The sequence below is a fragment of the Thamnophis sirtalis genome, unplaced genomic scaffold, assembly GCF_051295495.1.
Source record: "Thamnophis sirtalis isolate CommonGarterSnake01/CBP01778 unplaced genomic scaffold, rThaSir2_p1.2 scaffold_14, whole genome shotgun sequence".
Lineage (NCBI taxonomy): Eukaryota > Metazoa > Chordata > Lepidosauria > Squamata > Natricidae > Thamnophis > Thamnophis sirtalis.
This window is the reverse complement of record NW_028261394.1, coordinates 18,765,473-18,887,368: the sequence shown is the minus strand read 5'-3', so window position 1 is coordinate 18,887,368 and position 121,896 is coordinate 18,765,473. Positions and strand designations below refer to the sequence as shown.

At 46.4% G+C, this 121,896-nt stretch overlaps 2 protein-coding genes and 1 long non-coding RNA gene across 4 annotated transcripts; all 3 read left to right on the top strand.

Annotated features, from left to right (window-relative positions):
- The first annotated feature begins 22,232 nt into the window (after positions 1–22,232).
- Positions 22,233–66,504, top strand: HAPSTR1 (HUWE1 associated protein modifying stress responses). Of its 2 annotated transcripts, XM_087729336.1 has the most exons (5): positions 22,233–22,684; positions 23,462–23,542; positions 32,869–33,144; positions 33,991–34,036; positions 65,907–66,170. In XM_087729336.1, exons 1-5 carry the CDS (start codon positions 22,408–22,410, stop codon positions 66,013–66,015), a joined length of 789 nt encoding a protein of 262 aa, XP_087585462.1. In that variant the 5' UTR covers positions 22,233–22,407; the 3' UTR covers positions 66,016–66,170. The 2 variants fall into 2 exon arrangements, with proteins under 2 accessions (XP_087585462.1, XP_087585461.1); XM_087729335.1 differs by lacking the exon at positions 33,991–34,036 and having other exon boundaries at positions 22,242–22,684; positions 65,907–66,504.
- A 216-nt stretch (positions 66,505–66,720) lies between these two features.
- On the top strand, positions 66,721–69,693 carry LOC148042724 (uncharacterized). Its single transcript, XR_015698481.1, has 2 exons — positions 66,721–67,239; positions 67,275–69,693. It is a non-coding gene; the product is annotated as an uncharacterized LOC148042724 (long non-coding RNA).
- Positions 69,694–73,491: 3,798 nt separating this feature from the next.
- Positions 73,492–106,820, top strand: TEKT4 (tektin 4). The gene is made up of 6 exons (XM_087728570.1): positions 73,492–74,426; positions 78,064–78,134; positions 90,670–90,813; positions 95,326–95,548; positions 101,485–101,639; positions 106,461–106,820. The coding sequence occupies exons 1-6, from the start codon at positions 73,893–73,895 to the stop codon at positions 106,675–106,677; spliced, it is 1,344 nt and encodes a 447-aa protein (XP_087584696.1). The 5' UTR covers positions 73,492–73,892; the 3' UTR covers positions 106,678–106,820.
- The last annotated feature ends 15,076 nt before the right edge of the window (positions 106,821–121,896 follow it).

Sequence of the window (121,896 nt, the reverse complement as noted above, 5' to 3'; positions counted from 1 at the left end):
AAACTGCTTTGGTCGCGCTGATCGATGATCTCTGGCGAGCCAGGGATAGGGGTCAGTCCTTTATCCTAGTGCTCCTTGACCTCTCAGTGGCCTTCGATACCATCGACCATGGTATCCTTCTGCGACGGTTGCGAGAGGTGGGAGTGGGAGGCACCGTTCTTCGGTGGTTCTCCTCCTACCTCTCGGACAGTTCGCAGTCAGTGTTGGTCGGAGGGCAGAGGTCGACCCCTAGGCCCCCCAAGCTGCAGGGCTTGGTCCTGTCCCCCCTCCTATTTAACATCTACATGAAGCCGCTGGGTGAGATCATATGGCGGCACGGGATTAAATACCGCCAATATGCGGACGATACACAATTGTATCTGTCCGCCCCGTGCCAACTCAGTGAAGCGGTAGAAGTGATGTGCCAGTGCCTGGAGGCTGTTAGGATCTGGATGGGAACGAACAAGCTTGCACTCAATCCCGACAAGACTGAATGGCTATTGATGTTTCCTCCGAAAGATTGGCTGATTACTCCATCTCTCAGTCTGGGGGTGAAATTATACGCCCCTCAGAGAGGGTTCGCAATTTGGGAGTCCTCCTGGACCCACAGCTGACTTTAGATCACCATTTGTCGGCTGTGACCAGAGGGGTCTTTGCCCAGGTTCGCCTGGTGCACCAATTGCGACCCTACCTGAATCGGGAGGCACTTCAGATAGTCACTCACGCCCTCGTTACCTCAAGCCTGGATTACTGTAATGCGCTCTACATGGGGCTGCCCTTGAAAAGTGTTCGAAGACTTCAGCTAGTCTAGAATGAAGCCGCGCGAGCGATTGTGGGTGCACCTAGGTACACCCACGTTACACCTATCTTCCGCAAGCTGCACTGGCTGCCCATTGGTCTCCGGACTCGCTTCAAGGTGCTAGTTATTACTTATAAAGCCCTGCATGGCATCGGACCTGGGTACGTGAGAGACCGCCTCCTGCCAATTACCTCCCAAAGACCGATTCGATCAGACAGGATTGGCCTTCTCCGGGTTCCATCTGCCAGCCAATGTCGGCTGGCGACCCCCTGGGGGAGAGCCTTCTCTGTTGCTTCTCCGGCCCTCTGGAATGAGCTCCCCGTGGAGATCCGGACCCTTAGTAACCTCCCGGCCTTCCGTAAAGCTACCAAGTCCTGGCTGTTCCGGCAGGCTGGGGGCTGTTGAAGTATCCAGCCCCGCTTCATTTTTGACTGTTGTGTATTTTAATATTGTTTGTATTGTCTTATTTATCCACTCCCCCGTTTCATTGTGAGCCGCCCGGAGTCCTTCAGGAGTGGGTGGCATACAAAACCAATAAACGAAACGAAACGAAAAGGAGTTTTCCGGGTGGCTGCTCGTGAGTGTGGTCACTTCATGGCTGCTGTGTTGTGCCGCTGCGACAGCGCAACACAGCCATTCGCCCCTGAGGCTGTGCCCGACTCTTTGGGAACCCACTTGCAAGAGAGCAGCTGCCCGGCAACCCCCCTCTTCAGCTGGGCACAGCGCTGCTCACCAACCTGGCAGTATCCTGAAGGTGCCAAGCAACACAAGTGCTTTTGCTGACCCCCGGTTCCTGCAGCTTGGCACCTTTGGAATACCACGAGGTTGGTGAGTGGCGCTCTTCCTGGACGGAGCGGGGGGGTGGTTGTCCAGGGGCTTATTTTTGGGGGGAGGGCTTATATTTTTGCCCACCCAAAAATGTGGAATGGCCTTATTTTCAGGTCATGTCATATTTTTGGGGAAACACATTATTGAGTCAGGTACAGAAGTGGGTTCTTACCGGTTTGAACCAGTTCAGCTGAAGAGGTAGTAACTCGGCCAGAGACGTGACTGTACCGGTTCTATCCTGGGCGCCGTCATCTTTATTTTCTGTTCTGCACATGTGCAGAACATTCTTCATTGAAAAAAATATAATTTCCCCCCTTTTTTAATGGTGTGTGCATGCCAGTCCCAGAGAGGTCCCATATATGGGCTGTTTTTCACAAAAACAGAGGCATTTTTGCCTTCCCCCAGCCTCCAGAAGCAGTCTGCGGGCTTCAGCAGGGCTGGAAGAAGGGAAAAATGCCTCAGTTTTTATGAAAAATGGCCCGTTTTCCACCCTTTTTCACAAAAACGGGGGCGTTTTTGCCCTCCCCCCACTGAAGCTTGCAGAGCATTCCTGGGGGGCAGAGAGGACAAAAACTTTTTTTCTTACTGAGTAGTTTGCAGATGCCCCCTTAGCTCCAATGAGGCTGGAGCCCCCCTCCCCCCCCCGGTCAAAACTTTTCATCACCGTTTCATTGGGCATGGATTGGTGAGGGGGGGTGTCATGTGACTGAGTGTGTGTGAATAACATCAAGTTGGCCACACCCACTCAGCCACATTGCCCCCCCCCCCCATCTAGCCACGTCCACCATACCGGTAATAAAAAAATTTGAAACCCACACCTGGTCAGGTACCACCTATTTTGCACCTGTGCGTTGGGTTTTCCTACCTAACTTACTTTTCTGACAGTGAGAACAATCCATGGGGCTGCTGACCTCCCAAAATTGTGGGTGCTCTCTATCACTGGAGGTTTTTAAGAAAAGCTGGGACAACCCATTTGTCTGGGATGATGGTATTAGATCACTTGCCATGGGCAGGAGGTTAAACCAGAAGGTCCTTGCTAGCTCTATGATTCTAATATTTACATGCAAAAGATTTTCTTTGCAGCATGGTTACTAATATTTTTGTTTATATGATGAAGCACACACGTGATCCCTATCATCAGCATTTTGTGCATGTCCTGATTCGTTTTTTAATGTGTGAATCAGAACACAGTACTTAATGTGTGTCCTCATTCCCACAAAAAAAAACATAAATCACAATATTTTAAGTGCAACGCCCAGCTGTGGCTTAGCATAATGTTTGAACCATCCCTGAAGGCAGCCAGCCTTTTATCTGAGGTCAGAGAGGCTTCATCCCTACAGAAGCAGCTAACATGCCAGCAGAGGCCATTCCGTCCTTTAAAAAAAAAAATTGCATATATTGTAAGAGCTTTGTGGTTTTGTAATAAACCTTGTTTTCTTTTCTTTTGCCAAATGATGCTGTGAAACGGATTTGCTACAAACCCCCCCCCCCAAATGAATCAAGTTTAAAGTGGAGCAGCACTTATTTTCGTAGCCTTAAAATGAATTGGTTGATTCTGTTGCCTGCCACAGCCTATGATGGATGTACTTGATATGTGGAACACCGGAATACACAGTAAGTGACAAGCAGGGATGTGCAGTCACTAGAGGCAGGGGAGGCAGGGCCTCACCAGTCTCCTGAGGGAAAGGAAGAATTTTAAATATTTTTTTTAAATAATTAAAGCCAGGGTAGTTGCTACCAGATTCAAAGTCACAGTGGCTTGGTGTCTGCTCTCAGTGTTAACTATGGGAAGAGGCCAGATAACTCGGGGCCCCTTTTGCCTAAGGAATTGTTCGCCTTTTAAAAGTTAAGGAGGAGTTAATAAGCAAAAACTTTCATATGCAAAAGAGGCACTGATTCTCCCGCCTCCTGATCGGGGAGCAGCGAATCATGCCTTATGAGCACGCTTACGTTGAGCACGCTTACGTTGGGCGGACAAGAGGAGACTTGAGAGAGTTTCCACCGCATGGAAAAGATGGATCGGACGGAGGGAGGGGGGGATTCAAATTTATTGTAATTTAATTTGTAATTTTTTTATTGTGAGGTGTGTGTGTGTGTGTGTGTGTGTGTGTGTTTCTTTCTCAACCTGAGAGCTCTGCCTGATGCCCGAAGGGCTTTGCAGGAAGAAACGCGGCTTGAGGCGCAATGACGGTCCTGGCTGTGGGGCGCACACCTGGTAAAAGCCTCTCTTGGTTCTCTCCTCCTCCTCCTCCTCCTTCCACAGCCTGAGCGACGCTGCTGCTATAGGCCGAGAGCTACCGCCGACGCTGCTGCACAGCTGAGGGTGGGAGAGCGCGAAAGCAGAGGCAGGGCGCCAAGCTTTGGTTAAGGCAGGCAAGGGGAAAGAAACTGAGAGCCGAAAGGAAGTCTTGCTGGGAAGACGCGGCAGCAGGGCTTTAAAGGGCACCCTCCTCCCCAGCCAGCCAGCCCATTCCTCCCCCTGCCACCACTGTGTCCAACAGGCCAAATTGCTGGGAGGAGAAAGTTTGGGCTGCAGAGCAGAGTTTGAACTGCCGAGTGACGTGTGTTGAGCTTCATGGCCGGTGAGGGTCCCGCTCTATGGCGGACACGGCGCCGGGGCTTTGGCGGGGCTTTCGCACTTGCCTCACCGGCCATGAAGCTCACCGCACGTCACTGGTGACAAGTAGGGTAACCAGGAAAGTAATCCTATAAGAAAACAACAATTAGTTTTCCGGCTATCACTCAGGAAGTTCCAAGAAGCTAGCAAATAAATTCTTGATTATGCAGAAACTTTTGGAACAGAACTGGACTCACATTTCCACCAAATACTCAAGGAGAGAAGATGGATGAGTGATTTGCCATAGTAGACCACACCTACTTCTTGGTAAGATAGAACAATATGGAGTAGGCACCATTAGATGGATTCACAATTGGCTGACCAACTTCACTCATTAAATAATCCTCAATGGGCCTACAGCATACTTACATGGAGGGAAGCATATAGTGGATACCACAAGGTTCATTCTTCAGCCTAGTTCTTTTGCGTACTTGAGAGACCGCCTCCTGCCAATTACCTCCCTGCGACCCATAAGATCACATAGATTGGGCCTCCTCCGAATACCATCCGCCAGTCAGTGCCGACTGGCAACTACACGGAGGAGGGCCTTTTCAGTAGCAGCTCCGACCCTCTGGAACGATCTCCCCATGGAGATTCGTACCCTCACCACCGTCCAGACCTTCCGCACAGCCCTCAAGACCTGGCTATCCCGTCAGGCCTGGGGATAAGATCATAATCTGTCCCCACCCAAATGAAGAATGAATGTTGAGTACTATTTTAACTCTTATGTATTGTTTTATGTTTATTGTTTATACCCCCCTCCCTATTTTATGTAAGCCGCCCTGAGTCCCCGCAGGGAAAAGGGTGGCCTATAAATATTAATAAAATACTAAAAATACTAAAATTTTGACATCATCATAAATAATTTAGATGAGGGGATAGAAGAGGAACTGATCAAATTTGCAGATGACAGCAAACTGGGGGGGTGGTGGGAATAGCTTTAGCAAATAGGCTTAAAATACAGAACAAACTTCAATCAATCAATCAATCAGAATAGAGCTGGAAGGAACCTTGGAAGTCTTCAGATCCCATCCCTTGCTGAAGCAGGAGACCCTATACTTATTTTGACATCTTGACAGACTTCAACATTGAACCATATCCAACAATATGAAATTCAATGGTGTTTTGTTTAGTTTAGTTTACTTTATTGATTAGCCCTTTGGGCATATCAAAGTGCAGGGCCTCGGATACTAACAATTTAAAATGGAATTGGATAAAATGCAATTAAAAATGAAATAGGAATAAAATATTATTTAAAATAAAATTGGATTCACCAATTCACTGGTGTAAAAGTAAGGCCCTATACGTAAGCAGGAAAAACCAAATACATAGGTGTGGAATAGGTGATACCTGTGAAGGGGAATCTAGGAGCCTTAGCAGACAAATACTTAATTATGAGCCAGCAGTGTGCTGCAGCTGCCAAAAAAGCCAGTGCAGTCTTGCATCAACAGATAGCATCAAGATCATAAGAAGTGATAATGCCTCTTTGCAAGTACTAGTGAGGCTACACTTGGAATACTATGTGCAGTTCTGGTCACCAGAAAAAAATGTTGAGTCCCTGGAAAGTGTGCAAAAACAGCAATAAAGAGGATCAGACAGAGGTCTTCAAACTTGGCAACTTTAAGACTGGGAGTTGAAGTCCACAAGTCTTAAAGTTGTCAATTTTGGGGACCTCTGGGATAAGAGGTCTGGAGGTTAAATTGTATGAGGAATGGTTGAGGAAGCTAAGTATGCCTATCTTATCAAAGAGAAAGATTGGGGGTACACAATGGCAATCTTCCAATACTTTGAAGGGCTGTCATGGAGAGGAGAGGATTGACTTATTCCCCAAAGGACAGGACAAGGAGTAATAGGTGGAAGATGATCACAGAGAGCTCCAACCAGAAGTAGGGAGAAATTTCCTTGTAGTGAGAACAATCAAGGGACGGTCTTGCCTCCAGGAGGAGTTTTGGGTGCTCCATCACTGAAGGTTTTCAAAAAATACATTGGACAACCATTTGACTGGGATGGTGTTGAGTATAGACAACCCAGGAATGACACACCTGAAGAGACACTCTGGAAGGAGTCACATGGGACCAGCATGGAAAGGTGGGAAGCCACTGAGGCTGCAGCGAACATTATGCAACAAAGGAAAGGCCATCCAAAAGGTCTTCTTGGCCACCATCCTTTCATTAGTGGGAGAGCACCTACTGTACCCAGCAGAAGTCCCTGAACCTCTTTTTAAGAAGAAATTTCTAAAGAAAACCCCCTTTCATTCGACGAAATGAGAATGGGTATATTTTTCTCTCCTGGCAAAAACTTTGATGCCCCTTCTTGGGTTGGGGCTTGGTGTTGGTGGCATACCTGGGATATAATTGGCACGAGGCTCCCGGGTAACAAAGTCCTCCGTTCCTCACTGTTGGTCTCTCCGAGCCAGGCCAAGCACATTGGCACAGTGCCCGGGGTGTGAGGCATCAATGTTCCAAAAGGAGAACCTGCACAAATGGGATGGAATGCCCACACCTGAACCTGGCTCCCCATTGGCCAAGGTGAAGCTAAGGAAGAGAAAGTTCCGTCAACAGAATGCCCAGCATGGCAACCAGAGTTGGCACATGGAGGGAGCTGGGCTGCTGGCAAGGGCACGAGTACAGAGCTAGAAGAGACTTCTACAGAATATCCCAAATCAGGGCTCTCCAGCCTTGGCAACGTTAAGACTGGTGGACTCCATTCTGTCGGCTGGGGAATTCTCGGAGTTGAAGTCCCCAAGTCTTAACGTTGTCACGATGGAAGACCTCTATCCCAAAGGACTTAGATGTTGGTCTGGCATTATGATTTGGATGGTTTTGGCCTAGTAGTGTGCTGTGTGAAGTGGGACATCTGTGTAGAGATGTAAAATTTTGGGAAATTTTGAAGCCATGAGAAACCCCCCCCCCCTGTTTTTTCTGGAAAAAATAGAAAAATTAGGGAAAAAAGTTCAGTGTGGAGTAGTTTTACAAATTGTGTGAAATTCAGTGCACATAGTAGTATTCTGCTTGCAATAAAACAGGTAACCCCCCCCCTTTCCCTCAAAAGCAACAAAATACATCAATAAACGAGCAACATAAAAATAATAATCAGGTTTGCCCCTTAGCACCAATAGTAAATAAAGTTAAGGTCCACCTCAATATTTCAGTTCAACAGGTGGTTTACTTTTTGAGTGGTGCTTAAGAAAAACAGAAAACATAACTAAGGTGACCAGACGTCCCGCATCTGGCGGGACAGGTACGCCTTTCAATAATTTTTCCCGCGTCCCAGGCCATTCTAAAAAAAAACCTGCTTTATTTTGGCGCTCGCAGCTCGCTCGCTCCCCCGCCCATCAGCTGCTAGCTTGCTCGCTCATTCCGTTCTATCTACACTAAAAATCTAAGCCAGCCCAACCTGCCGCTTATTGATTGGCCTGGACTCCAGCCAATCAGTGAGCTGGCTGGGATGGAAAACTTTAAGCACGCGGCGTGCTTAAAGTTTTCCACCAACCAGCTCACTGATTGGCTGGAGTCCGCTTAGCTTAGCACGCCGCGCAAATCTCCATTTCATTTCGTCTTTTGCTTGCTGCAGCTTAACTGGTGAGTAACGGTACCGGTGGGAATCAGGAGGCGCTGGGGGGAGGAGACGGCCCTCCTCTCCTTCTCCCCCTTTGTGGAGTTTCCCTGTGTCTCCCAGGTCGCGCCCGTCCCCTCTCAAAAGGCTTGGCCACTGCTTCCTCCTCTTCTTCCTCTACCTCCTCCTCCTCCCCATCCATGGTGGCAGTCACAGGATGGGGCGGCAGAGAGAGAGAGCGAGCGAGAGAGGGTTCCGTCCCCGGAGCTTCTGCCGCCAGTGGCGGTGCCTGTGCTGTGGTGGGAAGTGAGCTGCGGGTCCCCCCGCCGCCGCCGCCTTCTTTATCTCCGCCTCTTCCAGAGCCCGAGACCGCTGCGAGTCCCCCTGCCGCCGCCACCGCCTTCTTTACCTCCTCGTGCAGAGAACTTCCACTCTCGTGGGACGGAACTCTCTCTCTCTCGCTGCCACCCCATCCTGTGACTGCCACCATGGACGGGGAGGAGGAGGAGATGGAGGAAGAAGAAGAAGAGGAAGCGGTGGCCGAGCCGAATCCTTTTGAGAGGGGACGGGCGCGATTGGCAACGGCGGAGGCCATGCCGACGCTTCCCAGGTCGCGCCTGTCCCCTCTCAAAAGGATTCAGCTTGGCCACCGCTTCCTCCTCTTCTTCTTCCCTGTCTGCGGTTCCGATTGCAGTTGCAAGGAGTGGGAAGGAGAGGAAGGAAGGAGGGAGGGGGGAAGGAAAAGAAGAAGGGAGGGGGGAGAAGATGGAAGGAGAAAAGATGGAAGGAAGGAGAAATAATGGAAGGAGAAGGAGGAAGATGGAAGAAGAAAGGAAAAAGAAGAAGGGAGAGAGAAAAGAGGGAAGGAGATAGGAAGAAAAGGGGTAGAGAGGGAAGAGAGGGAAAGAGCAGAAAGACAAAGAGGATGAAGTTAAAGGCTTAACTTAACTTAACACCTGTTTTTACCCCAATTTTTCTAGATTTTTTCCAGGCCTCCCCATCTCTACACCTGTGGGAGGTGTCCAAAAGAAGAAAAAGGCAAGAAAGCAAAGGCAATTCAGCAATCAAAATTCCACTTATTTTTCTGTGCCTTATTGTACCAAAAGGACAGGGCTTGAACTACACACTTCTGACTGCATTGTGACTTTTTATGTACTCCCTACACTTGCCTCTATGTGTGAATTCACTCAGGTGTGTAAATCATGCCCTGGTTTAAGCCCTGCCAACTGTGATTTATTCACAAATCATTACTTAGTCTGGCACATGAGTTGATTCTTTCAGGTGTTACTTGGATATAATGAATGTTTTGTCATTCTCCAGCAGTGAATTTTCCTTCATTTCATGTTTGATATTTGACAGATAGGAGGCTCTTGTTGTAAAATAAATACTACATACTCATAATTTTATGCTGCCTATTAAAACCAGTCATCCCTTTGTAATTCTCCTGCATTTCCCTGGCCCGTCCCACTCGATCTGGCAGAAGGGGCAAGCTGTGGACCCTGTTGTTCAAAGAGTTTTGGCAACCTGATTGCCATGCTGGGTAGGGTGTAGAAGGAGAGCCTTTTCCGCAGTGGCCACCCACTCCATGGAATAGCAATAGCAATGGATTTATATACTGCTTCACAGTGCTTTACAGCCCTCTCTAAGTGGTTTACAGAGTCAGCATATTGCCCCCACCAATCTGGGTTCTCATTTGACTTCAGAAGGATGGAAGGCTGAATCAACCTCGAGCCGGTCAGGATTGAACTCCTGGCAGTGGGCAGAATTAGTTTGCCATACTGCATTCTAACCACTGTACCACCACGGCTCAATGAACTTCTTTGGTTGGGCTGGTTACTGTTGGCTTGTTTGGCAGTTCTTTGCTTTGTTTAATTGATTGATGGTCTGATGTTAATCTTGGAAATAATCTATGCTCATTTGAGTGCTGATTGCTGGTGAAGAGGTGTTTTGTTCCCTTTTTGTCTTGTTGATTGTCTCTTTTGCATAGTCTGCAGATATTGCTTGTTTCTAGGGGTCTATTGAAGGCTAATTTGTCAGAGTGAGAAGGAGAATGGTGGGGAAGTTCCCTTAACAATCTTTCTCTGGACCTTTTCCACTTCAAAATAGCCCTTCTGAAATGAAAGAAGCAAAATTTAAATATATTTTGGGCGCTGCGGCTTAGAGGAGTCATAGGGTTTTTTTTTGTAAGTCCTTGCAATCTGCTGAGTCTCCATGTAGAATCAATGGAGTACAAATATTCTAAATACGTAAATAGTGGGGAAATTGCCTTTTCTTTTTTCTTTTTTTTAGAAAACAGGATGCCTATTCCAAGATATATGTTCCCCCTCCTATGTTACTATATAGTAATATCTCTGCAAGGGAAAAATAGGCTGAGAAATTTGCTGTTTCCAAATTCCAAATTCTAACAAGTGTTAAATGAAGATTCAAATACAAATTTCTCCAATTCTAATTGGATTCCTGATCAAAGGGAAAAGGCTTGCTGTGCTGAAAACCTTCATGTCTTTAATTCCCTTCTTTCAATTTTGCAGGAAATAAGAAGAAGCAATGTTTTAATGAGAATCACATTTTATTAGTCTTTGACCATCATAAGATCATCACCACCAGTGGTTTCATTAAAAATACAATTTAGATTTTAGATTGAGAACGTAGGAATATCTAAAAGGGAAGACTTCAAATAGGAAACAGTTTAAAATAAATATTATAGTTATCAAGCATGCGGGCTGTAGAATTCTGAGAGTTGAAATCCACGCATCTTAAACTTGTTAAGATTTTAAAATACTGCAGTGGATTAAAATTTTGGGAGGATGCAGGATGACAGTGCAGTGTTCTATGCTTATAAATTTTATACACCACTGCATTAAACATGAGAAAGGCTGAAGGATATTTGGCCCCCCAAATAAAATATGTGAATTGGCAGAATTGTTTGACTATTGCAACATCCCCATGGACACGTGATCAAAATTCAAACGCTTGGCTACTGACTCACATTTATGACAGTTTGCAGTGTCTCTGGGTCACGTGATCACCCTTTGCAACTTTCTGACAAGCAAAGTCAATGGGGAAGTAAGATTCACTTAACAACGGGATTACTAATTTAACAACTGCAGCGATTCACTGAACAAATGTGGTAATAGAAAGTCATAAAATGGAGCAAATTAACAGATTTCTCACTTAGCAACATAAATTTTGGGCTCAACTGTGGTTGTAACTTGCAAGTTGAGGACTACCTGTATAACAGATAATTGGCAATCTTGTCTGGTTTTAGCTTGTAAAGGTTCCCTCTAGTGGCAAGTTCAGCCTATGAAAACGTTTTTTCCTGCTTTCCCTCCTCTTTGGATTAAAGAAATTCTCAGGTGTGTGTGAACAAATGCAAACTCATTGTTCCTGGACAATTGTTTACTGACCCAAGTCAATTGTCCAGTTTGCATCATGTACTGAATACATTTTAGCCCAGAGTGTTGTATTCACCTTTCTGGTTTCTATACGCTTCAGTGGGTGACATAATCAGATATCAACTGGGAGACCAACCCCAGGGCGAGTGGGAGATCAAACAGATTCCTAACGAACCTAGCCGACAACTTTGTCAGCCAAAAGGTAGAGGAGGGAACTAGAAGTAAAGCTATATTGGACCTAATTTTTACTAATAGAGAAAAAGTGATAGAGGGAGTTGAAGTTGCTGGAACCTTGGGCAAAAGTGACCATGACATACTGGAATTTAATATAATGCAAACACAAGCAATAGAAAATAATCCACCAATGTCTTAAATTTTAAAAGAGCTGATTTTTAACAAACTCAGAGATAGCCTAGGAAAGATTCCATGGATGAAAATCTTAAAGAAGAAAACAACTCAAGAAGCTTGGGAAACTCTGAAAATTGCGATCATAAAAGTCCAGTCCAGCACAATACCACTGAAAAAGAAAAACAAGAAATTCAAGAAGAAACCAGCATGGCTGCACAAAGATCTCTCTGATAAACTGAAAGACAAAAAGGACAAGGCGGAAAAACAGTAACTCTGAGAGAGACCTGGGAGTCCTAGTGGATGATCACTTGAATATCAGCCAGCAGGTTGTGGCAGCATCCAAAGAAGCTAATACAACTCTGGGTTGTATAAACAGAGGCAGGGAATCAAAATCATGTGAAGTGTTAGTACTGCTTTATAAAGCCCTAGTAAGACCACATCTGGAATACTGCAAAAATTTTTTTAGTATGGTGCACATTGTTCCCAACCGCAGAAGGATAGAAGGTTGTGTCAATAGCAAAAGCACTTGGACTTATATACTGCTTCACAGTTCTTTACAGCCCTCTCTAAGCAGTTTACAGAGTCAGCCTATTGCCCCTAACAATTTTACCGACCTCGGAAGGATGGAAGGCTGAGTCAACCTTGAGCCCTCAGCATCGAAATCCAGGCTGTGGGCAGAGTTTGCCTGCAATGCTAAACTTTGAAAACTGTGCCACCAGGGTTCATGTACCTTTGCTTGAAAGGTCACAGGATGGGACACTGAGCAGCTATGGGAATGCAAAGGTGGGAAGTCACCATGTGTCCTGACTTTTTTCCACGCAAGCTGGAACTATTGAAAACTCTAGTTCAGGAATATTTTTGAGTCACCACATTCAGCACTTCAGATGACCACAAGATGGCAGCAAAAGCTTAGGGTTTTCTGTATCTCTTTGCAGAGGGTGCTATCTATTGGTTATCCAGAGTTCTGCAGCCCTTATATGATAATGTACCCCTGAAGGAGAACAAGAAATAATGAATGGAACCTTAACAAAGAGAGAAACAAGACCTAGAATTGAGGAGACATTTCCTGAAAATGAGAACAACACATCAGTGACACTGCTTTCCTCCAGAAGTTGTGAGTGCTCTTATCACTGGAGGTTTTCAAAAATAGACTGGGCAACCATTTGTCTGGAATGGTAGAGTCTCCTGCTAAATCAGGAGGATGGCCTAGAAGACCTCCAAAGTCCCTTCCAACTCCTTATATTTTCTAACTTTACAATAAAACAGGCATAATTTTTTGGAATGCAGCCTGCTGGGCTTATATTCTCCCATCAATGGATAGGAGAAAAATAGGAAAAAATCAGGCACAAAGGATAGTAATTTTAAGAACTGACATATGGGGTCTTGCTAACCACACTCCATCCCATTGAGTGTGTTGGGCTCCCAAACTCAAAATGTTCCTCCTTAGGACCTACTGTGTTTTCCCTAAAACAAGACCCTGTCTTATATTTTTTTGAACCCTGAAATAAGTGCTTGGACTTATTTTCGGGGAGGTCTTATTATTTTGGGGCACATGGAGCAAGACGCAACTTCACCCTAACCAGAGAAAATGGCAGGGACCAGCTGCACATGTGTTTAAACTTTTTTTGGGGGGGAGGGCTTATTTTCAGGGCGGCTTATTTTAGCATATGCGCTAAAAAGCCCGATTGAGCTTATTATCAGGAGATGTCTTATTTCCGGGGAAACACGGTAGTTTCCCTTTGGGGGGGGGGGCAAGGTTCCTCATAGGTTGAAGCGAAGACCAGACATTTTGATGGTGTTTGTACAAGAAACTCTAAAATTGGAAAATGCTAAGGACACACCCACCACTATCTTCATGCTGATTGTGGATGGCACAGGAACTAATAAGAAGCCTGGGGGAAGATTTAGGGTCCTGACTTAGCCTAAAAGAAGTTACCATCCTGAACATAGTTCATGACTTAATTGAAGGTGACGTGGATGTAAGAGAAGGGCAGTAAAACAGCAAGACACGTCAAAATCCGTCCCACGACGAGGCTGCGTGGTCCAAGAGGAAACGGGGGCAGGCTTGTAAGTGACGGTCTTGTGTTGAGAGAGATTGATCTGCAATTCACACATGGTAATTCTTTTGTGCCGACAAATAGAGGCTGCGCACAGCTCACAAATAGTATTTATATTAGCTTTTAAAATATTTTTAATATTAATTAATTACTAATATTTAATATTTTTAAGGCATTTGAGGGCAGGACAAGAAGCATTTGAGGGCAGGACAAGAAGCAACGGATGGAAACTAATCAAGGAGAGAAGCAACTTGGAATTGAGGAGAAATTTCCTGACAGTCAGAACAATTAATCAGTGGAACAACTTGTCTTCATGAGTTGTAAATGCTGGAAGTTTTTAAGAAGAGATTGGACAATCATTTGTCTGAAATGGTAGAGCAAGGTTTGGATTAAAAGACCTCCAAGGTCCCTTCCAATTCCCTTCCGATAGAGCTGGAAAGGATCTTGGAGGTCTTCTAGTCCAACCCGTAGTCCACCTCAAGCAGGAGACCCTATAGAAGTGGCTGGCCAGTCTCTTCTTAAAAGCATCCAGCGATAAAGCACCCACAACTTTTGAAGGCAGGCTGTTCACTGGTTAATTGTTCTTGCTATTAGGAAATTTCTTCTTAATTCCAGGTTGCTTCTCTTATTTATCAGTTTCCATCCATTGTTTCTTGACTTGTCTTCTGTACCTTGGAGAATAATTTGACCCCCTCTTCTTTGTGGCAGTCCCTCAAATACTGGAATATTGCTATCTTGTCACCCCTAATTCTTCTTTTCTTTAGACTGGCCAAACCCAGATCCTGCAGCCGTTCTTCGTATGTTTCAGTCTCCAGGCCTTTCATCATCTTAGTTGTTCTCTGAACTTTTTCCAAAGTCTCAACATCTTTTTTTGTAATCAGAATTGGATTCTGTATTTCAGGTGTGGTCTTCCTAAAGTTTTATAAAGAGATAAGTAATATTTGATGTGAATTTAATTTTTTGCCTCTGTTTATATAACCAAGTATTGTATTAGCTTTTTTGGCTGCTGCCGTACACAGTGGGCTCATATTTAAGTGACTGTCCACTAGGACTGACCAAAGTCCTTATAATTACTGTTTTTGAATCAGGTTTCACTTAATCCGTATTTGTATCTTTGGTTTTTCTTGCCTAAGTGTAAAACCTTGCTTTTTTCCATATTAAACTTCATTTTGTTGTATAGCAGTGTTTTTCAACCACTGTGCCGCGGCACACTAGTGTGCCGTGACATAGTGTAAGGTGTGCCGTGGGAAAATTACTTTATATATAGTCAATATAGGCACAGAGTTACATTTTTTAAACATTTTCTAATGGTGGTGTGCCTCGTGATTTTTTTCATGAAAAAAGTGTGCCTTTGCACAAAAAAGGTTGAAAAACACTGTTGTATAGGACCAGAGGTGGGATTCAGCAGGTTCTGATCAGTTCTAGAGAACCGGTAGCAGAAATTTTGAGTAGTTCGGAGAACTGGCAAATCCCACCTCTGGCTGGCCCTGCCCCATCTATTCTCTGCCTCCCGAGTCCCAGCTGATCGGGAGGAAATGGGGATTTTACAGTATCCCCCTGCCATGCCCACCAAGTCATGCCCACCAAGCCACGCCCACCAAGCCACCCCACGCCCACCAAGCCACACCCACCGAACCGATAGTAAACATTTTTGAATCCCACCACTGGATAGGACCCATTGTTCAAGTCTGCCAAGATCTTTTTGGATCCTGGAGTGTTGACTATTCCTGCTAGCTTAGTGTCATCTACCGATTGATTCCGGTTAGGCCCTGAATGAAAGCTGAGAGCCTGAGGGATCACCTGATCTGCATTTCTCAGGTGAGGCCAAGGTGAACTGGTGCTCCTGTGAATAAAGAGGGGATTTGGGAATCTAGGATGACTGTTTTGCACCCCCAATTGTTGGCTAGCATGATCTGCTTCTGACACAACATATATGATGCCTACTAAAATGGAGCTGACTATAAGTAGTCCTTAACATGCCCTTAACGGAGCCTGGAGAAGGAAATGGCAATCCACTCCAGTATCTTTGCCATGAAATCCCCATGGACAGTGTTGTCCATGGGGTTGCGATGGGTCGGACACGACTTTGCAATTAATAACAACAACAATGGAGCCTGCTCATCACAGTTGTAAAATGGTGTAATGTGATCAACTTGATTTTATGGCTTTTTTATGGCAGTTGTTAAGGGGACACAGAGCGTCCATTATGTTCACTAAGTGAACACTGATGTCATTAAGAAAATCCATGATTTTATAAACACTATTTTGGCGAAAACGGCTAGTAAATGCTGGTGTTCAGCCAAAAGGATTGGAAAATGTCGTCACATGACTACGGGACTGAAAATGGTCGTAAATGCAGCCCGGTTGCCAAGAGCCTGAAGTTCAAGAAGGGACAGCAGCCTCCAAGTAGGTCCATCATTGTAACTTCAAACAGTTGCTAGGCAACTGTCTTAAATTGAGGATTATCTGTACTCCCCGGTAAGGACAGCTGCATCTGTTGACTTCAACTTCATTCCTGATCCATTTTAATTTAGTTTGTCCCACTTTTCTACCCCTTTGTATTTTTTTTTTTTAAAGAAAAATTCCATACGTATTTCTTCTAATTGCAGAAATTACAGGCAGTTATGTTTTTTCAAACACTTTTGCTAATATTATAATAATTTATTAAATGTATACGTTTCCCAATTCAGTTTTGTTCATTCCCATTGTATCATGTTTTAACTTTAGAAGCTTCAGGAACGGAACCGTTTTCCATTGGAGAGCTGCCTTGAAAAATGGAGAAAAGTTCAGATTTTGAAGGGTAAATGTGTTTCAGTTTGCACTGTGGTTTGAAAAACGTGAAAATAAGTAAATTCACACTTCAGTATGAAGAAAACTGAGTTCACTCCATCCTTTTCCTCTGCCTGGTGACTTAGTCACGGAGATTCCCAACGGATCTATGACAATTCACCATGGCGAACTCGCCACAGCCATCTCACGATGGCCATCTCGCCACAGGATAACTCGCTGTAGGACAAAAGTTACACTAATATCAAATAAATTTCCTTCTTTCCTTCTTTCCTGCATTCATTCATTCATTTATTTCATTCTTCAACAGTGACTAAATTAGTAGACCAGCGAAATACTGTGGACATAATAGACTTCAGCAAGGCATTTGACAAAATAGACAACCTACTTCTTCGTAAGCTAGAAAAAAAGTGGAAAACTGGCTGACAAACCACACTCAATGAGTAGTCTTTAATGGGTCTAAGTCTACATGGAGAGAAGCAAGCAGAGGGGTACCACAAGGTTCTGTCTTAGGCCCAGTACTCTTCAATATCTTCATAAATGACTTAGATGAGGGAATACAACTTACCAAATTTGTAGATGGTACTAAGCTGGCAAGAATACCTAACACCCTAGAAGATAGGCTCAAGATCCAGAAGGATCTTGACAGACTTGAACACTGGGCCCTATCTAACAAAATGAAATTCAATGTAGAGAAAAGTCCTTCAGTTAGGTAAGAAAAACCAAAAGTACACATACAAACTGGTTGAAGCCAGGCTGAATAGCAGTGACTGTGAGAGGGATCTTGGAGTCTTAGTGGAGAACCAGCTAAATATGAGCCAGGAGTGTGCAGCAGCAGCCAAAAAAGCCAATGCAATCCTAAACTGCATTAACAGAAGGATACAATCAAGATCAAGTGAGGTACAAATACCACTCTATAAATCCCTACAAAGACTACACCTAGAATACTGCATCCAGTTTTGGTCCCCACACTATAAAAAAGATGTTGAGACTCTAGAAAAAGTGCAGAGAAGAGCAAGAAAGATGATGAGGGGACTGGAGGCTAAAACATACGAAGAACGGTTGCAGAAACTGGGCATGGCTAGTCTAGGGAAGAGAAGGACCAGGGGAGACAGGAAAGCAGTCTTCCAGTATTTTGAGGGGCTGCCACGGAGAGGAGGGGGTAAAGCTATTTTCCAAAGCATCTGAAGGAATAATGGACGAAACTGATCAAGGAGAGATTCAAACTGGAAATAAGGAGGAATATTCTGACAATGAGAACAATCAACCCATGGAACAGAAGTTGCCTTCGGAGATTGTGGGAGCTTCATCACTTGAGACTTTCAAGAAGAGATTGGACTGCCATTTGCCAGAAATGGTGTAGAGTCTCCTGCTTGAGCAGGGGGTTGGACTAGATGACCTACAAGGTCTCTTCCAACTCTGTTAATCTGTTAAATGCGGAATAAAATCATTAAAGGATGCAAAAGGAGGGACAGAATGAAATGTGAATGGCAAAAATTAAAATAATTTTTATTTATTTTAAATAATTAAACAGAATTGTTAAATTGTCCCTCAGTGAGTTGGCTGTGGCAAGTTGTCCCATTCCCTTCCCAACAGGCATTAGAAGGGGACTGTCAGCTAAGGTGGATGGGCAAAAGCCAAGCCAGGTTGCCTTGAGAAAGCTGCCAGGAATGGGGGCTGAGAATTCCTCACATCTCCTCCACCCACCCACTGCTCCCCTTTTCCCCCAGCATCTGCTGTTCAAATCACAGGTAGCCCTTGGCTTAACAGGAGTCCATGTAGTGACCGTTCAAAGATAAAATGGCACTGAAAAGTGACTTAGGATGGTTTTTCAGAGTTACAACTTTTGCACCCGATGGATCGTATGATCAAAATTCAGAGGCTTGACAACTGGTTCACATTTATGACCACTGCAGTGTCCCAAGGTCATGTGATCCCCTATGAGCCACGGTGGCACAGTGGTTAGAGTGCAGTACTGCAGGCTATTACTGCAATTTGGCAGTTCGAATCTCACCAGGCTCAAGGTTGACTCAGCCTTTCATCCTTCTGAGGCCGGTAAAATGAGGACCCAGATTGTTGGGGTCAAGAGGCTGACTCTGTAAACTACTTAGCACTAAAAGCACTGTAAAGTGGCATATAAGTCTAAGTGCTATTGCTATCTTCCTTCCTTCCTCCTTCCCCTCCCCATCCATCCATCCCAGCTCAAGGTTGACTCAGCCTTCCATCCTTCCGAGGTGGGCAAAATGAAGACCCAGATTGTTGGGGGCAAGAGGCTGACTCTGTAAATCGATTAGAGAGGACTGTAAAAGCACTGTAAAGTGGCATATAAGTCTTAGTGCTATTGCTATTGCTATTTTCTGGCAAGCAAAGTCAATGGGGAAGCCAGATTAACTTAACAACCGTGTTACTAACTTATCAACTGCAGTGATTCATTCAACTGTGGTCAGAAATATTGTAAAATGGAGCACAAAAATGTCTCACTTAACAACAGAAATGTTGGGCTCAATTATGGTTGTAAGACGAGGACTTCCTGTACCAGTTTCACCCTGTTTCAGGAATAACTGCTGGCACAGAGTGGACAAGTTTATAAAAGACTGGAAACCATTTGTGGATTTTTTTTTGATTCATGACTTTTATTGTTTTATTAATGTATAAAATACAGAGAAAACTAAAAATAGGAAATTAAGAGAAGGAAAAAGAGAGGGGAAAAGAAAATAAGAAGTATAAAGGAAAAGAGAGAATTGACTTCAGACTCTTACAAGATAACATTACAGCCCTAACCTTTTACTTTTTTATACATCAGTATACAACTAATGATTTCTATAACAACAAATCTATCTAATCGGCAAAACCAAATTCAAAGTTTCATTTTTTTCATCACAAGCACAATATCCAGAAGTGCTATCCAAATAAAAAACATAATTAAATGTATTCTCCTCTTTGAATAAAGCAATCAATTTAATCATTTCTGCTTTATTGTCCTTGCTGTGGAAATAATATATATTTCTGTTTGCACTTACTTAACTTGATAAACAATCACTATTTATGTTAACAAAATTCACTGTATTCTTTTAGATTCTTTAATCTTAAATGGAAAAATAACATTTGTGGGCTTTTTACATGTTAAATGCAATAACAGATGGTTAACAGAGAGATTTGAAGTTTAGTGTAGTGTTTGGGTAAGCCCGTTGATTGCTCACCCCCCACCCCCCACATTTTTCACATATATATTATGATTAGATGTTGAGTTGATTTAATTAGTAGATACTTTCCCATTTGCAATACTTGTTTATTTAATACAGTAATTTTTATTAAATGAGGAAGGGACAATTTATAACAATTTGTACACCCATTATGTAAGGGAAACAGAATCTTTTTTTAAAAAAAAAATTTCAGCATCCAACCAGGGTCAATGCTGTGTTTAATGTTAGATTTAGTTGATATTTGGGTCATTTCCCTCTCTTTTTTAGAAACATTCTTTTTTTCCTTTTTGTTGTGTACATTTTTCTGTTGTTTTGTATTTTATTCTTGCTGATAAAACAAAATACATGTAGTCCTCAAATTATGACTTTTGAGCTCAAAATTTCTGTTGCTATTTAAATGAGTTTTACCCCATTTTGCAACTTTCCTTGCCACATTTAAGTGAATTACTGCAGTTGTTAAATTAGTAACAGCGTTGTTAAGTGAATCTGATTTCCTCCTTGACTTTGCTTGTCAGAAGGTTATAAAGGGGGATCCCATCTGCAACCGTCACAAATGTGAGTCAGTTGTGAGTCAGTTGTGAAGCATCCAAATGTAACTCATGTGATCATGGAGATGCTGCAATGGTTGTTAACTGTGACAAATGATTTTAAATTACCATATTTTTCAGAGTATGTCACACCAAGGTTTTGAAGAGGCAAATTAAAAAAATTTTTTTTTGCACTCTGCAAACCTCCCCAAAATGGCCCGTTTTTCATTAAAATGCCCCCCCCTTTTTTTAAAGGGCATGAATTGTCTTTAGGCGGCTTGTAGAGTGCTTCTGGAGGGGTGGGGAGCCAAAAACGAGCAAAAAAGGGCCCATTTTTCATTAAAAAAAATTGTCAAAAAAAGGGCGTACATAGCCTTTGCTATGCTTTTTTTGCTTTTTTTCAGGAGGCAACTGGACTTTCTTGTTTTTTCTTATGGAGACGTTTTACTTCTCATCTAAGAAGCTTCTTCAGCTCTGACTGGATGGTGGGGAAGGGAAGGATTTATACTCCTTGCAGACAGAACTGGTTATTTATATTCTTTTAGAGGATCCTTGAAGCACTTGGAGGTTTGTTTGTGTCCTCAGGGTCACCTGAGTGATGCTCCTGGTTCTTGTCGTCTGCAATTTTTCCCTCTGGAAATCCGTTCCTACTCCCGCACCATTCCAAGGGTGTCCATCCCAAATTGTGTAGCTCAAAGTCTATAAGGATTCTCCGATATCCGGGTCCTGGTTGTCCCAAAGGTGCCAGTCAGCCTCTACTTCGCATGCTTGCTATCAGCTGCCATAGTAACGGGGAGGGTGGGGGTTCATGGCATTTGGGGGGAGGGGAAAGGTGCTGGTGGAGATATCTCAAGAAGGGAGGTTTGTTTTCACCATCTTTTGCGCATGCTGATGGCACGAGTTTGGACTTGGTCAAGGCCAATTGTCTCTGCATACCAACTGAATGAGGCCACTTGAAGATGCGCCCCAGATGACACCTTTGGGAGCTGGAGATTGGACATTGGGTTGGGGTAACTGAGGGGAGGGATTTGGGTAAATCGCTCTTTTTTGCTTCAATCTTGCTTCACTTTCGCTGTTTTCATGTCCAGGAAAAGTATCTTTTCTCTAATTAAAGGGAGTTGGGCGTTTTCTTTCTTGGATGGCAGGTGCTTTTTCAGGAGGCAACTGGACTTTCTGTTTTTTTCTTTTCTTTTGAAGACGTTAGATAGGGTAGATTATAGGGAAAAAAAGAATCACGATGTAACTGTAGATAGAGTGCTAAAATATAATTGTGCTTATGGCTGCCATGTATTTTTTTTCTTTCTAATCTTGGACAGGAATCCAGAAGCTTCTCATCCAAGAAGCTTCTTCAGCTCTGGCTGGCTGGTCCTTCTCTTCCCCACCATCCAGTCAGAGCCGAAGAAGCTTCTTGAATGAGAAGCAAAACGTCTTCAAAAGAAAAAAAACAAAAAAGTCCAGTTGCCTCCTGAAAAAAAAGGCACCTTTGGAGACAACCAGGACCTGGATGACGGAGAATCTCTACCGATTTTTTACAATGACATTTGTTGTCTGCTGAACCAAAATCCAGATGTTTCGCTTCTGCAGCTCAGCATTGCCGTGCCCACTGCATGGTTTTCATCTCGGCATCATGGTTAAACTATGGCTCCCTAGAGGAACGTGCAGGAGCCCATGCATGATGCTACAAAGCACCAAAACTGTGCATTCGGGCTGTCCTGCAGTTGCAAACAGTGTTCGGTTCCAAGCCACAAGGGTGAAGCTTGAGCCACGCCCGGCGGCCAACCCAGCACCAAGAACGCGCAGGAGAAACTGGCGCGCGCCCGGAGGCGCAGCCAGGCTGATGTGCGCGCGCATACCTTTCACCCCCCCTCCTCGGCTGCGCCTGCGCGGAGGGATCCCCCTCCTCCCCCCCCCTCGTTTCCCTCCCCGTCTTCCTCCTTTCCATTTTGCCGGCGTAACCAACCTTGATGACCTCGTCTTCGCCTCCTCCTCCTTTATGACATTGATGGGCACGTCAGCCGCCCAATGAGCGCGCTGCAGGCGCCGAAGGGTCGCTTGGCAGCGGCGACGGCGAACTGAAGGAGGCGGGCTCTGCCGCGGGTGGGGTCGTCGTTTTCTGTCCCCTCCCCCTAGCATGTTCGGGTGAGGCCTTTTGGGGCGCTCGGGGCGGCGTCTCGGGCTCAGTGTGGGCGGCGGCAGCGGCCGGGGATGCGGCGGCGGCAGCGGCTCTTCTTGATGGCGTCGCCGCAGCTGCCGGGCGCGGCCGGACGGAGGTAGCCGGAGCCGCGGCGAGGCGGGCCCGGTCGGGCGAGCGAGCGATGGAGGATCAGGCGGCGCAGGAGGAAGGCGAGGCCGAGATCCAGGAGCTGCACGGGCCCGAGCACTGGTTCAGCCAGTGGGAGCGGCAGTGTCTGGCCGAGGCCGAGCAGGACGACGGCGGCGGCCTAGGCGGCGGCGGGGGCGGCCCTCTACCACCCGAACTGCAGGACGACGACGAGGCGGCCGCCACCGCCACCCCGCAGCCGGAACCCAAGCAGCAGAAGCTCTGGCACCTCTTCCAGAACTCGGCCACCGCCGTGGCGCAGCTCTACAAGGGTGAGCCCAGAGCCCCCCCCCGCCGCACGTGTGGATGCCCTGACACGTGTCGACACGGGCGGGAATACCCCCCCACGGGAGGGACTGTCTTTCCCCCCCCCCTCCCCGTCTTCTCCCGGGTGGGAATCTTGGGAGTGGTCGTCCGAGGCCCGGCCCGGTTGCCCCACCGGGCGCCCTCAAGATGGCGGGAGGCCTCATCACCGCCACCGCCGCCGCTTCTCTTTCTTTTCCTCTCAGCCGGTGAAAGGAGCGGCTCCCCGGGGTTAGGGGGGACATAATGGATTCGCCCATCCGTCCCCCGTCCCTGAGGGAGGGTGGGCTCGCCCGGGCCCTTGGCCCCTCCCATCAACAAAATGGTTGGAGGGGGGGTCGAATACGCGGTTGGGAAGGGCCTTAACGGGGGGGGGCGCTGCCGCCGCCAATCGAGCAGACGTAGCTTCCCTTTTTTAAAGAAGGGGCGTCCTCCTTTTTTCTAAACCCCCCACCCATGGGGGCGTGTAAATGGACGATTCCGTCCCGCTCACTTTTTCCTCCCCCCCCGGGCGGACTTGGACTCTTCCAGGCGGCTTCCGTCCTCCTTGAGCCACTTCTCTCCCTGCCCCCTCCCCCCATTTCCTGCGCTTCCGTCCCGGCGGCGGCGGCGGCGGGTGAACAAAATGGCGAAGCCCAACATGGCCGGGCCTTGAAGAAGAAGGAGCAAAAGAGGAGGTTGGGGAGGGGAGGTTAGGCGGTCACGGCGAGGCTCACTTCTCCCCTTTGCTCTCCCTCCACGCGCAGACCGCGTGTGCCAGCAGCCCGGCCTCTCCCTTTGGGTGCCCTTCCAGAACGCGGCCACCGCCGTCACCAACCTCTACAAAGGTGAGCAGGGACAGGGGGGGCACGGGGTGGGGGGAAAGGAGGAGGGGGGGCTAGACGTCCTGGGCGGGGAGCCTCTGGGTGTGGGGTTGCCTGGTGGAACAGGGCAGAGGGAGAGAAGCAGGGTGGGGGTCTGTGGGTGGCGTTTTCCAGTCAGAATAGAGCTGGAAGGGACCTGATTAAAGCAGGAGGCCCTCTTACCATTCCAGAACAACAGAGGTGGAAGGGACCTTGGTGGTCTTCTAGTCCAACCCCCCTGCTTAGGAGGAGGCCCTCTACCATTCCAGATTAACAGGACGTTAGTATCAAGATCACATGAAGTGATCATAAGTAATCAATAAGTATAGAAATCATCTGAAGTAATAACAGAATAACAGAGTTGGAAGGGACCTTGGAGGTCTTCTAGTCCAGCCCCCTGCTTAAGGCAGGAGACCCCATACCACTCCAGGCAAGTGGCTGTCCAGTCTCTTCTCAAAAGCTTCCCGTGATGGAACGGTCACAACTTCTGGAGACAAAGCAGTTCCAGTGGCTCTCTAGCGAAGCCCAGCTCTCTGTGCTCTCTGGGGATTCTGGGATCCCCAGGAAACACCTGGAAGAGGGAACTGCAGTCTGGCTCCTCACTGACTGTCTTGAAGGGTCAAGTGGCCCTTGCAAGGTGACCCTTCAGTGTCTCCTTGACAGCCTATGGTGTATGAATGTCAGGGGCAAAGCCAGCTCTTCTCCAGGACCTGAGAGAGGACGGAGTGGTTACAATTGCTTTGATGCTTAGGACCTTTCTCCTCTCAAGATTCAACATTCGGGGGCCGGCCAGCTTCAAACTCTGGTCTGTATGTGACTTCACTCACCCCAAGGCCATGAGCTGCTGGGGCCATTGCCACTAAAAGAGTATGGTCACTAAAACGTTCCTCAGTAATCTTTTATGAGACCTCTTTCGAAATTGAGAGTTGGTGGGGATTGCCTCTGAATTTCGTGCTTGATGTGGAAAAGAATGAAACTCTTGACTTTGGGTTTTAACAATTAGACTGAACTTTATAGAAATGGCTTGTTCATATTATGAAAAAGCAAAAAGTTGTGATTTGATGTTAATGCCTTCTTTTACTGTAACAGAGAGAATCAGAAGTCAATGCTGCTTTTTTTCTTTTTCTTTTTCTTTCCTCACTTCTTTTTCCCCTCCCCACCTAGCACTGCTTTTCTATTTGCTTTGTATTTTGTATTTTATAATACTTTATAACTCAATAAAATATGTTAAAAGAAATTGAGAGCTGGGAGAAACTAGAACTTTTGGGTAGAACAAGAGCATTTCTGTGAGTCAAGCAGATTCAGAAGAGATCCTGAGCTAGCAATCTTGTAATCCCATCAGGAGTGTATTATAGGATAACTGAGTTGGAAGGGACATCATCTAGTTGCCAATGGTATAGGAGACCCTGTAGATCCAATGGTATACAAGGCTTACATAGTTGTCTCCATTTATTCCAGGGTACTGTTTTTTTTAAAATTTTGTTCCAAGTGTTCATTGTAGGGTGCGTGGAGGCAAGTGCTTCTGTATTTGGGAGGTTTTTGTGGTTTGTGGATATACATGCGTTTGTGGGCTTATGGAATGCTTCCTGAGGACAAAAAAGAGTAAGGGGGTGTTCTTTTATCTGCTGTTTGCCCCAAGCTCCCTGGATTTGCAAGAGGTTTGTTTAGGATATAGGAATAGTGAAGGGTCCCAATTTCAGGAATAACAAAGTATCTTAGAATGAATTATGTTTATAAGCCAGGTTCAAGCTGGGACTTATAATGTGATTTTGTTTAAATGATTTGCCTCGAATGCTGATATTCAAGTGACATTTAAAATTGAACAGATTCTACTATGTGCACAGCATACAGTATTTCAACACATTATCTGCGGCTCATTGCCATACATCATTTGTATCATTATGTACTACAAAATAGTTGATCAGTCCCTTAACTCAGTGAATTTTTGGAATCTTCAATTTCTAGGTAAGCTTGACATAATCTAGCTTCTCATGGGAAAAATGTTGTAGTTTTCCAGGGAATGAGTCTTCATTGTTTGGCTGTGCATGGTTTGAAATATTAGAGATACTTGTGTGGTTATAACCCTGTACTATTTATACTGACTTTTAAATAAGGTTAGATCTTCATGTCTAGTTATTTCTCATCTTAGAGAGTGTGGTAGAAATCGACTTATTTCTAACTCTGGAGTAGATAGGCAGAGAAAGAAATTTTAGATGTTATGTTAACTTTCTATTACTTTTTTCTATCCTTTAACTGTTACAGTGTTTTTGGAAAATACTCATTCTGTCAACTCTATAAATATTCTAGTTCCATACTAATTTATAAACATCTGTAAGACTGATTTAAAAGTCTTGGGTGCTTCATACTTCCACAAACTCCGTGAGTGCTGAGAAATTCCTTTCAGCTCATGGAGGAAAAGAGAAGACTCCAGAATATGTTACTACTGGCTTGACCTTAAATATCCTAAAGTACTTCCAGTTACTCATAATAAGTACTTGATCACTGATTGGCAAATGCTGGCTCAGCCAAAGCCCGAGTTGCCTCGATAACAAGTTTGGTGACCCAATAAATAAAGGTAACAATATTTTTATTGGACTTCGCCATTCCTACATCATGTGAATAACTTACTTTAGAAGCCATTGGTGTAATTAGATGATGCCGTCTGAAGTGGCCAAATGGAATGCAGTGCTGAAAACAGCCACCATTTAGTCATCCAGGGAAGTATTTGCCAGCTCAGCCAATAGTATTAGTCAGATCTCTTTCTCTAATTGGCACCAGCTGCCATTTTGTTGGCTTATCACTTGGCAGTTGCTGGGTTCAAAGCCAGATGGTTTGTCTGCAGCCTGTGCCTCTTGCTAGAAATCCAAGCAGTGCATGGAATTAGCTGGGAAAGAATGTACTGGTAATCTAGTCTTGCAGAAGGACAAGGGATGCCATCTCCTTACTCTGCATTTTTATAATCTTGTGAAAGTATAGAGGAGAATCAGCGTCTTCTGCGTATCCCAACCTTACCCATATTTATAATGCATCTTAGAATTGCAGGAATGATATCTCCCAAATTAGAAAATTCTACTGCAAGACATTGGGGCATAAATTGCTCCATAAATTGTTAGCTAAGCACAGTCCTGATCAAAGTTGTACAGATTAGTTTTTCCTTCTCTTCTTTCTCTTGGTCTTAGAATCTAGTCTAGTGATATGAGGACTCACTCTCTTCCTACTCTGTGTATGTGAGTGACAAAGATTCAGGGCAGGTAAAAAGGACTTACTGGATGGACTGAGACATACTAAGTGGTAATTGCTTGTTTGAAGATTGGCATATTATATTAAATGAATCATTTTAGTCCAATTTAAGAACAGTAGTTATGTGGTCTATGACTTAATATGCCATGTGAACCTACTTGTGCAACTAGTGGGTATGAGAGATTGCACATGTTCCCTGTTGGCTTCCTGTTGGCATCCAGCTGGCCCTTGTGGGACCAGGATGTTACCCTTGCAGGGGGATTTTGGTCTTATCTGACCATTGGTTCAGGTGTGTAAATGGCAGCCCTATTATTAGCAAAGAAGGAAAAGGCATCTTTGCTAAAAGTTCCGTCATGATTTTTTAGTTGTAAAAAGCTCGTACGGAAGTACAGACCATAAACTCAGAACTCTGTAACAGCAATTCACTCAGTAGAAGGTTTTAAAAGCTTCCACCCCAAGCTCCCCCATCTTTAACAAAAAAGAGTTAACCTTTACATATATTTTGGGAAGAATAAATATTCCAAAGAGCTTACATGGATGAGATTGACTCCCTCCCCAAGAATGAGCATTGCTTTCTATACATTTGTACTGTTTTTATTTTCTGTATATATAATTTTAACTTAATTTTGAAAATCCACCTACCACCATATGAATGTCCTGATACTGGTAGAGCCCGTGTTTCTGGGAACTGATATGGATTATCAAATATTGATTGTGTTTGTAATGATGACATTGCTATGGCACATGTGGCACCCTCTTTCTTAAGTCACCTTGTATCTGAGAAAGACAGATGTAAACATATAGTGCTTCCCCTCCAGTTTTATCCCGTAATAATATTTTGAGGCTGATTTAGCTGAAAGGATGGCTGGTCCAAATTTGCTCTAAAAGCTTGGATAGCAGAACTTGGGTTTCCCCAGTCCTTGGCTCCTTCCTATAACCTATAAATCACCTTAGTTTTTGTTGGATGAGCTATGAAGTGGATCTGCTTGGAAGGGATCTAGTCTTCATGGTTTTGTCACAGGTTTTGTTGGATCTCTGGGTTTACTGTGGACTCATTTAGACAGTTTATGTTTCAGTGGAACTTCAACAGCATTTGTGGGGAAAAGTCTGCTTTATGTTCTTGAGTAAAGAAAAACACCATTGTAAAGATGAATTAAGAGTAAGAACAATGTCAAATTAACTGCCAGTGTTTTTTTCATGGCAGGGTTGTGTTTTATGCCAGATGTTTCTGCTTACTCTGAATATACAATACGCATTATAGAATAACATAATGAGAGTCATATGAGAATTGTCAACCTTTATGAATTCTTAATAATGCTGTCCTTGGATAAAAGAATTCAGGAACTGAAGTTTTGGCCTGGAGCTTTTTAAATCAAGCAGATTGCTTTCTTACTCTGTCTTAGCTCCCATGAGGATCAAGAGTGATTCACTGAGACCTACAGTTAGTAACATCCATGGAGAAAAGTTCTACAATGGATCATACTAATGACATATGACTATAACACTCATCACAATAGGAACATGTATGACCAATTGTATAATAATAATGTATTAGATCATAAATTTTGAACTGGGAATGCATATTGGGCTCGGCACACTAAGAGCCCCAAAGCTGAGACAGTGTAATGTGATCGGTAACATTTTTAATTGTGCCCACCAGTTTCTTTTTGTTGCAGAATTACACAAGTTGTCCATTTATTAGAAATGCTCTTATTTATAAGCATAGCATTGGCTGAAGGTGTTATCGTATTAGTTTGTGCATAGGTGGGTCAAAGGAAGGTGTCTTGGCCTGAAGTCTTCATTTACAAAATGTCCCAGTAATGTCTGTGGAAAACAAAGACTTGTTTTTAGTTCAAAACAACATGTGACAATTTGACTGTCGTAATAGTGTTAAGTTTTACTTGTGCTTAATGTTGCGGAATGCAGTATCATATTCTCAAGAGTCTATTTTGGAAGGTAGCTTACTCTCCCATCAGCTGAGGCTGCAGCGTGGATGGCATTCTTAAGCACAAAGTGTTGGTGAGTAGTTATGGAAAGTACAGTTTGAACCTGCTGATTATATTTTCAAGGTTCTGCAGAACATTGCTTCGTGCAATCTGTAGAAGCCACCTCTTTCGTTGGGGAAAAAAAATACTGTTGCCCGGCAGAAATATGTGATGTATAAGTATTAATAGCAGTTGTGCCTTGGCAGGGGAATAGATTGTTTCTGATGAATAAAGCTGGATAGAAATATTACTTCAGGGAGATTTGGGTCTTGGTTGGATTTGATAGTCAAATTCAAGAATAGAAATGAGGTTGTTTTTTATCCTTGCCAGCCTGATATGACTCTGGAATTAAAGTTCCCATTCTCTTGAGAAATTGCTGCCCTCACCTAAAGGGGGATTAATTTATTTATCCCACTTTTCCTCCCGAAGCACAAAGAACAATTAATTCTACTGTCTTCTAAATTCATTGCAGTCTAATTTCTGACTCTATTTTCCATCACCTTCACTTCACTGAAACTGCCCTTGAGTTAACGGCCCAATTCAGTTTCCCTTTCTACCATCTTAAATCCATTTGATTGAACCCTCCTATTTAAATCCCCAAATGCCATAACTCTTCATCCCGCTGACTTGTTTTCCCTTTCATAATTTCTGGTCCAAGAGACCTGCTCTCTCTCTTCCCTTCCCCCATCTTAGCAGGGCTCTGCGGCTGATGCTCCATTAGCCATTCTGGGCAACGTTTCAATTGAACAGTTTCATCAATTCCTATTCTGTCTGTCAGTATTAACTATCATCTAAATAGAGTCTTGATTTTGTCTAACTCCTGTTTATCCATCCAGCCTCTTAAGTATTTTTCTAATAGTTCTGTTTTGGAGCCTCAGTATCATCTCAGGCTTAATATCTCTTGAGGTTGAGCTTATCCTTTATCCGTGATGGCGAACCAATGGCACACGTGCCAGAGGTGGCATGCAGAGCCCTCTCTGAGGGCATGTGCACTGTTGCCAGCTGGTCTTTCTGAGTGCCAAAAAACGGCCTGAAAATGCCCCCAAAACGGCCAAAAAACAGCCATTTTGGGGCCGGTTTCCAGCCAAGTTTTTGGGCCATTTTCAGGCTGTTTTTCAGGCATATGCACCAGCCAGCTGCATGTGCACATTCTGGTTTGGGCACTCAGTGCCGAAAAGGTTCACCATCACTGTCCTATATCTTTCCAAGGGTCAGGTCTCTTAGTTTGCATTTCTTGACCATCAGCAACATTTGCCTGTCAATCCGATGCTGCTTTTTATGTTCTCTTTTCCTTCCCAACCTTCCCCCTTCGGTTGTCAGATTAGGACTTCTCTATATAACACTAATTTTGGTCTAGTGGTTAAGGCACCAGCTAGAAACCAGGAGATTGAATTTTAGTCCTTCCTTAGGCATGTAAAACATGGCTGGGTGACTCTGGGCCAGTCTCTCTCTCTCACTTCAACCCACCTCACAGTGGGGTTGTGGGGAAAAGTGGGGGAGTAGTTGGTATGAAGGGGATCCTTGGTGCTCTCTGAACTTGCTTGGCCATTACCTAAACTAGTAACGTAAGTATGGGTAGTAATGAAACATCTGCAAGAAAATAAGCAAACTCAGGGAGCACCAAGGACCCCTGGACTACAAACATTCTCTTTTATTGGCATGTTTGAGTTATTTGTAAAAAAATAAGGTGGGACAAAAGAAAAATATCTAATCAAGAGAATAAAGCAGATCTTCCTATGTATTCCCTGCTCACCTTTCACTTTGTTGCTATTTCTTCATGCCCATGCAGAACTTTGCAGCTGAGGTGCCACTCCCTCAGCCTCTGCATGGCATGGGCTCCACATCTGGATTCTGAGCAAGCCTGGCCTTGTTTTCAGCCCTCTCTCCTTGGCTTGGCTTCTCACATTGCTTTGTCAGCATACGTGTTCCTTCCCTTGCATAGAAATGCCTCTTGGCCACCTGGCCACCTGTCCCCTCCAGAGGCAGTCCATGTTAGAAAACCCACCTGGTTCTCATGGCAAGGGAATATTCTAGCTCTGTAGGTGCAACTGAACTGATATCGGTGCTCTGCTTTTGTCTGCTGCTCTCCCCCTTTTCATTCTCGACATCTGTTATTGTAAGTTTTTTGGACTAGATGCCAGTTCTACCAGTATCTGTGGATGGGGAGTTAATAGAAAAATAGCACTAGAGTGAGATTTGGTCCCTTGTGAGGGTATCACTCTGGCTGATGTAAACATGCATTCCATTTAAAAAAGTATCTTTGGAAACTGTATGGCAAATGTGTGATGCTGTATTTGTTGGGCAAATATTTTTTCCTCTCCGGTTCCTCTTTATTGCCTTCTTTATTTTACATCAGGACTCGTATTGCCTACACCCAAACCTCTTGCAAATCAAAGAACCAAAGAATCACTTGGCTACTTTTAAATTTGATGCTGCCGTTGCCATTTGGCAGCTTCAGCAGATCTGCTCAAGAGAAGGTTTGGGTCCTTGGCTGTTCCATTGGTGGATGGAAGTAGTGAAATCTAGACAGGTGGTTGAAGGTTGCTTTGTCCCACCTGCAGAGTTTACTTTGCTAATCATTGTTCACTCTAGCGGGCAGCGCTCATCTCCGTTTCAAGGCCATTGAGCCAGCGCTGTCAGAAAACATTTCCCAGTCCTATGGCCAGCATGACCTTACGGAGCCCTGTTACCTTTCCACGCAGGTGGTACTTATTTATCTACTTGAATGTGCATGCTTTCCAAATGCTAGGCTGGCAGCAGCTGGAGCGAGGATGTAGTTTGGTGCTTGGGTCTCAAACCTGGACTGCCAGCTTTCCAGCTGAAAAGCCCAGCATCTTTAACCACTGGGCCACCATGACGCCCATTTATTTATTTATATCCCACCTTTATTATTTTTTAATAACTCAAAGTGGCAAATACACACAATGCTCCTTTGCACACAATAGTCCTTTCTCCTCCTATTTTTATGAGGTGACTTGGGCTGACAGAGAGAGAAGATTATGTTTGATTTTCCAAAAAATTTCAAAGTGGTCAACATTGATTTTTGTTACATGGCATAAAATAAAAACAAATGCAGAAGATGTGTCATTTGCAGAAAAGCAAATAGGCATGCTGCTAAGGTATGGAAGTTCAAACTGTTATCAGGATTGAAAGTGTATATTCTGAGTTTTTGCCCAAATAAAATCACCTTTTGCGACGACCTGACAAGGAAAGTCAATGGAGAAGTCAGATTCACTTAACAACCGTGTGACTAACTTAACTGCAGTGATTCACTTAACAACTGACACAAGAAATGTCGCAAAATGGGACAAAATTCACTTAACAAACATCTTGCTTAACAATATAAATGTTGGGCTCAGTTGGGATCATAAATCGAGAACCACCTGGAAGCAATATCAACTGATATCCGATATTAGCAGATGGCTCCAGGTAGAGTCTAAAGTTTAGGTAGGGCTAAGTATTTATTGTGTTTCTATTTATGATTGTTGAACTTACTAACAAGCTGGCTGGGTCGGATTTGTGTAATTTTTTTCCTCCAGTGTGGAAAACGGTATGGAAATAACTGCAATTTGTTAATCAGTTTTTAATATTGGATTGATCTTCCATTCATTCATCCTATCCACAGGGGAAGCTCAAAAAGCATTTCAGGGGTGCCAGTTCTCTTTGGCTTTGCTTCTAGAACAAGGGTCTCTAACTTTGGCAACTTTAAGTACCTCTGCTGACTGCCGGATAACTGCAATTTGGCAGTTTAAATCTCACCAGGCTCAAGGTTGATTCAGCCTTCCACCCTTCAGAGGTGAGTAAAATGAGGACCCAGATTGTTGGGGCCAAGAGGCTGACTCTGTAAACTGCTTAGAGAGGGATGTAAAGTGGTATATAAGTCTAAGTGCTATTGGTATAAAGACTTGTGGACTTCAACTCCCAGAATTCCTCAGCGAAGCTGGCTGAAGAATTCTGGGAGTTGAAGTCCACAGGTCTTAAAAAGTTGCCACGGTTAGAGACTCCTGTTCTAGAAGGCCACTTATATCTGAAGCTGCTGCCGCCTGTAGTTGAGCCAACACCTAACACATATTTCTTTTCTTCCAGAAAGTGTGGATGCCCATCAGCGGAGTTTTGACGTAGGAATCCATATTGGCTACCAGCGTCGTAATAAGGATGTCTTGGCTTGGGTTAAAAAGCGCAGAAGAACTATTCGCAGAGAAGACTTAATCAGCTTCCTGTGTGGAAAAGCTCCTCCTCCACGAAACTCTAGAGCTCCCCCAAGACTGACTGTAGTATCCCCTAACCGAGCGACATCCACGGAAACTAGTTCTTCGGTCGAGACGGACTTGCAGCCCTTCCGGGAAGCCATAGCTCTTCATGGTAATCATGGTTTCTGCCTCCCTCTTCCCACTCCTCCTCCCCTACCTTTAAAAAAAACATTGGAAAGAAGCACTTTCCTCTCTTAAGACCGTTTCAGAGCTTCTGTTTTATTTTTTTTAGATTATGGCCAGTGATACAGACTGTAAAACATTAAACCGGTTCTCGGTAGGTTAGCGACCGAGGTGGGGCTGATGGGTTCTCCTTTCCAGGCCTGGCAACTCCTTGCAGATGTGGGCCTCTTGCAGGGATGACTCAGGGTTGTTCCTTCCTCTGGTGACCTCAAATGCTCTGAAAAAAACAGATGTTTCTTACCAGCATTAATAGGTTAAAGTGAAGGGAACACGGTTAAGTCAGAATGAGTAGCAGTTGATTATCCGGAGTGTTTTGGAGGAGGAAGCTTGGGTGGTGTAGAAAGCCCAGGAGATGGCCTTGAAGGGAGTTTTCAGATGCTGCTATGGAAACGAGGGCCAACACATTGCTTGAGGCCCGGGAAAGGCGATCGCATTAAGGAAGCTCAGTCTGGCTTCTCCCAGATTCAGAGGGAGAGAGAAAGAAGTGAAACCCAAACAAACTTGCAGTTCTTATATATATAAAAGGCTGTATGTATGTATATACCGTGTTTCCCCAAAAATAAGACAGGGTCTTATTTTTTTTGGACCCCCCCCAAATTATGGCCTTGGGCTTATTTTCTGGGGCAGGCAAGAAGCGAGACGCGCCTTTTATCTTTCCAGTTCCGTCGTGTTCCTCGCCATTGTGTCGGGAAGCCGCTGGTAAAAAAACTGTTCTCGGGAGTTCTATCAAACTTCTTGAAGTTGCGAGAAGGGTTTCTTCTTTTTTCTTTACCAGGGGCTTCCCTGGACACAATGGCGAGGACCGCGGAAGACCTGGAGAGGTAAGAGGCATGCCTCGCGGCCCAACACCGCCCACCCCACCCCAATGGTAAAGGCAGCCTGACTGGTTCCCTTCCCTGCCACCCCTTTAGCCTCTTACCTGTTCAGCCCCACTGCGTTCCTCTCCCTTTCATCCAGTGAAACCCCTTGTAAAAAAAACCTCACAAGTTGTCATGAGGTTTTTTTACAAGGACGAAAGGGCAAGGAACGCAGCGGAGCTGTCAGTCTCCGGTAGCACTAGGACACACATCTCACTTCTCCCCCCCCCCCCGCTACCCCTCACTAAAGGGACGTCAGGGAAGGGAAGCAGCCGAGCAAAGTGCTTCGCGTCCCATTCCCTCCCGTGCAAAGAGCCTGCTGCAAAAAGCGGCAGGCCAGCAATGCGATCACTCCCACCTGTTCCCTCTCGCGCAAAAAAACACTGCCCACCCCATCCCAATGGTAAAGGCAGCCTGCCTAGTTCCCTTCCCCTTTAGCGAGGAGAGAAGCGGGGAGAAGCGAGGTGTGCCTCTTACCTGTTCAGCCCCACTGCGTTTCTTTCCCTTTTGTCCAGTGAAGCCCCTTGTAAAAAAACCATCACAAGTTGAACTCAGGACGAAAGGACAAGGAACGCAGCAGAGCTGTCAGTCTCCGGTAGCACTAGGACACCGGTCTCGCTTCTCCCCCCACTGCTACCCCTCACTAAAGGAACGTTGGGGAAGGGAAGCAGCCAGGCAGCCGTTATTATTGGGGCTTGGTGGGAGGTGTTCTTTTTGCGTGAGAGGGAATGGGGTGCGAGGTGCGTTGCTGGTCTGCCACCTCCCCCCCACACCCCCAATGTAACGGCTGCCTGGCTTCTCCCCTTCCTCGACGTCCCTTTAGCAAGGGGTGGGGGGGAGAAGCGAGACGCATGTCCTAGCGTGGAATGGGACTGTTCTCCTCCTGCCCTTTGCCCCCAGGATTTCTCCCCCAGTCATCCACCTCTATCACTTCACCTCCACTGTTAGGGACCTGGCTGTTCGTCCTGGGTAATGGGATTCCTTCTCTTCCGTCCCAGGCCCTTCCTCACGGCCTTTGGGAGAAATACTTTTCTAGCTTGGACCCAAGGCAACTGGAGACTCAACACAAAACACTTTCTCCCTCCATGCCTCTCTCTCCCTTCCTTTCCTCTGATTGGCTGGTGGCTAACTGTCTCTTGAGCCCAAAAGGCCGGGGTGAAGAGTATCTCTCCCAAAGGCCCGTGAGGAAGGGCCTCGGACGGAAGAGAAGGGGTCCCATTACCAACGCCAGATTATCGGCTAGTATAGCCTAAGATACAGCTAGAGATTTCTTGGGGAGCTGCTTTCTTGAGCTGGTTTTACCTTGTTGGGCTGACCCTTCAGTACCTTGAAAATATACCTTATTTAAGTTTGGCAGAACAGTTTAGCTTCTGTGGTTCTTTAGGTTCAATTTCAATCTACTTTTCTTTGAGTTTTTACCAAAGAAGGAGGGTTTTTTTTCGGGTGGGAGGGAGAGAAATAGCTAGTTTGATAAGGTTTCGTTCAGAGGCTGATCTTGCTGCACAAAGCATGGAAGCGGACATGTTTATTTGGTAATGTGATTTATGAGCGTTCATGGCTTATATGACTCTACTTTTGGTTGGCTATTAGTTGTTTGGTTGCTTCAGAAAACCCTTCGGGTAGAAGGAAAAAAAATTCTACTTGAGGTTCTCCATTTCATTCTTCCAAAGCAGGGGTGAGGAATTATGGCGACTTTAAGAACCAGTCATGTTGGCTCAGGAATTCTGGAAGTTGAAGTCCACACAGGGGTGGGTTTCAACCGGTTCGCGGCGGTCTCCGCGAACTGGTTGGTCGGCGAACCCGGAAGTACCGTATTTTCACGACCATAAGCCGCACCGGATTATAAGCCGCAGTATCAGTTAATGTTAATTTTTCAAACTTTTTTCACATATAAAGCGCACCGGGTTATAAGCCGCGCTCAGAGACCCGGCTCCCCTTGGTTCCTCATCGAATCACGTGCGCAGGTTGCAACTGGAACTCCGTCTGCCCGAGTTGGGGCATTTTCTGGCTTGGGATGCTCCGGCGGCTTCTTCGGGAGGCAGCCCGCCGGCTTCGGCGAAGGCTGGGACGGAGAGCGCGGCGACCGTGGAGCATGTGCAAAGTACTTTCGCCCCCACGCCGGCCCCCCTCACCGCGCGCCGGCCTTCGGGGATGAAGGGGCAGGACTTCCCGGGCGGAAGGCATGCCTGGCTCTGCGGCTCCAGCCCCGGCACCTTTCGGCCGAGCCTCTCCCGCCAGGCGGCCGCCTTCCTCCGCTGAGCGGCCCCGCGCAGCCTCGCCACCCCGGGAGATCGCCAGCGCTCTGTCCTCTCCGCCTCCCGCGCCTTGCCCGCCGCCCGCCCGCCCAGGATGCTGACCTACTGCCATGCCCCGCGCCCGCCGCTGGCCCGCTCCTGCGCCTCCGCCGCCGCCGCCCTGCTCGGAGTCCTCTGGCTGCACGCCTGCCGCGGCATGCCCCATGTCATCCGCATCGGTGAGCCAGGCGGGGGGGGACGGGGGCGGGCAGGGCGCCCGGGTTGCGGTCCCCGGGGTGGGCGCACGTGGCAGGCGTCGGCTAGCGGGACGTTTCTGGCACGGGAGGCTTCGGGCTCCGCTGCTCTCCCGGCTCTTGCCCGGCCGGCGTGGTGTGCTGGGAAGACCGGCGCCGCACCGGCCACCCGCGCGCCCTTGACCGGCAGCGCAGAGCCGGCTGGGGCGCGGAGCGGAGTTAGGCAGGGCGACTGCCGGGGCGGATGGGGTGCTCGGCGCCGGCAAATCCTGAAGGGCTGCGCCGGTCTGCCGTCCCTTCTTGCGGCGGCGGGGGTGACGGAACAGCCCAGTCTATAGGGGCTGGGAGCTGGGTGGCTCTCTGCTCGCCCCCCGGTCTCCGACTCAGAAAGTAGCGAGGTTGAAGGGAGAGACCCGAGGAACGTGTGCCTGCTTGCGAGCTTCAAGTTTGAGCGTCGGGAGGGAGAGATTTTCGATCTTTTTTCACATATAAAGCGCACCGGGTTATAAGCCGCACTGCCGGTTTTTGATCAAATTTTAGGATTTTCAGTGCGGCTTATAGTCGTGAAAATACGGTAAGTAACTTCCGGGAACGGCGAAGGACCCACCCACCCGCCCGCGCTTCTTACCCGGTTTTGACGAGTTCTGCGCTTCCACGCATGCGCAGGACGCGTACAGTGCCTGCGCGATCCTCCAGGAGCAGCTGGAGCATCGCACAGACGCTAGTACGCATGCGTGCACTGCGCGTGTGCACGAGGATGCTGCCGGCCCCGTTTCAACCGAACCGGTTGGAACGGGGCGAGAAACCAACCCCTGAGTCCACAAGTCCTATAAAGGGGCTGTAGCACCCCACCTCTGTTCTAAAGAAACAAAATACTTCCTTTGAACTTGTTCCAAAATATTCGTCTTTCAGATAGAGCTAGTCGGATGGAGGATATAGTCTGATGCAGTTGGAAGAGTGGATGCATCATTTGTGGATGCTTTTATTATTTTTTAATCAATGAGGGAAGCCAGATTTGTTTTAACCGAGTGATTCACTTAATTTCTGATGTGACCTGCTGAACAACAGAGGTCGAGGCAAAAAAGGTAAAATTGGGCATGACTCATTGCCTTGCTTAGCAGTGGGAATTCTGGACTCGGTTCTGGTCATAACACCATCTGTACAGAATTTAAATATCTTGCTTGAAAATTATGCAGAATTGTAGATTTCAAAATTCTTTGACAGATGAAAACTGCTGAGGAAGCATGTCAGGGAGAATTTTCTATCTCTGATCTCTGGAAATGAAATAGAAGCTTTTTAAATATCTGCTCTTCTGCCATGCTGCATGCCAACCTGTAGTAGAGATTTCATTTGCAATTCGATAAAAGTTGCCGGTTTCACATCCTGCTCAGTGCGCCGATGTTGCTGCAGCAGGATTAATTCAAATCGCAATTGGACACCATTTTAATTGGTTTAAATCTCTGCACGTAACTCATTGGGATTAGAAAACTATCTCATGTGGAAAACAACCCTGATGGTTTTCCTCTTGTTAACTCGGTGGGCAAACCTATTCTGACTGCTAAGATGGCAGTTTGCCCCCAATGGCTTGAATATCGCTTTGCTTTTGGAAGTAATCAAAATGGCTGGCGATATCTGATTCTCTTCAGGTTTCTGCTCCCTTCTTGCCAGGGAAGCTGGCAGCGAAGAGAAGAGAGGTGTGATTTATGCTTCACAAGGCATATATGCTTGAGTTTCCACATCCCTAGTTGTCAAAGTGCTGAAGAAGCTTGGCTCCGCTTCTTGAGACTGGCTTGCTAGGCAGGATAGGCAGTGCTGTTGTTAGGTAGGTGACTGGTTGGGGTGATCTAGAGCAGGCTGGTATTATTGCTTAGTTTTCAAGTTTTACAAGTTTGCTTGCCTGTCATGGGGCGAGGGAGTTAAAGTAACAATATGTTTACACATTTGACTTGGATGCTCCCTGCAAATGAATAGAGGAGTGTCACTGCATCTCCTGGGTCAACATCTGTATATCTGTTGCTCTATAACTGTGATGGCGAATCTATGGCACACGTGCCCGAAGTGGCACGCGAAGCCATATCGCCTGGCACACGCAGCATTGCCTGTTCCTCTTCTGGGTTTCTGGCACACATGGGCAGGCGGCGATTAGCTGGTCTTTGTGCATGCAGCAGTGCCAGAAACCGGAAGAGCTGGTCTTCCATTTTGAGCATGCGCGCCAGCCAGCTGATCATCATGCGGTGCCGAAAAGGTTTGCTGTCACTGCTCTCTATAGTATTGGTTGTAGCAGCTAAGATCACTTTGATTCAGGTGCTGCCAATAAAGAGTCCAGTCCAGCCTTGAGCTCTAAGCTTTTGATTTCTGGATGTGGATGTTACCTTCTTTATGCTTTATTTCCTGGCCAATGCACGCAACTGGAATTTGAAATTGTTTAGGGTGTCCTTTAGCCTCTGTGAAACCTTCATCTAGAGAGATGTCAGAAGTTGGTCTTTGTGTAAGTTCAGTGTAAGAAGCTTTTTTCAAATGACTTTGACATTTATAGATTAGGTGTTCGTGAGAATGTAATGAAATTCACCAGTCCCTTCATAAATCAAGAATTTTCTTTTCATCCTGAACGTAGCAGCAATTAAAAGTGTTCAGTCAGTGAAGGCTTTTGAATTGTCATCATAAAAGTCCAATTCCTAATCTCTATGTATGCCACCAGTATTTTTATATTAAGCTGTAAAGTAGTGTAGAGTAGAATATGGAATGGAATGGAATTCACAACCAGCGATGGGATTCACTTAGGTTTATCACCGGTTTGCAACTGTGAGCGTGTATGCTCGTGTCACGCGTGCACCTTCTATACTTTGCTCGTGTGTGCAGTGTGCACGCATGTGTGTGGCATCGAAAATGAGGCTACACAGGAAGTTTTGGGGGCAGGGTCCAACCACAATTCGGCACCATCGGTTTGGGTTAAACTGGTCCGAATCGATTGAATACCACCTCTGATCATATCACATGGGGAATTTTTCATGAAGATGAAGATATTTACTGGTAAGTATGTGTGTGCCTCATTGCTGAAGCTCAAGGCCAAGAAAAGGAAGAATTCCCCAAAGTGCTTAAGCAATGTTACTGAATTTACAACCACAACTCTTGGCAGCCAGAAGTTTCCTTTCGTAAGGACTGAGACAAAACCATGAAGCAGAATATTGCCAATTATTCAACGTGGTCTCCTTGTGCAGAGTTGGTTTGCCTTGTAGTACTAGATTCTAGCTCAGTCCAGGGCTGTAGCGAGAGCTGCCTGCTTATGGCTTTCCGAAAGACCTGGTAGAAAAACCTCATGGCACATGTTGTACTTTTTAGTTGGTGAGAGATGCTAAGTCCAAGCGGTCACCCATCATAAAGCGACTTCTTTGGATTTAGCCTAGTGTTTTTGTGCTTCCTGGCTTGGAAGAGGAGAGCATGATTTGGTTTCTGGTAGCAAATATAGGGCCAGGCAACTTTGTGGTGGGCAGAAATGGGACTTTACATATAGTCTAGTCTAGTCTTATATTGTCATTGTACAAAATAAATACAACGAAATTGGTTTTAGCCTCACTGGTGCAAAATTATAGTGGAAACGAAAAAAGAAAGAAAGAAAAAACTACATACGTTTCTATATGTGTGTGGAGTGATTGTGGTTGTATTTAAAAGTCTGACAGCCCAAGGATAGAAACTATTTTTAAACCTATTTGTTTGGCTGGCTATACTTTGATGTCTTCTGCCCGATGGTAGAAGTGCAAAGAGACACTGACCAGGATGTGAATCATCTCTAAGTATCTTCCTTACTCTGCTAAAGCAGCGAGACCTGGCGATGTCACCCAGTGGTGTCAGAGGGCAACCAATGGTTGCTTCTGCTGAATTGATCACTCTCTCTCTGTAGGGCCTTCCTGTCCGCAGTTCAACCAGCATACCAAACTATAATGCAATATGTGAGGATGCTCTTCATGGTGGACCGATCTTTGGACAGATAAGAGCCTTAGTTGATAGGGCAACAAAGGTGAACGGAGTATAATTTTGTTTCAAAAACCATTCAGTCTATTCTAGAATTTCATTATGTGATATCCTCTTCAAAAGGATTGTTTTCTGAACTTCTTGCATCCCTGGGTATGAGGTGGCCTATCTGTGATCGCACTCAGTTATATTTCTCTCTTTTAAGTTTGCTGAACTAAAAAAAATAGGTAGAATTTTGGAAAAGCAGAACTGGCAGCTCCAAGTAATTGGCATCTGACAAGGTTGCTTCAAACTTAGACTTTCCAGCCTAAGAAAAAAGTGTTAATTAAATAGCTAAACTTAAATGATAGCATGATGGTGAGATGTTCCAAATGAACATAATTTGTGTCTGGCAAGTGGAATGACTCTTTTCTTGAGAAATCATTTCTGTAGCACTGGAGGCTAACATTTTTGGCAGGTTTGCTTGTGTCAAGAATGTGAAAATAATTTGTGGGGAAGTGAACTAACTTGCACTTCTTGACATTGGAAAAAACCAAGTTTTTAAAATTAACAATGCGTTTCCATGCATATTTGCTGATAGGTACTGTATGTCCTATTTTTTTACAAATAGATTTATTGTTTTGTAAGTCCAATTTATTACTTAGTAAGCCTTAAAAGCAAAGGCATTTAATTTGTGTAAAAAGCACAATGTTTTCAATCTTTTGAAGAAACGAGGTCTTTTGGGAGACAGTTTAATTTTAAATGTATTGATTTTAATTTTAAATGATTAAGTTGCTCAAAATGAAGTAGGCGTTCCTGAGTCTTAACGAGTATACCATGCTTTGTTTTTGTTAGCAATAGTAAGCAGGCAAAAATTGTGAAACAGGCAACCCTCCGTATGTAATAAAAGTATAGCTTGGACTCCATCCTCCAATGAGTCAAATAGATATGGGAAAGCATTGATTTTCTGAAAAAGGGGCAAAGTGTAGACTACAGACGATCCACACGAAATACTTCCTTAATTAGCCTCATTCTCTGAATCTGAATTAGGGTTTTTTTATACTACTTTTCAGTCTTTATAGTAGCAGAAGTCATTGCAACTTCAGAATAGAAAGCAGTGCTGTAGGACAGTGATGGCGAACCCCCAAAAGGGCCTTGGTACTTACCTGATACGCCTCTTCTCATAGTGGGGGAGGAGTAGCCAGGATGGGTTAACCTTATCCTCTTGTTGATTGGACTGAGTCAGATAAGCTCTTGGTATACACTCCTACCTGAACCGGGAGGCTCTCACAACAGTCACTCGTGCCCTTGTGACCTCTAGGCTGGAGTACTGCAATGTGCTCTACATGGGGCTGCCCTTGAAGAGTATTCGGCGACTTCAGCTGGTTTAGAACGCAGCCGCGCGAGCGATCGTGGGTGCACCTCGTTTCACCCACGTAACACCTATCCTCCGCGAGCTGCACTGGCTGCCTGTTGATCTCCGGGTGCGCTTCAAGGTGCTAGTTGTCACCTACAAAGCCCTTCATGGTATTGGATCTGGGTACTTGAGAGACCGCCTACTGCCAATTACCTCCACTAGGCCAATAAGATCCCATAGATTAGGCCTCCTCCGAATTCCATCAGCCGGTCAATGTCGACTGGCAACTACCCAGAGGAGGGCCTTCTCGGTGGCTGCTCCGACCCTATGGAACGAACTCCCCGTGGAGATTCGTACCCTCACCACCATCCAGACCTTCCGCATAGCCCTTAAAACCTGGCTGTCCCGACAGGCCTGGGGCTAAAGATTTCAACCCCACCCGAATAGTATGACTGTTGCACTTTTTAACGATGTATTGTCTTCATGTGTGTAACTTGTTTTGTCCTTCCCTCCCCCTGAATTGTGAGCCGCCCTGAGTCCCCTCAGGGAAAAGGGCGGCATACAAATAAAGTATATTCTATTCTATTCCTGGTCCACCAGGCTCCGCCCAGTTATCAGCGAAGAACTCTATCCGACCCGTTGTGTCATCCACTCCACACCTTGTTAAGGTTTCAAACTTTTTATTGAATTATAACTTGAACATATTAGTGCAATATCCATCATAATTCTGTTACATTACCATGACAGGGAGGGTCTGGTTACTCCTCCCCCACTATGAGAAGAGGCGTATCAGGTAAGTACCAACGTCCTTTCTCCATAGTGAGGGGAGGAGTATTCAGGATGGGACGTACCAAAGCTAACACGTCCCTAGGGAGGGTAACATACTGAGGGCCCCTGGCCACACTAAGCCTGGTGGGATGTGTCCCCCGTTCTATGAACCTCCTGTAATATCCTGCGACCAAATGAAGCATCTGCCGAGGCAAAGGTATCCAATTTGTAGTCCCTCACGAAGGGTGAGGAGGAAGACCACATGGCTGCCCTACATAGCTCTGTCAATGAGGCCTGCGTTGCCCAGGCTGGCGTGGTGGCCGCACTTCGTGTGGAGTGTGCTGTGATGGGGCTCGGTGACTGTATGCCCCGGGACTGGTAGGCCGTAGCAATGCAGGTCCTCAACCACCTGCCTATGGTGGTGGAGGTCACCTTCTTGCCCAGAGACCCCCGGTTGGAATGAGATAAACAGAAAGTTGGGGACCCCTGTGGGGGGTTGCTGGCTGGAACCCATGCCCACCTGTGTGTGTGTGGGGAAACCAGAGGTGGTAACCCCGTGGTAGGGCTGATTCCAGGGAAGCCGTATGCGGGTGGGATTGCCACCCTTGAGGAAGACCCCAAAGACCTGATGTGTCAATAGGGATCCTTGCAATGTGGTTGCCTCCCCTGTAGCCCTACCTGTTGCAGGGACTCCAGGGTCCTTCCCCTTCTATCCCAGGCCTGGAGTGGGCTTAAGGCCACTTGCCTTTTTGTAGAGCTGCTCCAGCTTCCTGTGCCTTCGCCTTTCATACTTAGATGGCTTGGAAGGCTTGTGACCACCCTCTGCCTCCAGCTCTGCCCTGGGGGAAAGGTGCTTCTTTTTATCTCTGGCCTTTGTTCCCCCGCCCCCTTCTGGGCTGCCTCTGGGGTGGTCACTAACTTTGGTTGCTCCTCTGGCCCTCTGGTGGGGCTGCTTGCTGTAGTTTTATAGATTTATAGATTTATAGATTTTATTGTCATTTATAGGCCGCCCTTTTCCCTGAAGGGACTCAGGGCGGCTTACAATTCGTGGGAAAGGAGTGCAAGACAAAACATGAAATAATATGTGAATAAAATAAAACAATAAAACACAACATTCATTCAACATTCGGGTGGGGCGGATGAAAATCTTATCCCCAGGCCTGACGGGATAGCCAGATCTTAAGCGCTGCGCGGAAGGTCTGGACGGTGGTGAGGGTGCGAATCTCTACGGGGAGATCGTTCTAAAGGGTCGGAGCTGCTACTGAGAAGGCTCTCCTCCGCGTAGTCGCCAGTCGGCACTGACTGGTGGATGGAACTCGGAGGAGGCCCAATCTGTGCGATCCGATGGGTCGAAGGGAGGTAATCGGCAGGAGGCGGTCTCTCAAGTACTCAGACCCACTACCATGGAGGGCTTTATGGATGGTGAGTAGCACCTTGAAGCACACCCGGAGATCAACAGGTAGCCAGCGCAGCTCGTGGAGGATAGGTGTTATGTGGGCGAACCGAGGTGCGCCCACTATCACTCGCGCGGCCGCATTCTGGACTAGCTGAAGTCGCCGGATGCTCTTCAAAGGCAGCCCCATGTAGAGCACATTGCAGTATTCCAGCCTAGAGATCACAAGGGCTCGAGTGACTGTTGTGAGGACCTCCCGATTCAGGTAGGGTCGCAACTGGCGCACCAGGCGAACCTGGGCAAATGCCCCCCTGGTCACAGCCGACAGATGATGGTCAAAAGTCAGCTGTGGGTCCAGGAGGACTCCCAAGTTGCGAACCCTATCTGAGGGGTATAGAATTTGACCCCCCCAGCCTGAGCACTGGCCAAATTATTGGGAGGGAAACACAACAGCCACTCGGTCTTGTCCGGGTTGAGTACCAGTTTGTTAGCTCTCATCCAGTTCTTAACGGCCTCAAGACCCTGGCTTATCACGTCCACCGCTTCATTGAGTTGGCACGGGGCGGACAGATACAACTGCGTGTCGTCCACGTATTGATGGTATTTTATCCCGTGCCTCCGAATGATCTTGCCCAGCGGTTTCATGTATATGTTAAATAGTAGGGGGGATAAGACCGAGCCCTGCGGCACCCCATAAGTTAGGGGCCTCGGGGACGATCTCTGCCCCCCAACCAACACTGACTGCGACCTGTCCGAGAGGTAGGAGGAGAACCACCGTAATACGGTGCCTCCCACTCCCACCTCCCGCAGTCGTCGCAGAAGGATACCATGGTCGATGGTATTGAAAGCCGCTGAGAGGTCAAGGAGAACCAGGGTGGACGCATGGCCTCCATCCCTGGCTCTCCAGAGATCATCGGTCAATGCGACCAAAGCGGTTTCTGTGCTGTAACCAGGTCTGAAGCCAGACTGGAAGGGGTCAAGATAACTAGCTTCCTCCAAGGACCGTTGAAGCTGGAAGGCCACCACCTTCTCAACAACCTTCCCAACAAAGGGAAGGTTGGAGACTGGACGGTAATTGTTAAAAACGGCTGGATCCAAGGATGGTTTCTTCAGGAGGGGGTCTCACCACCGCCGCTTTAAGTGCGGCGGGGAAGTGCCCCTCCCGAAGGGAGGCGGTTACGACCGCCTGGATCCAGCCTCGTGTCACCTCACTGCTGTTGGCAACCAGCCAGGAGGGACACGGGTCCAGTATACAGGTGGAGGCACTCACAGCTCGTATGGCCTTGTCCACATCCCCAGAGGCAACATCCTGAAACTCAACCCAGAGATGGTCTGCCAAGCTATCCCCCTGTGTCTCGGCTGGATCTGCAGAGGTGGAGTCCATGTCCGACCGAAACCGAGCAACTTTGTCCGCCAAGAACTGGACATACTCCTCAGCCTTACCCTGTAGGGGTTCCCCCGCATCCCTCCTATTTAGGAGGGAGCGGGTTATCCTAAACAGTTGCAGGTAGTTGCATCCTGCCGGTCTCTTTATTGCCGTTGGGTGTCGCCATCTTGGAACACGCGGCTCCTTCTGGCTTCAAGATGGCGCCCGTGCCAGGAGACAAAGGGCTCCTCTTTTAAAACTCCTGGTCTTGCGGCTTATGCTCCGAGGAGCTGCCATGTGCCCCTGCCGCCGGTTTCCCCGCTTCCAGGCACCGTTAGAGCCTTGGCTCTGCCCATGGACCCCCATCAATGAGGTGGGCCACGTGGACAATGGCGTGGGCGCCCCACGGCGTTTGGGAAGCCACGGTTCACTGCTCAACCCAGTGGGGAGCAGCGGAGCGTTCGGGCACCCAGTAGAGTTCCCATAGTGAGGCTCACCTGGGCGGGGGTCCAGCACTACCCTCGCTTTATGGTAATTCAATTCGCGCCCCGCAGCGCTTGAGGAAGCTGCTGTCGGGAGCGACGGAGAGTTCCAATGCCGCTGGTGCCATCGCGACAGGGCTTGCCTTTGGAAGGCTTGTGCCCTTTGTCTCCTGGTCGCCCGGCAGATTTCTTTTCTGAGTGATGCTTGTCTCATTCAGAGGCCTGAGCAGCGTGCTGCACCCAGGGGGGCTTTTGGCAATTCTTTCGCAGCTCAGGGAGCTTCCAGCTTGCCTGCAGTTGCTGCGGTAGGAAGAGAGATGAATTTTTTTCACTTTCTTTAGATTTCTTCAAATTTATCGGAGATCCAGGATGGCAAATCGTCCAGTTGAGGGACTGAGTCGATAACGGGCGGAGCTTGGTGGACCAGGGGCGTATACCAAGAGCTTATCTGACCAGTCAAGAGGCTACAAACCTTTGTTTCCTCCCTGTAGCTCACCCAACAGCTCATGTCAAATCCTGAAGCATCCTTATTCAGTCACCACACCTGCCCGGATTCACTTATTTTTATACGTCCAAACAACAAATGGGGTCTGCCTGGACCAGTGTTTTTTATACCTTGACAATTGTAACATCTCTGGACATCAACTTGCAAAATTTCCAACGCTGTGTTAGGACATGTTTACAGGTAGTCCTCGAGTTATGAATGTAATGGAGCCTGCCAATTATTTTGTAAGTGTGAGTCATGTAACTTGATCATGATTGCGCCCTGCTTTCGACCTTGGTGGGCGGAGAGATTAGGCAGGGCAAATGTAGCACCTCTGCTGTCGTTCGTAGGATGAACGATGGCTGTGGTGCTGCAACATTCGTAATTTCAGAACTAGTTCGTAAGTACCGTATTTTTTGGAGTATAAGGTCACACCTTTTTCCCTCAAAAAAGAGGGTGAGAATCTGGGTGCGTCTTATACACTGAATATAGCATTTTTGGCCTCCCAAAACCCCTTTGCAAAAATGGAAGTGCATAGCCCTTAGGAGGCTTCCAGAGTGCTCCGGGGGGGGGGGAGGGCAAAAATGAGTGAAAAACGGGCTATTTGTTGCTCGTTTTTCCCCCAGCCCCTAGGAGCACTCTCTAAGCTGTCTAAAGGCTATGCATGGCATTGTTTTGACAAAAAAATGGGCCCGTTTTTGCAAAAAATGGGGTGTTTTCGGGAGGTCTGCAGAGTGCAAAAACTTTTTTTTAAAATTTGCCTCTTCAAAATCTTGGTGCATCTTATACTCTGAAAAATACAGTAGTTCGGGGGAACTATGTCATAACTTCGGTCACTAAATGAACTGCCTTAACTGGGGGATTTCCTGTATTCTCTTTCTGTACTCAGGCTGCTTTGCATGGTTCTGTTTCCTTTTCGCATGGTGGAAAGTAATTTCAGTCCATTGCCTTGTTTTTTACAACAGCAGAACACAATTCCTTCTGGTGAGTTTTCCAGGAGTTCAAGGACTGGGGAAGGTTCAGCCATAGTTCCTGAAAACTCCTGGTGCTGCTTACAGAAGCTGAGTGGCATGATCATGTGGGAGAGTTTAAACCAGAGGTGTCGAAACTTGGGAACTTTAAGACTTGTGGATTTCAACTCCCAGCTGGGGAATTCTGGGAGTTGAAGTCCACAAGTCTTAAAGTTCCCAAATTTCGGCACCCCTGGTTTAAAACATGGTCCTGTTAGTGGAAGACATTGGTCTGCATTTTTGTCTCTTTCACGCACACCCTCCCCAAATGAAACACAACTGTGTAACAATAGGTGTAAACGGCTTAGGCTCCATTTTTCGCCGTCATTAGTGACAGTTACTAAATCAAGGGGAACAATTTTGGTTTCCTTAGAATCTTTAATCTCCTTCCCAACGGCAAAAGTGTGTTTTGTGCCATGCGTGCCCTTTGCTAGTTTTTAATCTTCCCTCTCTCAGGGACAGCCTTCGGCAGCCAATTTACTGCTCCAGCCTGCTCTACGTTGAATTGCTGCACTGACATTAGGTGATACAGATGCACCTGTTAAGACTAGAATCGTAGGGCTGGAAGGGATTTTGGAGGTCTTCCAGTCTAATCCCCTTCCCCTATATTATCCAGGACAAATGGTTATCCAGTCTTTTCTGAAAAGCCTCCAATGATGAAGCACCCACAACTCTGGAAAAGATCCTATTATAGGAAATTTCTCCTTAGTTACAGGTTAGATGTCCTTAGTTACAGGTTAGACGCGGTTGAGGCTGCACCAGGCGGCTAGGTAGCAGGTCAGGATCCCTGTTTAAGCTGTCAGAGGACTCTAGCCCCGGAGGTTCATCTGAGCTCTGGATTGCCGCCAGCAGCCCTGGTGTCGCTCCAAGCTTGCGGCAGCCATTTTGGACAGTAAAAAAGGCATGCTTTTAGAAGTCAAATTGTTTTTTTCGTGCCGCAGCCAGGTCCTCTGCAGATCGCCACTGGGAGGGGTATTAATTGAGTGGCCTTGCTCTGGATCTCTGCGGTCTTTGGCTTCCCCAGGCCATTCCCTGCTTTCTCTCAACTGCACAGATCTGCAGGCGCCTTGGGCCTTCCAATTTGACGCCAAAACTCATTGCTGCATTCTCTGCCTGGGCCCATTGACTCTGCTCTCCAATTCCTCTGGGCTAACTATTATCTAAGCCAAGTGACTTCCAGCAAGTTCAAGCCAGCAAGAGTGTGGGCAAGGCCAAAGATCAGGCAGGACCCGTCTAAGCGCAGCAGACCCAATCCTGCGGCCAAGGGTGCTAGTGCAGCATGTCCTACAAAGGGCAAGCAGCCCAGATCACAAAAGGTGTCTTAAGGCTGAGGAGAGACTGGCAGAGAGAAGCCAGAGAGCCCTAGAGAAACAATTTCAAAGGCTCAGGGAAACTAGGGGCCTGACAAGGAGCTCCCTCTGCCTGCTGATGTTTCTGCTGTCCCTTCCATTGTCGATCCCCTTCCAGAGGAGGTTCCATCGGTAGTGGATGAGGAGGATTTTGGGTTCCCCCAGCCTGAGTGATGGTACGTTGGTCAAATTTTTGGGAGGAAAACACAACAGCCACTCGGTCTTGTCTGGGTTGAGTATCAGCTTGTTTGCTCTCATCCAGTCTTTAACGGCCTCAAGACCCCGGTTCATCACATCCACCACTTCATTGAGTTGGCACGGGGCGGACAGATACAACTGTGTATCGTCCGCATATTGGTGGTATTTTATCCCGTGCCTCCGAATGATCTCGCCCAGCAGTTTCATGTATCACAGATGGCATCCAGCAACTGGGCCTCACATTGCCTCTCCCAGGCCGTGCCAGAGCCAAGACGAAGGTCCCTGACTCTCAGGCACAATCGAGCAAGGGTCTCTCCGCCTGCCTCCTCAGCCATCAGCGAAACATCTGACACTGAGGAGGGTGTTCAGGATGCACCGGACTTGTCTGAAGACGAGAATCTGGCCCCCGATGTTCCAGCATTCTCAGGCTTGTTCAAGCCCTCTATGTTCCGGGCCATCCTCACCAAGGCTAGGGCCTCATCTATTCAGATGGGACTTCCTGCTCAATCAGATAAAACTTCCTCAAACCAGGGCAATAAGACACCTGCCAGATCTCAGGACGAGTGATCTCCCCAAGATCTGGTTCCATCACCCCAACTCTTCCTAGATGTTGTCCGGTGCCAATGGGCTCAGCCAGGGTCAAGGGCCAACCCCAGTGGAATGGATAAAAAGCTCTACTCCATGGAGGCTGGAATGGAGGATCTCCAGAAGCTCCCCCAGGTGGATGATCCCATAGTGGCCCTGATCTCGAACTCAGTCCTTCCAGCGGATCTGCTGGAAGGACTCAAGGCTGAGGACAAGATGGCAGAGAAGGCCTGTCATAAGACTCATATGGCCACTGCGTGGACCATGAAGGCCGCCTCTTCTTCCTATTTCAGTAGTGCAGCCTTATTTTGGCTGCATGTTATTGGCCAATCTCCCAGCTAGCGACACTAGATCTCGCCAGGATGTAAACAAAATAATCACAGCGGTAGAGTATTCAGCCGACGCCTCCCTTAACGCCACCAAATTTTCATCTAGGGCTTTTGCCTCCAATGTCACCTCACGTCGCCTGCTGTGGCTCCATCACTGTCAGGTGGACATGAAGGCAAAACGGAAGCTAGCTTCGGCCCCCTTCAAGGGCGGCAAGCTGTTCGGGGAGACCTTGGACTCGGTACTCATTGAGTCCAAGGACAAACGCAAGGTCTTTCCGGCTGTCACCAACAAGCCAGACTGTAAGGGTCACTCATTTTTTCGCAGGCAGCCCTTTTGTAATGCAGACACCCACTCTACCTTTGCGGGATACACCAGACCTTGCACCCAGTCACAGGACCACTCCCATGAGAAGTCCTCATTCAGTGATAAGAATAGACAGCAGGGAAACCGCACAACGTTCTGAGGTTTTTTTTCAAACCGTTCCTTTTGACGGATAAAGTGACCGTCCCTGGTCCCCTCCCATTGGGGGCAGGCTACAGCTGTATGCTGACCAATGGGAGGAGACAACAACAGATGCTTGGGTTCAGAACACGATCCGTTATGGCCTAACCTTAGAGTTTCTATCGATGCCCCCGCAGACATTCATCCACCGACCCCTTCCCAAATCGCCCTTCAAACGCCAGGTGATGCAGGCAGAGACCAGGCATTTACTGGACATAGCAGCCATTGAGCAGGTGCACCCGGGTCAGGAGGACAGCGTTTTTTATTTGATCCTTTTCCTTGTTCCCAAGACATCGGGGGTGGGTGGGTGAGAGCAATACTGGACCTCAAGAAACTCAATATCCATCTGGTGTACAAGCGCTTCAAGATGCAATTGCTCCAAACCATATTGAGTTGCATCAGATAGGACGATCTGATGACATCAATCGACTTGAAGGAGGCATACTTGCACGTTCCCATTCACCCAACGCATCACAAGTTCTTGAGGTTCCAGTTTGCAGACCACCATTACCAGTACAGGCCCTTCCCTTCAGTCTCTCGGTGGCTCCAAGAACATTCACAAAACTCCTGGCTGCAGTCGCAACAAATCTCCGATCTCGTCCTGTACGGCTCGTCTGCTACCTGGATGACATCCTCCTGCAGTCGTTATCCATCCTGCAAGCACATCAGGACATCAACCTCACCATTCGCACCCTCGAGCAGCACGGCTTTTCTGTCAATTGGGAGAAGAGTCACCTGATTTCAACCTCCAGGATTCAACATCTGGGCATGGTGATCGACTCCATCGCTTGCAAGGTTTACCTCACGCAACAACGAGCGGACAGTATAACCTCCCTTGTGCGACAGATCAGGACATCCAGGTCAGTCTCCATTGTGACTCTATCCCAGCTGCTGGGCAAATTGGATCTCGTGCATTACTGTAGTTCCCTCGGCTCGGCTACATGCACGGAAGCTTCAGTGGTTCTTGCTTCCGGTTCAATGTCGCAAGGCCAGCAACTCCAAGAGGGTAGTGACCATACCTCCAGGGGGTCATTAGGTTGCTCAGGTGGTGGCAGTCACCGGCACTGAGAAGGGGCTCCCTGTTCAAGGATCCAGAACACCTTGTTATAACGACAGACGCCAGCCTCTACGGCTGGGGTGCTCACTTTCAGACACACATGATGCAGGGCAGGTGGTCGCCAGCAGAGCTTTCCCACAACATAAACTGGCTGGAGCTCAGGGCGGCCAGGCTAGCTCTTCGACATTTCCGCCAACACATCAAAGGTGCGCCCGGCCTAATATTGAGGGACAACATTGTCACCAAGGCGTACATAAACCACCAGGGCGGAACTCAATCAAAGGGCCTGATGTTGGAGGCGGAGGCACTCGGGCGTTGGGCCGAATGCTACCTCGAATCACTGAGGGTGGATCACATCTTGGGGGAAGAGAACGTATCTGCAGACTGGTTGAGCAGAACTACAATATGCAACTTGGAGTGGCAGCTCCATCCCTCTCTCTTTTACCAACTATCCCAGAGATTTGGTCTTCCGACAGTAGACCTGTTCGCCAGTCCGACAAACACGCATCTCCCCTGATTCTTCTTGCGGTTCGAGTGCTCCGGAGCGGAAGGAACAGATGGCCTTCGATGTCATTGGCCTCCCGGCGCCCTTTACACCTTCCCGCCTCTCAACCTTATTCCCCAGGTAATCAAGAAGATCCTGTTGGAGGGAGCGGAGGTGCTGCTGGTCACCCCACATTGGCCGAGGCGATCCTGGTTTGCTGATCTTGTCGATCTATCAGTGACCAAACACTGGTGCATTCCTCAGGAGCAGATCTCCCTCAGCCAGGGGCCATTCCTCACCCGGATCCTCAGTGGCTCCAGTTGACCGTCTGGCACCTGAGGGGGACCTTCTGAGGCAGGACAATTAATTGGACAAGGTCATCCTCACCATCCAGGCGGTCTTCCATGGTTCACATCTATGCCGCAACATGGACAGCTTTCGCATCTTGATGCCACTCGGGCCATATCAGCGCCGCCGCAGCAACTATCCCGCAAATCCTTGAGTTTCTCCAGAACGGACACACTGCGGAGGCAGAAGGACGCCTTGGCCACCATATTATCCAGAGACGATACTATACTGCTCAACAGACATTCCAGGGTCCGCAGCTTCCTGAAAGGAGCTACTAACCTGACTTCCCCAATGGTCCACCGGTACCTGGCGATCATTCTGCAGACGTTGACCTTGGCTCCATTCGAGCCTATTCGCTCCATCACCTTGCAACACTTATCATTTAAGACTGCCTTTCTAATTGCCATCACTTCGGCACGCAGAATTTCTGAGCTGGCAGCCTTATCGGTCAGGGAGGACCTCTGCATTGTGCATCCGGACAGGGTCATTCTTCGTCCCCTTCCTCCCAAAAATTAACACCTTGTTTCACAGGTTGCAGGAATTGATTCTCCCTGATTTTTGCCCACATCCCAGGCACCCCAGGGAACGCATTTGGCACAAGTTGGACGTCCACCGGGCGATACGCGTATACAAGAAAAGAACAGCTTTCTGCAGGTCTGAATCCTTCTTTGTATCTTTCCAGCCCACTTCAATGGATAGGAAGGTTACCTCTTTGACTATTGGACACTGGCTCCGTGTCTGCATAAAGCTGTCCTACAAACATCAAGGCCGCCAGTTTCCTCCTCATGTAACGGCTCATTCCACAAGGAGCGCTGCGACCTCAGCTGCTTGGGCAACGCAAGCGCTCATTGAGGAAATATGCAGGGCAGCGCCTTGGTCCTCACCATCTCCATTTGTTTGTAACTATAAGTTGGACTCCTTCGCAGCTGCTGAGGGCTCCTTTGGGAGAAGAGTTTTACAGCGAGTTCTCGCTGCTCCGGAAAACGGGGTCTTTCTTCTTCCCACCCTGGGACTATATAGCTTGGGTATGTGCCATGCTTGGACACTTCAAGCAGTGCCTAGGAGAAAGACCGTTGGCTTACCTGAATGCTCGTTCTCTAGGTGCTGTGGGAGTGTCCAACCCCACCCTGGGGTAGTCTAGTTGAACTGTGTTATTATCTCTGAGGACATAATCCATTTGTTTGCGACGTCCTTCTAAGTTTCATCTCTTTTCAAACTGAACTCCAAAGGAAGCAGAAGGCGTGACTACACTAAAGATTTAAACTCAAGTCCTTAGGCAGCAAGCTGAAGTTAACCCATGCTTGGACACTCCCACAGCGCCTAGAGAACAACCATTGAGGTAAGCCAATGGTCTATCCAGGGTGCATTTGATTTAATCATGATTTAAATCACCAGTAAACAGGCTTGATTTACCTCTACCTGATTTACATCATAATTTCTAAAGAGCAAATGCTATCTCTGTCCCGCAGTGGCTCCTCCTCTGACCCGCTGTTGTCTCACTGACAGCCCCAACATTGCTGAATATACAGCCTCATGTGACATAACTAAGCTCCATTTCATGCAGAATAAACTAATTTTTAATGCATCTTAAATAGAAAACTATCTTTAGATAGATTTTCACTTCAAAAGCCTTTTATTAAAATAAATTTGATAAAAATAAATTGATTTTTTTTAAAAAAAAAAATCCTCATTTTTTTCTCCACCCTGGTACAATCACTTCTCATGATCCTGATGCTCTCCCTCTGTTAGGAATGCATTGTGTTTTGGGGGAACTGCAGTACACTGCTGGCACATACCTATTGGGTGGGCCACTAGGACAGCAGCCCCTAGCCTTTCCTGCTCTGTGAACTGGCAGTTGGGGGGGGGGATAGAGGGGGTGGTTTTGTGCACGGGCCCTCTGCTTGTGAAAATGGAGCTTAGCGTCCTTGCTCACTGCTTGCGCGGCCCAGTTCTCAAGGGGCTGTGGCTCGGGGGTTGTGGACCCCTCCGTTAGGACACTGAGCTCCCTCTCACAGTTTGCTGCCGTTGAGCCAGATGCCACCTTTCCTATACCTGTGCACTTGATTGTACTTGTCTAGGTGCAGGACCTCAACTTTTCTCACTCTTGAACTTCATCTTGTTGGATGGGGCCCCACTGCTGAAGTCTATGAAGAGCCTTCTGAATTTTGAGTCTGTTCTCCAAAGTGTTAGCAGTTCCCTATAAATTGGTGTCATCCACAAAATTGATGAGCTCCCCTACTACCCCTCATCTGGACCTAGATCATTTAGGAAGGTATTAAAGAGCTTTGCCCCCAAAACAGAACCTTGAGGTCATTGTTCCCTCTAAGCTGCGTAGCCACGTGGCCGCGCACGTGGCAACAGAACACCGCGCAGCAGTTTCCAACTGCCGCGCAGTGGTTTTTGTGAGACGCCTTCCACCATAATAGGAGAGGAGAGCCAGCCTGGAGACAGCAATCAGTTCTAGATCCACAAGGCAGAAAGTAAGTAGCTCAGAGAAGGGGTGTGGGGGTTGGGAGAAGGCATGGGACGGGCTCCCAGCAGCGGCTGCTCAGATTTGCCAGAGCGGGAGGGAGGGAGAGAGAGAGTATCCCTCCTTCCTTCAGCCCAACACTCTCGCTGGCATCCCGGCCAGATGAGAGGGACTGCAGAGGGTCTCCTCGAGTCTAGGGTAGCGAGTCATTCAATGGGAAATTTGCCTCTTGGAAGGAATGACCTGGATTGGCTCCCGCGTCATCTCTCCTGCTTCGTCTCTCCTGCCTCTTTGCTTCTCCGTTCGGTCTTTGGGCGGCAGATCGAAAGCGGAAGCCAATCCAGGTCATTCCTTCCAAGAGGCAACTTTCCCATTGAATGACCCACTGCCAGAGAGAGAGAGAGAGGGAGGGAGGGAGGGAGGGAGAGAGAGAGAGAGAGAGAGAGAGAGAGAGAGAGAGAGAGAGAGAGAGAGAGAGAGAGAGAGAGAGAGAGAGAGAGAGAGAGAGAGAGAGAGAGATAGATATATGCTACTGTAAGGTTGAGAAAAAGACCAACTTCATTCCATGGAAACCAAACAAAGTTCATATGGAGGGTTTCTTTCTACGATGGGCTTCTTGGGTCAACAGTGAATATCAGTTATCAAAAATGTAGGTAAAAAGTTAAGCAGGCAATAGGCAATCACCAAAAGGGAAGCCAACTTTCTGAATTCTGTTTCTTTGACTTAGTGACTTATAAATAGTAGACTAATGTTCTGAAAACGTGACCTAAATTTCTATATATTTTAAATAGCTGTAAAGCTATGCTGAAAAAGTTGTTCTCAAGGTATTGTGATAAATTCAATAAAAAGAAGGAAATTCTTGATGAACTTAAGGAGGAATGAGAGTATTGGATAGTAAATAGACAAATAAAATTACCAGTCAAAGAGAATATTTGCACCTCAGGGTTGAAATGAGATGTTCTCTCTTCCTCTTTCCTCTTCCTCTTCTCTCTCTGTCTCTCTCATCCTCTTTCTTTTTGTCTTCTCTTTCTTTCTTTTCCATTCTTCTGTCACTTTTTCTCTCCTCCCTTCTCTCTCCTCTTTGTCTCTTTCTGTCTCATCCTTTCTCTTTGTCTCTCTTTCTCTCTCCTTCTTTCCCACTCTTCTGTCACTTTCTCCTTCTGTCCCTTTCTGTCTCTCTTCCCTCTTTTTTCTTCCTCTCTTCCTCTCTCCTACTCTTTTATCACTTTCTCTCTACCGCCCAACCTGTCCCCATACTTATCTTCAACTGATCATTTTTGCAATAATTTACCTTCTTTTCTAAATAGGCACAGTTCCCTTACTGGATCCCTCGCTCACTCAAACACACACACACACACACACACACACACACACACACACACACATATGCACACACATGCACAAAACCATTTTTCTCCATTCCAATTCAGATCCTATAAATCAATTGCTCTGTGAAACATCTGTGAAAAAAATTCAGGTGCTCAGACATGAAAATGTGCCGCTCAAACACTATACTTTTCTGCACACACTGAAAAAAAATTAGAGGGAACATTGCTTGAGGTCCCTCACTGCATGTTCCCCCCCCTCCCCTGCAGATGCAGTTCCATTAAGGACGACACATTGAACATGGTTTGTGAACCAATAGCGAATCCATCCGGTGGTGGCGCTGTCCATCTCACGTTGTTCTACGTTACCAAGAAGTAGACTGTGGTCTACTTTCAAATCCCTTACTAAAGTCCAAATATTTGGACCACAGCATTTCCCTGACCCACTAATTTAGTCGCTTTATCAAAGAAGGCCAGAAGATTTGTCGGGCGGGATCTGTTTTTAACAAACCCATGCTAGCTTCTTGTAATGGCTTTGTTCGTTTCTAGACGCTCGCAGATCCATTGCTTGATCCTCTTTTCCAGGATTTTCCCAGGTATCAATTTGAAGCTAAATGGTCTGTATTGGATCCCCTCCCCCCTTGTAGATTGGAACCACATCAGTTCTTCCTCAGCCCTTGGGCAGTTCTCCTGTTTGCTCCAGGAGCTTTGAAAGATTCTGTTCAGTTATTCAGAGATCACGCCTGCTCTCTCCTTCAGAACTCTGGGATGTAATCCTTGTGGTTGCGGTACTTAAACTCGTCTAGAGTGGATAGGTGTTTTGTTACCTATTTCTTGCCTTTTTTTGACCTGCATTCCTGCTCTATCTCACTGTGCTGCTTTCGGTACATTGGGCTTTTCATCCCCTCCCATTTGCCTGAAGACAAATGCAAAGAAGAAATTAAGCAGTTCTGCTTTCTCCATAGTGAGGGGGGAGGAGTATCCAGAGTGGGTTGACCTTGTCCTCTCATGATTGGATGAGTCAGATAAGCTCTTTGGGCAACGCCCCCTGGCCAGCAGGACTTCCCCATATTTTGACTCATCCACTCACTGGAAAGGTTGCACCACTCTGGACCTCCAGTAATTTACAAAGGATTAAGGAAAATAAACTTGGACCCAGTGAATCCTGCCTCCCTACATCGGGCACATCCTCCTCCTGCAAGGACTGGACTGCCACAAGCCCACTGGGGCAGCACACAAGCCCACTGGGGCGGCACGCTGTGGCCACTGAGTGAAACAGAGTCACTCAGTGAGGACCTTTGCCGGGCACGCAGGAGGACAGGGCACATGCTTCCTAGAGGCAAGCCCTTGACGCAGAGGCTTCTCAGGAGCACGAGCGCTCCTCCGCTCCCCTCGGGTTGAGCCACGAATCACGGGTTGTTAAAACGCCCTGGAAAGCCTGCGCTGGCAGCTATCACCAGTGAACAAGGTGAGAGCCAGAGAGGCTCAGAAAGAGCTGCAGGAGGCAGGGGGAGGCAAGTGAGACACCCTCCAGTGGCAACGGCAGCCGCATGGCAAGCCTGCAAAGGCAAAAACCATTTCCATGTGCTCCAGCAAAGAGGAGCCTTTTGAATTTGGAGCCGGGGGCCATCTTGAAAACATGTGGTCCAAGATGGTGGCCCCCAGCAGCTCAAAGGAGGCCGGCAGGAGGCCAGCTCTCAGCCCTCCAGCAACACCACCACCGGAGGCTCTGAGGAGCCCTTAAAAAGGTGAGAAACCATCGCAGAGGCATTAGCCAAGGGCGGGGGAGGCAGCAAAGGGCCAAAAGGAGGCTTATCAAGGAGGTTAAAGAGGCAGGCGGTGGAACAATCCCCCCCTCCAAGCCTATCTCCTGTATGAATCACAGAGGCAGCTGCCACAAGGCTTGCAGGAAACCCCCCCCCCCCAACCTGAGAACTCCTACCCCCAGGGCTTGTCCTCCAGTGTTACAGCAATCTTGCCTAACGATGTATGCAAGCCCATTTCTGTCCCTTTTCTGACTGCCAAGCAACAGGAGAAGGCTTCCCCCTTAAGAACACTCTCCTTTAAGTAGGAGAAAGAGAAGGGGGCGAGAAGGCCCTCAGAAGGAGGCTGGCCAGCAGCTCTTAGTAGCACAAGCTGTGTTTTTTTGTGGCTAATTCTTGAGGGCGGGGCTATGTTATTTGCCCCGCAGAGCCATTTTGGAAGAAGCGGGAGGAGAGGCCCCACATGGTCCAAGCCGGCAGCCCCCTGCAGCCTGGAAAAACACAAGCAGAGGGGGGAGGAGTAATCAGCCCGGCTGCTAAAGGCTGCAGCTCCCAATGGAGGGACAGAAGAACCTCCAATCAGGTTAGAGATTACCCCTGAAGGCCTTCCAAGGGTGGGGGTGACTAGGCAAAGAGCAAAATGCAATGCAATACAATTCTATGCAATACAATAGCAGAGTGGGAAGGGACTTTGCAGGTCTTCTAGCCCAACCTCCTGCCTAGGCAGGAAATCCTATACCATTTCAGACAAATGGCTATCCAACAGCTTCTTAAAAACTTCCACTGTTGGGGCATTCACAACGTCTGGAGGCAACTTCTGTTCCACTGATTAAGCGTTCCAACTGTTAGGAAATTTCTCCTCAGTTCTAAGTTGCTTCTCTCTTTGATTAGTTTCCATCCATTGCTTCTTGTTCTGCACTCAAGTACCTTGGAGGATAGTCTGGCTGCCTCTTCTCTGTGGCAACCCCTGAGATATTGGAACACTGCTATCACGTCTCCCCTAGTCCTTCCTTTCAGTAAACTAGACTTATCCAGTTCCTGCAATCGTTCTTCATAGGCTTTAGCCTCCAGTCTCCTGATCCCCTCTGTTGCTCTTCTCTGCACTCTCCCTAGAACCTCCATATCCTTTCTACATCATGGTGACCAAACTTAATGCAGAATTCCAAGTGTGGCCTTACCAAGGCCTTATAAAGTGGGATTAACACTTCACTGGAGCTTGATTTTATTCCTCTGTTTATGCAGCCAAAAACTGTGTTGGTCTTTCTGGCAGCTGTTGCACACTGCTGGCTCATATTAAAGGGTTGTCCACTAGGACTCCAAGATCCCCTTCACAGTTACTACTGTGGAGCAAGGTATTCTGTACCTGTGCACTTCATTTTCGTTGCTAAAGGTAGAACCTTACTTCATTGAATCTCATTTTCTTAGGCAGTGCCCAATGTTCAAGTGTATCAAGATCCTTCTGTATCTTTAGCCTGTATTCTGGAGTGTTGGCTATTCCTGCCAGCTTGGGGTCATCTGCAAATCTGATGAGTCCCCCCACCGATCAGCATTTAACAAACAGAGAGCTAACAGTCATTCTGGCTCCTTCTTATGACCGCTTGAGATAACAGCAGTACTTAAAGAAACAGTACTACTATCATGGCATATATATTGCTAACCCAACTGTTAGCTTACACACCTAACACCCTCATTCAAATCACTGATGAAGATGTTGAAGAGTACTGGGCCCAACACAGAGCCTTGGGATACTCCACTGCATTCTTCCCTCCATGAAGAGGCAGTTCCATCGAGGAGTACAGGTCTGTGCGGTTGGTCAACCAGTTACAAAGCCATCTGGTGTGACTATGTCTAACCCACATTCTTCTACTTTATCTAGTAGTAGGTTATGGTCTACCTTATCAGGACTTGCTGAAGTCCAAGTTAACTATATCGATGGCATTCCTATAGTCCACTAGTGTTGTCACTGTATCTAAGAAGGCAATATGGCTAGTCTGGCATGATCTGTTTTTGACAAACCCAGGTTGGCTTTGGGCTCTTGATCTGTTTTCCTCCCTTTCTGAAGAGGGGAACCACATAACCAACCCTATAGGAGTTCTCCGGTACTCCAGGATCTCTGATAGATATGGTTCAGTTGTTTGGAGATCTCGTCTGCCAGTTCCTTCAGATCCCTGGGGTGTAACCCATCCGGTCCTGGGAATTGGACTTTGGCTAAGGTAGACAGGTGCTCACTTACCATTTCTTCCCTATCTCATCTTGGGTTCCTAATCTGATTTTTGGGGTGCTGTTCTTGATAGGTTGGACTGTTTTATCCCTTTGGGTAAAGACAGATGCCAAACATGAGTTAAATAGTTCTGCCTTACCCCTGCTGCTTGTCACCTTCTGGCCACTTTCTCCCAGCAAGGAACCAATGTTTTCTTAATCTTTCTTGTTTTTAACATGTGGGAAGATGCCCCCTTTTGTATTTTATTTTATTATCATTGTTGTTGTGGTTGTTATTATTATCATCATCATCATTATTTTACCTTTGCAGCAGGCCTTTATTGTGAGCCTTAGCTTCCCTCACTTCATCTTTACACGCACTCTAGTGGCCGCCCATTGAACTCCGTCTGTGTTTACATTCAGAATATCTCTGCGCTAATCCTAGCCATAGAATCATAGCACCCTTATGGCCGGGAGAAAAAGGGTCAGACAGGCCGGTCCCCATGCCAGAACCCACCACAAACTCAGAATGGGATGTCCGACTATGAGAAATCGCAGAAGCACCTCAGATAGCCTATGATCTTAGACAGCATTCGCTGAGGGCAGAACATATAGCAGGGGTGGAGAACATCAGAGCCGACTGGCTCAGCCGGACCGAGGTGGACAATTTGGAGCAGAAGCTGCAGCCAGCAATCTTCGAGGAGCTGGCGGAGTGCTTTGGACGCCCGGAGGTTGACTTATTCGCTACGCCCCTCAACGCTCAGCTCCCGAGGTTCTTCTCCAGGTACCAGACACGGGGGGCAGAAGGGGTGGACGCTCTGCGAAGCCCCTGGCCCAGGGGTCGTCGGTATGCCTTTCCGCCCTTACCCCTGATCCCCAGGGTCATATGGAAAATCCTTCGGGAGGGGGCGGAAGGGGTCCTGTTGGCGCCTCACTGGTCCTGGAGGCAGTGGTTTGCAGATCTCCAGACGCTTTCAGTGGAGAGGCCCTGAGGAATCCCCCAAGAGAGGATATCCCTCAATCAGGGGTCGCTGGAGCACCCAGACCCTCAATGGCTGCAGCTGACTGCTCAGCTCTTGAGCGGAGCATCCTGGGGAAAGACCTCTTCCCCCCCAGGGTGATGCAGACTATCCAGACTGCCCACGCACCCTCCACAGAGCGTATCTATGGCTCCATGTGGCAGGCCTTTGCCTCATGGTGTAACTCCCTGGGGTACAATCCTATCCAGGCCTCAGTGCCTCAGATTCTGGACTTCCTCCAGGCAGGCCGGGACAGAGGGTTAGCTCCTAACACGATTAGGAGGCAGGTTTCAGCCATCTCGTCAGTTCTCCTGCATGGCAGGAGCCAGAGCTTGATTCACCATCCTATGGTCAGGCAATTCCTCAAGGGGATTTCCAACCCCAAACCGCACACGGTGTTCAGGTACCCTTCCTGGGACGCTCCAACAGGCTCTCCATTTGAGCCTTTACGAACAGTTTCCCTTAAATTCCTGACTCATACGGTGGCCTTTCTGGTGGCCATCACCTCCGCCAGGTGGATATACGAACTGCAAGCCCTGTCCACCAGGGAGGATCTCTGCGTCTTCCACCAAGACAGGGTGGGGTTACGACTGGATCCGTCCTTCATCCCCAGGGTGGGCCCCTGCTTCCATCGAACCCAGGAACTGATTTGCCCACTTCTGTCCAGACCCTTCTCACCCGTTGGAGAAGTGGCACACTCTGGGCGTAAGGAGGGCTCTGTGGATTTACCGCAGGAGAACCAGGCCAAACAGGAAATCCGAAGCTTGCTTTGTCTCCTTCCAACCAGGTCCTGGGTAACGAGGTGACTTCCACCACAATAGGCAGGTGGTTGCGAACCTGCATTGCCACTGCATACCAATCGCAGGGCTTACAGACACCAATCATATCACAGCCCACTCCACGCGGAACGCAGCCACATCCACGGCCTGGGCCATGCAGACATCCCTGGCTGAAATCTGCAGGGCAGCCACGTGGGCTTTCCCCTCTCCCTTTGCTAGGAACTATAAACTGGACTCTTGCCTCAGCAGAAGCCTATTTGGCTGCAGGGCGTTGCAGGCGGTTCACAGGGCGGGGTCCACGCCTCAACTGGCATGAGGGGGGACATGGGGCCTCAGGGTTTTCTCTCCCTAGGATCGTGCAGGCTTTGGTACGTCTCACTCTGGATACTCCTCCCCCCTCACTATGGAGAAAGGGCGTTGGCACTTACCTGATACGCCTCTTCTCATAGTGGGGGGAGGAGTATCCAGTCCCTCCCTGACTATGTTTATATGACTAAGTGTTGTTTTATGAAGTTATATAAATATTGATGTCGAAGACGATAAAGCTAAGAACTGAATTAAGAGTCTGGAGTGAATGGTGCAACGAGTCGGATGGAGCTCTTCGTCAAATATGGGGAAGTCCTGCTGGCCAGGGGGCATTGTCCAAAGAGCTTATCTGACTCATCCAATCATGAGAGGACAAGGTCAACCCACTCTGGATACTCCTCCCCCCACTATGAGAAGAGGCGTATCAGGTAAGTACCAACGCCCTTTCTCCCTGCTGCCTGTCTCCACCTTGCCATCTTTGTTTGTTTGTTTGTCAAACGTACAAGATAACAAGTATATGAACATAAACATGAACAAAGGAAGTAAATATAGATAAATGGGGACAATAGGACAGGGATGATAGGCACGCTGGTGCGCTTATGCAGGCCCCCTTTACGGAACTCTTAGGAATGGGGTGAGGTCCACGGTAGACAGTTTGAGATTGACGCTGTGGGGGGATGTAACAACGGAGTCAAGTAGAGCATTCCAGGCGTTGACCACTCTGTTGCTGAATTTTCTGCAATCGAGTTTGGAGCGGTTTACCTTGAGTTTGTATTGATTGTTTGCCTGTGTATTGTTGAGGTTGAAGCTGAAGAGGTTGTTGACGGTCAAGACATTATAGCAGACAATTTTGAGTACTTCTCCCATTAGTGGACCTTTCCTACCTTTTGACGTTTTCTTGTTCCTTACATATTGAAAGAAACTTTTTTGGGGGTTAATTCTGGCATTGCATTTCTTACTTCATTGTGAGCGTTCGTTTTCTGAGTCTTTTGTTGCAGATTTGGTATATTCGCTGGAATTCTGCTCTAGCTCCATGCCCCTCTTATTAGTTGGTTTCCAAGTGGTCTAAGGAAACCAGGAGCCTCCCATTCCAGAATTGGGACTTCTTGAAAGGACTCTGCAAGGGTTGGTTCTATTAGTTTTGTTTGCCGCTGTAAGTGATCTAAACGTCTATGGAGATTGTCAATCATCCAGGCCATGGTTGAGCCAAGGTGCTTCCCCCCCCCCCTCCCAACTCAACTGGCCTGTCTTGGTTTTTTCTTTGAAAATGTTTTGCTTCTCATCCAAGAACTGAAGAAACTTCTTGGATGAGAAGTAAAACCTTTAAAAAAAAGTTAGGTTGCCTTTTGTAAAAAGCATCTTTGGGACTTGCAAGTCATTGGACATCTGAAGGACTTCTGCTAGCTATCTGGCCAATTTCTTGGAGAGGTTGAGCTTAGTTGGAGGTGGAGGGATATTCGTTTTTTATTTTATTTTAATTTCATACATATAACCACAAGTATATCATTACATCTGAACAGAATTATTTGTGTGTGTTGTCCACTCTTATATCTTTCCCTCAACTCAGAACAGCTGTCATTTGCTTTTCTGCTTTCAATACATCATATTATATCCTATTTCAGTGCCGTCCTATCTCCTCTCCCTCTCTGTTCTTCCCTACCTCCTTTCTTTCCTCTACCATTCCTCTCTTCTCTACTTCCCTTTCCTCCTTCTAGGTGTAGAGATATTCTGAAGGCTCTGGTTTTATTCATGCAGCTTGCTAAACTTTGGGATGGGGGGAGGCTGGGGGATGGGTATTTCTGCAGCAAAGCCAACCCTTTTGCTTCTGGGGGAGCAGAGCACACCGGATGCGCAGAGAACCTAAGTCTGGTTAAATTCTGTTCTTCATATGTCGCAGATTGTAATCTTTTTGTGCTCATCAGTTTAGAGTACAGGTAGCCCTCGACTTAACAAAAAGTTCATTCAGTGACCATAACAGTGGCACTGAAAAATGTGACTTATGGCCATTTTTCAGTTACCACCTTTGCAGCATCCCTATGATCTCGTGACCAAAATTCAAGTGCTTGGCAACTGGTTCATATTTATGTCCGTTGTGGTGTCTCAGAATCACGTGATCCCCTTTTGCCGACCTTCTGACAAGCAGACTCAATGGGGAAGCCCGATTCATTGAACAACCATGTTGCTAATGTAACAGCTGTGCCAAGAAAGGTGACAATGTGGGGCAAAATTCACTTAGCAGTTGCTTAGCAACAGAAAGTTTGTGCTTGCTTGTGATCATACATTGAGGACTACCTGTATCTTTGTGCTAGAGAAGATTGGCTTGACCTCTCTGAACAGATCCCCGGGGAATCTGTGGGGCACTTCCAAAACCCTCTCCAGCTGTGAGCCTAAATCCTGATGATGCTGTAATTCAGCAGCCCCCAACCTTTTGGGTACCAAAAACCAGTTCTGTAGAGAGCGTTTTTCCCCGTGGACCAGTGATGGCTTGGTCTTGCATGCTGCCTGTACCAAACGGGTGGGCCTTTGCTTCCTTGTGTGGCCCGGTTTCTGGCATGCCACGGCCAATGCCGGTCCACGTACCAGGGTTTGAGGACCCCTGCTCTCTAATTGACCTTTTGCTCAGCACCCAGAAGCTCCAAGTAAGCGCCGTGTCCTCTCGTGAAGGGTGCAGATCTGCTATTTGTATTAAGTTGCCTCCAAGAGCAGAAACCTTTATAAGGGTTCCAAACTGTAAACGATTCACTGGTGATGTGGTCTAGGGTGATTTTGTGGATTCACATCAATGTGGATGTCGAGGGAAAACAGGCATCTTTTGTTTTTTAGCTTCTCGCCCCACTTAGAGCACCTGTCGGCTTCTGTTGTGGTCCCCCAGCGCCCAGCAGAGCTATCGGCAGATTCAGACAATGAGGAGGTTGGGGAGGAACATCGACCACATGGGGCCAGGGCCGTCTGAAAGTTATCAGATGCCTTTGGAGTCAGACATCAGTGAGGCAGACGAACAGCTGGAGCCTGTTCCCTGTGTGTGCATTTGCAGAGTGTCAGCCAAAGGAAATAGTTAAGGAACAAGTGACAACTTGGGAGTGAGACCACAGGTGGATGGTGAATGGCCCCTCCCATAGAGAATAAAAGAGGAGCAAAAGGGGAGGGGTGTTTGCAGGAGACAATTACTGTATTTTTCAGAGTATAAGACGCATTGGAGTATAAGGCACAGCAAGGTTTTGAAGAGGAAAATTTAAAACAAGTTTTTGCACTCTGCAAACCTCCCCCAAACGGCCCGTTTTTCGTCAAAAATAGGGCACGGATAGCCTTTAGGAAGCTTATAGAGTGCTGCTGGGGGGCGGGGAACAGGCCGTTTGTCGCTCATTTCTGTCTTCCCCAGCCCCTAGGAGCTCTCTGGAAGCCTCATACAGACTCTGCACAGCTATTATAATGTGGAGTTTCAGGATGCAAAAAATGCTGTATTCAGTGTATACCAGATTTTCAGACTCTTTTGAAGGAATTTCAATGACAATAAAGATTATGCTTATACTCTGAAAAATACGGTAGTTCATTTCTGCATTCTTGTCAAGTATTGGGCATTTGAAAGATCTTGGCCTGGCCGCTCTCCAAGCCTAAGAAAGGTTGTTGATTGTGAACTATCTTGAAAGACTGTGGGAGAGGAAAGACTTTGTTGGAGAGGAATTCACTGTAAATTACATAAAAGGGGTATATCGGGATGAGGGCTTGGCTTCGTGCTGCTGGGGGAAGCCTGGGTCAGAACCGCTTGGTGGAGAAAGCCTGGCTCCCAGAGCGTCCTAATCCCTTCTTTCCTTCCCTCCCTTGCAGGTCTCAGTGGCGCAATGGCCAGCATCAGCGTCCGCTCGAGCACCCCGGGCTCCCCCACTCACGTGAGCAGTGGCTCCAACGGGAGTCGAAGGAGAAACGGACTCCATGATGTTGACTTGAACACTTTCATATCTGAAGAAATGGCACTCCACTTGGACAATGGTGGAACTAGAAAGCGTACCTCAGCCCAGTGCGGTGATGGCATTACGGACTCCCCGACCCATAAACGCAACCGTATGATCTAAATGGCAACAATTGTTTTCACCCTCCCCCCCCCCCGGCCCCTTTGCTAAAAACAAAAAACCCCGCCCACTGGTGCTCATCCGCCCACTGGGAAAACAAACTTGAGGTTCTCCCTTCGCGAGTCACACAAAACATGGCCATAAAAGAAAGAATTACACCCGGAGGGCAGACTCCTCTCGAACCTCTATGCCTTTCCTCAGAGTAGATTCTTTAGCAAGAGGATTTCCAACGTTGTGTAGTAGCTAGCAAGCTCATCGCAGGTTAGATCACACATCCATTCCAAGGCTAAAAGTGACCTTACATGTACTCTTAAAGGGAAGAAAGGAAATATCAGACATTTTATTTGGTTATAGAATGCTTTTTGTCCTTTATTTCTTGCTGTGTTTCAATCTTTGCTTCAACAGTATTGCCACTTTAGACAACAGCGTCAACAGCGTGACTTGGCAAGCAAGACTCACATGCTTCCTTTAGAGAGAGAGAATATATATATATATATATATATATATATATATATATATATATATATATATATATATATATATATATATATATATATATATATATATATATATATATATATACACATATACACATTCTTAAATATATTAATATTTTCCTTTTGAAGCCTACTAGACACATAATTTTCTATTTAAACAAGTGTGCACATTATAAGCATTGGCTTGTGTCCATTTTTTAAAAAATTTACAAAGCAGTTGACAGCTGGGAGGTGATGTAAACAGGTTCCCTGGTGGTGATGCGGCAGAGACTTAAGTCATTATGAAAAGTTTGTTTGTTGGGGTTGTGTGTGTGTGAGCTCTAAAGCAGTTGCCCCCAGGCTCCCCTCTTCCACTTGCCCCAGGAATGTCCACCTGGAAGGTTTTGAATGGATTGCTTAAGTCAGCCAGCTGAGTATTTTGAGAGTAGGAGGAATGTGTTTTGTCACTGGGAGGAGATGTGATTTTGGGTAATACAGGTACGTATCCTACCCTTCCTCAGTGTGCAGGGAGAAAACTGGGTGGGTAGGAAATGTATATTTTTTTTAAAGGGGGTTTGGCCTTTGTTTCTTCCCATCATTCTGGTGTGTGTGTGTGTGTGTGTGTGTGTGTGTGTGTGTGTGTGTGTGAGGTTTGAGGGTGTTTCTTTGACATTTGGGCGAGATGGAGAACCTCTTGTCCCCTGAGAGGAAGGTCTGTTTTGGGGGGCCTGAGTGCCGAGGGCTGCAAAATTAAGCCGGACCCCAGTATTGGGGTTGAGCTGGCCAAGCCTTCCATTACCAGCAAAGGGAGGGTAATGTTGGTATAGCAAAAGGAAACCACCGTTTTTGAGTCAGGTATGTGACCCACCCACCCATCAAGCTACCTTGAGAAAGGTAAAAGGGAGAGGGCCAGGACATAAGGGCTGGGTCCAAATTCCCCTCCCTTCCAATCTTGGCACACAGATCCTCCTTTCTGGGTAGCTCCAGAGGCCTGTTGCCTTTTTATCAAAGGAAAGAATTGTAACAACTCCCGGAAAGCCCTGGGAGTTTGAAAATGGTAGCTTAATCTCCTCCATTCTGGTGCCCACCAGGTGTGTTTGGCTACAGTCCCTTCGTCCCTTGCCTTCTGGCTGAGGATGATGGGACCTCTAGTCTGCCTCTGCTGCAAAAGGGCAGTTTGCAGAGTTTCAAAATAGCTTTGGAACCAGATTCCCCTCGAACGTTGCTTGACTGGGCAGCTAAATGCACTGTAGGATTCTTAGTTTAGAAGCCTCTTCATTGCCCCTTCAAGTCAGATGTTTTCCCCCAGATCTCTCGTCTCTCCCAAGGCTTCCTATTTCTCTTCATTTGGGAATGGTGGTGTCAAATCCATGGAGACCTGTCTAAGCAGCAGAAGTCCTTGCAATTGGGTGTTTGTGTGTGTGGGGGCTACTTCAAGAAGGATTTGGGCAACAGTAAGGGGACCTGTTGAATTGCGCACCCCTGTTTTTGCCTTTGGAAAAAAAGTGCAGTGGGAAGCACAGGGTACGCCAACTTTAAAAGGCCACGGATGTTCTCATTTACTTCGTGGATATTTTTAAAAAAACCAAAACTGCTAATTGCATCTTGAAAGTTAAAAAAAAAATGACTACGAGAATTTAAAATTAATTTCCAGCCTCGAGTCTCCGGTTGCATTTATCTTTTAAATGTTCTTTTGAAAGATTGCCAGTGCAGCTCATGGATGGCTTCTTGATTTCATGAGAGAATCCAGACTGCAGGGTGTCTGGGTGGGGTGGTTCTTTCGTGGTTCAAAGAAGCATTTCTCTTTGGAGAATTAAAGCACTTAAATGTTGATGGGTGCAGGATTAAGATTAGTGCAAAAAGATTTTTTTAAAAATTCTGCCAAAAAAACAAAATAAAAAACAAAGAAACGAATAAAATTGTAACCGTTCCACCCGACTAGTGAGCAGAGCCATCTAATAATGCTCAGACAGACAGAAGGAATTGGCCTGGCAAGGAGAAAGGAGACCTTGGGCCACTGATAAAACGCACAGACTCCTTGATTTAAATCACCGGTGCACTGAATGAGTATGGAGCTTTGCTGAGGGTTTTTGGTCCCTGCTTTCTCCAAAGTAGTTACGAGCCCAGCCCAAAATGCTTAGACAGGTGGTCAAGGTTGCTTCCCAGGTAGACTGATAAAAGAAGGGAGCCTGTAGCTCTCCATGTCTGTGTGGAATTTATTCCCATCCCCCCTTCCTTCCTCTTACCAATTAGACTAGGGTAACTCTTCTGTGCTTCGAAGCTTTGCTTTCAGTCTAGCTCCTCTGAACAAAATTATCTGAGCATTTTTTTAAAAAAAATGGTGCCATCTTTTTTTTTTTTTTTTTGGCAAAGAGAAAAAAAACCACACACACAACCTAGGCTTGGATAATAAGCTGGCTGCCCTTATAGTCTGTGTGCTTGTAAAGCTTCAACTTTTTACTTTACTGTTTTTTAAAAGAAAAAACAATCTCTATTTGCTGTCAAAAATATTCACTCTCCTGCCAAAATAATCATCATCTCGATTGCATGATGTAAGAGAAGTGGGTTGTGTCACAAGCAAATTTCCTTATAAAAGCTGGGCCATGGAATAGCCCCAGAGGTCTCTCCTTTACACAGGTGACTTTGGGAAAGACTATAACTCTTTGGAAGCAGATCCTGTCTAGTACTTAAGGTGGAGTAGAGAAATATAGTCTCTCGCAGTTCAACTTTTTTATTTGATTTTATCTGACATGATTGGGATGCCCTTCTGGTGATACTCGTCTCATTCTGTTTTTCCTTGTAAACCAAACTTAACATGAATGTGGGGCAGATTTTACATATAGTGTATCCTGCATTGAAGCTGAGCTTGGCTTGCATATTACTAAAATCCAATTTTTAAATATTAAAACACTTGAGCTATAGTGAAGTAATGCAAAGCTGATTCTTCCCCCCTTCCCCCTCCTTTGTTTGAAATGGAATTCCTGCAAATCTTCAAATGTGACCTTGCTCTGCTGGAGAAATAGATACCTTTTTAAAACCGTAATAAAATTAAATAAAATAAATTGACACCGCCTGCTTTGTTTACTTTCATTGTTGGAGCCAGTCAGAGGGGAGCTGTCATTTGAGGTCTGCGGAGAATATTTGGGGGGCAGGGGCTGCGAGCTGCAATGGGGGGGGGGCACATCACATACTGGGACTGGCATTTTTTTGTGTTTTTCTTGGGTTGGTGTGATTATAGCCTTCGTTTGGATGACTAATCAAGTGCTTGATCATCATCTTCATTTAACAACCTCATAATCGCTAGCAGGGTGGAGTCAGGGCAACTGAATGGAGCTAGCAGAGTGTTTTAATGGCCGGCTGCCCTTCCTGTCGCCAATGTGGAGCTTTGTTCAGCAATGCATTCTCAGTGGTGCCAACTTGATCCTGGGGGGGGGGATCCAATTGGAATGGATCTTAATTTTTTCTCTAACCTTGGCAGCCTGCAAATCTCTATCTGAAGTACAGGTACTCCTTGACTTATGGCATTTCAAAGTTACAATGGTACTGAGAGAAGTGACTTATGGCCGTTTCCCACACATCCATTGAGCCACCTCCATGGTCACATGACCAAAATTCAGACTCTTGGAATGTGACCACGACAGGTTGCAATGTCTTGGGGTCACGGGATCACTTTTTACAAGTCAATGGAGAAGCCACAAGTTGCAAAATGTGGCAAAATTCATTTAACAAAAGGTCTCAGCAACAAGAGTTTTTTGGCTCAATGCTGGTCGTAAGTCGAGGACTACCTGTACGATGGGAGCCTCGGCCAACCCAAGCAATGGAAGGCTTTGGGTCCCACATGCTTTACTGTTCATGGAGCAGAAGGAGCTGCTGTGGGAAGCGACCTTTGTGTTTCTAGGAACTATTTATGTTGGCATAGATCCAGCAAGCATCCTGGATCAAGATTTTTAAAACCGATTGAATATCACAGTTTTCGTTTTCACATTCCGGGTAAATTGCATTATAAGCTAGGTGGCCATAAGAACCAGAAACCTAACTCTCTGGAATGGAAGCTCAAATGTCCACCTTCTGTGCGTTTGGGCAGTTCCCAGGATTTGCATGGATGTGACCTCGGCTTTTTTAAAAAGAGCAGACATGTTTCACAGCAACCCTCGCTTTTGGGCAACATAAAGGTTGCCCTGAAAGTGGGAAGGTGAGCCATATCAAATGGGCTTGTTATGACAATTGCTAGGATACAGCTATGGTGGCGCAATGGTTAGAATGCAGTATTGCAGGCTAATTCTGCCAATTGCCAGCAGTTCAATACACACTGGCTGAAGATTTGAGCCTTCCATCCTTTGGAGGTGGGTAAAATGATCCCAGATTGTTGGGGGTCACAGGCTGACTCAAACGCTTAGAGAGGGCTGAAAAGCAGTGTGAAGTGGTATATAAGTGTGATTGCGATGATAACATCCTTATAGGCTCTCCAGAAGCTACCAATAGGTACAATGGCACCTTGACTGGGGAACTTTCGGAATTGAAGTCTGCATATTTTCAAGTTGCCACGGTTGACAAGCACTGCTCTGGAGAGGCATTCTGCATAAGGCATATATTTTATACACACACAAATACAGACAACAGACATATTTACAAGTTAGTACCTCGGGTTGGTGGTGGTAGGCTGTTGGTTTGAGCTTCGAGCTTGGCAATTTGGTTGCAAACGTTTTGTCACCATTCAAGGAGTCCTCGTCTGTGTTTTAAATTGTTCCCGTCTGTCAGTCTTTGCATCACTTTTTATGAGTTGCAAATTTCAAACTTCAAAGCGTGCTAAATACCCCACTATCCTGTCAGAGCTGAAGAAGCTTCTTGGAGGAGAAGCGAAATGCCTTCGAAAGAAAAGAAAAAAAAGTCCAGTTGCCTTCTGAAAAAGCACCTTTGGGGCCCTACTTTCAATACTATTTAATGCCATTTCTTATTTTACCATCTGCTTATTAGTGAGAATAGACATTATTCTCAGGTACTCAAATTTCTAGGCTGAACCTAAGGAAAATCTGCTTCCCTGGAACTGTTTTGGATTTTACAGGTAAAGGGAATTGCCAGCAAATGGAATGTCTAAATATCTGCAACTGCCACAGGGCCTTGCAATGAGCATCTTGGACAATCCCGATTGAAGAGGTTGTTTGGACAACGCTGGGTTGTCTAGAAAATTCACAGGCAAACTGTAAAAGCAGAGATATTATCTGCTGAGAACACTGTAAAATCACAGCTGCCGTTTCTTCAGCTGCTCTTGGCCTCCATAAGCACTGAGTTCTGCCTAAGAACCTATGCTGCATGTGCCACATGGAGCACACAGACCCTTCTCTGGGCACGTGAGCCGGTGCCCAACTCAGCTCCACCGGGCATGCACGCACGCCTCCTGCCGGCCAGCTGATTTTCAGGTCTCTGCCACGCATGTGGGAGATGTGTATGGGGAGGGGGGTCATGTGCATGTGCAGGGAGGAGTGTGTGTGTGTGGGGAGTATGGGGCGCACCCCCCCGTGGCCCATTTTTGGTCCCAGGAGGCTTCAGGGAGGCCTGTTAGGCCCAAAATGGGCACCGGGGGTGTGTTGTGTGCATGCGCGGAGGGAGCGGGTGTGTGTTGCATGGAGCGGTGTCATGCACACATTGCTTTGTAGGTGTGGACACACATGTGCACACTATTGTGTGCATGTGCACGCTTTTGGCACACAAGGACCAAAAGGTTAGCTTTCACTGACCAAGGGTTTCATAATTATTGGCATAGTATATTAGGGGGTCCCTTTTTTCGCAATTCTTTGGGTTATTCCCACCCAATCCCATGGTCGCAATTGACAGATGGAAATGCCTTTATGTCCAAGAGTTCTTAATGTTTCGGTCAGTGTCCCAGTGACCACTGGGATAACCATAACTTATGATTTATACCACCCCCACCACCATCATAAACCAGAGTCAGGAATGTGGTGCTGCAATGACATTTCCCCAGGTGCTGTTTTTTTCAGGCTGCAACTGGATTTTTCTCATTTTTTCTTTTGAAGACGTTTCGCTTCTCATCCAAGAAGCTTCTTCAGCTCTGACAGGATGGTGCCCGTGGTGCACTTGGACAAGAAGGTCAAGCAAGGATTGTGTGTGCAAACAGTCCTCGACTTAACGACCACAACTCAGCCCAAAATTTCTGTTGCTAAGTGAAACGTTTGTGATGTGAGTTTGCCTCATTTTGTAACCGTCCTTGCCACAGTCGCTCAGTGCATTACTGACGTCGTTAAATTAGTCACAGAGAGACTAATTTACGACCGTTTTTCATAATTACAACCATTGCAGCATCTCCATCATCCCGTGATTGACATTCGGATGATTGACATCTTTCCACTTTCATTTTCAGATCTTGACGCATTCTGAAATTCTCCAGTTCCTGTGTCTCTTATTCTGCTCTGCCCTGGGGCTGCTCCTCCCACGACCCCCACTTCCTTCTTTCCAACCACAGCAAAATCCGGTGTGTTATGAACCGAGACTTTGGACCAGTTTGAATTTGGAAATCCTTCAGTATTTTACCTTGCTCATTTTCTGTCTTTCCCCCCAAGTATATTATTATGTTCCCACACATTTTTCATCACGGCCACACGATAATTTTTGCAGATGTTCCGGGGTGGATGGCTGTGGGATGTTTATCATCAGTATTTTGCAATCACCTTGTAGGATCTACTGTTTCTTCTGCTTTTTTTTTTTTTTGCACAAGCCGAACTTTGAATCATCTGATGTTTTTTTTCTCCCCCAGCAATAGTAATTACTTTAAATACATTCCCTTTAAATGGCAGTGTGGACGAAGGATGCCCCTGTTCTCCTCCTTCAGTTTTTCAGTACAACCAGGTCAATGTCTACACTTACTTTATCACGGTGCAATTATTTTTATCATCATGACAAAGCACAGCTCCCCTGCCCTAGTGCCCCAGTTTCTTGCCACACCCCCTGGGGCTGTGTGTGTGTGTGTGTGTGTGTACATGCTCCCAGCTCTTTGTCCCTTCCACCTCCCTGGTGATGTGACTTCCCCCTGCGGTTCATTGGCTGTCAGGCATCGCCCGGGCAACGGGAGGACACCAAACCGAAGAGGCTGGTCCGTTTCCTTACAGCAGAGATAAGCTTGCTCATTGGCTAGGAGCGTTGCCTATAACAACGGGAAGACGCTGATCAGAGCTGCTTTGGTGGCAGGCAAGCATCTTCGAGGCCTCGGAGGGAGCCGGGGGATTTCCCGGCCTGGCCAAGCTGCCACAGGAGCCATGTCTCAGCCTGCCGTGCTTCTCACCCAGGAGCCTGCTCCGCAGAGCATCCCTGTGTCTGAGCTGCCCATGAAGGTTTACGAGCCAGCTCTGAACACCGGTCCTGACTCCTCCAGCGGTTTGGCTACGGCCGGCTTCCGCACCGCCAAGTTCCTGCCCGAAGAATGGCACCAGAACAACTACATCCGATATCACGAGGCCTTTGCCGACCGCGACCACTCCGAGCGCTGCCGCCACGAGTCCCAGAACCTGGCCAATTACACGGCCGAGTTGGCCCAGCGCACCCAGGAGGACTCCACAGCTAAGGTGGGCCAGAGGCTCCAGGACATCCACTTCTGGAAGTCAGAGCTCCAGAGGGAGATTGAGGACCTGGTGGCTGAGACTGACCAGCTGGCGGCCCAGAAGCTGCGGCTGGAGCGAGCCATCGATGCCACAGAGATCCCCTACAGCATCGCCACGGACAACTTGCAGTGCCGGGAGCGCCGGCAGCATCCTGACCTGGTGAGGGACCAGGTGGAGGTAGAGCTGCTGAAGGTAGGGCATTTCCTTCATGAATGGTCTCTGGGTGCGTGGTTGTTTGCTCGTTCTTGGAGTCAGGGGAGAACTTGAGCTGAGATTGGAGGTTCTGTTTAGTAGCACAGAAGGTCCCCAGTTTCTACTCTGGTATCTCCATCAAACCACAAAAGATGTTTTGGCTGAAACCCTGGAGAACCCAAACCAGCCCAGAGTCAGGTTTGCACAAAAAGGTAATCATATTATGGCAGAGGGTGTGAAGGCAGGTGGGACGTGCCACAAATTCAAATTGTGGTCAAAACCAAGATCTCCCTCCCTCCTCCTCCTCCCTCCTCCTTCTCCCTTCTCCTTCTTCCTTTTCCTCCTCCACTAACAACTCCTCCTCCTCCTCCTCCTCCTCCTCCTCCTCCTCCTCCTCCTCCTCCTCCTCCTCCTCCTCCATCTATTCTATCATCTATCTATCTATCTATCTATCTATCTATCTATCTATCATCTATCTATCATCTATCATCTATCATCGTCTATCTGCCTGTCTGGCTGCCTGTCATCCATCCATCCATCCATCCATCCATCCATCCATCCATCAATCCATCCATCTATCTATCTATCATCTATCTATCTGTCTATCTGTCATCTATCATCCATCCATCCATCTTATCTACCTACCTACTACTTACCTACCTACCTATCATCTGTCTGCCTGCCTGTCATCTATCATCCATCCATCCACCCACCCACCCACCCACCCACCCTATCCATCCATCTATCCATCCATCCATCCATCCATCCATCCATCCATCCATCCATCCATCTTATCTACCTACCTATCATCTATCTGTCTGCCTGCCTGCCTGCCTGTCATGTATCATCCACCCACCCACCCATAATTTGACCCATTCTTCTTTGTGGCAGCCTCTCAAATACTGAAATACTGCTATCATGTCACCCCTAATTCTTCTTTTCTTTAGACTAGCCAAATCCAAAACCTGCAGACATTCTTCATATGGTTTAGTCTTCAGGCCTTTGATCATCTTAGTTGCTCTCCTCTGTACTTTTTCCAAAATTTTGTTTCAAACCCCTGATAATAGTTCCCCCCCCCAAAAAAAAAGGGTACCCAGGATGAGATGGATCTTTAAGAATGTTTTGAACTTTCTTAAGGCAGCAGGAGCTCTAAAACTCTTCCAAAGAGGGGAGAGGGCAACCCATGATCCTCTGGGCAATGACATTGACCCTCTGGAGTGCATCCTATCTGCCAGTGAGCAATTGGCAAACCAGACACAGGTGCAGTAAGTTAAAATACTCTCTATGATGCAGCGGTAGAAGGTCACCAGCAGTTTTTCCTTCACTTGTTGTTTCCTGAGAAGTCTCGGGTAGTATAATCTCTGCTGGGCCCTTTTGACCAGGGCTGCAATGTGAGTTGCCTCAAATCATGTCCTCTTTTTAGCATTGTCTTTCTAAAGGGGTGCTGGGTGTGCTTTAAATCTCTACAAAAGATAACCCTCAATCCCCAAATGAGGAAGAAGTCCACAAACACCAGGGCCCCTTTGCTTTCGGGTGGGGAGGGGGAGGCTCTGGGGTCTTGGAGACTAGAAATATATAGAGAGGGGACAATTGTGCATTGCAAGTGTGTTGCAATACAAACCCAAGACTTCATAGCTAATACTGAACCCAGGTCCTTTAGTTGCAAACATTGGTTTGATCCCCAGGGAGGCTTGAGAGGAAACTGAGTCAAGGCCCTGTTCCAGATGGGAAAGGACTGTTTTCGGCAGTCCAGGGAAGGGGGCACCCAGTATGACAGTAAAAATATCCAACAATCAGGGAAATAGGATGTCCTTGACCTAACCTGCCCCAGCTAGTGTCACGTTCCGGCATTCACGTTGAATACAAACAGAGAGTCATTTTGTTTGGTGAAAAACTTTATCTCTATCTAATATTACGAGATAACCAGCACTAAATGACAATCCATCAATCCATCGGCTGGCTACCCAAGGCAGTGGAGTAGCTCCAATCCCCCTCTTCATCTTCAGTCACCCTCCTTTCTCTCCACCAAGTGAGGTGACCCCCTGGGGAGAAGGCACAGGTAGTTCTGAGCTGGTTGTTAACCCCGTACGCTTCTACCACTCATTCACTGGCATCACCGGTTGAGATGGAAGAATGCCCCAGTGGCAGAGGCCTGGTCTACCATGGGCCTCTCCTCCGTTTTACATCTACCTCTGTTTCCTCCTCCTGTGTTGGAACAACCAAAGGAGTGGCTCAGGTAGGACCACTGCTGCTGCCTCGGCTCCTTCAGACATCATTCAGACCAAACAGGAACTCTGCGAAGTGAAGTATTGATGGTAGAGAACTGACTTTCTGTCACGTTCCGGCGTTCCCATTGAATGTAAACAGAGTCAGTTTGGTTGGTGAAAAACTTTATCTCTATCTAATATTATGTGATAACCAGCACTAAATGACAATGATACAAAAGTAAGCAAATCCAAGTCAGTTCTAACCAAGTTAACACCATCACTCATATATATATACCATTACCCCACCCAGTTCCACCCACAACTCCACCCAGATGACACCCAACCACCAACACCAATCACCATGATCCACACCTTCAGCCACACCCCACTCAGTGTCATCACAGCCTCCTTCCTGATCAGCCGAATGTGAGCAGAAGAGTTATGTCAGAGTAGGCAGTTGCACCCGAGCAGAAGAGTTACTTTGGAGTAGGCAGTTGCATCTGACCAGAAGAGTTACGTCAGAGTAGGCTCTGAAGTGCCGCTGTTGTCCAGGAGGCGTGCCTGCAGAGTATTGAAGGTAGCCACGCAGAGCCACATGCAGCTACAGGCTACGCTGACATCAGAGAGTCAACATCAATGTGGCAGTGTTGGTGGCGTGTAAGCATGGCCGAGCAGGCATGGTGATGGACAGGCTCCCCGCTGAATGGCAGCCCGAGGGCTGACAGCCAGCAGTTTTTGATGTTAGATCTAGCTCTCCAAGAGGTATGCAACCATGAGGGCTAGGAACAGAGGTGGTATTCAGCCGCTTCAGTCTGGTTCGAGCGAAACGGTAGTGGAAATTTTGAGTAGTTCAGAGAATCGTCAAACACCACCTCTGATTGGCCATGCCCTCCCCAATGTTCCCTGTCCTATATTCCCTTGTTTTTTAGCTCAGCTGATTCGCGTGGGAAAACAGATTGCCTCACTTCAGCTGAGCTAAAAAACAGCTCAGGTCACCAGCGCTGACACTAAGGGCGATCTGAGTGCTGTGAGCATAGCGCTCTCTCATAGAATTGGTGGGAAAAGATTTGGAATCCCACCACTGACTAGAAACTTGCCTACGAATTTTATTTTATTTTAAAAAGGGAACTTTTAAAACAAAACGCTGAGCTGTGTTTTGCTTCTGCTTTGAAACCCACAGGCAGGCAGGTCTAAGCGGATGGAAGGGGCACCCATCATTTAAAAAAAATAAAAATAAAATTGTAGTTTTATTTGTAAGTTGCATCAAAGCTTATTCCCGAGCCATTCATTTCTGCTTCTTCAACTTCTTTTGGGATATCTTCTTCTTTTAAGCAACTTCTTCAGGGACACCCATCATTTTAAAGGCTTCCCTTCGTTGCCTTTGCATGCAATTCCCTTGATGTACTCATATTTTTACCGTTTTCGTTTAGGAGACCGAGCTCATCCGAAATATCCAAGAGCTCCTGAAAAGAACAGTGAAGCAAGCCATTAACCAGATGCAGTAAGGCCTCTGTTCAGTATTTGGTCACGACCAACTTCTAAGTTTTGGGGGTGGGTGAGGCGACATGCCTTGAACTGACCTGAGTGTCCTCTTTCTCAAATGAAACATGTAATGTAACTCATCTCCCCCACCTTTGCCTACCTGGTTCCCAACCTCTTTGCACAACTTTGCACAACCAAACAAGACTGTCTGATTTTGTCTAGGCGAAGTTCTGGCCCTGCCACACATTGCCAAATTTAAAAAAAAGTGGTTAAAAATGCAGGTCATCTCAACTTACAATCACAATTAGGATTGCAACTTCGCTAAGTAAGAGGGTTGTTACTTTTGCAACCTTTTTTTTGCAGTAGTTTTTAAGTAAATGATCGTGGTTGTTAGCACTTAGCACTTAGACTTATATACCACTTCACAGGGTTTTCCAGCCCTCTCTAAGCCGTTTACAGAGTCAGCCTCTTGCTCCCAACAATCTGGGTCCTCATTTTACCAACCTCTGTCTGGAGGATGGAAGGCTGAGTCAATTTTGAGCTGGTCAGGATCGAACACCAGGCTGTGGGCAAAGTCAGCCCGCAATACTGCATTCTAACCATTGTGCACTATGGGTGGGTGGGTGGAAGGAAGGAAGAAAGGAAGGAAGGAAGGAAGAACAATAGCAATATCACTTAGACTTATATCCCACTTCACAGGGTTTTCCAGCCCTCTCTAAGCAGTTTACAGAGTCAGCCTATTTCCCCCTCAACAATCTGGGTTCCCATTTTATTGACCTCAGAAGGATGGAAAGTGGAGTCAACTTTGAGCCAGTCACGATTGAACTCCAGGCTGTGTGCAAGCCTAACCTGCAAACCTGCAGTTTCCGAAGAGAAGGTGTGGGAGGAGTAACCATGGGTATTAACCAAGCCTTCTTGCCTATTGGAGACTGAGTTAATCTTTTGGAAGCCACACCTCCTGCTCTCCTCTGGCTACCCAGATTAACCTCAGTCTTGGCCTGAACGGAGTGTTACTCTTTCTCTCCCTTCTTTCTGAAAACTTTGGAGTTTTTTTCCTTTCAGCAAGACTTTTTCTCTATCAGGATTATTACTAAGAATCAGCAGATCGTCTCACCATCCTCCTGCTGTGCTCCGCGCCGCTTTTCAAGCTCCGGCTTGCCAGCGCGTGCGCAATCGCCCCGTGTGACGGCTGGTCGCTTTAAGGGGGGTGGAAGTCCCAGAGGCTGCAGGGACAAAGGAGATGACCGCGCAGCGTTCGGAAGGGCCCAGGAGGGTCTACGAGGTCCGGGAACCACCGAGGATCGCCACGGAGGCTTCCAGCGGCGAGAGAGGAACCGGAGGACTACAGCGATCGCCATTTTGGTCAGTCGCCATTTTAGGAGCACGTGGATGAGCGCGTGATCAGCATTCCCCTACGGACGCCGAAAGCGCTCACAAGGCACCAGGAAGCCAGAAGAGGCTTCCCTTTGGGCTCTACCCCGCCGGTGATCCGGGGGGTATTCCAGGAGCGTGCCTGCCGGCAGCTGAGGCCACAATCCAGCGGCAGGAGAGCGGAGAAGCGGATCCAGGACCCGAGGAGGCAGATTCGCATTACAGCCAGCTGCAGAAGGAGGAGGTTGGTGAGCATCGTAACTGTGAGTAATGGCGGAGGCGACCAGGAGCAGGGATACCAGGCCCAGAGCCCCAGGGGGTGCGGATCTGGACGAAGGGCCTTCCAGGGCAGTTTCCCCGACCACCAGAGGCAGATCCCCAGTGAGGAGGGACAAGGCCAGGGCTCCCAAGAAGGCAGCCCCCAGCAGGGAGGCCAGAACGACCAGGGCCTTGACCAGGGAGTTCAGGGCGACCATCAGCCCTTCCCCCTCCAGATCATGTTCTCCCCGCAGGTCTTCAGCCCGGGCTGAAACCAGGGCAGCATCTCCAGCCTCACCTGGGGGCTCCCATAGAAGGCACAGCTCCCTTTCGCCCCCTCTTTCTCCGCCCCCCCCAGCGGATTCAAGAGCGATCCTTTTGGTCGCAGAGCAGTCAGCCCTGCTAGGCCTTGCCTGGCCCCCCTATCTCCTGAACCCAGGGATTATTCCCAGCCACCAGAGCTCCAGCCCGCACTGCCTGACCTCACCAGTAGCTTCCAGGACATGCTAGCCAGGGCCCTCGCCCAGGTTATGGCCTCCAGCCTTACCCAGCAGCCCCAGAGCTCCAAGAGCAGGCCCCCTCAAGAGTCTCCTAGAGGGCAGAGTGATCGCCCCAGCACTTCGGCTGCAAGGGAAGCCAGGTCTCCCTCCCCATTCACGGCTAGTGAGACATCCGACCTAGAGAAGGGAGAATTGAAAGAGGTGGGATTCTCAGAGGATGAAGATCCCCAGGTAGACGAGGATTCCACCGTGGCGGGCCTCCCCCCCCTCCTTATTCAGTTCCTTGCTACGCAAGGCAGCTGCCATAGCGGACATAGATCCACCCCCGGATCCTAAGCCCGCAACTGAACCTTCTGGCAAGGGTAAGAGTAAGAAGAAAAAGGGGCCCTTCCACAGGCCTCCTGTAGCTAAGGAGGAGATCCCCACGCCAGAAATGTTCATGGAGGTGCTCAAGTCACAATGGGTAAAGCCAGGGTCCTTTCCCACCCCAGGGGGAAATGAAAGAAAATTTTACAATCTTAATCAGACTTTCGCCCAGGCTCTAGATTGATTTAGATTTAGATTGCTTTTATTTATAGGCCGCCCTTTTCCCTGAGGGGACTCAGGGCGGCTTACAACCTATAGGGAGGGGATACACGTAATGACATATACAGACAATACACAATTAAAAATAGAAGCAACATTCATTCATCATTCGGGTGGGGACGGATCCCAATCTTTAACCCCAGGCCTGGCGGGATAGCCAGATCTTAAGGGCTGTGCGGAAGGTCTGGAGGGTGGTGAGGGTACGAATCTCCATGGGGAGGTCGTTCCAAAGGGTCGGAGCTACTACTGAAAAGGCTCTCCTCCGCGTAGTTGCCAGTCGGCACTGGCTGGCAGATGGAACTCGGAGGAGGCCTAATCTGTGTGATCTAATCGGTCGCGAGGAGGTAATTGGCAGGAGGCGGTCTCTCAAGTACCCAGATCCACTACCATGAAGGGCTTTATGGGTGGTAAGTAGCACCTTGAAGCGCACCCGGAGATCAACAGGTAGCCAGCACAGCTCGCGGAGGATAGGTGTTATGTGGGCGAACCGAGGAGCACCCACAATCACTCGCGTGGCCGCATTATGGACTAGCTGAAGTCGCCGGATGCTCTTCAAGGGCAGCCCCATGTAGAGCACGTTGCAGTATTCCAGCCTAGAGGTCACAAGGGCACGAGTGACTGTTGTGAGAGCCTCCCGGTTCAGGTAGGGTCGCAACTGGTGCACCAGGCGAACCTGGGCAAATGCACCTGAAGTGGATAATCCGGTGGCCACCCTGGCATCCTCTTCAACGGTCGTCGCAGGCGACACTGCCAACTGCCTCAAACCTGAGGACAAGAAGGAAGACATTGTCCTGCACAAGACGTTCCAGGTGATCACCTGGGCCATCAAGGCGGCCGCCTCTGCTTCTTTCTTTAATAGGCCCACGGTCCTGTGGTTGGAGCAACTGAGGGATAGGACTCCAGCATCAGAGGTTTGACTCTTGCAGGACATTTCCAAGATGCTGGCGGCAACGCAATTCTCAGCAGACGCCACCTTGGACGTGGTAAAGTATGCTTCGCGGGCTATGTTTTCCTCAGTTTCTTCTAGGCCCCTGCTCTGGCTACGCCACTGGCAGGCAGAATCCCGGATGAAGTGGCACCTAACCGGTGCAGACTACACCAGGGGAAAGTTATTTGGCACGGCGCTGGATCCTCTCCTCGTAGAAGATAAAAACAAACGAAAGATCCTCCCGTCAACAACCAAACGGTCGGACCTCTGCCACGCGCCATACCCTAGGAGGACCTCCTACAGACCACCTGATGGCGACAATCAAAACCAGAGGTACCAAAACCCCAGGTTTCACAGACAGGGGGATAGACAATTCCAGAACAGGTTCAGGGGTCAACAACAGGGAAAGTGGCCCTTTTGAGGAGGAGGCGGTCGCCCCTTCCGCAGATTCAAGTGATCCGACCCCGGATCACCCCATCGGCGATCGCCTCTCCATGTTTGCGGATGCCTGGGATCGTATCACATCGGATGAGTGGGTACTCCAGACGGTAAGGCTCGGGCTACACCTGGAGTTCCGCTCCCTTCCCCCAAGTAGGTTCCGCACCTTCACCTCCTCCACAGACCCAACCAAGAGGGCCCTTAAGGCCAAGGCCATTAAACATCTATTAGACATCAGGGCCATCGAGGAGGTCCCAGAGGGGGAGAGGGGCTCAGGGTTCTACTCGAACCTCTTTCTAGTCCCTAAAAGCTCGGGGGGTTGGAGACACTGTTCCCTCTAAGGTGCGCGCGTGCGCGGCCGCGCACATGGAAAGAAATCCCCGCGCAGAAGTTTCTAACTGCCGCGCAGAGATTTCTACCAAAGCAAACGTGGGGAAGTCCTTTGCAGGCAGCTAGAACTGGCCTCCCGCAAAGGACCTCCCCAGTCTTGTTCTGATGAGCCGCCAGTCCTCTTGCTTCTTCTCCTTCATCAGCAAAGCTCCCGCTGGCTTCCCGGCCCATGGCAGTGGTGCCTCTCCCGAGTCTCCCTCCACGCGGAGCACCTGAGCTGGCTCCCGCGTTATCCCTCCCCCTTCCTCCTCTGCCGTGCTTTTGAGGCCGCGGGAGCTAGTAGGAAAGCGGCGGAGGTGGAGGCGACGGCAGGGGTAACCCAGAGCCCAGCTGACTCCACCTCAGCTGGGCTCTGGGTTACCCCTTCCGCCGCCTCCACCTCCGCCGCTTTCCTACTACCGGTAGCTCCCGCGGCCTCAAAAGCACGGCAGAGGAGGAAGGGGGAGGGATAACGCGGGAGCCACCTCAGGGGCTCCGCGTGGAGGGAGTGGCACCACTGCCATGGGCCGGGAAGCCAGCGGGAGCTTTGCTGGTGAAAGAGAAGAAGCAAGAAGACTGGCGGCTTTGAAATGCAACCCCCTGGTCCCGCCGGCCGCGGATTTGATTCGGCGTAAGTGGGGGCCGAACACATGCTGAGCCGACTTTGCGCAGTGAGGCGGAGTAATTAACCCCCCCCCACAAAGAACGTGTTTGTGTGTGTGTGTGTGTGTGTGTGTGTGTGTGTGTGAGAGAGAGAGAGAGAGAGAGAGAGAGAGAATTGGATCAAAATTGGTGGCCAAAGGAGTGGAGGGAGGGAGGGAAGGAAGGAAGGGAGGGAGGGAGGAAGGAAGCCCTGCCCCCTGTGAAAAAAACTGAAGATGGAGCAGTGAATGAATAAACCATAAAAGCAACAAACAGTTAATGCGTAAGTAAGCTGAGGAGCAAGTTCTCAACTAAGGAAGCAATATAAGAAAGAAATATAAAAAGCTCAATATGCCAAAACACTTATTTTAGTCTTCATTTAATTACTTGTATTGTAGTCTGATGTAACGTCTTTTTAAAGTTAACGTTAGTTAGAAAATATAGGGTACAAAACTTAAATAATAAAAAAATTGTACATTCATTTTGAAAAATAAATGCAATACTTGATTAATTTCATATCTTTATTTAAAATAGTTTTGGCATGGCATATGATTTTATTGACTCAGTTGGAAATGATGTGGATGTTGTATCTGATTCTGAGGTATATATATTCTTAAGTAACATAACATATAGCATATTGTCCAAACTTGCTAGACTATTTAATTGATCTTTAAAGGGGGAGAGTTTCATGATAAATTATTTTATTACATTTATGTTGCATTTATATATTATATTTATTACATTTATATTCCACATTATATATTTGTATTGTTATTTTAGTGTATATTGTCAATTTCGATAGATATTATATTGATATATCAATACTGATTTTAATCATACTAAATAACAATTACTGCTATTATTTATCAGCATTACATATTTACAGTTTTTAATATCGAGTTAATCGTATTTTAGAATAATAGCGTTATCTTTTAATAGGATAATTGGCAAAATCTAATTCACATGTAATGGGTTGCATTCCAAAGGAATGTGAGAGGACAGGTTGCCTGCAAAATGCCAGGACCCAGGCCAGGACCCTGTTGGTGCCATGTCTCTCTCTAGCCAGTCTAACAATCTAAAAGCTGAGCAGAGAGCCTTTTTTTTTTTTCAGGGTGAGCGGAAAAGTATAGTCTTTGAGTGGCACTTTTCATGCCTGGCATTCATCAGGCTGAAACCTCGCTAGCAATCGGCGCTTGACGCTTGGTATGTTGCGCAAATGTCCAGCAGACGTGACAGCAGTTCAAACTGTGGCTCTCTTAGGTGCTCAGGCATGAAACTGTGCAGCTCAAACACTATACTTTTCCGCTCACACTGAAAAAAAATTAGAGGAAACATTGGTTGGAGAGCCACCCTGGACCTCAAACTACTCAATGCCAGGGTGGTATACCGCAAGTTTAAGATGGCTTCCCTGAAATCCATCTTGGAAGGCATCCGGCTGGGCGATTTCCTAGCCTCCATCGATCTCACAGAGGCATATCTACATATCAGGATCGCCCCGGAACACCGTAAATTCCTGAGGTTCTCCCATGAGGGGAACCATTTCCAATACAGGGCTCTACCTTTCGGGTTGGCCTCAGCTCCCAGGACCTTTACCAAGGTGCTTGCAGCAGCAGCAGGTCACCTACGCTCCCTCCCAGTCTGTTTATTCTGCTACCTAGACGACATCCTCCAGGTCTCCTGACTCGGCCAGGTCTCCTGACTCAGCTACAAGGGACTTGGGTACTACCATCGACACTCTTAGATCCCTGCGGTTCTCCATTAAGAGAGAAGAGTCACCTCGTACCCTCCACTAGGCTCCTTCACCTAGGATCCATCATCGATTCAGTGGCTGGGGAGGTTTTTCTCTCCCAGGATCGCAAGGACAGCATTGTTAAGATGATTCACGAGGTTCGCAAGTCACGCTCTGTCCCTGTAGTTCTTCTTTCCAGATTCCTGGGGAAGTTCATCTCGTGCATAGGGATCGTGCCGTGGGCTTGTCTACATGCCAGGGAGCTCCAGTGGCTCCTACTGCCCCATCAGAAGGCCAGGACGAGCGACACATCCTTCAGGATCCGGGTGTCACCCCAGGTGCTACTATCTTTCCGCTGGTGGCTGTCTCCAGCTCTGAACAGAAGCTGCCTCTTCAGGGAGCCGGCAAGGATGACGCTCACCACTGATGCAAGCCTCTTCGGCTGGGGGGCCCATCTGGAGAACCAGATCGCCCAGGGCCGGTGGACTCCAGCCGATCTGAAGCACAACTTCAACTGGTTGGAGCTCAGAGCTATCCACCTGGCTCTTCGGCACTTCAAGAGCATAGTAAGAAGACAACACATCCTAGTCCTGACAGACAACATAGCAGCCAAGGCACACGTGAACAGACAAGACGGCACCCACTCCAAGGCCCTTCGCGACAAGGCGCTCTGTCTGGGAAACTGGGCAGAGAAGCACCTGTCGTCAATCAGAGCAGAGCACATCTCCGGAACAGAGAACCATCAAGTGGACTGGCTCAGCAGAGAAACGATCAACAACGGAGACACCCCTCGATCTTCCACCAGATCTGCGAGAGGTTCGGTCATCCGACGGTGGACCTGTTCGCGACCCCGCAGAACGCCCAGGTGCCGGAGTTCGTCTTGAGGTTTCCGACCACGGGAACCATGGACACGGACGCTCTCCGGTGCAGTTGGCCACCAGGTCTTCTCTACGCCTTTCCTCCCCTTCCCCTCATTCCCGGGGTTCTGAGGAGGGTGGTAGCGGAGAGGGCAGAGCTGATATTGGTAGCTCCTTTTTGGCCGCGCCATCCCTGGCTGGCAGATCTAGTGGACCTGTCCACAGCTCCTCACTGGAGAATCCCAGCGGGGGAGGTGGCACTTCACCAGGGGTCCCTAAAGCACCCGGACCCGGAGTGGCTTCATCTGACCGTCTGGCGCTTGAGCGGGAACAATTAAGACAGGCTCAGTTTTCCGAAGAGGTCATCAAGGTGGTAGAGGCATCCAGGAGGCAGTCCACCACCCGTATCTACAACGCCTCCTGGGTGGCATTTTCAGACTGGTGCCGGGGTAAGGGCCTCTGTCCAATGACGGCCTCGGTTCCCCAAGTCCTGGACTTCCTCCAGGAAGGTCATCAGAAAGGCCTAGCCACCAGTACTCTTAGACGACAGGTCTCCGCCCTTTCTACGGTCCTAGGGGTGGTGGTGAACGCTTCTCCCTTGTCCCAACATCCGGTTCTTAGATGGTTCCTCAAAGGGGCGGCGAATCTGAAACCCTCAGTGGTCCATCGATTCCCCTCCTGGGACCTGCCCACGGTCCTCCAGGCCCTGACGGAGGCACCGTTCAAACCCTTGAAGGAGGTTTCCCTTCAGCTACTGACCCTTAAGGTCGTCTTTCTGGTCGCCATCACTTCGGCCAGAAGGGTCTCGGAAATCAACGCTCTCTCCAGCAGAGCGGACCTCTGCACCTTCCTAGATAACAGGGTCATCCTCAGACTCAACCCTTCCTTCATGCCCAAGGTCAACTCCCCCAGAGGGCTAGAGGTCATTCTCCCGGACTTCTGTCCCCATCCCTCCGGGGAGAGGGAGAAATCCTGGCATAAGTTACACGTTAGAAGAGCCCTGCGCATCTACTTGAAGCGCACGGCGTCCTTTAGGCGTTCAGAGGCCCTCTTCGTGTCCTTTCAACCATCCACCTGAGGGGCTAAGGTCTCCCCGGCCAGCATCAGCAGATGGATCAGAGCGGCCATCTCACAGGCCTATGAGGCTCGGGGTCTCCAGGTCCCGCAGGGTATCACAGCACACTCCACTAGAAGTGCAGCCACCTCAGCTGCCTGGTCCACCCAGGCTCCCATAGAAGAGATCTGCCGGGCAGCCGCCTGGGCCTCCCCGTCTCCCTTCATTAAACACTACAGATTGGACGCCTCTGCCTCTGCGGAGGCCTCCTTCGGCAGAAGGGTTCTGCAGGGAGTCCTGGACTCTCAGGGGGGCTCAGGCCCGTCTAATCCCTCCCAGGACATCTAGCTTTGGTATGTCCCATGGTTACTCCTCCCACACCTTCTCTTCGGAAACTGGCAGTTGGACCTACCTGAACTGCATGTTTCGAGGAGAAGTGTGGGAGGAGTCACTTCCCTCCCGATGAGGCACCCCGCGCCGGGGGGGGGGGCTGAGCGCGTCCAGATCAAAGCTAACGGTTAGGAAGGATTGGTGTTGGCTGTTCTCTTTATCTTCCTTTCAGACGCCGTTACAATCCATCAGTTAATCTGGGTAGCCAGAGGAGAGCAGGAGGTGTGGCTTCCAAAAGATTACCTCAGTCTCCAATAGGCAAGAAGGCTTGGTTAATACCCATGGTTACTCCTCCCACACTTCTCCTCGAAACATGCAGTTCAGGTAAGTCCAACTGCCACTGTGCCACCTCATCTCTTTTAAGTAGGAGGAAGGGACATTAATCTTACTTGTATAGGACCCATACTTTACATTGTCAGGGTTGTTATTGTAATGTCAGTGCCAAGATGAAGCAAACTGACTGGCACAGACTGCAAAATCTATGTCTTACTTCACACATATGTACTAGGTTGTCCCACAGTTTGACGGTTTAACAAGCCAAGTCAATGGGGAAAACACTCAACAACCGTGTTACTAACTCAGCAACTGCAACAATTCACTCAACAACCGTGGCAAGAAAAGTTTGCAAAATGGGGCAAAACTCACTTGACAAGTGTCTCACTTAACAACAGATATTTTGAACTCAACTGTGGTCGATAAGTCGAGGACTATCTGTAAAGCATTTAAAAAAAATAAAGAAAGCCAACCCCAAAATATCAACCACAGCAATAGGCTAAGCTGCTAGGGAAAAAAAGAAAAGAAAGAAATCTCTTTTTCAGGGAAGAAAACTGAGCGTGATGGAACAACTCAGTAATTTTCATTTTTTTACTCAAGAAAAATATAATTGTTGTTATTTGGTTCATTTCCTGTTCATCCACCAGATGGCGGTATAAAATCGGAAACAAGGAGACAGACATGCTGTGCAAGTTACAGATTTAATAGGCTGATTTTAAAAAAATGGTTTGTGGGCAAAATACAGTAAATCAGAGAAGAGCCTGAGGTTTTGTTTTGTTTAAAATCTCCCCTATGCTTTATTTTTGTAGCCAAATACAGGAAAACCAAAAAGAGCCTAGAGATCTGAAAGCAAGTTAAATTATTTAGGTTTATGGATAATAAAAGACAAGCGAAAGTGTTGAATCCCAAACTTACGTTTTCTGCTTTGGACTCTGTATTATTTTATGGCTCGGTTCATTTGTAAATTGCAGATTTTTCTTTTTAAAAAAGTGCAACAACCTTCTTCCAAGTCCCTGCCAATATTTCCTTGTCTGTGCTTGCACCTGCTTGGCAGCTCTTAAATTCTTTACAAAATGCATCCCTGTTTAATTCTTACTGGTGATTATCACATACGCAGAGCGATTTGAGAGAGATGATTCCTCAAATTATATTCCAATTATTTTCAATTGCACTCTTGAGATGTTCTTAGCATGACATTACATCCTGTCAAGCTTTCTTATTTTTCAGTTTAAATTTCCAGCAGGTGACACGTAGAACAAGAAGTATTTGTCATGTATCCTGTTTGAAACCTGGCGCTTTTATTGGAAATACAAAATGTTTTTTTTAAAAAATATATATGGAAAGCTATTCTGAAATTAATCAATGTTAGGTTTGTGAACATTTCCAGTTTTCAAATAAGTGTCCTATGAAAGCAAAACTAATGTTCAGAAATAGTGTCACTCTTTGTTTGTATTTTAATATTTTTATTTTCTCAAGAGGCCACTGAATTTTCTGGTTTTTCTTTGAAGACATTCTACTTCTCATTCAAGAAGCTTCTTCAGCTCTACTGGATGGTGAGGAATGGAAGGACCATTCAGCCAGAGCTGAAGAAGCTTCTTGGATGAGAAGCCAAATGTCTTAAAAAAAAATCAGAAAGTCCAGTTGCCTCTTGGGAAAAAAAGCACCTTTGGGACAACCATAACTTGGATGACTGAGAATCTCTATAGACGTAAGGTAAGAAGATAACTGTTAATTGTCACTTTTTTTTGTGAACACACCGGGATATATATATCACACTTTACTCACACAAACACGAAGCCGAAAACTCCAGTCTGAAGGCGGCAAGTGAGACCTTGCCGAAACGTTGCCAAGACAATGCCTTCAGCTTCGTGCTTGTGCGAGCAAAGCCTGATCGGAGGTGCCGTCTTTCTATAAAACCCAAACCCATCCCATAGACGAAATGCAACCACCATCCAGAAGCCAAACCACGGTGGCATCACCAACTGCTGCACCCCCCCCTCCGACCCCCACACAAAGCAAACTGACACATGCCATGAACACATGGCCAGATGGTAAACTTGGAGCCAAACCAAAGCCCGGGATGTTACATCAAAGCCATCTGCTCAGGACATTACATCACAGAACTCAGGAGGTTACAACACAGCCAACCTCCCAGGATGTTGCAGCACAGGACTCAGGATATCACTACACTAGAGCTCAGGATGTCATCACACAGTCCATTACCCAGGTCGTTACAACACAAAAGACTAATGGGGACACAGCCAGTACTTCAGCCACACAGGATGTTACGAAACAGCCGACTAATATGCATACATCAATTACATCAACTAATCAAGATGTAACAACACAGCCAACCAACCCACTTACAGCAACAAAGCCAGCACTCCACCATCCCCCATCTATATTTATAAAGAGACGGCAGCTCAGATCACACTTTGCTCACACAAGCACAAAGCCGAAGGTACCAGCCTGAAGATGGCGAGTGGGACCTTGTTGAAATGTCACCAAGTTACTCTCAATCTTACACGGGAAAAGACCCAAATATACATATGTGTGTGTGTGTGTGTGTGTGTATGTGTGTGTGTGTGTATGTATAAGTATAATTGGGGCATACCAGGGGTTGTGACTTTAAATATATACCTTTCTCCCTGGCTCAGCTGATAACGGATCAGAGCCTGTGGCTTAATGGCTAAGACGTCTGCCTAATTATTTATTTATTATTTTTATTTACTTTATTTGTATGCCGCCCTTTTCCCTGAGGGGACTCAGGGCGGCTCACAATTCAAGGGCGGGGGGAAAAACAAACGAGTTACAGGACATAGAGACCATACACAGCTAAAAACACAACAATCATACCATTCGGAGTGGGGCTGTAAGTCTTTAGCCCCAGGCCTGTCGGAACAGCCAAGTTTTAATATTTAATATAGCCCAGGTTCGAATCCCAGTAAAGGTATGGCTAGCTGATAAGAGCTAAATAGCTTGAAATAGATCTATACTAGTCTCCCTTTATTTATTTATCAGCACAAATAAACACACACACACACACACACACACACACACACACACACACATATGTTTTTACACCTTCGCAGAAATCCTGTGTGGGGAGGCTCACTTCACTAAATTGGGCACTAAACTTTGTGACCCCTCACCTCTCCAGGTTAAATCGGGACCACAAGCAGGTCTGCGAGATGGATTGGTCAGACAAAGTGGAAACCTACAACATCGATGAGAAATGTGGGCGGTACACCAACCAGAGCACCAACATTCAATTCCACCCCAGCTCCTCCAAGTTTGAGGACAGGTGAGACCAAGTCCTAGTTGGGGATGAACCAAGGTCACCAATGATGGCATGGTTGGGCGAAACCCCCTGGTCCATCTTCCTTAGTCCCCCTCCTCTTCCGTTTTCTGCCCTCAAAGCAGAGCCCTTTTCAATGCACATTTGACCCTGGTCCTCCTTCCCTCTTTCTCTCTTCTCCCTTTTCCAATCTGCAATTCTGCACTTTTGCAAATGTTTATCTTAAGGGATGATGCTTGTAACTCAGCGTTGAAATGAAGGAGTCCTTGGAGCTGCTTGTTTCCTTGCAGACATTTCATTATCCTAACCTAAGTAAATAACCTTATCAGTGCCAGAAGGGAGGGGGAGTTGCAGAGAGGAAGAGGAGGACTACGACTGTGGGGTCCTTGGTGTTCCTGAGCGTGCTTCTTTTTTTCTTTTAAAAAATGTTTTTATTATACATTTTCCTTTATAATACATCACATTTTCCATTTTACAACGACAGTCCATCTCTTTCCGTCTTTTTCCTTGTCCTTCCCTCTCTTCCCTTCTTCCTTCTACTTTCCTCTCCTTCCCTCCTCCCTTCTCCTCCCTTCCCTTCCCCTCCACTCCCCCCCTCTCCTCCTCTTTCCTACTCCTTCCCTCTCATCCCTTTTCCTCTCCTCCTTTTCTCCCCTTCCCTCTCCTTCCCTCTCTCCTTCTCCTTTCCCCTTCCTCCTTCCCTCTCCTCCCTTTTCCTCTCCTTCTCTCTCTGCTTCCCTCTTCGTCTGTCTCCTTCCTTCTCCTCTTCCCTCGGCCTTTCTCCCTTCCCTCTCTCCACTTCTCTTTCCTTCCATATTTTTCTTTTCGTTGTTGTATATAAATTTCCATTTCCCTACAAAGTACAGTATATTTTCCAGGTACTCTCTCTTTCAAATGTAACTGTACATTTTCTTGAAATTACATTAGAAGAAAAGAAGCTTAAAATCTACATGAGCAGTGTGTTGATAGCAGTAATAATCATAATTATAGTAACAAATTGATAATATTTATTCTTTGTATTAATAATCTTTCATTATTTGATTAATCATTCTCTTAACCTTTTAATTTCTATCTTTTGCTTCTATTATCTAACTATTGATACCCATAGGGTCATCTTTCAGTTTCTAATCTACTTAATATTTGAATGTTGTTATATAGCAAATCTATTAGTAATAGAAATAATAATCATAGTTATAGTAACATATTGATAATATTTATTCTTCATATTAATATTTTTTCATAATTATTTTCATAATGATTAATGTTGATTAATTATTCTCTTAACCTTTTAATTTCTATCTTTTCAGTTTCTAATCTATTTAATACTTGAATGTTATTATATAGAGATATACGTAGCGATATTTCCCCCATTTCTCAATTCTACCTCTATCCTAGTTCTCACGCACCCAACTTCTGGCTTGAAAGGTATTCTACATCTCTCCCTCAACTCCTCCCCACAAACTGTTATTACCATAAGTTCTTGGGCCGTCTCCTTCGCTCCTTCCCTGGGATCTTGTATCTTCTTGCCTCATTTGCATTTAATCTAGAGTATAATTTGCTTTTTCTCTTTCATATGTTTCTACTATCTTCTCTTTTTTTGTTTTTTTGTGTCATTCCCCCTTCTTCTCCTGTTTTTCTTTCTTTCTTTTTCTATTTTCGCCTTTATTTCCTGGGATTCCAGTTCTTTATTCAGTGCTGTTTGTTCATAGCACTCTGGTCTCACAATTATATCTGGAATCAATTGTTTTATCTCCCTGTGGTTCCTTGTCATCTCTTCCTGCATGTCTTTGGACATTAATAATATTCCTTTTAATAATACATTTATTTCTCATTGTTGTGACAGTTTGCCTTATTTTAGTAATTTAAAATTTTACTTTACTTTACTTTAAAGCTTTACCAAAAAGTCTCTCACAATCCCAGTTTCTTGTCTATCATACCAAGAGAAAATAGCCAATATTCCAGCAGTTCACAGATCACTCTGTTGAATTAACCATCTCTTCTTAGTTTCAAAGCAAGTCCAAACTGTTTCACACTCACACATCATCCACCAGATTTGTAGATTTGTAATCCTCAAGGTTCTAGCAGTTAAATGCTCTCACAGTCTCTCTCCAAACAGCCAGTATAATCAATTGCAGATGTCTTCAGCTTCTCTTTTAGGCATAAGGGATCTTTACTTATCACTTACTCATGTTTGTAATGTCTTCCCCGGCCTTGTTCAGCTACACATATGGCCCCAACACTATTTTCTTTTTATTTTCTTCTTTTAATCCTTTTTCCAAACTCCCTCACTTCAAGATGACAACCAAGGTATAGCACAATATTTTAAAACAGTTTAATTTGCTGAAAAACTAGCCGATCCAGGCTTGTCTTTAAAGTTTTTAACATTTTTTGTTCGTTCTTTCTTTTCCGGGTCTGATATTCGCTCCCAATTTTTAGTCACTGCTTTTCTTTGGGGTTCAGAGAGGACCCTACCATCACTTCAGTTGAGTCCCACTCTCCTCTCCTCAGGGGGTGCTTTAGGGAAAGTTTCACAGCAAAAATTAGAGATTTCTCACCCACATCGTACACACTGTTGCAAGATCTATCCCATCTTCTCTTCTGCTTCAGCTGTCATGGCTTCAGTTCAGCCATAATGGCCGTCCTCTCTTCCACCGGATAAAGGGGTTTTCTTTGGGTCAAACGAGGAGACTGTGTTCTCCTCGTGGCTTCCAAAGCATCATCATCCCTCCAGGTGACTTGGTCCCATAGGGCTTCTCCAAGCGGGAGAAATAGATGGGACTTCACGGGGCTCCACTCCTCTGTGTCTCTTTGCCGTGACTTCCGCTGCCCTCCCCAGCTTGCTTCTTTTCTTGCAGATGTTTCATTAACCTAACTAGGTAACCCCCTCAGTGCTAGAAGGGAGGGGGAGTTATAGAGAGGAGGAGGAGGACTGTGTGGTCCTTGGTGCTTTCTGAGCTTGTTTGTTTTCCTGCAGACGTTTCATTACCCCAACTAGGTAACATTATCCATGCTAGTCTTAGAGAGCACCTCAACGTTTACCTTCCCCAAAGCCTGTTGATGCTCCCTTCTTCTCTCACCGTGCTGATAAGAAATTAAGCAAGTCTTGGAGATACTGGTCAAATATTTGGTTTCATTGAGTGGAAAATAGCATCTACATCAATGTTTCTGAACCTTGGCAACTTGAAAATGTGGGCATCTTCAGGCTACCAAGATTGAGAAACATTGTTCCACACATTGGACCTTTGATGAAGGTAATTTCAGAATCAAAGATGCCACTGCTTCAAAATTAGTATCAACGGCCATCCAGCTATGATGCTGTTAGTTCTAATACTGTGGATGGGGAAGCACCAGGATCAGATATTTTATTGATTCCCTTCTAATTCTTACTACTTGTGTTGATATTCTGCCTTTTCCCCATAGAGTATTTTCACTTGACTGTTTTGCTTGGTTGTGTTTGATTAGGGCTTGGACCAGTGGTGAAATCCAGCAGGTGCTGGAGAACCAGTAGCGGAAATTTTGAGTAGTTCAGAGAACCGGCAAATGCCACCTCTGGCTGTCGGGAGGGAATGGGGATTTTGCAGTATCTTTCCCCTGCCATGCCCACCAAGCCACACCACGCCCACCAAGCCACGCCCACAGAACCGGTAGTAAAAAAAATGAATTTCACCCCACTGGCTTGGACTCCTTTGCCTGTGTTTTTGCACATTGTCTTGGTATCTGTCACCTTGGTGGTGGTTTAATGCAGTGGTCTCCAACCTTGGCCACTTTAAGACTTGTGGACTTCAACTCCCAGAGTTCCTCAGCCAGCAAAGCACCAAGCTAACACCTCATGTGACTCAGAAACTAAGCCAAGTTAATTTAATCTTTCTTTTAACTTTTGTAATATGTGTTTTTATGTTGTACGCCGCCCTGAGTCCTTTGGGAGAAGGGCGGCATATAAGTCCAATAAACCTGAAACCTAAACCTGAAGTTATGCTTACCATGTTTTGGGATAAGAGATTACCAAGAAATCTCAGGATTATAGGTCAAATTAGGAAATAATTGAGAGAAGAAGGCAGCACTTTTATGGCTACTTCTGTGCTGTTGCTAAGAAGGCTTAAAATTTAAGTTCAATCCAAGAAACTCTTTATCACCTTGGACAATATATTCAGTAACTCAATCTTGACATTTTTCATTATCACCCCAGGTAGCTTTGAACAATATTAGTAGTTCTCTCCTTCTGTTGGCATCAGGACAACAGTCCTTAATAATGACTCAATGGCACATAATCATTTAATCAAGAGACAGAGAGTGAGAGAGCAGGAGGGTGGCCAATGAGCTTCATGGCCAAAAAGACTTGACCTGGATTCCCCTGATTCTCCTGGAAGGTCCACCTTTCTCCACACTCTACTGTCAATTTCCCTACATTTTTTTGAGATGGGTTCCATACGAATGAAGACTGTCCTGTAAATTTAGGCCACAGATTAAGGTTCTGGCTATATGATTTACATCCTCCCCCTCCCCGTATCTTCCCTGCAGTGCTTCCACCCCAGAGACGTGGGCCAAGCACAGCCATGACAACATCTACAGGGCAGAGCGAGAAAGGCTGGCTTCCGTCAACCTCCGTGCCCTGGTTGACAATATCCTCCATGACACAGCCGAGGATCTGCGCATGCAGTTTGACATAGTGAACCAGGCCTTTGCCAAGCGCTGTGAGGAACTGGAGGATGCCAAGCACAAGATGGAGCACAGTTTACGAAAAGTATGGGCCCACCTGCTCTACTTCTCCCACTTGGGTCTATAGCAATTCGCCACTGCCAACTTGCCATGGCCAACTAACCATGGCCAACTCACCATGGCCAACTCACCAAGGTCAACTCACTATGGCCAACTTACTAAGGCTAACTCATCATGGCCAATTCACTAAGGCTAACTCACCATGGCCAATTCACCAAGGCTAACTCACCATGGTCAACTCTCCATGGCTAAATCACCAAGGCCAACTCACTAAGACTAACTCACCATGGCCAACTCACCAAGGCTAACTCATTAAGGCTAACTCACCATGGCCAACTCACTAAGGCTAACTCACCATGGCCAACTCACTAAGGCTAACTCACTAAGGCTAACTCACCATGGCCAACTCACTAAGGCTAACTCACCATGGCCAACTCACTAAGGCTAACTCACCATGGCCAGCTCACCATGGCCAACTCACCAAGGCTAACTCATTAAGGCTAACTCACCATGGCCAACTCACTAAGGCTAACTCACCATGGCCAACTCACTAAGGCTAACTCACTAAGGCTAACTCACCATGGCCAATTCACCAAGGCTAACTCACCATGGTCAACTCTCCATGGCTAACTCACCATGGCCAACTCACTAAGGCTAAATCACCAAGGCCAACTCACTAAGACTAACTCACCATGGCCAACTCACCATGGCCAACTCACTAAGGCTAACTCACCATGGCCAACTCACTAAGGCTAACTCACCATGGCCAGCTCACCATGGCCAACTCACCAAGGCTAACTCATTAAGGCTAACTCACCATGGCCAACTCACTAAGGCTAACTCACCATGGCCAACTCACTAAGGCTAACTCACTAAGGCTAACTCACCATGACCAACTCACCAAGGTTAAATCTCCATGGCCAACTCACCAAGGCTAACTCACCATGGCTAACTGATGACAGATATGGAACAAGAAGAAGAAAGAAAGAAAGAAAGAAAGAAAGGAAGGAAGAAAGAAAGAGAAAGAAAGAAAGAAAGAAAGAGAAAGAGAAAGAAAAAGGATGCAAAAAGAGGGACAGAAAAATGTGAATGTCAAAAATTAAAATAATTCTATTTAATTTAAATAGTTAAATAGAATTGTTAAATTGTCCCACAAGTGAGTTGTCCCACAGTAAGTTGGCCGTGGTGAGTTGTCCCATTCCCCTCCCACTGTGGGTGAGCTGACTGCAATGTTGATGCTTGAAGTCCAGCTCTTGAGAAAACATGGGAGCAGCTTTTAAAAGATGGGGAGGAGAGTTTGAGTTAAATCCCATAAATATTTTTGGGGGTGGGGGTGGGAAAGGATCCTGCGTTTGTGAGACCACAGAGGATTAAACCAAGGAGGGTGGTCTTGTTGATCTCAATCTTCCTTTGTACAGCAAATTCAGTTGATCTTCAACTTCAGGCTTTAGAAGGAACCTGGTCTGTTGCAGCTATAGAACAGGATGTGTCTGCTGCAGTTTAGGGATGAGACTATTCCAATGTTTTTTTGGTAAAAGCACAGGTGGTCCAAAGCGGATGGATGATTTATCACCAGAAGGATCTTGCTTTTAGTGGTGGGATTAGTGCAACAATAGAATAGAACAGAAAATGGACCCGTGTCCCTCCTGGCTGGTAGCTAACAGCAGGGAGGTGACACGGAGCTGGATCCAAGCGGTTATTACCGCCTCACTTCGGGAGGGGCACTTCCCCGCCGCACTTAAAACGGCGGTGGTGAGACCCCTCCTGAAGAAACCATCTCTGGATCCAGCTGTACTTAACAACTATCGTCCAGTCTCCAACCTCCCCTTTATTGGGAAGGTTGTTGAGAAGGTGGTGGCCTACCAGCTTCAGCGGTCCTTGGAGGAAGCCGATTACCTGGACCCCTTCCAGTCCGGCTTCAGACCTGGTTACAGCACAGAAACCGCTTTGGTCGCATTGACCGATGATCTCTGGAGAGCCAGGGATGGAGGTCATCCCTCCATCTTGGTTCTTCTTGACCTCTCAGCGGCTTTCGATACCATCGACCATGGTATCCTTCTGCGACGACTGCGGGAGGTGGGGGTGGGAGGCACTGTTCTGCAGTGGTTCTCCTCCTACCTCTCGGACAGGTCGCAGTCGGTGTTGGTCGGGGGACAGAGATCGACCATGAGGCCCCTAACATATGGGGTGCCGCAGGGGTCGGTCCTGTCCCCCGTACTATTTAACATCTACATGAAACCGCTGGGCGAGATCATTCGGAGGCACGGGATAAGATACCATCAATATGCGGACGATACACAGCTGTATCTGTCCGCCCCGTGCCAACTCAATGAAGCGGTGGACATGATGAACCAGGGTCTTGAGGCCGTTAGAGACTGGATGCGGGCTAACAAGCTTGTACTCAACCCAGAAAAGACAGAGTGGCTGTTGTGTTTCCCTCCCAACAATTTGGCTAGCATTCCATCACTCAGGCTGGGGGGGCAAATTTTACACCCCTCAGACAGGGTTCGCAACTTGGGAGTCCTCCTGGATCCACAGCTGACCTTTGATCACCACCTGTCGGCTGTGACCAGGGGGGCATTCGCCCAGGTTCGCCTGGTGCGCCAGTTGCGACCCTACCTGAATCGGGAGGCACTCACAACAGTCACTCGTGACCTCTAGGCTGGAATACTGCAACGTGCTCTACATGGGGCTGCCCTTGAAGAGCATCCGGCGACTTCAGCTAGTCCAGAATGCGGCCGCGCGAGTGATTGTGGGTGCACCTCGGTTCACCCACATAACACCTATCCTCCGCGAGCTGCACTGGCTACCTGTTGATCTCCGTGTGCGCTTCAAGGTGCTTCTTACCACCTATAAAGCCCTCCATGGTAGTGGATCTGGGTACTTGGGAGACCGCCTCCTGCCGATTACCTCCTCGAGACCGATTAGATCTCATAGATTAGGCCTCCTCCGAGTGCCATCTGCCAGCCAGTGCCGGCTGGCTACTACGCGGAGGAGAGCCTTTTCAGTGGTAGCTCCGACCCTCTGGAACGAGCTCCCCGTGGGGATCCGTACCCTCACCACCCTTCAGACCTTCCGCGCAGCCCTCAAGAACTGGCTATCCTGCCAGGCCTGGGGGTAGAGATTGATCTGCCCCCACCCGAATGTTGGATGAATGTTGTTTACTTTTTAATTATATGTAATGTTATATGTTATTGTCTGTATCCCCCTTCCTATGAGTTGTTAGCCGCCCTGAGTCCCCTCAGGGAAAAGGGCGGCCTATAAATAAACCTATTCAATTCAATTCATTTCAATTCAAAAGAAAAAAAATAGAATAGAATAGAATAGAATAGATAGAATAGAATAGAAAAAAATAGAATAGAAAAAAATAGAATAGAAAAAAATAGAATAGAATAGTGGAATGAAGAATAGAGTAAAATGGAATGAATGGAATAGAATAAAATACAGAATAGAGTAGAATAGAATAGAATAGAATAGAATAGTGGAATGAAGCATGGAATGGAATATATTAATATAATATAATATATAATATAATAAATATAATAATAATATAATATAATAATATAATATAATATAATTAATATAATATAATATAATATAATATAATATAATATAATATAATATAATATAATATAATATAATATAATATAATATAATATAATAATATAATAAATATAATATAATATAATATAATAAATATAATATAATATAATATAATATAATATAATATAATAAATATAATATAATATAATATAATATAATATAATATAATATAATATAATATTGGAATGAAGAATAGAGTAGAATGGAATGGAATAGAATAAAATACAGAATAGAATAGAATAGAATAGAATAGAATAGAATAGTGGAATGAAGCATGGAATGGAATATAATATAGTATAGCATAGCATAGCATAGCATAGCATAGCATAACATAACATAACATAACATAACATAACATAACATAACATAACATAACATAATATAATATAATATAATATTGGAATGAAGAATAGTGTAGAATGGAATGGAATAGAATAGAATACAGAATAGAATAGAATGCAGAATAGAACAGAATAGAAAAAATTAGAAGAGAATAAAGAATGGAATAGAATAGAAAAAATAGAGTAGAATAGAAAAAATTAGAATAGAATAGTGGAATGAAGAATAGAGTAGAATGGAATGGAATAGAATAGAATAGAAAACTGTAGAATAGAATAGAATAGAATAGAGGAATGAAGAACAGAGTAGAATGGAATGGAATAGAATAGAAAACAGAATAGAAAAGAAAAGAATAGAATAGAACAGAACAAGAATATAACAAGAATAGAATAGAATAACAGAGTTGAAAGGGACCTTGGAGGTCTTCTAGTCCAGTCCTCTGCTTAGACAGGAAACCCTATACCATTTCAGACAAATGGTTATCCAACCTCTTCTTAAAGACTTCCAGTGTTGGGGCATTCACAACTTCTGGAGGAAAGCTGTTCCACTGATTAATTGTTCTAACTACCAGGAAATTTCTCCCCAGTTCTAAGTTGCTTCTCTCCTTGATTAGTTTCCACCCATTGCTTCTTGTTCTACCCTCAGGTGCCTTGGAGAATAGTTTGGCTCCCTCTTCTTTGTGGCAGCCCCTGAGATATTGGAACACTGCTATCATGTCTCCCCTAGTCCTTCTTTTCATCACACTAGACATACCTAGTTGCAGCAACAGTTCTTTATGTGTTTGGTATAATACTATATACTTTTGGTATATACAATAAAAGTATCCAGAGCTGTTTGGCTTACTGTTAAGAGCAAATTCAAACTTCTGGTAGTAGCTTAAAAAAACGTCTGTTATTATGACATCAAGTTGTTTTGCATGGACTAGATTCTTCTCATCTGGTGCAGATTTTAATCAACAGCAGCCTTCTGCTACATCAAAACTCCACTGGGTTTTCCTTGAAACATCTCAGCACAATTTACCTTCCAGAATATTTGTAACATGATTTTGCAAATCTGCAGATGATACTAATCCAGCAGGAAAAGCTAACGCCCCAGAAGGCAAGCTCAGGATCCAAAAAGATCTTGACAGACTTGAACAATGGGCCCTGTCCAACAAAATGAATTTTAATGTGGAGAAAAGTGAGGTTTTACACCTAGGAAAAAACCAAAGGTTCAAATATAGATTAGGTGAAACCTGGCTCAAAAACAGTAGCTGTGAGAGAGACCTTGGAGTCCTAGTGCACGATCACTTAAACCTGAGCCAGCAGTGTGCGGCAGCTGCCAAAAAAGCTAATGCAATCCTGGGTTTTATAAACAGAGGCATACAATCAAAATCATGTGAATAGTATTAGTACTGGTTTATAAAGCCTTAGTAAGACCACACCTGGAATACTGCATCCAGTTTTGGTCCCCACATTACAGAAAAGATGTTGAGACTTTGGAAGAAGAGCAATAAAGTTGATTAGGGGACTGGAGAACTAAAACATATGAAGAACAGTTGCAGGAACTGGGTCTGTCTAGTTTAATGAAAAGAAGGACATGGGGAGACAGGATAGCAGCCTTCCAATATCTGAGGGGCTCTGACAAAGAGAATGGAAACTAACAATGGAGAGAAGCAAGTTAGAAGGAAGGAGAAACTTCTTAACAGTGAGAACAATTAATCAATGGAACAAGTTGCCTCCAGAAGTTGTGGGTGCTCCATCACTGGAGGTTTTCAAGAAGAGATCGGACAACCATGTCTGAAATAGTACAGATCTCCTCTCCTGCTTGAGCAGGGGGTTGGACTAGAAGATCTCCAAGGGCCCTTCCAACTCTATTCTGATTGATTGATGGAATATCTTCTTGGAAATAATTGAATCTTAATCTCCACATACCTTGATTCTTGTCTTTGCAAATTGTGGTCGATCCATACACCATTGATGAACAGTTACTGTTTGTTTGTTTGTTTGTTCCACTATCTTTCATATCCGCTTTGAACAGACCCTCCAAGAGATTGGGCACCAAGAGCATAACATTGAGGCCCTGAAGCAGGCAATTAAGGATAAAGAAACACCCCTCAAAGTAGCTCAGACAAGGCTGTATGATCGCTCCTTTAGGCCCAACGTGGATCTCTGCAGAGACACTGCCCAGTTCAGGTAAGTCACTGGGCAGTATCTTAATTTAAAGGATGAGGATAATAATGATGATAATAATAATGTACAGTACATCGCTGTTTCTCAACCTGAGCGATGCAGTGTCCTAGAGGTGGAGCTCTCGCCTCACAATCAGGAGGCCATGAGTTCAATCCTAGGTGGAGGCAGATATTTCTCTCTCTGGGCACAATGAGACTATATTTGCTGAATATAACTCCACATTGGTGACAGGAAGAGCATCTGGCCAGTAAACGCTCTGCTCCATTCAGTTGCCCAGACTCCAGTCCTCAAGGGATTATGATTAAATGATGAAGATGATCACTGTTTCTCAACCTCAGCAACTTCAAGATCTATGCACCTCAATTCCCAGCATGCTGGCAGAGGAATTCTGGGAGCTGTAGTCCACCCATTTTAAAGTTGCTGAGGTTAAGAAATTCTGATGGAAGTGATGGTTGAGCATCTCACCCACTAAACGAAGAATAAAGATTCAATCTTCTGGTCTTGTAGGGTAAGGATGTTGCTTCCAGGTGGCATGTGTGAATACCATGAAGTTGGTAGAAGGGGTATCTGCAGGGTGTGTTCCAAAAAAATTGAGATAACAGCCTTGAGTGTTGATGGCAGATTACAGCCAAATAAAGCTAATTTAGCTAGTGTCTTCTGAGTTATTGTTTAGTTATATGCAGTGGTGAGATTCAAATAATTGAACTGTTTCTCTGCCCTAATGATTTCTTCCAATAACCAGTTCACCAAACTGCTCAGAAAGTTAAAAACTGGTTCCCCTGAGGTGGTGGGAACTGGCTGAATCCCACCACTACTTATATGGCATTTACAATGAAACGTTTAATAATTTTGGTAAAGGTAATTTGGTTTAATTAGCAATTCTGGCATGTTTTCAGTCTCCACGTTCTAATATTTTTTAAAATAACCTCGATCTGGAGTCTTGAAGATATTTATTTAGAAATGAACTCTCTAGGTTTTCGAAAAGTTACCTGCATTTATAGTTGAAAAGGGATCCAAACTTTTTCAGTCAGCACAGAAGGACTGAAGCAGATGTGAACTGCTTTGTAAACACACTTGGAGGAAAAATGGGCAATGGGCTGTTTATGCCTTTATTTTATTTATTAAACAAATTTATATGTCTACTCAACTCACGGTGTTTCTGGGCATCTTATTCAATGTTAACAGTTTATTTCTCGGTGTGTCTGAATAAACGAAAGAAGAAAAATCCACAACTATTGGTAGTCCTCAACTTATGACTGCATTTGAGCCCAAAAGTTCTGTGGGCAAGTGAGACATTTGTTAAGTGAGTTTTGCCCCAATTTACAACTTTCCTTGCCACAGTTGTTAAGTGAATCACACCAGTTGATAAGTTAGTAACTTCGTTGTTAAGTGAATCTGGCTCCCCCATTGACTTTGCTTGTCAGAAGGTCGCAAAAGGGAATCATGTGACCTTTGAGACACTGCAGCGGTCATAAATATGAACCAATTGCCAAGCATCTGAATTTTGATCATATGACCATAGTGATGCTGCGAACGTCATAACTGTGAAAAATGGTCATAGGTCACATTTTTCAATGCCGTTGTAACTTTGAATGGTCACTAAATGAACTGTTGTAAGTCAAGGACTTAGCTGTATACAGTGTCAACTCTGAAGTGAACCTGGCTGAAGCCATCTTGGGCTGCCTCACAGTTGCCACAAAGCCTGAGAGAGAAGAGGAGGGGGGGAGTAGATAGCCCAGCTTACAGTTAAAACAAAAAGTTTTCCTGTGAGAACCAAGGTCATAGGTGGCTGGTGAAGGAGGAGAGGAGCCTGCCAGATATAGTCATTGGATAATGTGACTGATGACATGGGGGGGGGGGGAGTTTAATTCTTTTAATTAGTTGAAAACCACAGGAACTTTCAGAGTTGGTTTTTACCAGCTGTGCCGATAGGATGTATTCAATAAACATCCTCCTTGAAGAATCTATGTGCCTCAGAGTTCTGCTTTCAATGGGTGTGTTACTTGGACGCTGACGTACAGATTATACAGAGTAACAGAATTTGAAGGGACCTTGGAGGTTATCTAGTCCAACTCCCTGCTCAAGCAGGAAACCCTATGTCATTCTGGATAAATGGCTGTCTAGTTGCTTCCTAAAAGCCTCAGGTGATGGAACACCAGAGGTGGATTGATGCTGGTTTGGCCCGGTTCGGCTGAACCAGTAGTGGAATTCAGGCCTGGATCACATAACTGACAGCGACCCAGGCCTGCCATGCCCCCGAACCAGTTCCCTCAGTGCCGCTGGACCATTGCCATTTTGGAATTTAGTGACTGCGCATGCACAGTTCACTGTAAATTGTTCTGTGCATGCGCAAACAACAATTTACATTGAACAGCGCTCGTGCGCGCAGCTCTCATCTGGCATGTGCAGGGTTGCAAACCGGTAGTAACACCAGCAACAATCCATCTCTGTGGAGCACTCAGAACTTCTGGAGGTAAGACTGGTTGATTGTTCTCCTTTGCTTCTCTCCTTGGTTAGCTTCTGTTGAATGCCTTTTGCACGTACATCTTTCTCCTCCACAATACCATAAAATCAAAGGACTGAAATTAATCCAAGGAGCGGAAATAATAGTTTTTCCAGTCTTTCAGATGGAAGTGGAATTTTTTTTTAGAGGCCAGAATTTCTGAATCTTGCCTATTTATTCTATTAAAAAACGGCTGTTAAATTGTGTGCTCTGGCAGCTCAGATTAATTCTGCTCTTAAATGTCAAAACAGAAGAATTTTTGCCCGGTGAATTAGAGATATTCGTCATTTCACTCATCAAATATTGCTGGTTTCCTCAATTGCCCCCAAATATTTTGTGACCTCCTGTCCGTACAAATCACAAAGGGTAAAATTCTCTTATGGTTTTTTTTAATGAGAGTGTGAGTGAGGAGCAAGGCTTTCTAGACAACCTACAAGGTCCCTTCCAACTCTGTTAATCTGTTTGTTTAATCTATCTATGGAGATTCTCAGTCATCCAGGTCCTGGTTGTCCCAAGGTGCTTTTTCAAAAGTCACCTGGCCTTTGTTTTACCTTGAAGATGTTTTGCTTCTCATCCAAGAAACTTCCTCAGTTCTGAGAAGGATGAAAAAGCACCTTTGAGTCCAAGTCTTGAGGTACAACAGATTCAATTTGGACCTTAAAATCCCATGAAAAAGGTGGAAAAATGGCTTTGTGGGTAGCCATTAGTGGGAAGAGGCTGTATCTGAAAAACTACCCACAGATTATTCCAGGGAGGCATAGATACAGAGGCGTAATAATGCTTATTCACCCCAATTAAGCTTTTTAATTAGGTGCAATTTTTTCTGGATAAAATCAATTGCTTACCATTCCTATAATCAACTAGAAAAATATCCGTTTGTCTCTCTTTGAACATTGAAAATGTTTTTATTTCTTTTTATCCACCTCTTTTTTTTATTAAATTCGAGTACTTGATTTTTTGGGAAAGGGTATTAGTGTAGATTATAAACCTTTCAAATGTAATTCATTTGTGTTTGTTAATTTATTTAAAATATTTATATGACTGCCCATCTCCTCTATAGATTATTTTAAATGATTTCTGTGGAAGACACTAAAACGTGTCTATGTACAACATGTTACTCTCGTTTCTGTAACGTTTAAACTGGATTTAAGCTATAACTTTTTTGTATCTTGTGATTTACGTTGATTGTTTTTATTTAGTGTCCTATTATGATTTATGTCGATTGCTTGCGCTGGCCAGGCCCACACCCAGTTTAGTGAAGGGTAAAAAAAAATTGCGATAAGTCACGTGATGACGACGCCTTGGCGACGCGAGTTTGATACCCCTGCCTTATTTAGTATCCTGTGACTATCACTGAGTGGTGTATCTTATGATTTATGATGATCGTATTTTATGATTACAATCATGATTTCTCACTTGCTGCTTGTATGTACACTGAGAGCTTATGCACCGGAGACAATTGTGTGTCCAACCACACTTGGCCGACAAAGAATTCCCTTGTTCTTATTGAGATCGCTGTGAGACAGATCCATTTGCTCATGGAGTATGGCTTAGCACAGGGCAGGGGTGAAATGCTACCGGTTTGGGCCAGTTCATCTGAACCTGTAGTTAAAAAAAATGCTACTGGTTTGGGTGAACCGGTAGTCAGCTGTGTCCCGTGATTTATATTTGCTAGAAATCGCACAGCACAGCTAATTGTCACACAGCTGATTGTCAGAACTTTTAAAAAACTTTTTGTTAGCATTTTTAAAGTACTACTTTGTGAGCAAACCGATAGCAGATTTCAGAGCATTTCACCCCTGGCACAGGGGTGTCAAACTCAAGGCCCAGGGACCAGATCCGGCCTGCAGGTGCTTAGAACTGATCAGCGGGGCTGCCCTGGAAATAGCGAAGGATTGGCCTGCGGTGCCTCTGCCAGTGAAAATGGAGCTTGCGCGGGCCATGCATGCCCCCCCCCCTGAGCTCGGTTTTTGCTGGCAGAGGGTTGCAGGAGGTTGTTCCAGCTGAAAAAGGAGCTCAGGAGCCCGTTCTTGCCCGGCGGAATGCTTGGGATGGCACCCCTGATACAAGTGACATCATGCTGGCCAGGCCCACCTGGCCACCCCCTCCCCCCATTCAAACACAACCCTGATATGGCCCTCGATGAAATTGAGTTTGACACCCCTGCTTTAGCAAGATCTGCATTTCTATTTTAGATGTATTGGTGAACATTTCCTAGAAAACATTATCTCCAGGCCAGTTTCACCCCCAGCTTCTCATCTTCTACGGTGAGGTCTCGATCCACACCACCAACATGCTCCCCTCTTTTGTCCTCCATTCAGGCTCATCAGCGAAGTGGAAGAACTGACGGAATCCATTGACTCTCTCAAAAAGAAGCTTCTGGAAGCCGAGCAAAGCCTCCGGAATCTGGAGGACAGCCGGATGAACCTGGAGAAGGAGATTGCCGTGAAAACCAACAGCCTTTTTATCGACCGGCAGAAATGCATGACCCATCGTACCAGATACCCAACTATCCTGAAACTGGCAGGCTATCAGTAGGATGTCACTGGAAGTGAAGGAAGCAATCAGTTTTGGTCCCTGAAAGCTCTACTTTCCTAAATATGTTTGTGGTTGATGGTGCCATTCTTTAGTCTTGTAAACGCTTCTGGGATAAATTATTAAAATATAGAATTGTTGTGGAAGATAGGGTTGGTACAAATTTTATTTATTAATTTAACACGGTGTTTCCCAACCTGGATCAGTTTCTGTGGCATGGACTTCAACTCCCAGAATTCCCCAGCCAGCAAGGATTTGCTGGGGAGTTCTGGGATTTGAAGTACACTCCTCGGAAACCGGTCCAGGTTGAGAGACATTGATTTAAATGATTTGTATAGCCACCTCTCTCGCTTTTACATGATTCTAGACAGCTTACAATAAAATAAACTACATACAATGCACAACAGAAAATAAAAACAAAAGACATAGCAATTGGATATTATCCCTCCAACTTTCCACCCAGTCAAGAGATATTGTAGTTTAATTCTGGCTTGCTGATCATGTGCAGGGCCCATGAGGTCTGGTGGGCAGAAAAGCAGGATGGAAATGCTGCTTTAAATAAAGTCCTTTATTCTCTCCACATTAAAATGTAGGCAATTTTTGTTGAATGCAGATAGTTGAAGCGTTTGGAGGATTTTCCGATTCAGAAAAGCTGACGAAGATTTATATAAGAGGTATATTAAACCTGAAAGTGATCATAATTAATTCTTCTCTGCATTCTCTTTTCTAAGTAACTTAAGGGAAATAGAACCAGTCAATTTGTTTTCCAGCTTCCACAGTCCCTACAAGCTAATTTAACACCAGGCTGCTCCTTGTTATGAATATTTAAGATTTAGGCTCTTTTTGTTTATTCAGAAACAATTTTCTTCAACCATCCATCATCTTCACAGATTGTAGAAGAGGGCACAACAATAAACATAATGTAATCAATAGTGCAACCCCGCTCCCCCCAGCCGAATGAGGTAATAAGGGCAGCCATGCAAATCGGTTTTGAACTTTTAACAAAAATATTGTTTTCCCAACTGAAATTTCTTCCAGTGGGTGTTTCTGAATTTTGTTGATTCACAAAAATTCTGTTCTGTTCTATTGTATTCTATTCTATTCTCTCTTCTCTTCTCTTCTCTTCTCTTCTCTTCTCTTCTCTTCTCTTCTCTTCTCTTTCTGTTCTGTTCTATTCCTTGTTCTGTTCTGTTCTATTCCTTGTTCTCTTCTCTTATTTCTTTTCTGTTCTGTTCTATTCCTTGTTCTCTTCTCTTCTCTTATTTCTTTTCTGTTCTGTTCTATTCCTTGTTCTATTCTATTCCTTTTTTGTTCTGTTCTCTTCTATTCCTTGTTCTCTTCTCTTTTCTTCTATTCCTTGTTCTGTTCTGTTCTCTTCTATTCCTTTTTCTGTTCTGTTCTCTTCTATTCCTTGTTCTGTTCTGTTCCCTCCCCTCCCCTCCCCCTCATCGGTGGAATGAACTATGATTTCTTTAACAGCACTTGTCTAAATCAGTGTTTTTTCAAACCCGGCAACTTGAAGATGAATGCCTGTGGAGAATCTCAGTCATCCAGGTCAGAGTTGTCTCAGAGGTGGTTTTTTCTTCAGGGAGAAGAAGAAGACACTTTGCTTATCATCAAAGAAGCTTCATTGGTTCTGGTAGGAGGGCGGGGATGATGGGTGGATTAGTTCTGATAGGATTGGGGTTGGGGTGGAAGGACATGTCATCTGGTCATTAGCACACACACACACCCCCCAGAACTCTTGAGGCCACTTGTGGGGGGGGGAGTTATCTGTGCCCTCAAGGTCACCTGGATCAGAGTGCAAATGGGGGTAGAACCTCCTTGGAACTGCTGAAAGGACCGTGTTGTATGTCAATGGACCTCTGAAGATGTATGGACGTCAACTCCCAAAATTCTTCAGCAGGCCAGTCACTTCCCAGGAATCCTGGGAGTTGAAGGTGACACTTCTTCCAAGTTGCCAATCTTGAAAAATCACAGGTTGAATATGCCAATTCTAGTGTCAATGGGTAGGCCGTCTAACTATTGAAATGCAGCATCATTTATATTTTAAAAAAATCAGTTACGGGACTGGTATGTGCCCTCAAGATGCAATCTACAGTTTGACATGGGACCTCATAGTCACACTGAGGGGTGCCCCATTTATAGTCCCAGCAGACATTGTGTGAGGTGTGAATCCTATTCAGAATTGTCCATTATTGATATGGTAGTTCAAACCTTGGCAAACCTTTGTGGGGTCATTTATATGTCTTCCTATGTCTGGGCGTTCAGTGACCCACTTGGCTTTCCGTTGGGAATCAATGTTGTTGGGAAGATGTAGTATAAGTGTCAGCAGGTCAATACTACTTGTGCTTGACTCAAAGAATCCTTCATTTTTCCTTGGGTTCACACAAAACACATACACCTGTAGTTACCTCGTGCCGTACGCCTTGCCCTGCTTCCTCTTCCCCACTCAAGTCAGAGTCTTTCTCCCAGCCCATTTATAGATAAGTCATGGGAAACTGAGCTCACCCTTCAGAGAACCCAAGCAGTATGCCAGTTCATGGCTTAGTACCAGTAGTGCGTTGCAGGCGGTATGCCCCGGTACGGGCGTATCGGTGCCTATCCAGGTACTGTTCCAGTACGGTGCTCCAGAGGGAGGACCTGCCCCCCTGAGCTTTTTACCTGTATTTGAGCTATTTGTCGCTTCTGCGCTCGCACACGGAGTGCACGGCACCTGCATGACGCTCTGCCGAGCAGCTGGAGCATCGTGGAGCTCACGGAGGCATTGCAAGAGGTAGGGATGCATGTGTGACTGTGCGTGCGTGCTGTGCACATTCATGTGGTGGACTCCGGGCACCCTTGCACCGTACCGGTTGCAACAGGATCCAGAACCCACCACTGCTTAGTACATTGTGTAAACCTAGTCATCAGATTTGTTATGTAGGGTTTATAGGTTAGCACGAATGATGTTGTTAAGTTCTGGCATTCACATAAAGAGAGAGTCATTTGGTTTGGTGAAAAGCAAAATCTAAGAAACTATCTAAGAAACTACGTGATAACCAGCACTAAATGACTACTATACAAAGGTAAGCAAATCCAAGTCAGTTCTAACAAAGTTAACCCCATCACAGTAGATATACCATTACCCTTCCCAGTTACACCTACAAATCCACCCAGTTACCCCAATGATACCCCTAATCACCAGCACCAATCACCATGACCCTCAGCCACACCCCCACTCAGTGTCATTATTGCCTCCTTCCTTGTAGGCTGCACCTGAGTGGAAGAGCTACTTCAGAGTAGGCAGCTACACCCAAGTGAAAGAGTTACTTAAGAGTAGGCAGCTACACCCGAGTGGAAGAGTTACTTCAGAGTAGGCTCTGAAGTGCAGTTGCTGCCCAGGAGGTTCTAACAGGCTCCACCGACATCAGAGGGATGAGGGGAAGGGCTTTGGCAGTGCCCCCAGCAGTGTTAGCGGCATCATCAGCATTGGCGGTGTGTAAGCATGGCTGAGCAGGTGGCATTGGCGGCGTTGGCAATGGCGGCATGGAAGCCCTTGCTGAGGTCGGGAGGTAGCGGTGCCACAGAAAAGCCGCTACCCCACAAATGTCAGCACGAGGGCTGACAGATGTCTTGCGCATTTCGTGAACAAGGTTCCAATATTTGAGGGGCTGCCATGAAGAAGAGGAGGTCGACCTATTTTCCAAAGCATCAGAAGGCAGGACAAGAAGCAATGGATGGAAAATAACCAAGGAGAGAAGCAACCTAGAAATAAGGAGGAATTTCCCAACAGTGAGGACAATCAACCTGTGGAACAGTTTTTGCCTCCAGAAGTTATGGGTGCTCCATCACTGGAGGATTTTAAGAAGAGACTGGACAGCCACTTATCTGAAACGGCATAGGTTCTCCTGCTTGAGCAGGGAGCTGGACTAGAAGACCTCCAAGGTCCCTTCCAACTCTGTTATTCTGTTATCTATTAATGGTCCCACCTTGTGCTGTAAATCACTAGTATTAGCCACAGATCACTTTTATTTATTTATTTGTTTTTTTATTTGTCAACATCTACGAGGTAACAGGTATTAGTATAGACAGGGACATTTTCGCATGAGATTAGTACAAATAGATGGATTTAAATAAGTATAACATGGCCATAAACACATAAAATGCGTACATATCAATGGGGACAGTAGGACGGATGGTAGGCACGCTGGTGCGCTTATACATGCCCCTTTAGGGACCTCTTAGGACAGTGTTTCTCAACCTTGGCAGTTTGAAGATGTGTGGACTTCAACTCCCAGAATTCTGGGAGTTAAAGTCCACACATCTTCAAACTGCCAAGGTTGAGAAACACTGTCTTAGGAAATGCGTGAAGTCCACGGTGGACAGTTTAAGATTAAAGTTTTGGGGGTTTGAGGAGGTAACAGAGTCAGGTAGAGCATTCTAGGCGTTGACCACTCTGTTGCTGGTCGTATTTTCTGCAATCGAGTTTGGAGTGGTTTACCTTGAGTTTGTATCGATTGTTTGCCCGTGAATTATTGTGGTTGAAGTTGAATAGCCGTTGACAGGTAGGATGTTATAGCAAATAATTTTGTGTACTACACTTAGGTCAGAATGTAGGCAGCGTAGTTCTGGGTTGTCCAGGATTTTCCTTTTACAAGGAAGCTCCATATTCCTTGATTGGGGAAAGGTCAGATCAAGAGTCAGAGAAGCTGCTGTCTCTCTCCCCCGCCCCATTTATTTTGCTAATCAACATGAGTATCTTCTCCCATGGAGTCTACCTTCACTCGGTTCACTTTCCAGGCTGCCAATGAGCTCAGAAAAAACAAAAACAAAGCACAGTTGGTAAAACTATACATAAAATATAAGCCTGCCAGATGTTGAGGCAGAATTAATGAAATGCAGCATAAGCTGGAATGCACACTCCGCAATTCATTGGCTAATAAAAAAGCAAGGTACTAACCTCAGAAGACATTAAGCTTCTGCAAAAGAAAACACAATTAGCACAACAATAAACTTTCACACCCCTTCTGCCATAATCTTTGGTCTATGAACCAGGAGATTTTGACTTCTCCAGAGATCTGCTGTCAGCTAACATGCAAACTAATTTATTGTTTGCATTAGAAGGACAGTACCTTAGTCTGATGGCTTTTCTCTGCCCATGGGTTTTAAAAAAAAATTATACATGCTTTTGAAATTTATATCCTCATATATTTCTGCACCATATAGCACACAGGCGTTCTAGCCACCCTGCACTTATTTATGTAATTCATAATGTGAATTTCACAATAACTTTACAACACACCAATCATTACCTTTTCACATTTTAAACTCCCCGACTCCTCAGGGTAACTTTTAAAACAGAAATCCGCTCAATGTTAGCTCTTCTTAAAAGGTACCTCTGCTGACCTGGATAACTATCTCAGGTGACCTCAACATGAGATGGGAGGGAAGTCAGGCTAGGAAGTCATGTCCATGCTCAGATTTTCAACTGCTTTTCTTCAGACAAGAGAACTTAGAATAGCTTTAATGTCACTTTAAATGTACACTAATCAGCCTACATTAAAATGAAATTTTGTTGCATACAGCTCTCAAAGGGTCACCACCTTCAATATACACTACATAAACATGGCAAACAAACAAATAAATATGCATATACCCACATACCAAGATATATTCTATGATACAGAGAAACAACACAGTCTAGTTCAGATGTATACATGTACCCGGCAAGAAAAATGAATTTTGTGAGTTTCACAGACGGATGGCCTAGGGAATGAAGCTGTCCTGCTAGAAATACTTTGAACCTCCTCCCAGAGGGAAGTGACAGAAACAGATCATAAAGGGGATGTGTGAGGTCTCTAACAATGCTTTGAGCTCTAAGCACAGAGCACTTATAAGCAGCATCCTGAATAACAGGAAGCGAGCTTCCTATAATCTTCATGGCTGTCCTCACCACTCTCTGTAGGAACTTTCTATATAAGGTGCTGCTGCCACCAAACCAAACTTGTACCATATTTTTCAGAGTATAAGATGCTCCTTTTTCCCTCAAAAAAGAGGTTTTTTGCCTTCTGAAACTCCATCCCCTTAGCAAAAATGGCCATGCATAGTCTTTAGAAGGCTTCCAGAATGTTCCTGGGGGCTGGAGAGGGCAGAAATGAGCGAAAGCATGCTGGTTTTTTGCTCCTTTTTGCCCCCAGCCCCCAGGAGCAGTCTACAAGCCTCCTAAAGGCTATGCATGCCCCCCTTTTTTTGCAAAAAAGGGCCATTTTTGGGCGGTCTGTAGAGTACAAAAAAGATGGTGGACCATCTTTTGCAAAAATAAAGCTACAGCAGTAACATCCTTCTTTACCTGGTCTGACTCCTGGTAGCCCTTCCTTCAAGAGCAGTGTGGAGAAATGCAGGTAACGTTCTGCACCCGATTTCCATGATAAAACAGGCCATTGCCATTCAATTACTCAACTGTGGAATCCTCTTGCCGTTTCTACAGCTTTCTTTGCCCAGTTTAGAAAAAGACTTTATCACAAGATTTCCTTAAGGTATGTTTTAAAAAAAGGCAGATGTTGATAGCCTCTGACAGCAGGGACAGGATCTGGATCTCAGGGGGAGTCTACTCCAGCCCATGACTTTGGCGGGCTGGAGCTGTTCCCAAGCAGCTGTTGTAACCCCCAAAATTCAGGGCCCAGGTTCTTTCCAAGGCTGCTCCTACTATAGTGTTGACAGATGGAGGCAACTTCTCAGCTGCAGGTGATTCAGAGAGGAGCAAAACCCCAAGTTCTGTTTTGCTAGAAGGCCTGTCCTGCTTGCTTAGAAATTATGCAGGATGATGGGTCATCATCAGTTCTAACTCAGTGAACAGAGAGACCCAGCAATCAGGCAAGTCAGCTTCTCTGTGTAGAATTTATGGGACGGTGGTGGAGGCTTAGCAAGAGATGGTTTCAGACGGTCGTTTGGGATGCAGAGCTCCGTAAAGGTCTATCGCATTAACAGCTCAGAGAAAGGACATAAACAGATTGCCCAGCTCTGCATCACTTGCCATATTTTTCTTTCCAAACTCTTGGCTATTTCAGTTTGTAAACTCCTTAGAAGTTCTTCTGTGGGATTCTGTGAAATGCCATCATTGCAGGTTCACAACAAAGACCAACCACACAATGTTGCAGGTTCACAACAAAGACCAACTACACAATGATTTGTAGTATGCTAATGGCCATTTACTCTGGGCACCCAGGCTGCAGCATATCTATCTATCTATCTATCTATCTATCTATCTATCTATCTATCTATCTATCTATCTATCTATCTATCTATCATCTATCTATCTATCTATCTATCTATCTATCTATCTATCTATCTATCTATCTATCTATCTATCATCTACCTACCTACCTACCTACCTACCTACCTACCTACCTACCTACCTATCTATCATCTCTCTCTCTCTTTATCATCTATGCATATCTATCCACCTGTCCATCATCTATCTATCATTTATCATCTCTCTCTATAGTTACCCATACCATCCATCCATCCATCCATCCATCCATCCATCCATCCATCCATCATTTATCCATATCAACCATCTATATCTATCTATCTATCTATCTATCTATCTATCTATCTATCTATCTATCTATCTATCTATCTCTATCTATCTACCTACCTACCTACCTACCTACCTACCTACCTACCTACCTACCAACCTTATATCTATCATCTCTCTCTCTTTATCATCTATGCATATCTATCCACCTGTCCATCATCTATCTATCATCTATCATATCTCTCTATAGTTACCCATACCATCCAACCATCCATCCATCAATCTATCTAACTATCATCTATCATCTCTCTCTATAGTTACCCATACCATCCATCTATCCATCCATCCATCCATCCATCCATCCATCCATCCATCCATCCACCATCTATCTATCCTCTCTCCCTCTCTCTCATATGTGTGTGTGTGTGTGTGTGTGTTGTATTTGTGCTGATAAATAAATAAAGGGAGACTAGTATAGATCTATTTCAAGCTATTTAGCTCTCATGAGCTAGCCATACCCTTACTGGGATTAGAACTTGTGCTGTATTGCATCTTAGGCAGATGTGTTAACCATTAAGCCACAAGGGTCTTCTCCTTATCAGCTGAGCCAGGGAAATAAGTATGTATTTAGAGTCACAACCCCTGGTATGCCCAAATATGGGAGGATGTTTACTGCTTCCATTCTCTGTCTATTGGCTCGTCACAAGAGACCATCCAGACAGAAACCCAATATTTTTACTGTTGCCTTTGTTACATTTGTGTTGTATTTGTGCTGATAAATAAATAATCTATACTAGTCTCCCTTTATTTATTTATCAGCACAAATACAACACAAATGTAACAAAGGCAACAGTAAAAATATTGGGTTTCTGTCTGGATGGTCTCTTGTGATGAGCCGATAGACAGAGAATGGAAGCAGTAAACTTCCTCCCATATTGGGGCATACCAGGGGTTGTGATTATATATATATTCTATGCATATCTATCCATCCATCCATCCATCTGTCCATCATCTATCTATCCATCTATCATCTCTCTCTATAACCTACCTTCTATCTATCTATCTATCTATCTATCTATCTATCTATCTATCTATCTATCTATCTATTATCTATCTATCATCTATCTATCTATCTATCTATCTATCTATCTATCTATTTATCTATCTATCTATCATCTCTCTCTATATATATAGATATCATCTATGCATATCCATCCATCCATCCATCCATCCATCTGTCCATCTATCCTCTGTCTCTATAACCTACCTTCTATCTATCTATCTATCTATCTATCTATCTATCTATCTATCTATCTATCTATCTATCCATCCATCCATCCATCCATCCATCCATCCATCCATCCATCCATCCATCACCCATCCATCCATCATCTATCAACCATCTATCTATCATCTCTCTCTCTATATATATCATCTATGCATATCTATCCATCCATCCATCTGTCCATCATCTATCTATCCATCTATCATCTCTCTCTATAGCTATCTATCTAATCTCTCTCTCTCTCATCATCCATCATCATGTATCTATCTATCCTTGGATTGGAAGGGTGCTTTTTATTCTTTTCTCATCTTCCCAGTTTATAGACTAGAACTTAGAAGTTTGCCACGGCATTTCCACCTGCTAGCCACGTTTGAACCTGCCATTTAAGGTTCTGTTGGCTGCTACGAGGCCAGTCAGAAGGTTTCACTTACACCTAAAATGCTCCCAATATTTTAAATGGGCTCCGGCTCCAAATACCGGAGACTCCCACTTAATCTAAAGTTATCTTTCTTCATGGTTTGACAAATATGAGTTGCAACTTAGGATATTGCACAACCTCAATCTTTGAGAGAAGGGCAGCTCTCATTCCTTCCAGTTATCATGAATTTATTTAATTGTCCAGATTAGCAAAGTCACTGCATCTTTGGTGCATCTTTTGTCTTGAGGCGCCAACGAAGAGCTTCCCTGGGCTGCTTGATCAGATGCTGCCCTGCCTCTGTCCTGCTAATGCTAAGGAAATGGACTGGCTTTTATTGCAAATCTCATTAGCGCAGTGGGGGACAGCACAGGAGGGAAAAAGCTGGTGAGGTAGCTGTGAGCTGCTTTTTTAAAAAAAACCCCAAACCTATCAACCTTTATTAAAGGAAGCAATTATATAATTACAGATAACAGCTCTCAAAAGGTTTTAAATACAGTCCAACGGATGAGTGATTTATATTGAAGAGCACAGTGGAACACCAAGGCCAATCTTTTTATGACATTTTATTTCTTGCCTCCTGGTTCTCACACTCTTCACTTGTGATAAAAGAACACTGTGCCATCTCCATCACTGGTAACTGCTCCGAGGAGGAATTTGAAAGGAATTCTCAAGCGTCCTTGATGCAAAGAGAAAAAACAAATATTAGCCTATTCTCCAGAGAGAAGAAAAAGATCCATTGGTTTTGATTCATCTAATAGCAGAGTGAAGGAGGGGTGGGAACCTGCAGGAGACCCTCTCATGAAGACACAATCCAGCCCAGGGCCACTGCAGATGGATTTACAGTCGAGGTAGACTATGAATTTGGAAATTCCTGATTTGCTTCACAAAAGCAATAGCAATAGCAGTAGACTTATATACCGCTTCATAGGGCTTTCAGCCCTCTCTAAGCGGTTTACAGAGAGTCAGCATATTGCCCCCAACAATCTGGGTCCTCATTTTACCCACCTCGGAAGGATGGAAGGCTGAGTCAACCCTGAGCCGGTGAGATTTGAACCGCTGAACTGCTGATCTAGCAGTTGCCTGCAGTGCTGCATTTAACCACTGCGCCACCTTGGCTCTTCAGAAAGAAAAGAAAAACAACAGTAAAATAAACGCAATGCACAAAGAAATTAGGCTGAACTAATGTTCTGATCTAGGCTTCCTGATACAGTAAAAAACAGATGCTTAGTCCCCCAAATCCTCTTTTTATTTCAAAGGCTGTGAATTATGTTCATTCACAACCCATAATGAGTCCCAAATAGTTTGTAAAGAGTCGAACAGTAGGCTGCCAAAGTCTTTCGGGATAAGGCAGATAAGCACCCACCTTTATCTTCCTTGAAATGCTTCCAAAGACGTCATTGGCCTCTAGCTTGGCAAGGCCACACGGAGCAAAGAGTCCAAACTTATTTTCAGAAGGTAAACTGGACAGCATGAACCAAGTTGCTTCCTGCAAAGGCTCAAGTGCCTTTGCTCCTCCTTTGTGTGCTATGGGAGGGGCAAGTTACCTCCAAGCCTTACTCCTGAGTTGTCCCTTTTGTCTTAACTGTTCTTGCCTTCTGGTAGCTCTGCACATGCACGCACTGGGAATAGGGGAGCCTGTTCCTCTGCCTCTCTGCTGTCCGACTCTGGAGGCTCCAGAGGCAGCACATAACTCCCAGATGGCCCTGGCTCTGTCTCTGCCTCTGACACAGAGCCCTCCTCTGAGCCTTCCGTAGACTCCAGGACTGGCCCATGTTCCTCCCCATCCTCCTCGCTGTCTGATTTCGCAGGCCACTGGTGGACCACAACAGCTAAATCCAATGCTACTGTCTAGAACAGGGGTGTCAAACTCAATTTAATTGAGGGCTGCATCAGGGTTGTGTTTGACCTTAGGAGTGCTGGGGTGGGCATGTCCAGCTCAACATCACTTGTGTCAGCATCTGTGGTGGCCCAAGCACACTGCCAGAAAAAACAGCTCGGAAGGCCAGTGTGCGCCCCCCACAAGCTCCTTTTTCGCTGGCAGAGGCATTGTGGGCCGGTCCTTCGCTGTTCCCCAGGGCAGCCCAGTGGGCCAGATTAAGCACCCCATGGGCTGGATCTGGCCGCCGGCCTTGAGTTTGACACCCCTGGTCTAGAACATCAACGCTTCTTTCTGAGTTTAAAAAAGAGCACAGTAAAAATAGCAAGCTGTTTGCTAACTGGTGGAGTTACAACTACAAGGAGGCCATTTTGCAGCTGCCCAACTTTGCAAGGTTGGACCAGACAAGGAAAATGTCTTCACAGGAATATTGGAGCAATACTTGATGGCAGAGTCTCCCAAGCTTTGCAACTTTAAGATGTGTGGACTTCTACAATTCCCTAGACAGGATATATTTCAACTAGCAGAATTCCCTCACCAAGATGCTGCTGGAGAATTCTGGGAGCTGAAGTCCACACATCTTACAGTTGGGAGACATTGAGCTGGAGAATCTTGTAAGTCTGCCAGTGTTCTACTTGGCCTCCTTCTTATACCTCCTTGAATCAGGGAAGGGCCAGGCTGAGCCTCTTAATACTACTTCATACAAAGGCCTGGAGACTAAAACATAGAAAGAATGGTTGAAGGGTTTGGGTTTGGCTAGTCTAAAGAAAAGAAGAATTAGGGGTGACATGACAGCAGTTTTCCAGTATTTGAGGAGCTGCCACAAAGAAGAGGGGGGGGGCAAATTATTCTCCAAAGCACGGGAGGGCAGGACAAGAAACAATGGTTGTAGTCAGTTGTAGTCAAATGAGAATTGTGGTACATTAATTGTAAGATATACAAAGATTTTTGACTTAAAGTGTATAATCTAATATGAACTATAAGTAAAGTGACCAGATTTTAAAATTGGTAAAGCGGGACACCATTGGGGGGGGGGGGAGAAGCAGGCCTTTTTCCATTTCAAGGAGCTGCCGCTTCTTCCACGGCCTCCTTCTCCCCCCACACCCCTTGGAAAGCTTCGGGTGACTCCTGGGAGGTGGGCGTCCGGGCGGGAAGAGCTGGAGCGATTGGGTTGATCGGTTTTTTTTTTTTTTAAAAAAATGCCGGATTCCTTGAATGCCCGCGTGTGTGCGCAACGCAGCAGGCCTTTTTCCATTTCAAGGCGCTGCCACTTCTTCCACGGCCTCCCCCCCCCCACCTCTTAGAAGTCCAGCCAGCTGCCCGCCAAGCTCTCCGCGGAGACTCACCCAGAGTTTTCACCGCAATTTGCCTGGTGAAGGGAGGCGGCAGGTTGATGCAGACCAAATCCACATCCTGGTGCAGCAGGACCTCGTCTATCCGGCTGGTGTAGAAGGGGACGCTCATCTCCTTGGCCAGTTCTTCTGCCTCTTCCTGAGTGCGGCCCCAGAGCACTTTGACCGCGAAGCCCTCATCTTTTAGAAGCGGGATGATGATCCGGGCGGTCAGGCTGGTGCTGAACATGCCCACCCCGGGCAGCATGGTTGTTGCTGCTGCGGCTGCTTCTGCCTGCTTCCCTCCACCCTCACCTTTTTCCTCCCCTTCCTCCTCCTCCCCCTCGCTGCGATCTGGATGCTTGACGCGCCTTCCTTTCCTTCGCGTTCGGCCCTTTTGAGGAGTGCCTCAAGATTACAAGCAATGCAGGGTTGCTACACTAAGGGCGTCCGGTCCCAACTGGGAACTGCTGCTGCTGCTGCTGCTGCTGCCGCTGCAGGGACCCAGTGTCACCTGATCCCTGCAGCAGTGGCTGGCTCTGCTCCCGGCTGCGGGCCCCTGCCGCGTCCAGTGCGTCTTCATCAGCAAGCAGGTTGCCTGTCCGGCTTGCTGCCACTGCCCCTCCATAGCCGGGTCATCCCAAGCGGAGCTCCCCGCGCCTAGCTGCGTTGTGCACACATTTTTTAAAAAAAGCCGGATTCGTTGAATGCCCACGTGTTTGTGCCACGCAGCTAGGCGCGGGGAGCTCTGGGTTGTGCACGTTTGGGATGACCTGGCAATGGAGGGGCAGCGGTAGCGAGCCAGGCGGGCAACCCACTTACTGTTGAAGACTTGCTGGACGCGGCAGGGCAGGGGCCCGCGGCCGGGAGCAGAGCCAGCCACTGCTGCAGGGATTGGGTGCTGCTGGGTCCCTGCAGCAGCAGCAGCAGCAGCAGCAGCAGCAGCAGTTCCCACTTGGGACCGGGCGCGCTTACCGTAGCAACCCCGCATTGCTCATAATCTTGCGGCTCTGCACGAAAGGGCCGAACGCAGAGGAAAGGAAAGCACATCGGGCATCCAGATCTCAGTGAGGAGGAGGAAGAGGAGGAAAAAGGTGAGGGTGGAGGGAAAGCAGCCGGGCAGCCTCCATCAGGTGGTGAGGTGAGCTGCATGCAAGGCCGCTCGGTCAGCCCGCCCCGCGACTCCTGCTAGTGCTCGGCAGCGCACAGCCACCGCGCAGCCTCCAGCCCTGCAGGCTGCCCTCCCGGCACACAGCCACTATCTATAGACAAGATAGACCTGGAAAAATGAGTGAAAATGTTTGCAAGAGGAAGCCACGTGGTGGAGCCAAAAAAGGGGCGGGGCACCCTTTCTACAAAAATTGGGACTTTTTTAAAACGCCCCGGGATGCGGGAAAATTATTAAAAAGCGTGACTATCCCGCCGAAAGCGGGATGTCTGGTCACTTTAACTATAAGTAATGACTGTGGAAGAAATGCACGAACGTTATCTGTAACCAATCAACACGCTTTCTACAAGATGTAATGAAGGATGATTCTTTTTTGTGTGTTTTTATTTAATTAAAATTAAAAAAAAATCAAAAAAAGAAATAATGGTTGGAAACTAACCAAAGAGAGAAGCGCACTGGAATTAAGGAGAAACTTCCTAACTGTGAGGAAAATTAACCAACATTTCAGAAGTTATAGATGTTCCATCACTGGAGGTTTTTAAGAAGAGACTGGACAGTCACTTGTCTGAAGTAGTATAGGTTCTCTTGCTTGAGCAGGGGGCTGGACTAGAAGACCTAGAAGGTCCCTTCCAGATTCTATTCCTGTTCCTGTTCCTGTTCCTATTCTATTCCTATTCCTATTCCTATTCCTATTCCTATTCCTATTCCTATTCCATCCCCTCCCCTCCCCTCCCGTCCCGTCCCGTCCCGTCCCATCCCATCCCATTCCATTCCATTCCATTCTATTTTATTCTATTCTATTCTATCAAAAGGCTGAATAAGCTTTTGCCCCTCTTGCTTCTGCAGTGGCTTCTGAATATCCCCTTCAAGGTCATCCCAGTGGGATCCTCTGTTGTCCTATCATACATATGGATGGAAGCATCTACTGGAAGGTCACAAAAGTCAAAATGGCAGCTGCAACCATGTCTCTCTTGTGCAGGCCTTGAGAGTAATGGATGATCCTGTGGGCAATTTGTAGAAATCATGGTTACATTGGCCCTCACTGTTTGGAGAAGTGGTCCCTAGTCAATCCTCCTTTGAAGTGCCGGACTGCAGGTTCAATGCTTCCCACCCTGGGGAAGGGTGGATGGTGGGGGGTGTAGTCCCTGTTTCTCTAGATGTGCCTGGAAGAAGAAGCTTGCTTAGCAATTTTGCAAAACTGTTCTGAGCTGCAGAAACAGATTCTTCTCCTGTCTTTGTCTCTAGTGACCTTGGTCAGTTGGTTAGATTTAAGAACATTGCAGGTCCATCTGAGAAGAATTTCAATGAAGCAATTTATGGGGAAGTTAATTGCTGAGTTATGCACAAACCAAGAAGTCTTTAGCTAAAGGGCAAGCGTGTGAGCAGCAGCTTCTACCAAAGGTGTCCTGGGGCTCCGCACACCAGCCATAAGACCAGAAAGCCCCTCACTTGCTGTGAGATGCACTTACGGACAAAAGCACCTTTGCTGAGAAGGGGCCAAAAACTCCTGGGGAAGCCAACCATGCAAGATGTCATCCCTGAAGCTAGCCTGACTGAGATTATTTTGAGACTTCAGTGCTGACCCCCAGAGAAGAGGGACAGGGAGGAGGGAACAGAGATAGTTG

What these genes read in the sequence shown, in the direction of transcription:
- HAPSTR1 (XM_087729335.1), top strand. Translation starts at nt 22,408, where the DNA reads ATGGAGGATCAGGCGGCGCAGGAGGAAGGCGAGGCCGAGATCCAGGAG. An exon ending in CGTGGCGCAGCTCTACAAGG is followed by an intron (nt 22,685 to 23,461) that starts GTGAGCCCAGAG and finishes CTCCACGCGCAG; the next exon opens with ACCGCGTGTGCCAGCAGCCC. An exon ending in CGTCACCAACCTCTACAAAG is followed by an intron (nt 23,543 to 32,868) that starts GTGAGCAGGGAC and finishes CTTTTCTTCCAG; the next exon opens with AAAGTGTGGATGCCCATCAG.
- TEKT4 (XM_087728570.1), top strand. Translation starts at nt 73,893, where the DNA reads ATGTCTCAGCCTGCCGTGCTTCTCACCCAGGAGCCTGCTCCGCAGAGC. An exon ending in TCCTCCAAGTTTGAGGACAG is followed by an intron (nt 90,814 to 95,325) that starts GTGAGACCAAGT and finishes TCTTCCCTGCAG; the next exon opens with TGCTTCCACCCCAGAGACGT. An exon ending in AGAGACACTGCCCAGTTCAG is followed by an intron (nt 101,640 to 106,460) that starts GTAAGTCACTGG and finishes TCCTCCATTCAG; the next exon opens with GCTCATCAGCGAAGTGGAAG.